Here is a 124,629-nt window from a genome sequence, read left to right as displayed (position 1 = left end):
TAAAACAAGAATGGAACATGAATAACAGTAACAGAAAGAGAATACAAAACAAATGCGGAAAAAAAATCTGAATCCTGAAAAATGATTAAGCTTTTAGATAAAATAAAGTAAGGAGAAAGAAGTAGGAAAAATTTCCAAAAACAGAAGGTGGCAACAATTGCTGCATTATGCTAGCATTTTCTTCAGTGCTAATTGGTAGCTGCTGGAGTGCAATGAAAATACTCATGAAAAATGTATGCTGTTTGTACACCTCTCAGTTTGTTTCCTTTTGAACTTTCTCTTAGAACAATCACAGGGCCCAAGAGCAAGTATGTTGAAGGCACAGACCATGCATCTACAAAATTCAGCTCCATTCGCCAGCCCAACAGTCACCGCAGCCTTCAATGAGTTACTCAATTCGTCTTTTTCTGCCAGCAAAAGGAAAATAACACTACTTGTCTACTTTATAAGAGCACTGTAATATTACAGTGATTATTGCAAAATAAGGTTTGTTAACAATTTTGAAATAGTAACACTCCACCTACCAAGTCCTATCAGGGGAATTTCAACTATTAAGTATCCTAAACAAATGAAGCAGAAGAATACAGAATATCTTACTATTAATTCTTACTATTGGTGCAGAATCTCCATAAGCACTATTAATTTAATGACAGACAATGAAGAGATTTAAATTAAGCAGTCAGCCGTGGTGAATGTTTGCTGATATCAATTTCAATTGGAATGAAATCCAGCATTTCATTGTTGCAGTTGTTGCCTGTACAGTCAATATATCCAATTTGTCTTAAACTGTAGATAGGGTAACTTTGCTCCTGTGACCATATTAGTACAGCAAATGAAGAAACTATTTGTTATAGCACAAATGATATTTGGGTTTGAACATGTTGTCTGATAGCCTCACAAGACATTTTTCACAAGCATTTTGCTTTTGCTCTACCATTATTTCTTACTTGGCTCACCTGGCAATATTCTTTTACTATAAAGCTTTGCAACTCAGGTACTGCCAGGCACTGGCAATAATAGATTATTATCTCTTCTTGTTTAGCAACATTGCTTAGCATCAGAAATGAAGAGTAATCAAAAACCAAAGTGGAAAAATAGCATTAGAATTACTGCGAATTGCTCAGGATCCAAACCATACTAAGGAGGATTTGTGAAATTGAATGTACATCATGTTAATTCTATCAGTCTGAGAGCTGTACTGTTACCTTTTTTTTTTGGAGAGTAGAGTGTTGTCTGAACTGCTTGACTGATCAATGGGTTTTGAATGAAGCTGTGCTTCTTGGGACCAAACAACAGGACGAAGAGTTGATAAAGACCTTTTGGAGATCATTTAGTTCACCACCTGGTTGATGAAGGTTTATTCTCCAAGATCTTTATTTAGTTTAGTTCTAAAATTCCCAACGAACAAACTTCCTACAACAACTGTACTTTACTCTCAAAATTATCAATATGTGATAATATATTAATATATATAATATTAACATATTTAGAATAAAACGAACTGGTTTGATGACCTATTTTGCATTTGTTTTAAGTATATAAACATCTAAGTAGTGATACAAGAAAGAGGACTATTAATGCTTTTGTATGCCAGAGACAAGATGGAAACCTGAGGCAGTTATTCAGAGCACAGGCAAAAGAAGGAAGAGAAAGGAGAGAAACCCCCATGTTGGGACTTCTTGTCAAGTAATTTTAGAACTACAGCAAATGCATTTCCCTTGATAACGAGGCACTCACTGCAACTTACTGAAATGCCCTGGCAGCAATACTGGAGATGACCAAGCTGATATCAGATGCTGTAAGAACATACCACGAATCTGATCTGCTCTGCAGATTGACAAAAAGGGAAACAGACATAGAAAACTGCAACTATTAGCCCAAATTTGTCAAAACAAGAGCCAGGATTACACCTCTTGTAGGCACAGTATCTTGTCTACATAGAAATATATAGTATTTCTGTTAGCTACAATGTATGGATACTAACAGTTTTTCAAAGTTAAGCATTTTAGACCATGAAGAGTTATTTCTGCTTGTCATGAGAAAGCCAGCAAGTCCTGAAAGGGGATATTCAGGCCAACTGTTTATTATTTTTAACCATACATAATTACTTAACGTTGTATATGTTAAGTCTAAGGTCCATAGATAATTCTGCCTGTTTGCGACAGTCCAACAGTACGGCTAAAGTCTATACTCTTTAAAAAAGACCACTTGTGTTATGATCCTAGTTACTGGATGTCCTTGATTTTTACAGGGTCTGTGTACTCACAGTTTTAAATAAAGTAAATGGATCTGAATATATGCAAACTACGGCTTAGTTTTCTGGAAACTGCCAGTCATGGCAACTCCTTTGCTAACTTCAATGCAAAATCAGGGCCCTATCAGCCACTTTTTAAATGAGCTATGTCTTAAACCTGATGAATCTTCCCTAAGAAAATCCAGAGAGACGGTAACAAAGCTAAAATTAGAAATCAGGAGCTGTAGCTTCCAAGGCAATGCACATTACGTGACATTTTTTCAATACCACAGGCATTTTCTGTTAGCAAAAATGGCTTACAGAATATATTCCACAATGTAAAAATCTTCCTTCAAAACTCAGGGTTGGATGACAACACGGTGTTTACTTACTAAATTTCAAAACCCCAACATTTAGAAGAAACAGTGAAGAACAATATAAATAATTAATTCTGATGATTAAATAATGACTATAGCATCATAACTTGTAGTTATAATGGCATCAGCCAAGCTATGCAACTGCTTTCAAAAATAATATATGCAGTCAAAATAGTAATCTATGAAGGTACTGTAATCTGTTCAAAGCACATCGCACAATTAATCATTATCCAAAATACCTTCATTAAACAAAACTTTGCTCATATGTACATCTAATGCTGAAAACTACAGACTTAGATGGAACATTTAATTGTTCACAAAGAATAGTGAAAATTTTCTTTAAATATGAATCATGGTACATATTTTAAGAACTAGGCTGCTAACAGCCAAGATCTAGAAAACAGAATTTTAAGAACAAAGAGAAATGGTTAACCTCAGGAATACACCTAGCAAAATGCTTCGGCCCTTGTGAGCTCTCCACACCCAGCAAATTACAAGCAAATTAGGAAATTCACAGTCGGAGAACACCCCATCACAACCAGCTGGAGCAAAGCACCATTTGCATATGGAGGCTCTGCACCAAGCAGCATGGTCTCCAAAGCTGATGGGACGGCTCTTATTTATTCTTCATGCAACAGTCATAAAACTCTTTAAAATGGCAGTTTGCTGCAAAATAAGTAAAGCCAACGTTTCACGTGCCACTTGTCTATCCAAATATAATGCATTCTGCACAAACTACAGTGTGGATAGCTTAGTCACACCAGACAAGACCTTACCACTGAAAAATGTACGGTTTAACAGACTTGTAAATTTAAAAATAAGTCTTCTAACATTTGTGTAGCGAAAGCGCTTGTGTGCACCTACCAAATTCTCAGATCTAAAAGCAATTATAAAGACTGGGTAACAAAATGAACACTGAAATCCACATTGGGCGTCTCCTGGAAATGGCTCAGGCTGTTTGCAAGGGCATGTAGCGACAAGACAAGGGGAATGATTTTAAACCAGAGCAGGGTAGGTTTAGATTAGACATTAGGCAGAAGTTCTTTACAATGAGGGTGGTGAGACACTGGCACAGGTTGCCCAGAGAGGTGGTGGAGGCCCCATCCCTGGAGACATTCAAGGCCAGGCTTGATAAGGCTCTGAGCAACCTGATCTAGTTGAAGATGTCCATGCTCACTGCAGGGGGGTTGGACTAGATGGCCTTTAAAGGTCCCTTCCAACCCCACACATTCTATGATTATGGTTTTGGTGAGACCCTGCATTTCTTCATGCTTTCGTCCAGACAACTGCATCACCATTTTGGATTACTCTTCTACTTACCCTGCATGTCACAAGACACTGCTTGGGTGACCTGGACACTTTAATTTCACCTTCCCTGCCCCTCATCTGCGCTAGGGAAAAGTAATAACAGCATTTACTTATATTGTAGAGAAAGAAGGGTGATTAAGCCTGCGAAAACAATTAGAAACATTCAGAAAGAACTGGCGCGGTCAAGCTTCTGGAAGAAGGCCAGCCTGACCTAAATTTATTGGAGGGCCGACACTTTTTTGGGGTGGCAGGAGGCCTTTTCCCAGAGCGCTGCTGCCTCGCACCCCGCCTCACACAGCGCATACGGCAGGCCCGGGATGGGATGGGATGGGATGGGATGGGATGGGATGGGATGGCCGGCGTCGGGCGCTCCACACACGACCCTGTCAGCCCGGTCTGCCCCGGTTTCCCGCCATTGGCCGCAGCCCTGCCCCCGCTCCAGCCGGCAGCGAGAGCCTCCCGCCGCGCACGCGCACCCGCCCCCCGGCCCAGCTGCGCGCGCGCATGCGCGGAGCCGACGAGAGGAGGTGGAGGAGGAGGGTGACGGTATGTGGAGGGCGGTGCGTCGGGGCTGCCCCCCCCCCCCCCGCCTCCTCTGGGGCCCCGCTCGGGGTGTGCGACCCCCACCCTTTCTTCCCTGCGCCGGGCCTCGCCTCACCTCACCTCGCCTCGCCTCGTCTCAGGCGGGACGGGCCGACCGCGCCTCACGCCGGGCCCCGCCGCTGCCATTCCCCCGGCACACACGGCCGTCCCGGCCGCCAGCCCTCCCCTGGCGGCGGGGGGATGTGAAGGGGCGAGGGCCGAGCCGGGGGAGCCGTCTCGGCGTGGGGAGTGAGGAGAAGGAGGAGGAGAAGGAGCGGGCCTGGCCGGGGGCTTGCCCGGGGCCCGTGGGCGAGTGGGAGGGATTAGTTCGGATCTGCTCGCCGCTCTTTCCGAAAGGTTGTATTTTATGAAAGTTTATGAAAGGAAGGGAGGTGTGCTGCGCAGGTGCCGGTAGCCTAGTATCTCTTCACAGCCGCTAATTCTGTAAAGTGCAAAGTTCTGCTTAAAACATATGTGAGGCCGATGCTTTCATTAATGTGCTTGGGGCAGTTCTGCAGTCCATCATCTGGGGTGGGAAATTTAGGAATTGCAGAAACGTTTGCGGTGTCCGTTTTCCACATTTCCTCTTTCTTGACATTCAGGTAGCACAAACAATAATAGGGGCTTGGGTTAACTGCCGTTGAAAATGATGTATTTTCAAGTGCTAGGTAAATAATTGATGTCATGGGCGGACAGGATGATGTTGCAATTTAGGGCCAGATCTTGAAAAATAATGAACATGCAGGAGGTGCTGTGTCCTTTGTATTTCTTGTTAAGAAAAGTTGCGGTCTAGTTGTAATGGTTACTGAGTACGTGGTGCCGCAGTGATGCCTGATGTCTATAAACACATTGAAACAGCTGTATTTATGGTACATCCCCCTTGAAAGGGGGAGTAAAACTGGACAGATTCTTTGAGAGTTTTTCTGTTAAGACCCTGGGAGGGAAGCATTTGAGGGGTGGGGAAGGTGCTCATTTGAAGCACCCCCTGAAGCCACGTTGCTGGGCTATTGAGAGCTGTACTGAGCAGGAGCATTTGCTTCAGCTGGGCTCTGATTGCCATCCTGTAGGGTCTGAGTCACCAAACACTAGAGATGTTAAGCTTTTGTGGAACTGCTCATTTCCCCAAGGAAAAGATGCGATGCCTGTCGAAGTAGCCCACAAGTGGATTCAGGTAGCTGGTTGCCAGTTGGCCCGTACTAACTGCCTAAGGAAACATACGTCAAAGCTGCAGTACTGTGTCCAGCTCTGGGCTCCCCGGTACAAGAAAGACAACACCATACTGGAGCAAGTCCAGTGAAGGGCCACAAAGATGATTAAGGGTGTCTGACATATGAGGCAAGGCTGAGAGCTATGTCTCTCCAGTCTGGAGAAGAGAAATGTCAGTGGCATCTTATGAATATTATACATATTATTATATTATACCTGGTGGGAGGGAATAAAGAAGGTGGACCCAGACTTCAGTACTATGCAGTGAAAGCACAAGAGGCAGTGGGCACCAAGTGGTACCTAAATATTTTTCATTTGAACAGAAGAAAAATTATTTACTGCTGTGGTAGTTGAACGCTGGAACAGGTACCCTAGAGAGGTTGTGGCATCTCTGTCCTTGGAGATAATCAAAATGCAACTGGAAATGATCCTGAGCAACCTGCTCTAGTTGATCCTGCTGTGAGTAGTGGGATTGGACTAGCCAATCTTCAGATGTCCCTTCCAGCCGCATCCATTCTGTGTATCTTATTATGTATTTAAAGAAATGACTCTTTGTTTTACTTAAACAATTTTTTCCCCCAGAGCTTTGTTATTTTAGTATTCAATTGCTGTAAATCAGTGAAAGTTTTTATTGTTCATTTTATCTGTCAGACTAACGTTTAGTTTGCTCTGCAGATATCCTGTAGCATGGCAGGTGAAGAGGACTTCTTTTTGGAAGAAAAAAGGTTCAATCAGTACTGTGAAGAATTTATTAAACATTCACAGCAAATAGGAGATGGCTGGGAGTGGAGAACTAGCAAGGTAAAATAATCACAGTATTAATTTTTAGGCCTCACTGGCCTTTTTGAGCTGTTGACACACCACAAGCTGGAACATCCTTTAAGGAGGGTTTAAAACATGTGAAATAAATGGCATTTTACACAGCTGGTCCAAGAACAAAATAGTGCATAGATGGTTTACATGAGGTTTTAAGCCAGTACATGTACTGAATAGAGATCATGAATCCAGAAGCAACTTGTGGGATCGCCCAATGCAACCTGTATAACAGAGGGGTAGGATTACATGAGATTATTTCAGTTTTGATCGGAAATTGTCTTTTAAGGCATTATGGAGCCTTAATTTTCAGAATCCCTAATGATGGGGAAACAGTTACAGCTTTCAACAAGCCTTTGGAATGGTTGGCTATGCTAAATGAATTTAAAATAAAAAAAAAAAGCTGTTACTTTTAATCCTAACTGCCTAGCTTCATGTTCCAGCTGTTGGTAGCTGTACCTTGTCTGCTAAGTTGAGAACGCTTCTTTTATCAGAACTCTCCCTGTTTTGGTACTTTAGATTCAGATCAATTCATCCCTTAACCTTGTCAGTCTAAAAGCAAAACACGTTGAGCTCCCTGACTATTTGACGTGTTTTCCGATATTTTAATCATTCTTGTGGATCTCCTCTGAATCCTTTCCAGTATATAAAATCCCTTTTTCAACTGTGGGCAGAACTAGACAATGAATGTTGTATCACTGTGAAATTCAAACCTTCCTGCTCTGGGCAAGTGCTTGTGGTTATATATCCAAGGATAACTTGAACTGTTTAAGCTGAAATAGTAATAATAAGCTGAAATAGTCTTTGTTCTAGATGTGTGACTTAATATTTTGTGTTAAAATACATGTTAGTTGCATACAGCAGCCAGAAGAATCTGTATGTATTAGTGATCAATCCTCATTATTTGTTGCTTTCCCGTAACTTTCAAACATCACCAATAATAATTAAATGTTGTTTCTAGCTCATTAATGAAAATTTTAAATAGTGCAGGGGCAAGACTAGTCCCACAGGACCCCATTAGAATCAATTCTTTTATGATGATTCCCCATTTTTTAAGTCCAAAGGAATGATTTTTTTATCCTTTACTGTGTGTCAGATGGTTTTGTGTGTGGGATTATTTTAATTTTTTTTATTTCTGCTTGTGGAATCAGCAGTTATCTTATGGAAGTCTGAGCTTAGTTAAGACTTTTATGTTTATCAACATATCTTTTTAAGTTACCCCGACAAAATCTATTTTTCTTAAAAAATAAGTACATTTAGTGTATATATTTCTTTATTTACTGAATTCTTTTTAACAGAATGTCTTCTGTTATTTTGCTTGGGATGATGTTGAGGTAAAATGTGTACAGTTACACAAATTAGCCAGTATATAAAGATATATTAATACATGCTGGCTTTCTCCAAAGTTCTCTGAAACTTACGCAGTGCTCAAAGACTTGAAGAAAATCTGTGGTTCTTAAGTACTGATTTAAAAATACCTAGTGATAGCCAATTAATGCCAATGTCCTGCTTAACCACTGCTTCGTAATAGTTATGGCTACATAATTTGTATTTGTTCTATAATACCAATAGAAATCTTTTGAATACTTGCTTTTTCTACTTTGAATGCTTCTGTTATTCTCCATCTAATAATAAATCCACTATGTTCTAGGCTTTCTCTTTGATGTGCTTTTTTTGATGGGTGGGCAATGTAGGTTTTCATGTGTTCTCCTGCTTCTCTGACTGGTTTTCAATAATGGATGGTTTAGGATACTCATTATTGTCTGTGTATTTCTTCTTTCTGCTGTAGAAAACTTACTGCTTTAATTATTTTTTTTTTAATTTAATGGCTTTAATGGTTTCCCATGCTTTCATGAATTTTGGGGAAAACAATCATAGTTGTACCAGTTTGAAACATAAGGAGTTCCAAAGTAAATGTATGCCATGATTTGTACATAAGCAATTGTACATTAGCATTTGTGACACTTCATCACAGATGAAACAGAATTTCAGTAAGAAGCAGGATCTTGGCTTTAGATGCATTCTGTTTAGAACTTTTTAAAAGACTGCAAATATTAGCCAAGCGTGACAATGCACCCTTTCTTACAGGGAACCATTTGAAACTTTAGATTTTAGTCCAAGGCTATGTTTGTGAGGATTTATTCAACAAAGAAAGATGCTCTGAGCCTCTATTGGGAATTTAATACATGAGTCAAAGTTTGAACTTTCTGTGAAATAAGAAGCTTTGCTGGAAATAGCAGAATGAGATAGATTTTTGTTCTCACATAAAAAAAAAATTGTAAGAATTTTTTTTTTTTTTAATGGGCCAAATTGGCGACTCTGTGATTTCAGTGTGTGATAAAAACCTGGCCATTGAGACAATCCATTTATAGTATGTAGTCTTGGAAGGAAGCTTTTCATTAACAAGATGTCGTATTGTCTTTTTGCCTTTTTAACCAATGTATGTTTTGTGGGTAGTTTAGGGCACTCGTAATTTTGCTGATGTAGTGCACTTGGATCCCATTCCTCATTCCATACTCACGTGAATAGACCCATTGATAGCAATAAGACCACACAAGTAAACCAGGCTTGTAGAACTCTGTTCTTGTGTCCTATGTTTTCTGTAGAGATTAAATTTAGATGATGAAATGCTCATTGTTTTTGTGAAGCTGGCTCTTGTGGCCTAAGCTCACGTGGCCCAAGCATGTATTTATGTAAGTGAAATGTTCTAGACTATGTTATTTTTATAATCTGGTTTGGTTTTGTTGTTTTTATTCTGCCCAGAAGAAAGCTGTAAAAAAGCAAAGAGCGCCTCTACTGTAGGACCTGATGGAGCTAAACTTAGGTGCTGTTATTAGGGATGCATAGTTAAATCTTGGCCGTGAAGGCTATCCCCCATTTGCTTTATGATTGTTTAATATTTAGTTACGTTAATCTAGGTAACCATATCAACGGCTATATCAGGTCACTTTTGCTTATGATACTGACAAGATAGCTGGAGTAGAAATGGACTTTCCACATTAATGGGACCAAAGTCCTTGCTTAAGTATTAATTTATTTATGGGGCAGAAGTGTACAAAATACATAACACTTGAGAGAGTACCACAGGAGGGATGCCTCTCTTTCGTGGCACGTCTCCTCTAGCCTCTGACATACAGCTGTCAAATGCAGAGACTGCTAACTCCACGCTTACAGCTATCCATAGGTATTTTTTGTGGCACTCAAATACTACAGAATGAAAAGGCAATGCTGTGATCTTGGCTCCTTTCTGCTGACAGGAAGAACTGGTTCAGGGAGGTGAATGCTACATCTAACCCTTCTCTGGCAAAGCTCCTTGTGCCTTGGGGCGTTTTACCTCTGTGGGTGGCTGTAGTACTTTCTTTACTACTCTTAGGGGAATAAATACCCATGTAGGGAGCTTTACTCCCTGCTGACACTCACAAGAAGCTTCACAAGGAGAGACTTGACAGAGGGTGTCGAGAATGAGTGAAGTGGCTTTTGTATCACCAAGACAGGCTTAATTTTTCTGTCACTGTTGTCCTCTGCATGCTTGATTCTTCATTGCACAGGATGCAGTTGGTTCTGCGGCCAGGGCATCCAGCAAAGTTTGGTGGATTTGTGGTCTTGATGAGATTTAGTAAGAAAATAAGGCATGCAGTAGAAGTTATGAGCAAGGTAATTGCTGATAGGATGATTCATGCTTAAAAATTCATGGACAAAAATATATGTAGGGAGTATTATAATTTTTTATGTGTGAAACTTGGTAAGAAAACAAATAGCAGATTTTGGAGGTGCATATATTCTACAGTGTCCTTGAAAAGAGAGAACTAGTGTGTCAGAATAAAACGCGTATTGATTTAAAGGTCAGAATACATGAAGTAAACTGTGTCAGCAATGACAGATTAACCAAAGAGTTAAACTATGGTTAAATTTGCAGCCTTGTCAAGCAATTTAATGCTACGTTAATGAATTTTTGAATAGAATCCTTTTTCATCAGATGTTGCACATATGCTTTCTGTGTTTGTCTAAAATAAAACATAATGAAACAGCTAATAAACCCCCAATTTATTTGTTTCCTTTGAGAAATAAGTTCTTGACATGCAACTACTGTTCCTTGTGTTCTGTATACTCTCTCTCCCTTTCAGATTGTATGTTTTTCCAGTGATCTGTTATGAAACTTTTTCTCTCCTCTTACTTCTCATTAAAAAAAAAAAAATGTTTGTATATGTGTGCAGATAGTCAGGTCAGCAAGGGGGGGAAAGCTCCTAAAACCTTCTGCCACTCTGAAATTGCACCAAGGGCCTTTTACAACAGTAGACTGTGTGGCCTGGGACGCAGAATGATAAAAAGGGAACTGGGGTAAGGTATAGCTTTATCTGTTATCTCTTACGTTTGACCCTCAGAGGTGATCAAGAGAAGGGAACAAATTGTGACTCTTCACACATGAGTTCTGAACTGTCTCCCAGTTCTCTGGCACTCATCCTGATCCCAGGTAGCAGTTGCCTTATTCAATTAGTAGCTATATTAAATTTTATTTTTATTGTTTAGGTCTTTAACACCAAAAACTAGTGTAAACTACCTGTGAGAAGATGCTGAAAAACAATGCAGTCATTGGTGCCTATAAAAAGACTTGGACCTTATGCCTAAATACCATGCTCTGTTTATTTTCTAGAACAGTGATGGCATTTAGCTTTTTAGTTACAGAAATTTTCTTTCTTTCTTGTTTTCTGAACACAGGACCTTGGTGATGGTTATCTTAGTAAAACACACTTTCAAGTAAGAAATAGAAACATCCCATCAGACCTCAAGGAGAAAAACAATGATAACATTGAACAAATGTTATTTACACGTGTTGAAGTAAGTACAGCTTTTAGACTTCTGTATATATAAAATAAATCACGAACAGGATTTTTTAAAAGACTATGCCATTAAATTAAGTCCCTCCAGAAAGACTTCAGATCTTACGTTACCAGTGGCTTTTAATTATTCTTCTTACAGTTGTTCTCATTCAGGTGTACAGCTATATTGGTGATGAAAATTGGGGGAAATGGAGAGTTGAAACTCCAGCATCTTTTACCATGGAAGAATAATATTTCTTTGCACATTGATTCACTAACATTAAGGAAACATTTTTTTTTTTTGGTGGAAAATGATTGAGCATCAAGATTAAGTTATCTTAGAGGTAAATAGTAATTAAAAAAAAAAGAAACTGAGGTTAATATTAATTTGAAGTGTTATTTACCAAATAAATAAGCTGTGTATGAGAATTTTATACTCAGTGTATACTTTTCTACTGTGGAACTAACTTAAAATACTGAGCAATATTTTGGAACTGGTGGTGGGAAATCAAATATATTTGGTGTTCTTGAAGGAGAATAGACTTATTTCTTCAAGAAAACTAAAACCATTCGTTAAACTCAGGGTGAACTGATCAGAATAATTATTTTCTTGTTTTATTCTACATTAGACCTCCAGATTATTGACTAATCGATTTATAAAGAGTAGAAATTCACTCCCTTGTTATGTTACCATAAATGTGAAAGGAAATCTTTGATTATAATTGACTGAGAACAATGTACTTTATATATTATAAGCTGTTGGATAGATGGATGTGGTGTATTTTCCAGATACCTTTTTCTGCAACAATTCCTTTTCTTTTTTTGTCAGCATGCTGATTTTTATTTTTTTTTCCCACAGAGACTCTGATACAGGGTCTGAAATGAGTATTCTTTGGCCTGGTTTCTGAAGGAAACAGCACTTAAAACAATCATCCTGTCTGTTAGTCTGTGATGTAGTCATTTCTACTGATTTTTGGGTTCACTCACAGGTTTCAGCTGTGTGTTGAGGAGGGGTAGATATCGAAAAGCATTTGATTCTTAAAAAATTTGTGAAAGCAGATGGCTGGCTAGATGAAGATGACTTTTACCAGCAGGTAAAAGTCTGATCTTTATGTTCTGTTTGGCTGGTCAGTGCAAGTGCAGGACTGCACTAAAGCAGCACATTGGTCCCTCAGCATTCCATGAGGAACAGCTAGGGTTCACATGACAGAAGTAAGCTGGAAGCCAGGCGTGGTTCTGTTAGCAATAAGGCAACTTGTTCAATTCACTAAAAAACAAAAAAAAGAGACAATTTTACAAGTCTATTGCCGATACACTAGCTTTGATATGAATTGGAATCCATATAATCTTCAGAATCATTACCTTGCATTTGTTTGATAAGTACCAATTATAAGCATAGTATGTAAGTCATCTGAAGGGTATCTGAAGCGTTTTCAGTTTTTCTTTAAATTCTAGTGTTTCTTAAAATGAAAGCTAGTATCAGTGCTTCAGAGGTTGTTACTTAATTGTCACTACAGCAGTGTTTATAATTCAATCCTGATTTGTAAGAACAGATTACTGTTTACATTCAAAGTTGCTTTTAACGATGGTGACTTTTTTTTAAATAACAAATTGAGTCTTCATTACAGAGTATATTTTAAAAGAACATCTTGTAAAAAGCTATTGAGTCCTTCTTCTGAAAAGAAGTATCAGCTATAGAAAAGTGTCACAACACGGAAAAGGCTTCAGAGCCTGTAACATACTAAAGAGTATCTTATATACTGAAAATAATTATAAACAATCTTTAATATACTGAAATATGATTCCAGGCCAAACTCTATGGTTTATCAAGATACTAATATTAATAATTACCTCTTGAAATATTGTGCAAGATTCCTATGTTTTGAATCACAGAAACGTCTAGGTTGAAAGAGACCTTGAACATTAGCTGGTCCTCTCTGAAAAAGAGCCTTTGTTCATGTTGCGTAATAGCAGTAAAGACAAAGAGTGAAGCAAGAGAAAGGTCTTAGAAAATTATGTAGATTATAAGACATGAGGTTATGCATAAGGAAAAAATTGAATTTCCTCTCCAAAATGTTCACTGCCTAATAGAGATTATGACAAATTTATATTCTTCATTAAACTGAAGGGTAACTGGGCTGTTAAAGTTATTTAATCTAGAAAATGGGAGAAGTACACCAATAAGTTGGGAAATGGAATTTGCTATGGATACGTAAAATAAAACCGTATATTTAACACTAAGGGAAAGATGGAAATGGTGACTGCAGAGGGGATAAATTTGCTCAAGCACAGCAGTGCATGTATAGGATGCATGTTCTTTTCCACAGATGTTGAATGTGAGAGTCCTGATGCACTGTTCTAACAGTCTGCTATTTGAATAGGTTTTGTTTTTGTAAAAATACACGTTGGACCCATAAATCACATGGTGTTACAGAGTTCCTACAACCTCTTTCAATAAGTTATTAAAATACATTCTGATGAATAGAGTTCAGCAAAAATCGCGGTCTTGATAGAGCTTGGAAAGCTTTCCACTAGTTATATGCCTTCAATATTTAGCATTTTTTTCCTTATAAAAATAAAATTTATACATTTTCTATATTTGAAATCTAAAGGAGCTCTAGATAAGAATTTAAATTTATTTTGGAAAAACTGTGGCCACTGTCTGATAGTTGCATATTTCACAAATTTCGGTTTCAGAATTGTGGTTGTGATCTAGATTTTTCTATATTGTGTCTCTACTATTTGTGTCTTATTGAGTTATTTCTGACTGTCAGTAGTCTGATCTTCTCCTTCGAGGCATGGTAGAAGATACAATGCATACTTTTATGTAAGATAATTAACTAGGAATGGTAAAAAAGGAAAAATTAGGAAACTAAGGTCTGAGTAATCAATGTCCAGTGTTAGGAACAACCAGTATTAACAAAAAGACAACGAAAAAAATGTGCTGTGGTTTATGACAGGACATAAGAGGCCACAAGGTTTTCCTCTCCAGTTCCTGGGAATCCAGTTCAGAGATTAGAAATGGAACATTAGTTTTGGCAGGCAATGTGAAAATTACGAGGAAAATTAGAAGACAGATTTTTGAAGCTGGCGGGAAATATGGGGAAGTTATCCATGTAACTCCTATTTAAGTAATTGAACTGAAGATATGTCCAGGAAGCGGTGATGAATACATCAGTAAGTATATCCTGTTGTAGCAAAGAGTACAATTAGGGTGTTGAACTGTAAAGAAACAAAATTGTTACTCTGCTGTTCAGTTTTAGTCTGTGAAGAGATACTGAAGTATAATGATACAGTGCAGAAAATACACAGAATAGCCAAAATAACTTTATTCAAATAGAAAATCGATTATCAGTTATCACAGTATAAAAAATGTGCTGATCTTATGGACTCTCCAGGGAACCTGATCAAATGATTTGAAACATTTATTTCAGCTTGTTGGTCACACGGAGAGTTAATGTTTCCAACTTTCCATCTTTTTGTCTGATATCCAAATATTTGCAGCCTTCCTGGTGAAGGAGTGATGAATAACTATGTGTTCTGGTCTTTTCTACAGAGCAGTCTGAATTATGTGGTATGCTTGATTCCATTTTCACAAGTTGTGTTTTCATCTGAAAACCAAGAATAAAATTCTGTGTGGGTTTCTTTCTGCTTATTTTAGATATCTGCAATATAGATCTTGTCATTTAAATCTTTGTTTCAGCCTAGGGACGTAAAAAAGCATTTTTGTTTATAAATCAGTCAACCTATTTTAGGTGTCTTCTGTAGGAGAAGATGAGTATAAAAGTGTTTTTCTTCACTGGTGATCAAGGAAAGCTAGTTGGTTAACCTCGGTGTAGATGTCTGCATTTTGTCATGTCAATTTCATACAACCAAATATGGATCTGAGCTCATTAAAAGTAGTAGTAATTTGTGCTGGTGACTTCACTGAGGCTGAGATTTCACTTTGGTGGTAAAGCTTTTATTTGGTTGAAGACTGTATTTTGTAATGTAATTATTAAAAAAACCCCAACAAACAGGATTTAATGATAAACCATTGGAGCAACTGACGTTGGGTTAAGCATTGATTGAAATCTTTACAGTGAGACTGTGGCATGCTTGTGCAGTGGAATGCTGTGGCCTTTGTGATACTGTGGGTCAGAACTGGCAGTCACAGCCAGTGCATGTAGTGGATCTGCACATGATAGTATGCCAAAGTACCACCCTTTTTGGGAGGTGGTGGTGGTATGGATTGCTGTATTCCAGCTTCTTTTGGAACTTCTTACTTGCGCAGAGGTTCCCATACTGCAGGTATTGTGAGATACTAAGGATCACCTGGTTGTCAGTAATTTGCTGTCATGGGTGGCAGCCAGCTCTGTAGGACCAACAGGGATACAGCAGAAGTGAAGAAGTAGTGGTTTGGGAACCACTGTGCTGTACTGCAGCAAGTTGGCGTGTTACCTAGTATGAGGCAGATTTTCCGTTTTCCAGAACATGAAGGCTTCTGCCTTGCACATAATAGTTAATTGATAGTTTCTTCAGCTCATTGACAAGCCTACAGAATTCAGACTGTCTCCTTCTTATCCTTTTGCCTGTCAGTGAACCTTTGATATCTCCTGGTTTCCAGACACAGTCTTGCTAATTCCTGAGATGTCTTAGGCAGTAGAGAAGGCTCACAGCTCTAAGTGAGTGCAGTATAAGCATCATGAGTTGGATTTTGTTCTTTATATTGAAATGACCCTTAATGCAAGCTTAGATGAAAGTAAATGTAAAAAAGGGTTTATGGCCACATAGATGCACAGACACTATGAAGGCCAAGGTATCTGGAGACAAGTATGCTTAAATGCTAGTATCTACTGAGAGCAGTTTAAGAAAGCTTCTCTCTTTGTACCTGGCAGTAAATGAGTTGTCAAGACATTTCTCTAACCAGGTGTCTGTCGATCCTGTTTTATGCTGACCCTATCTTCCCATTTGTCATCTTACTGGAAAAGGATTGAGAATGTTTCTCTGGAATGCCATTCTCTGAGCTCTGTGGATTTAGTTTAATCGAGATGTTTGTTTTAACGTCCAGATTGGTAAACAGAAACTACTAATGACATTGTGACTAACCGTAAACAAACTTTTGACCGAGTTTGTGAAGAACCTTCTAACCAGTGAGATTGGATTCAGTCCCTGGGATATGAACTGAAGAGATCATAAATCTTTTAGAGTATTTTCCAATATAATAAAAGTAGCATGAGATGCAGAGCAAGGAACTGATACAAACACAGTGTGCCATTTGAAAATTCTAAAGTTGCAATTTTGTTCTGGTTAAATTTTTATTGAATCAGTTGTTGTCTTTCTGTGCTGTCCTGACTTTATGCCAGATGAGTGTCATCTATACTTTTCTGCAGACAGCATAAATCTTACGTAACCACCATACTGTGTTCTGGCTAACTCAACAACAATGTTCAGTGTATATTCTTTCTTGTTCCAAATCAAGTCTATTCTGCCAAGAGATCTGTCAGGGTCTGTATCAATGAACACGGAATTGCGTCCTCTTTTATATGACTTATTTTATATATGGAAAGATATATTTACAACCTTATATTACCTGAATTTATAAATGAGATGCATGTAAGTTGGATCACAAGCCCTTCACTGAGAGTAGGTGCAATGACAACCAGCTGTGGGAGGTGATAAGTTTGAACTTAACCTGGGCTTGGCTTTGAGGGATACTGCGGCACGGGTATCTTGACTGTGTGAGGCAGTACCTTCTACTTCCACTGAAACTGGAGTCTTATCCTCCTGTATTTCTGTTTGGTTTTTTTTTTCCTTTTCAATTATGTTTCTCTTTTCCAGTCTAAGTATATCACAGTGAACAGGATGGTTTTTTTCTTCCTATGATTTAACTATTCAAATTCTACAAAGTCGTATTTCACTTACCTTGTTATGAGCCCAGGTAGCCAACTGCACTGAAACAGTGCCTTTATTCTGGACTTTAGTATTTACTATCAGCTGTGTCCAGCTCCAGCTTTTGTTAAGTGCAATGTAGACACATTTTAAGCAATGACAGAACAGTTACATACATTATGTGAATTGTTGATAAGGTGAAAAATACCATACAAAATTCAAAATGAAGATAGTCCTCCTGCTTCGAAGAGCTTATATTCTAAAAGAGTAAAGTAGGAAAATCTGGATTCACTTTATGCATTCCTTTTGTTTGGTACTCAAATAGCTCAAGGGAAGCAATAAATTGGAGTAATAATTCTCTGTGTGTGGTTTGTCTCAGCTCTTCTGGGTATTGCAGAAGAAGTGAGTCAGTGTGGAACCATTTCTGAAGCTACAGCCATTGCTACTTTATGAAGGAGTGGGCAGGTTGGGAGTGTTGAAGGTCTGTTAATACCTGATGTTGCCTGTGGAAAATGAGCACTGAGCTTCACAAACATGTTAAGTTATGTATTTACTTTTACGTGTACTTTGCTGGCAGATGTTCATTAGTGTTAGTGAAGATCTTCCCGATGGAGGATGTGAGAATGAGTCTGACATCTTTCTTAAACTTCATAGTACTGTGTGATTTGCTGTTCAGCTGTGCATTTCAGTTTATAACAACTAGAAAATTACAATTCTTAGTAATTATTAATCATTTTTTCTCTAAACAAATCCAGTATTTTTAGAATTAAGAACAACTCCTTTTTTTGTGCAAAAGTAAATAAGATGAACTCAGTGTAAACATTTTTGTAACCACAGTATTTGTTGGATGGTTAAAAAATCTCAATTGAAAACCCAGCAAACAGTGCTTAAGGAGAAAAATGTAAATACATTTAATGGAATCCAGCACTCGCTGCAGAAAATAATGAAAGGACCTTAGCAAAGAAGGAGAAAATCAAGTATTACATACTAGCATAAAACATCAGTTTGTAGTGAATGATCCAAGCTTAAGAGCAGTACAGTTGCTCAGAAACAGGTGAGTTTACCCTTATTCTTTTCCATAGTTACCCTGCTGCTCTGAGAAGGGAAGTAGATCATGCTGCATCTGTATTCAACCCAAAATATGTTCCCTTGGAAAAACTGATGTGGGAAGCTTTGGTAGCTTTGATAGGAAGGCAGTATTCTAATTTCAGTTTGTCTCAGATCTACTCGGACCCTTTTCATAATGCTTGGCTTCCTATTCCAATTCCACTAGGTCTCCCAGGAGTGAGCTCTTCCTTTGGTGCTAACCAAAATGTTGCTAGTCAGCCTTAATTGGGCCACAGTACATGTTTGTGGCCCATAATTCTGTGCTAGCCAGATCAGTGTTTGGCCCCATCTTCCAAATTCCTTAATGCTTCATTGTCTCCATATTTACCAGCAACCTTTTCAAATGCCATGTCACAGAAAGGAAACCCAAATTGTTGATGGAAACCGGTGAAAAATAAATCAAGAAACCACTTATTCTAGGGAGATCTAAAGTGTGTTGCAAAATGCAGTGAAGATGCTTGTGATTTTGCTTAAAAATATATTAATCTGAAAATGGAATTAGCCTTTATTAAACCACAAGAAAATATTCTGGTGTGGATTTTATTAACTGTGTTATACATGAAAAGGGTTGGCAAAAGAATGACATTGTTTAGAAATATCAAGGCTGGAAGAAACTTTGGTGTAGACATTACTCCGCTTCCTTGAGCTGGAGAAACCTCAATAGAGGAAGAATGCTGTGGTGACAGAAGTCACTTGAATCCCAGATATGTCCTGCTTCTGGCCTCCTTTGTCGATGGGATGTCTCAGTCTTCATGGGAGAGGCTAAATGCTTCTGCTCCTGTAAGGTTCTGGAGACATGGGAGGTGTTTGTCTCTCATGCACAGACCTCTGTATATCTTTTTTAGTGTGTCATTTTGGTATCCTTGCAAATCTTGTTAACAGTAGTTACATTTAGTTTTCAACGTTTTCGATGACATGCTGTTGGCTTGACTGTCATTGTGGATGGTGGGACTCTGATCTTAATTCTCTGTCTTATACATTCTTTGATTGCTGTTCTGTTTTACCCAGTAGGATATGCTTTAATAAGCATCCACAAACCTTAGAAATTTTATCAAAGCAAATATATAAACTAATTATAAAGCTTTTGGGAGAACTGAAGAAGCGTATTGTATGACCTCCAAAAGTGATTTCTTTCTAGTTTACATGTTAGCATAGAGTCATTTCAACTTTTCATCTGCTATCTTAGCATTCAGAGTTGTCGCTTAATGTTAGCAAATAAATGCTACATCAAACACAGAAAAAGATGCTCTAATTCAGGTTTGGTAACTGAATGTGACAGTTCCATTAGAGGCTGAAGGCCTGGTGTAATCCCAGCGGAATGTCTTCCCTTCTGCAATAAATAAACCTCCATTTCCTATGGAGCACGCATTGAGACTCTGGTAAGTGAGGGTGGTTTTCCTAGAATTTGAACTTTGAGTGACTAGTAATACCACTGACAAAATTATTTATAAGCTCCCTCATTTGGCCTGGTGATCCAGTATTATAGATATTAAAAAGAAGTATTGTTACTTTGTTTCCATTTAGTGCATTTTTTCATGACATCTAGAAAGTCGTTTTGAAGAATTTATATGGGTGGTTTTGGCTCATCTAGACAAAAAATATCCAGACTGAAGTCTTTAAACTTTTTTAATTCTTCAAGTTAAAATTTAATTAAATCATTTTAAAGTGTGATTTAATTTTGTAAGTGTATAGTCTGTCTTTTTTTATGTGTGCCTTTTTAATAAAGTCATTTATTATGAAATTGTAAACAATAATTTTTAAAAATTGTGCCAGAGTGGACTTCAACAGCAATTGTTTTTGCCCAGTAGATTATGCTGACTAATTTACCTTAAAACTGTGTGTAATTACGTGTACATCAGAAGTATCAGCAATATGTAGGCCTGAAACTGAGATAGTTACCTACAAGGGCTGTGTGTTTCCACTCTCAATTTGCTAGGTTAATGTCTTTTTTCACAAGGCTTGGTGACTTTTGCATCAAATGTTCTGATGGCTTCATACTTGACATGCCTTGATGCCGAGGTAAAACATCTAGAGATGCCAACTTCCACAGTTTTACCAGTGGAAGGGCTTGTGAGAAATTAAAATCTGTTTTTCTGTTTTCAGTTTAAAAATACTACTGTAGTAGTCTTAATAAGAAAAACTGTTATAAAAACAGACATTTTGTGTTTGTTGTGTTATTATTTAAAAAAAAATGTTCACAATATGGTGTTTTGTTGTTATAATGTATTGATCTGCCCCCCACCCCCCCGCCTTTTTTTTCCCCTCCAAAAAAAGTTCAAATTGAGCTACCGTGAGTGGAAGAGATACTGAAGTGATGGGCGTATTAACAGTGCTTATGGTGGCACATAGGGCTACACTGTGGCATCCTGTTACATATTTTAGTATATGTTATATTATTATTAATGTATAAAACAGATATATATGTTATATTATTATGATATATAACATATATAAAAAGATATGTACTATAACATATATATTATATGTTATATATGTACTATGTGTTATAGTACATATATGTTATATATGTACTATGTGTTATAGTACATATATGTTATATATGTACTATGTGTTATAGTACATATATGTTATATATGTACTATGTGTTATAGTACATATATGTTATATATGTACTATGTGTTATAGTACATATATGTTATATATGTACTATGTGTTATAGTACATATATGTTATATATGTACTATGTGTTATAGTACATATATGTTATATATGTACTATGTGTTATAGTACATATATGTTATATATGTACTATGTGTTATAGTACATATATGTTATATATGTACTATGTGTTATAGTACATATATGTTATATATGTACTATAACACACACAACACACACACACCCCACAACACATACAAGATATATATGTACTATAACATATATATAACTATAACATCGCATAGGAAATGCCACAATGGTACTATAACATATATATTTTATATATATATAAAATATGTACTATATGTTATAGTATATGTTAACTATATGTTATAGTACATATTATATATATATATGTTATAGTACCATTGTGGCGTTTCCTAAGCGATGCTGTACATGGGGATAATGGAAATTAAGAATTTGGGGGGAGCGTATCAGTAGGATACAATGATTCCTCATCACGTATGAGCAAGCAGATACCAAACACTTCCCCAGTTAAACCTCCCAAACTAGATTGTTCAGGAGTTGAAAGAGGCTGTGCACTACAGTCTTTTTACTCAGTACAACTCATAAATGGGGACAAGCCTGTGGTTAAAAGCTCACTAGAATGTATGAAAGACCCACATGTGTTACGCTGAATTTTACCCTCATAGGTTGCTTTATCTCTAAATTATGTGCATTTTTATATTTAGACTATACACTTTAGGACTTGAGGACACGTGATACTTATTTGTGGTAGTTGTTCAGAATTGATTAATCATGGAGATATGCAAAAGGATTATGCTCCAAGTATGTACATTGAAACTAACAGTGATGTTAAATATAACAGAAAGAAGATTAATGGTAAAATTCTTGCATTCCTAAAAATTCTTCATGCATGTTTGTAATAATCTGGCTTTAAGAAGGTAAAGGGAAGGGATTTTTGAGCAATAGAAATTATTTTGAAATTGCTTGCTACAGAATTATATTTGGGTTTGGGCAGCGTAGGATATGGAGATGTAAGAGAGCTGCCCGAACCATGAGTAGCTTTTTGGAAGCCTGGGTTTTAAAGCGTGCTTCTGTTTTATGCCCATACATATGTCATAAGTTAGTGATGGTGGCAAGTAGGGATGGACGGAGTGAGGAAGAATGGTCCTTGCTCCCAGCGCTCTGGGTGGCATTGCTGCACCAGCACATTGGGCGGTATATGCTGTGCCAGGTGTAGATTAGTTTGCTCCCTCCCGAGGGAGATTGCAACACCCTAATCATAATTTCAGCATTTGGCTGCTCCGGGGGCAGTCTGATGATGTGCTGCCTTAACTCCAGGCAGAACATTGTCTTTTTGTCCAGACTGTATTTTTCAAATGTTTATGACATTAGCTCACAAACAAGAAACATGACACTATAGTATTTGTCAATACTTTTTTACCACAAAGGAAACAAAATCACAATCTAGTCAATTGTTAGCATTTTACTTTTTATGGTGAGCCTCAAAATACTTCATATTGACAGTCTTGTGTATATGCTTTCCTTTGTTTCTTTTAAATTAAGTTGTACTGGTACAGTATTATGCTCTAATTTTCTAGGGACAATGCTCATGTGTATTGGAGCAATACTCTTATTTTGGCCAAGTGCCTGTATTTTGTAGCAGCATTATATGATTCATCTTTTCAGTGTGTTTGGATTATTTGCATGCATCATACAGGTCATGGTGGCTTGCGGTGAGTACTGCAGATTTAGGGCATTAGCCTGAGCAGTGGTTTCCTGAGAACCAGGCAAAAGGGCCAGACTTCCACATGTTGCTGCTTTGTAGACAATTCCAGTGTTAAAAAGCTTATAGATTGATTGTTCTATTTGTTTCTGAAAATTATTTTACTTCTCTTAGAAAGATTATTAAGTAATTTCTCCTTTTCCTGTGTTAAATTGTATAGCATGGACTGCAGTTGAGCAGGCAATCGAGAGGACTGTGCTTTCTTCTTGAGGTCAGAATGCGGTGTTACTCAAGGATGCTGCAGTTGTACTGTGTAATTAGTGTATGAATTTGACGTTTAGTCCTTCCTAGATATAACTAAATAGCATTGAAGTTGATTGAGATTTAGGAACTTCTGCTCCCAGAAAATATGTTCTAGAGTTATGAAACGTTTTGTTGTCAATAATGACTATAACTTATCTTTCCTTGTATAGACATAGATACAATGAGGAAACACTGCTTTCTTACCTTTTAGGAGTCAAGTTCTTAGCATATGTCCTTTAAAAACGTAGCTATGAAAATAAGACTTTTTTTTTCATACTGGGCTGGTACTTAATACAATACTGCCAAAGCAGTGTGTTAAAATTTGGTAGTAATGTGATTGTGAATGCCCTAATTTCAAAATTATTATTCTAGTTTACAGCAGAAATGAATTTGGTTCTGTGAATTTGTATGAGATACATGTGTTTTCCTGAATGAGCAAGACAATATATCTTTAACAAGTAACAGGTATTTCTTACTTGAACTCAAATTGTTGAAGTTGTGTAATCTTTCTGCCCTGGTTTGCCAGGGACTGGTTCAGACAGTGGTGAGATATGCTTATTGACAATTTAAATGAGACACTCTCACTTCTGCTGTATGCAAGATACTGAAAGCACATTCTAAGCAAAGGGAACATTGTTTAAATCTTCATATGTGTTTGGGGACAGGAAAATACACCGCTTAGCATAAATGGATGTTCATAACCAGGAGTGTTTTGCTCGATGGGTAGCTTTCTTATGATTATCTATGGTGGTAGCAGTGCAAATAAGTAATTTGAATTAACGCAAACATCTTTTACCATTTTCCTCTGAATTCTGGAGGAAGACCTAGTGTCGTATGGTAAATAAGATTTAAATTTGCTTTCTGAAAAAGAAGACAATAAAGTGTAAGAACTCCTTGGAATCATGAGAGAGACATTTCTGTCGGGTAAGTGGTAAACTAAGACGCAGAAAGACAGACAGCTTTAGGGTAGGAAGGTTGTGGCTTGTAAGAGGCAAAAGACTTGTGCTTTAGGTAATAGGTCATATTTTATAATGTAAGCTTTGTGTCCATTTAGTGATTTTTCTAATAGGATTATTTCCATCTATATTTTTTATTTTTCCTTATTTGAAAGCTTGCCAGTAAATGTTTTTCCAAGACATCTGAACCTAGCTTGCAGACTGACAGGGAACAAAAAAACACCTTCAAAGGAAAGCACATTAAAAAGCTTAGAAATCACCAGAAAGCGTTAACGGCTCTGTTGGCTGTTACACAATGGGATGCAGGAATTGCAATAATGTTCTTCTTCCATCTGGTGCCTGCAAACTTGCTGTTTTCAGAGGCATTCATTGCTGTAGCAAACTGTTCACTTATTCATTCATGTGTAGCTGCCCGTTATTCTTTGGAAAAGACTTGGGTTGAAATCGGTTCAGTTCTTTGTTACAGAAGTGCTCAGTGTCAAACATACTACAAGAAGATGTCAGTCCAAATGCAAATAACATCAAATTTCAAAGCGTCTCTGCATGTTGTGTATATTTGGAATGTACTGTGAAGGTGTAGTCCCAGGAGTGAGGATCTTGACTGACAATACTCAAAGGAAAATCATGCAATATCTGTGCCAAAATGCCTGTCTTAGACTGAAATTTCAATTTCTGTTTTAAATTTTCTGGCTTACGTTAGCTATCATCCCAGCCTTAAATTTCCTTCTTTTCTTAGAATCTCTGTATTTATTTTCTTTGTTACATCTGGAGCGGTTAATTTTCAGGACTGTGAGATAGCTACTGATTGGAAGCTACTCTGAAAGGGAAGAATGGATTCATGAACTAAAAGATGTGGAATTGTTGGAGCCAGCACTTTTCATTCCCAGTAGCAAAAGGAGACAGCTTTGTTTTGGAACGTGCCTCCTCATTTCCTTATAATTGGTTGCCAGTTGGGGCAATATCGGAGTTGCCAGTTTTGTCACTTTACTGCAGAACAAGGACCATCTTAGGTCCTCATGAGGAAACAAGGGCCCCAGCCTGCTGACAGGGTTAGTACTTACAGCTTTCATAGGAAAAGAAAGGTTCAGAGTTCTGCTAGGAGGATAGTGAGGGGTGACAGAGACAGGACACTTACTTTATATTGCCAAACCAGGAGATAGAGGAGTTGATAAGTAATTTCTGAGCACAAACCTGTTAAAAATGTCCAACTTTTGATCCTCCCTGGACATCTGAAGTAACCATCTTCATATTGCAAGAGTCTTTGATGATGTGTTCATAGCAAGATGGGCTTGCCAGGTTAGCCGTCACCTATCTTACATTCTGTTCTCCCAGAATATGAATTAATCTCTTCAGTCCTACAGGAGGGAGCAGGTAAATGAACTTTATTAATAGTTTTCCTGAAAGTATTATATGAATTCCTAGCATTCTGCCCATTTTAGTTGTGTCATATAATAATATGCGTTTATGTAAATCTTGTCTTGCTTTCAGAAAGTATGAGCAACAAGGGAGTGAATTGAGGCTACATTGGAAATGTTCATTTTGACGTATGGAAACTTTTGGGATCTTTACTATGTAACTTGGTCTTTTTCACCTTTTTCTTGAAGTATTTGTTGTTCTCTGTATTAATGTAACTATGAGGGTTGTTTACGGAATTTGTCACTGTTGGTTGGATACATGTGCTACAGGTGCAATGACTGAAATACTAACTGCCAGTTACTAGACTGTAGAGCCCTTGTGAAGAAGAAGCAGTTCACAGTAGCTAGAACATCACCAGTGTTCATCTACTATTGATATGTTACTTGTGGTAGAAAAAAAATCAATATTTCACAAAAAAGAAAATGCTCAATTAAGCAAGACCTTTTTGGTCTTATAGCTAATAAGATAAGTTTGAAGAAATAAGCTGTGATTGGTAGTGCAGAAAAAAAATTGGGACGGTATATACGATATATATATAAAAGATATAGCATTGCAATCTGTGTAGTATATGTGCTTATAAACGTTTCTTTAAAATCGCACTCCCCACACAGTTTTAAAATGTTGACAACTGTCCGCTTTTTACAATTTGTTATTATAACAGGCTGATAACATATAGATTTCTGTTTCAAACAGTTGCGTACTGTGTTACAAGATTTAGAAACAAATAAATGTGAAACTTTGTATAAATCTGGTTTGTGATAAAGTTTCTGTTAAGGGTTTTAGTATCAAGGACCTTTAGAATGAAAGTGTAGCTCCTATGGGCAGTAATACGGGGAAAGCCAGTGGTTGTGAGTAACCATTTTTTGACTGATTTCCTTCGGAAATGATCTTTAGAGGTCATACTGTTGGTCTGTCACTCCACCACAATGTACTTTTGAAGTTGTTTGCCAAGATCAGTCACATCTGGCAGAGGTTATTCATATTCTGAAGATGCTAAGTTTCTAACAAGCTTTGCAATATCAGTCAGTGAGATGCAGAAGAAAGGCGCTAGCAGTAACTCAAATGACTGATTTCCACCCAGGTATGAAGAAGAGGGGAGGGAGGGGTGGAAACTATAGTGAGATCGTGAGATTTATTTAGTTGGTGTCTACATTAGTACTGTGGTTCAGAGCAATAGTGTAGTTTTGGAGCAAAGCCCCCAGCTGTCCCCACTTATCATGAGTTATTTGGTTTGGGTTTGGTGCATGTGAACTAGATTACTTTTGGAGGAAACTAAAGTAGGAGATTTGTTCCAGGTATGTACTGCGTGGGCATCAGCTTGTAATGGAGGTGTAAAGGTCCAAAGCAATGACTGAATTTTATGTACAGCTTTGAACCATGTGTAGTTGGTCTTTCAGTTCAGAGAATCAGACTAAGCCGTCTGCAGTAGAATCCTGGAGCTACGTACACTGTGGGTTTTGGGGTCTCTGCACTGACTATTGATGCCCTTGATCTGTTCCTGTAGTGCGGCGTTACTTGCTGATGCAGGCATAGCCCTACGTACCTTAGTATCAGTTGTGCCTCATACAGTAGTCCTCCTAAAATAAGGACCTGAGTTCCTGTGTGGTTAGTGCTGAGTGGTCAGTCAGCAGTATGTGCTTTTGAGTATCTCTAAGTAAAGATCTTGTCTGCTTGAGTTTAGGCAGCAGTTAGGCAGACATGGTCTATTTTTGGAGACCTTCAAAGCCAGTTATTTCTTCACTAACTGAGTTTAAACTTAAGCCCTGAATCTGAATTCATGAATCTGAATTAAGTTTCTAGGTTGAACAAACTAAATCCCATTTTCCAGCTTTGTTAGTTAATTACACCCTCCCCCCGTGCCCCCCCACCCCCCTTTATGCCCTGCCCAGTCAAATCCACACTTTTGGGATATTAGCAGATAATACTGATCATGTTAGAAGTGAGGTGTGTCAGAAACATTAGTTAAACATGACTAAAGATCATTCTGGTTTTGTCATTTGGGTGATAAATGTCTAGAAGCTAAGTGTAGGTTTATGAACAGACATTATACCTAGCAGTGGTGAGTCCTTTGGCTATCTTTACTAGAGGCTTCTGAGTACATGGTGCTTTGGAAAATCAGGCCACGTAGGTACTTACATGGAAACCTGGTAATCTAAATGGAAGTTTCTGATTTTGAGGGTTTTGTCCAAGATTTAGAAGCTAAGGCAAGGTTAGTTGTCTTGAGTAGTTACGTGGGTTTGCAAGAATGAACACAAGAGCAAGAAAAAGCTACCTACATAAAATCCTAAGCCCCAGGTGGGATGCATGGTATATATTTAAATATCTCCTTTGTAGGTTCCTTGGGCTTCAGCAGTATCACAACATGTGTTTTAATGTATGTTTAATATATGTTTAAGTAGTCCAGTGATTTAGATGTAGAAATGCAGTTAAAGAACAATTGAAGAGACTATGCAATCCAAATTTTGATCCCATGGTCTGGTATTAGCTGGAATTACTTAGCTTTCAAAAATAAATATTACTACTGCAGCAATTTAAAAACAAAAGTAAATGCTAGAAACTCTTACAAGTTTCTAATTTTAAAAATATTTTTATTTGCTGTCTGTTGTTAGATGCTTCTTTTCACATTTCCCAGGTTTTTTCCCACTTTTTGTGAAAGGGTAGAAACATACTTGCCATTTAACATCAAAGACATAGTTTTGTGCAAAGCATAACTGCACAGATTTGCCTTCTAAGAAAAATGTTAAACATTGGAAAGATGAGAATGCAAAAAGTCAGCTATATGAAGAGTAAGCAAGGTATAATACTCTCCTTTGGATTGTACTAGAAAAACTGTTTTAATCTGATTTTCTGTGGTGTGTGTTTCTGTCTCTGCCCTTGTGTCTACTCAGAAATTCTTCTGTCAGTGGAATGATGTTAACCACATTTGAGCAAGGTAGAGATTTTTAAAGACAATTAAGCTCCTGTAAGTTTCGTGGAATTAAATGGCTGAGTAGTGGACAGAGCCCATAAAAGTGATCTGCCTGAGGGAAAACTTGCAGCACGTGCTGATAACTTACTATGTGGCAGAGAATCCACATGAGAAAGACCTTATAAGTGTCCCAGATGAAGGAAAAGCCCCGTCCTTCCTTGGACCTAAAACTCAGTTGACCAGAAGGTGCAAATCTGAAGGAAAGAAAAATCAATGAGACAAAACGTTTCAAGGTAATTCTGGGTATACAGTATTTAAGAAGCAACTTGATAAGCAATTTAAAAATATTTTGTCATGTGGATTTGATGCAGTCTGAAAAACAAACATGAGTTGATTGAAAAACTATGCTTACATAAATGAAAGACTGTTTTTTTGCTATTGATTTTTTTTTTTCCCCCCTCTTTCCTCAAGTACCTGTGCTTTGGGAAGACACTGAGTGCATTTGACTGAGTAAAGTCTCCCGATGGGCAGCCTTGTAGCCCTGTCAGAATACGCTGGGTGTATGGATAGTACGACATGGCATTCTTTGGTGAAGCCCAGCATAACTTTAGTTGCTACATCTGTCCCTGTCAATGGAAGATTTGACTCTCCGTGAATAGTTAAATTGTGCTGAACCTTTCTGGTAGCATTTTGTATACTACGTTGTTATAGGTATTCTGGACTTGTGAAGTCTGTGCTAAATTTATGGACCTGTTCGATCCTATCCGAAGGTGCTGTGTGTCTGTGTGGTATTAAAGTAAATCCATAATCTATAGAGCAAGCACAATGATTCCACCAAGCTTTATACCCAGTTCTTCTTACAGGAAAAATTCGTAACACTTCCAGGGAAAACATTGGACTTACTCTGCAGGCACTGTAGGGTGCTAGGCATCTCTCATACTTGGGGTTAGATGGCTATCTTTGAAAGCAACATCTAATGGAAATGCTCTTTTTTTAATACGGTATGAGGAATACTTACTTTCCCTATCTTTTTGCGTATTTGAAGATTATTTTTTTCTGGTTGATTTCATACTTGTATAACTACAGTATTGCATTGGTTACTGTAGCAGTTTTCAGAGCAAGGATTTATTCAAATTCTGTCCAGCTTTCACAGAAGTTAATGTAAGTACTCACTGTGCTGTGAACTGCATCTGATTCTGCTTTACAGGTAGCAGTCTTAATAGCTAGACATGCAAAACTCTTTAATATCCAAGTTTTTGAATGAAAGTGAATCATACCTTACTGATGAAGTAGAGGTATTTCTAAACCATGTTTTCAAACACAAGAGCTAGTCTAAACTTCTTGTATATAGAGCTTCTGGGGCGCCCGGAGTAATCTGGCCATCAGTAATCTAGGCAAGGTATTTTTTTGCCACTGCTAATCAGATTTCTTGTATTAGACTTTATTTACTGCTCCATGTTTTTCACCTCTTCTACTAGCATTACTTATTTTCTTTGTCTCTGCACAAAAAGAGCATTCTGCTGCCACACTAGAGTCTCATTACAAAATTTTATTTTAAACCCATCTCTAGAAATGCCTCTAAAAATAGCTAGACTTTAACGTCGTTTTTTTTAAGTCTTCTTTCTGAAAATTGCCTGGATACTACTGTGACGGAGATATTGGTAAAAAGGAAGAAATTGAAAAATAACATGAGTGGGGTTGTTATTGATGTTTTTCAGTTAATGAACTTCATTATCTTGAATTGAAATCCCTTTTGTAATCTGATACACTTACTGTTCTGGGAGGTGTCCTCACAGTATTTCAGATTTTGTCCGTTGGTGTTGTTTTAAACCCTATCTGAGAATTAACTTCTACCTGTTGTTTTTCAAAGGCAGCCCTTTATCATAGATCTCCTAACTATGTGTAAACATCAATTTTATAAGAGTCTACTGTACTGACAGCTGGTTATGTTGTAGGTGTTCCAGTGAATGGTATCTCTTTTCAGTCAGGTGTAGAAACCTTGCTGTGATGAGTTGTTCCCTTATACATGTGAAGTCCTTCATAAAGGACAGCACTCTTCAAAGATGTAAATAATATGTAATTGAAAAGGATAATCAGTTTTCTTTAGTGATTGAAGAACATTTAATAACCATTCATGAGTAATACAACAAAGTGCTTAAGCAAATCAAATCAAAATCAAGTACCTCGAAAATTTTTAAATAATAATAATTAAGAACTGAACACTTAACACTTTGAACTGAACTGACTAAAAATATGTAGACATACAAGGAGTGAATGGATGGATAGAAACAAGTGTTAAGAGTAGGAGGGAAGTGAGCTGATGCAGTACTTTGGTAAGGAAGGGGATAAGCCCATTCTAGTTGGTTAGAGACTACTTTTAGAGCAGTTTCAGACTGCCGGAAGTTAGATTACAAATAGTTTCATTTTTAGGATCAGGAGAGCAGAATGGTGTGTTTTCCGTCCCTTCTTTTTTCTTTCCATCTTTTGATCTGTCTCTGAAATTTTCCTCCACCAGCATCAAAGAACAAGTATTTAAAAATATATGATTTCTGACTGCAAATACAATTATATTCAGCTGGTTCTGAAGTAAAATGTTTGTCCTTAAATAATAATTTAGTAATGTGCTGGAAATTCAAAGCATTGGTTAAATTTTATGGAATGTATTGAAAGCCAATAGCAGATGCCACTTAGAGTGGGGAGAACCCTTGCAAATGGATTCTCCTCCTGCACTCACACAATTTGCAGTTACATGTTGTATGTTGCAAATAACAGAGAAGAGATAAAATAAGAATACATTTTTCAGGTGTTTCAAACATGACTATAACAAGGAAAAACTTAGGTTGTAAGCTATTTTTCAAGGACCTTCTATTTATTCTCCTTTTGAAGGAGTTATAAGAGCTTACTTCTGGAGGCAGAGTGGCTGTTATTCATGCATTGCTTTGTTAGACATAATTAACCTCATAGAGGAGTAGGTTATGATGTTAACCCAAGCAGAGTATCATACTAATATGGCTACATTCTTTCTGGTACCTGAGACTTCTCTCTAGAAGTTGTGAACGTGCTTTGCTGAAACGTATGATTCATTCTGATATCGTCAGCAACCAAACAATAGAATAAAATGACTGCATACACTGAATAGTTTCCGTCTGTCCATACCTTCCGTGTTTGTGTTCCATAGTGTGTTATTCCCTGAATCTTACTGTAAAATAAGCAGGAACACATGTAATCCTTTCTCTCTCCTTTTTTTCCATCTTTCCTTTTTCTGCACTTTATAATGTTTTTCTTGACTATTTTTAGTAATGGTAAACGAATAACAATCGTATACGTAGAATTTGGAAGAATACAGAAAGCTTCCTTAACGCATCTTGCCAAAAATAGATTAGGAAAAATGTTTTTTATGGAACTAGAAATCAGTTCTGGAGGATTTACAACTTTTTTGTTTAAAAGAGCAGTTGAAACAAGAAGTTTTTAGCATGTCAATAATAGCATTGGAAGGCAAACTTGTAGAATTACTTTTTTCCACTAGTCTATTGAAAATGGTTTGTTGATAACTATGGCATTATTAAATTGAATTATTATTCTGGTATTATTTCTAAAAATGGTAAGAATCTTCTGTGTGTAACAGCTGGTGGATTTTTTTCAGCAGCTGGGTTTCTTAATGAGCAAAACCCTGAAACTCTTTCAGATTTGGTTTTAGCGTGTAGTAAGAATTATAGAATAGCTGGCCTTAGAAAACAAGCTTGAATAGATGTATCATGAATTGATTCTGTTTAAAATAAATAGACGGACAATTTAAATACTTAAGTTTTTTAATTTCAAAAGGACAGATTGTAATTTCTTAAACATATTTAATGATTTTGACTGAAGCATGCTTTGGCTTCCTTTTAGTTGAAAGTGTGGAATAGTCTGAAGCCTAACCATTGTAGCAAGATCATCAGGAAAATAAAGCAACCTTAAGGAATGGAGTAAAGGTATAGCTTAGGTGTTTTAGATACAAAATAAGAATTCCCAGAAAGAGAACCTACTTTATATCTTGAAAATAGGTCTGAAAAGATGCTAAGACAAATGTCAAAAGGTCCTTTAAGCCTGCATACAGAAAGATTAAAGGAAGAGAGGCAAGCCCAGGGAAAAGATGGCAGACAAAATTATATTTTACTGTCTCCACCAGGTAAATGGAAATGAATTCCCATTTTCAGTAAAAGCAATTTCAGAGAAGGCAGGATGGCTAATGAGAATGGGGGTGTATGTAGACAGAAATTTCTTCAATCAAGGGAGAAGCAAAATTTGAGAGGAGATTGTGAAGTAGAAGGCAAGAGATAACTTCTACCCTAGAATTCCTGTCAGGTGTCTGTCTTGGTGGGTGATAGTGCTGAAATGCAAAAAAAAAAAAGAATTTTTTTTTTTCTATCTAAAAAGGCAAGAAGCTATAGGTTTATTAGCCTAACATCAGTGGTATTCAAGGTTTTTGAATAAATTCTTAATGAATAAATAAGTGAAGGTTGAAAATGGAAGTAAGGTGGAATGCAAGATGGGTTTACAGAAGATAGTCAATATAATGAACATCACCTATTATTTGGCAAAATAGCTGATTTGTTGGAGAAAGAAAATTCAGTGCTTCTAATCCATTTAGAGTTCAGTAAAACTTTTTATATTAATAGCACACAGGAAAACAAAGCTGAGTAATAATACCATAAAAATTCATCCTTGGACAAATTTTTTAACTAGTAATTGTAGTACAGGAAGTGGGAGAGGGTTAATTAAATTTGCTGGTAATAAAATATCCGGAGGCATTGGCAATATAGGAGAAGATAAGAAATTCCTACAGACAGAACCAGAGGATCTTGAGGACTGGCATAACAGAAACAGGATGAAATTTAGTGGTGCAAAATATAAGGTCGTGTACTTGGGGAGTAAGGATAAGATAATTCTGTTTCAGAAGCCCTTGGCTCATTAAATGGAAATGACTGAGAAGGAGAAAGAAATGGGTGTTTTAGTTGATCATAGGGTTACTGTGAGCTGCTAATGGCCATGAATGAAATAAAGACAGTTTTAGGTTCTGTCTGGGTGTTGCTCTCAGCTGAAATTGGTATTATACAACAAGGATATTGGGGACTCATCTGTTGTGCTATATGTGTAATTTCAGTTACTTCACTCAAAAAAAAAAAAGGAATTTTTTTTTAAAAAAAAGTAGAATTGTTATGGTGATTGGGAAAATCAGATTGGGAAAAGCCTCTCTTATGAGAAGAGATCAGAAGAATTCATCTTGTTTAGCCTAGAAAAAAAACCAAGGCCTGAAAGAAAATATAATTTATCTCTGTTAATACATTGGGGAAAAAAAGTTGGAAATGCCAGCGAATGAAAGAGCTATTTAAACTAAACTGAAGTGTTGGCACCGGAATTAAAAGTTATAAACTGAACTTGGATAAACTTACACTAGAACCGAAGCAGCAGTGAGATGCTGAAATAGCTTTCCAAAATAAACAGTAGTATCCTGAAGCCAGTTAGTTTTCAGGTAAAACTGTATAAATTTAGTAAAAAATTGTATGATGTTTGATACGTATGATAATGAGTTACTGAACTTAATAACCCAGAAGGCCTCTTGCCTTCCTATTTCATACACCATGCTTATTCATTTTGTTATCCATGACTGTGATGAAGGATGGGTATTTAGAGTTAATGCCTTTGTTGATAAATATATATATGCATATGTGTATATATATCTCAGATTTTGCAAGGCTTCTTGGAGCGTCAGGGAATTAGAGCAGAGATTTCACAAGAATGCACGATTTCCCTTGTAAAACAGGACTCTCATCTTCACATTATGTGTGAGAGGGATTTTCACTTTTGCCCTCGACAAAGAGTCCTCAAAGCGTGGAATATAATTTTGAGAAAACGTGATCCTCAAAATCCCTCAGATTTCATTCTTTCAAAATCTGGGTCCGTAGTTTTGTTTTCGTGTGAAGTTCAGCTTGGAATTTCTCCTTCTTCTCAAAAGAAATCAGAGAGATGCTTTACCTTCACAGTAGAGGAAACAGAGGGAAGAAAATACAGGAAGTTTATCAAGAATTAGGTGAAAATTCACAGCGCTAGCTAGCATGTACCCCTTATTGTTTGGAATCCTGAGAGTCCAGCGTACCCTGGGGAATGCCTGTCTTAGGGCAAGCTTTCAAAAGAGAATGAGGAAATAATTTGGTTTATTTAGTGGAAGTGGGATGAGAATTTGCTGGTGAGATTGCATGTTGATCACCCTTCATGTGTGTGAGGGCAGGAGTGTTCGCTACGGTTGGACTGTGAAGACAAATGGGTAGAGAAAGTCTGGGATAAGCAGACAGTCATTGGTATGGACTAAGGTTGTTCCCTGCTAAAACTTGCTTAATGATGGTATGCATTGCATTTTTTTTTTCCTCCATCGGCTGAACATGGAACTCTTCTGCTTCCATGGTTCAAACCTGATACCACTGCTCAGAAAAATTATTGTTAGTAACACTAAGCAGTGCCCATGGACTTCAGGTAGCTTGTGTCTACTTTGTAATTGGTGCTAGACGTTTGGGAATTGTAATGGGATGAGACCAATAAATGATGAAATCCCCTTGGTTGCTTTTTGGTTTATTTTCCCCTGACATTGGAAATGTGAGTTGTTGTAGCCATTTGTACTATTAACAGTCTAAAAGCTATATTCTTATCTGATAAAAAGAACCAGGAAGTGATTATTAAGCTGGGGAACAGAGGGGATGAGGAGTCCTATCCTGAACACAAATCAGAGAAAGCGAGTGGAGAGGGCATTGCTCTGAGCAGACTCGGAGGGTGAAAATTTGGTCCCTGCCCTTGCAACTTATCTCTAGAGCTGAGCTCTGATGGATTAAAGAGGGAGGATGCTGCAAGGTTAGTCATTTATTTCACCTTTTTAGCCAAGCTTTGCCTTGAAGCAGAGAAACACTCTGGTGGTTAAAAACGCTATTTTTAGTGAAACACAATTTTAGATTATCTGTAGCTTTAGATTTTTGCCTGTTTCTTGGTAATCTTTTTTCCAAATCTATTACCAAGAACAGAATCTTTGCTTTCCTAGGTGAAATTTGTTTTCATTTGGAAGTCATCTAGTGTTAAAAATGAACAGAACTGACAGACAGGTTTCTCCAGAGAAGATATATCCTAGGAAAGCAGCATGTAAAGCTGCCAAGAAGCAGGGATCTACAACCTGAGAGAAGGGTGGGATTTTCTGGAGCTGTGCGTGAGTCCTGCCAACTGAAAGGGTGCATGTGCCCCTGGTATCAGCTGCTGACTGGTAGGAAAACGTCCTGGCAGGCAACGTACAGGTGGAGTAAAGCAGAGCCCTGGGCAATCTCCCGGATCGATATATGCTTCTGCACACTCCAGCTTCAGAAAAGCACTTTTTACCCAGTCTTTATAAATGCCTGGTATTCGGGAACCATGCTACAAGTTGAAGCATATGTGCTATTAAATGGTCCATATTACTTACCTTCCAGTGGCTGAAAGTGCAGTTACGTGCAAAAAGCAGAAACGTTTTTAAAAGTGTGATTTTTACATATCTGTGCTGAAAGCTTGCCCTAGTGAAATAGATGAGTTTTGAATATTAACATTGTTCTTAACTTCCCGTGCCCTTGTTCTGAACCCCACGCATCTTCACAAACTTGGTTCAAGTTTATTATTTTACTGTCGTGTTAGAAAAATGAGCCAATACATAGTAAAGAGTTTGAGGTGAACGCTTTTTTTGATGATGATAAAGTGAAGACTCTGCAGAATTCATCTACAAATGTGTTGAATTTTCATTTCCTTTTTCCTAAACCAGAAGACCATTCTGCTTTTTTTTCGGAAATATTATCTTCACTTCTGTTTCATTTTTTTATACCCAGCTGCTCAGCAGCCTTTTTCTCCATATTAGGACTAAGGCTAGAAGTTCTGGGTTTGTGTAGGTACTGGTCTCTTGGCCCGTATTACTGTTCTCCCCATAATGTGCCTCGATGCCTTAGGAGGCTTCTCAGGAGACAAAGCAGTAGGACATCTAAGGTTTGTGTAAGTTCCATACAGGCTTGTGGAAGCCTATCCTTTGGTCAGGTGTGCCTGTTAAAGCACGTCCACGCAGCCACAAGTGGGGAAGAGGACAGACCATCTGTATAGTCAGTGTCTTAGTGGAGGTTTGTACTGCAGAAAAAAAAATAAAAATATTGCTAACCTTGGTTATAGAATTATAGTTTTATATGAGGAAATCTAATATTAATGTGCTCTTTTTAGGTTAATTTTGTCTGAGTGACTCAGTTCCCAATTGTGATTGGCAATCAATAGCAATAATACGAGCACTAAGTCATGTTTCTTCATCAAAATGACAAGCCTCAGAGCAGACAGTATAATTGTTTGCTTTTCTGCACAGATAGAGACATGATTTCTCTGCTGTCTTCTAAAGAATGAGTTCATGGGGGCTGAAGAAGTTAATGTGTAAAAGTACCAGAGACAAAGTCTTATGTAAGAATAGGGAAGTGTAAATATAAAACAGAATGGACATTTAAAAAGTCACACTAAACGTTGCAGCAGTAGCTAATGACAGGTATTTTATAAGTACCCTTTAGAAATTTGAAACAGAGTGGAGCTTCTTCTGGCATCTCAGAGAGGCTTGTTAAAGTAGAACAGTATTAGGTACATGGTCTTTTAGGAAGTGAAACAAGGATTTTAGAGTTTATGTGAGTGATATAACTTATGTAGCTGCTATTTCTCAACAGTGTCTAACCTTAAACCTTGAAACTGAAATAAAGTCTCTAATAATTTTTTTTAACTTCCCAACATGGCCTGTGATTTTTCCTGTTTTCTTGAGTCTTATATCCATAAGAAAGAATTAAATATCATTATTTTCTATCTATTTTAAGTTAGAAAAGGTATCTATTTCTCTTTAGCATCTGATTTTTTTTCTCTGTATTCCAAATGGTATGTATCTTTTGGCTGTTTTATGTGTGTTACTTAATATCTGCAATATCAACAGTTCCTTCAATAGTGGTGTGATTAAGAGATAAGCCAGAAAAAGTTATTTTGAGAGCACCTGATACCAAAGGGATGAAAGCTAGAGAAATCCTGTTGAAAGTTACATTGTTTCTCACTGTGAAATGTCAAGACTGTCAGGAGGAGGAGTGAGGCAAGGAGACTTAATGGTTTTGAGATGGAGCCAGCATCTCTAAGAGAATACCTGGTGTATGATTGCTGTGCAAGGCCGGTACCAGGCTTGATGCTGCGTCCCCTTCTTTGTTCATCATCATCCAACTCACACTTCAAGTGTATCAGTTAATGTGTGGGCAGAAGTTTTATCTAACATTTATGAATTTTGGAAAATCTGGACCTCGGTAAAGCCCAACAGGCGATCTGTCAGGCTAACACAATTCAGGTATTCTGCATTTATTTGTACATTTTTTTTTTTTCCTTTTTGTTGCAAATCAAATGGAATCGTGTAAAACTGTGTCATGGATCAGGAAGGCTGCTCGTGTACAACCACCATGAACCATTGCAAAATGAAACAAAGCAAATACTGTAGCTGGTCAGTCTTTTTTGGAAAGCTGATACCGGCCCTATTTTACACACACATCATCCTTCATATTTTTAAGGAAATATGTGTATGTTTAGTTGTTGTTATAAAATTCATGTTTCTTTTTTCTTTCCCACTTCCATCTTTTTTCCAAATATTATGTTAAGAATTCAGGTTTTCTATTACTGTTACATGTAAAAAAATTAAGATTCTTTACTGTGCGGAAAAACTATGATTGAGCTAACAGGAATGCTAACAGAGGAAAACGTGGAAAGAGAATTTTTAATCAGAATATGTTGAACTATGCTTTAAGTATGCTTTCAGCACCTACTTCTGTGATTAATCCTTATTTGAATAGAAGACAAATTTGTGAAAGAGTTAACTGTCTCACTGTTTAAATTGCGCTTCTAAGTTAAAGATGCAAACACATTTTGCATCTACTCTCTCGCTTCTCTGGCATCAAGTTCTGTGCCTGGGTTTACACTGGAAGGTACTTGCTACCATGATAATATTAGTTTTACAGGCCCAGTCGTATGGTTTTCCTTGGTTATATCTAGTAATAGTCCTCCACCAGCTGAAGAAATTCACAAATCTTGTTACCAGATTCAAGTATTATTGCGTTTTGTTCTTCAAGGTTGCTGAAAACTAAATTTTATTTTTGCTGATGTAGGGCCATCCAGCTTTCGAAAGCACATTGTGTAATAGTTCACAGAACAATTTGGCAGTTACTCTTAAACTTAGGTATTTAGTACAGAGAGTTATTACTCTTCTGTAAGTTATTTGTTAGATTGTTTCAAAGCACAATTTTGACAGTGGCTAAAGCTGTGAAGGTCACAGGATGTATTATAAGGTCATCTGAGGCATGGTTATGTTAATATTGTCCAGTGGTTAAAGATGGTGCCAGCCTTTGATAAACTGTTAAGCGTGGTTTGTACTGATTTCAATTTTAAAATTAAACAATTATGAAAAGGGCTTTCTAAACATGTTGATATTTTACCACTGGATGATTACACCTTGATAATATTTGATCTTCATTTTGGAATGTTTGGTTTTGAAAACGAAAACATCTTTTTAATATGTCTTGTGTATATTACTGACATCCCATGTTTTAAAGATTGCTAATGTTCATAAGTGGTTTACGTACTGAAGCTTCAGAACTGGTTTTGAAGTTATTTTGCTAAAATAGTGAGTTGTAAAGTAGGTAATTATTGTTTTGAGTGTTTGGAAATATGCAGCATTTTGGCAGTAGGAATCAGAATAATTAAATTATACTCTCAGTTCTGTCGTGAATTTACCATGTACGCTCGATCAAAGCACTTCACCTTTCTGTTTCAGTTTTCACAGAGTAGCTTGTGTTTGTAGGGGGCAGAAGTTAACAAAACAAAATAAGTTTTCTTATCAGTAATCTTGATGCAGAATATGCAGTGAACTCTGTAATAGCCACTTTGTATTGAAAAACCTCAATAAAACTACTAAGGCAAGAACTTCATTGCGTTGTAGTTTTTACTTTCCTCTCAACTATCCCCATCATTAAAAAGGAATAGGAATATTTATGACCTTGTGTTTTCCTGATATATCTTGGTCCACACCTGGGCTTATTATTACCAAAATGTTGCCTGATTTTTTTTAAAGGTGGAACTATAGAATAAGCAAACATTGTGCAACTTAAAATTCGCATGAGTGAAGACAGTTTGTGAGGATAAAAATCTCAGAACTGAGCTGTTCAGTATTTATGTTACAGATGATCAGCCTGTACTTCAAAGTTAGAACAAACTGTATTTCATGATAGAACTGTATGTAACCGGTGTTAGTGCAATGGTCTACATTCTTCTTCTGTGTGACACATTAAACCATGTAGAATTAAGCAAGGGATACATTTGACCCCGTTTTTCTTGTTTTTATTGTCATGTAATTTTAATTTTACAGTTTTCCCTGAGCAGAGGAGAGGGGGAAACATTATGTTGCCCAAATGAAACGAGTGTATGATGTGAGGAATTCCTACTGCATGTTCTGTAGTAATGAGAGCATGTTTATCATTATGGAGTCCCCTGCTGCAAGTTGTTTATTCGGCTTGAGTAGCAACCATGTTTTCTATTTGAGTAGTAACATACTGTATTGTAAGTAGTTAGTGCATTTCTCTGGTGACCCATATCTCTGAGCAATTGGAGGGCAATTCAAAATTAAGAAAAAGAAACAGCATTAAAGGAGGACTAGAGGGCTAGCTTAACCCCCTCTACCCTCAAATTTAATTTGAAATACAACTTCCTGTTGGTGGTCTTCATCTCTAGTGCAAGTGGGAGGAAAATACGATTTTTTTTTTTATTTTTTTTTTCTTACTGGATGTGTTCTAAGTGTTGGGAAAGGTGGAATGGTGAGCGTTTATACTCAAGGGAAAAACAGGAACATTGTTTCTAATTCCACTGAAATACAGACATTTTAAAAAGCTCTTTTAGAAAAATGTAAGAGACTACTTGGAAGTGTCTCAGTAATATGGCAAGTCTGCACTGAGCAAGCGTGCTCTGCCAGGAGGCTGTACCAGCGAAGTCCTGCTGGTCTGGGTGTAGCTCAAGAGCCACCGTTAGCCATTGCTACTGCGGTAGCAGGTAGGACCAGCCCCGTCCCCATATGAGACAAAATTGGCTGTTAAACCCACAGATTTGTCTGCTGCATGACTGCACCTCCTGCACCGTATTTGGGGCTGCTGCTATCTTACTTCGTGTTATTGAGCAGCTTAAATGTTTTAGATGATATATGAGGCAGATCTGTAGAGGTGGTAGATGCTTTAATTCTAGACCTTGGGGACTGGGCTGTTTTGGAGTTAGACCTTTGATTTTATTTTAATTCAGATTTATGTATTGTCAGTTATTTTCAGAGGCAAAGAACAAAACTGATGTACCCGTAGCCTTCTACATGGTGAGCTGCAATAAATTCCTTTTGGTTTCACATTGTGTCATGTAAATGCATGCTTTGGCTCTTGAAGTACTTTTTCAGTATGCTTGGTATGTTCACGTAGTAAAAGCCTTGTAAAAGGATTTGAAATGTCCCTGGCATCAATGTGCATTAGGTTATGCACACTACTGGGATTATCAAGCTGAAGGTCCAGCTGATTCTAAGCGAACTGGTTCAGCAGATTTATGTGGTACACTTTAATTTGGAAATACTGACACTTTCTTTTTTAATATTTCACCATCTCTAAGTGGAGTTTTTTTTTTATTGTGTGAAAAATGTTCATATTTAAGTTTTCTGTTGATTAAAGAAATAGGCAAATGTTAAAATCCTGGAATTTCTGGTGGAATGGAAATTGCAGCGTTTGGTCAGATCTCAGCCTTTCGAGTTCTCTTTTCTTTGTGTAAAACATGGTTGGGCAAATGGGATCTGTGAAGTGTGGGGAGAATCCCTAGTTGCAATAGGAGAATGAGGAACAGTTGTCTTTTGATAGTTGGTACTCTCAATGCTTTCGTGACAAATGGGAGAGCAGAGCTGAGATCAGCTTGTGGGTAATCTTGTGTTATAAACTCTATTTCCTGTAACAGTTTCTATCTCCTGCTCTATTGACTGTACTTCCCAGCTTTGTATCATCAGCAAAATTTGTAAAAAATCTCTTGCTTTTGTGCTCTGGTTATTAAGGAATATTTTAACTAAGGTTACTTTACAGACCAGTTTTAGAAGTGCTTAGTTGTTCAACTGTTTCCTTGTCAATAATTCTCCTTTTACCATATCCCATTATTATCTCCCCTTTTGCCAGTTTCTTATGTATTACGTTTTTAACATAATCCGCATCTTCTCCAGTTTAAATAATAATTTCCCATTTGGCGCAGTATCAAATGTTATACTGAATCCAGACAGATTGAATCTCCTCTGTTTCCTTGTCCACTAATTTAGTTATCTTATCAGAGGAAGATATCAGGTAAGTTTGGCATGCTCTTTCTTTGGTAATGTTATAGTTTATCTCAGTTTCTGTGTAGCTCTGTATGTTTAATTATTCTTTCCTTCAAAAATGGTTCTAGCCCCGGTATACACTGAGGTCAGATGATGGTTACCCAGTTAGCATTCCCGCCCCCCCTTCTTAAATGCAGATACTTTGTTATTTTTCATTCTTCAGTCATAAAACAACTCTGCTGCTGGATCTGTACCTTCATGTGTCCATTCTTTTAGACTTTTAGACTGGAGTTTTTTCCGGTTTTCCCTCCTTGGATCTCTTACCAGTGACCATCTTGGTCATCTCTTGTGGGAAAAATGTTCCGTCATCCTTGTTAACTATTATATTGTGCTCCCATCTCCTACTTTAGTGGTCTGAATGTGCATACTGGGCACAGAGACAAAACCTGTACACTTGAGGCTGTTCCTTTGTTATTTTTAATTAGAACCTGAGTCTTAACTCCATTTTTGCACCACTTTTTTCCTTGTTTTTCTTCTACTCATGTCTGGTGAGCCTTTTGCCATTTTTAAGTCTAAATCCAGCTTGAACTTTGGCAGTACTCACTTTCTCCTTCTAACTTAGGCTTCAAGGTATAGCGTTTTTGCTTGCTGTTCCTCTTTTCTGTTTTCTGTAGGTTTTTTTGCATACTCTTGGTATCCTTTCTGAGGTGATTATTCACTCCATTAAGTCTGCAGCTTTATCCTACAGTGTGTTTTTTTTCAGTCGTTTAAGGTATAAATTCTGGGCAGTTTTTGTATCTCTGATTTAAATAAATTTAAGCCTTTTCCAAATTCCAGTCCTTCACCTCTCTGGCTGTTCTAACACATTATCTCTCTTAAATATCTTAAAAAATCTTAACATAGATTTAGAAAGGCTTATCATGGACAGTATCTCTCAACAGATAGTACCGGAGGATCCATAAAATACCTGTTCTGTGAACATCTGCATATTGCAGGCCAAAACACATTTCTCAGTTCGTGAAGATCTGTTGTAAAATACCAACGGCCACTTCTATAATTTGTAAAATTCCTAGCTGATCCTAGAAAGCAGAGCACAGTCTGATCTTCTGTCCAAGGCATTAAAATTTCAGTGATCTCTGCCAGTCTGGCGGTGGATAGATTCCCACCTGACTTGCAGTCTTGCAATTGGTTGTTTTTTAGAGCTTTAGCAAGACACAACGGTCAAATAAGCTTAATACCATGTATGCACCTATCTTCTGTATTTGCTTCCACTTATATGTGATTGACGTCTTAGAGTCACATTTATTTTACATAAGCAGCTATCCCATAATCATCTTGAAACTTTGTTAATCCACATAAAAATACTTCGTGACTTTTTGGTGAAGAAATAATTCAAGTATTTCATCTGAGAAAAAGTGAGTCTTGCCAATATTAGAAACATCATCTCTTGCAGTTCCTGGCACTACTAATCTCTCTAGCAGTATTTGAGAGATTGTTATCCAAATAAAATCCTGTCGGTCCTCTTTGTACTCTTATAGACCCTATTTTTGTAATTCTTCCCCCAGGTGATTTTTGACCCAAGTTGAGGCATCTTCATCTGCATTAACTTGTGTTTCTGTGCAGCATTCACAACTGGAATATAGGCACCAAAAGCATTTTCTCTCAAAGTGTGGTATTTTTCCTTCCAATCTTGCACCAGCCATCCACCAGAAGTCTCTGGTTCTTCCCTTGTTGCCAGAGTTCTTGTATCAGTGTACTGAGACCGTGAATGCTTCCCTTTGACCTCTCCCCATCTCCTGTGTAACTCAAATAAAGCCCTTTCACTAACTGTGAACACTATAATTTCAAGGATCATAATTCCTCTCCGATAGTGATGTTTCCAGCACTTTTCCTTTTTTTCCCTTTTTTTTTTAAAAAAAAATATTTATATTTTACTATTTCTCTACTTACAGTTTTATTCTCTGTTTGGATAACAGAAAAATCTTTCACAACACTTTTGTCCCAATTTTCAGTTTTAAAACACTTACTAACTATACTGGACGTGACTGTAAACCTGAGTGACCCATACTCAAATGATGTCCTTTTGTTGAGAGAAGTCGGTTTTGTGTGAGTGCCTGCCAACAATGAAACATCTTTCAGCCTTCCAAAGTTAATTGGAAAGTCGTCTGCCAGTCAAAGCTATGATATTATGCCTCCACCTTTCTTCCCTTGAAAAGCCAAATCCCAGAGTCACAAAATTTCCACGAAACCTTTGTTTATTCGAGCATGTTCCTCTGCCTGGTGCAGTTGTCTGTGAGTCATTTCTGTAGAAATGCAGATTTATGGTTTGTCTCAGTATGAAGGACACTCAGTGGAGTTTCCCACACTTTGTCTTCATCCAGGGCTTGGCGTCGCTTATGGAGTGACAATAAAAAGTATGGTTCTGTTGCTGACTGTCTGTCCTGTCTGCTGAGCGAGGTGGAGAGTCCTTTGGGAAAAAATTACTCTCTGCTATAAAAAAAAAAAATACATATATTACACTCGTGCTATGTAAAAGTGTGCAAATGTTTGTGGAAACATACACACTGATATAAAAAGCCAACATTTGCCTTTCTTCTACAAACTGCATACAATCCTGTAGAATTCAACATATGAAAGATCCTGGTACTTGGGAACTGATTCCTACGACCATAAATTCTTGATCTGCTCACATATGACTTCCAGACTCAGCAAAGTCAAAAATGCAGAGGTCCTCCTTTACCTGAAACATAACAGAATAGGGACCTCAGCAGTACTATTTGAAATATCATATGGACACCAGGCCTTTATTCTAAAATTATTCCTTCAGGTATTGCAGTTGAGTTGCAGAAACCTATAAACCAAAGTTAAGAAAAAATCAATTAAATTCTGTCTTTGATTCTGATGCAGCACTGCCATTCATAGCCTCTGCCTTATGAATAAAGTTATCATATAGGTTGTTAAAAATATATATTTAATGTATTTTTAGTTGCTTTTTCTTCCCCTACATCCCTTCTTTTGCACATGACCGAAGTTTATTATTTAGGAAAGCATGCTTTTAGTTGATCCTAGATTGATTCCTTTACATAACCAGAAATAATTTAAGTAGTAAATATCTTGCTGTTTCTGTGGGACCTTATTTGGGGTACATGCAGCAGCATGCAGTACAATAAAAGGTTCTTTCAGCAAATGTTTAGGAAAATACTTTCCAAGAGATCTGCACACGATTAGAATTACTGAGTGCTCTCCTCTTTGGCTTCCTGTTTTGGAATTAAATGCCTTCGGGACACTTGGAATATCTCCGTTTTGAAAAGGAAGAACAATTTAACCAATTAAATACTTCATTGTCTTAGCTATGATTTCAGCTAGTTGTAAATAGGGACGCATATATGAAATAGTTCCTGAGATACCTTAATCGAATTGAAGGAATAAATTAACTCCAGTAGCTGTAGAGTAGCTTTTGAGGGAAATTAGAGCAGACAAAATGCCGCAGCAGTCAAAGCGATGTTCTGGCTCTTTCTCTGCACATGTACACAATTACTAGCTCTTTCCTTACATCTTGTATCCTGTGTTTCCAGTCCTATGGGAAATTGAGTTCCGGTCCTATGGATATTGAGCGAACCACTTTCTGATATGGTTAAGGAAGTTGGGACTGCGGAGCCTCTTACGCTTTGTGCCTTCCAAACACACACATCACCTATGGAGGCCAGGAGGGCATGGTGTCCACCAGCGGGGCCTGGGAGCACCTGGGCTCCATTCCCTGCTTCAGCGAGCGTTTGGTGGAATGGGAGAGATGTCACCTCAAGTGCGTTGTGGCTTGGTGTCTGAAGCGGTGTCTGGGTGAGGGGAGGAGAAACGCGCCTTCCAGTTTCTCCAGACGGAAGGAGGAACTGTGCAAAATGGGTGAATGCAGCATTGAGGGCAAGGAGGCAAAAGATGCCAGCTCTCCATTTCCTTCTCAAGTTTTGTGCTGCTCCCAAAAAAGAAAAATATGAACTTTTTTTTTGGAACAATTTGCTAATTTCTTGAAGTATTTTACATAGCTTATTTGTCAAGTTTGAAGGAAAATTTAGATCTGCTTGTTGAGCAGTTGTATACACAACAATCTCTTCAGGTCCCTCCACCTAGAACTGTGCAGTTCAACTATAAGAATTATTCCCTGAAATGCGATAAATTAATGTATTTAATAGCTCACCTACTATGTCGATTTTGTATCTGTGTAAAGTTTCTACAGTAACACTGTACACAAGCTTGGCCAATGTAGCTATGTACAGTGTGTACCATTTCTTGATACCACCTTCTGCTACAGTGGTGTTTTTTGTCATTGTGTTTAGGCAGTACAGTTGACCATTACAGGTGTTTTCCACCACATACTGCAATGGAAATGTTTGGGTATTCCTAATTCTTTTGGGCTTTCTTGTCAAATCAAACAGAGTTTGCATGAAGACAGAGACTATTAGAAGATTAATTCCAGACAGAAACATTCATACAAATTTTCTACTTGTCTTTAAAAAATTGTAAAGCAAATTCCAAATTCTGAGTTTTTTTGTATAACTGGCTTCAAGCTGCAGTTGTGTTGAGTTGTACAAAACTCTTGGTGGTGGATTACTGTAGCTGAGATCCTTTTCTACTTCAGTATTTTCTTTGTTTTTCCACGGAAGTCTCCTGACCATATTATTCATCCGTAGGAGTATAGTATAGCTATATTTATTGACAGATAAAGCCTTAACAGGCATTTTTTAATTGCAAGAATATATTGTATTGTGTCATCTTATTTGAATTTTGTGAATTTTAGCTGCATTTTGCCAAACTACAATTACTTCTTTGTAAAGCTTGCTAGCAGTTAAATTTGCATTGACATCTATTATGGACCGCATTCCTGGAAATTAATAGTATCATATAATACAGCTCGGCAGTTTTCATTTGAGATCACATTAATAAAAGAAGTCATTCAGTACTCTCTTTCCAGCCACTATGAGTGTCTCCAATATACATTTGGGCTGGTTGTGGTCAATGACATTTGATAACATTATATTTATTAATACTTAGCATATTCTTACAGAGTATTTTGTTTGAAAATGAACTGAAGGGCTTTTGACCTGCCCAAATCTGAATTCAGAGCTTTGCATTTCCTGTGTAACAGTGATTAGAGAGTAGAAAATAAGTACATCTGTATTACATCATCGATTAATAAAATAAGCAGTTTCTCAGAGCAAGCAAAAGCTGAACTTACTTGACTTGGTAGGGTCTGGCCCTGTTCCATTATAAAATATTTTTTATGATATTTAAGCATTTCTGAAAAGCAAAAATCAGTGGATCCTAATATACTACCATTTTTATTTAAATGTAGGAACAAATTAAGATTTTTTGGGAGAATTTACAAGTAAATTCCTAATTATTTTGAGTGAGAGTTAAAATTTTTGAATTAGGATTATTTTGAATTTGAAATAGATCATTATATTTTAATTTCATCTTCCTGTTATCTTAATAAGAGAATAATATATATGCTTTTAGCCTTAATGTATAGTTAATATAATTGGACCTCTCATATCCAAATAAACTAGTTGTAGTTAAGCTACATTGTTTATGATTATTGTTTCTAATTGTGGTGCTTAAAGGTTATGGCCAAGCTTAGATTAGCATTTCAGGTAACTTTTAAGTTGCATCATTTTGACAGATATTAACTTAATTGGATACTATTTCCTTTCCCATGTGGGTAGCACGCAACTATTACACATCTTGTGGTAAGTCACTGTCCCAGTGACACTGCCTGTCTCTACAGGATCCTGGGTGGGCACCAGTGCAGACAAGACCCCCTGAAGACCTTCCCGGCCCGACCGGGGCTTCCAAGCCAGGAGCACAGCAAACAACCCCAGAGCTTTTAATTTTAACCTTTAAATTCAGATTTCTTGTTTTTGTAATGCCAGATTTTGTGACAATTTGAGCATTTCTGTCTGCAACTTTTTCACTTGAATTACTGCTAAACACTGTCTGTCAGTCTTGGCACCATTTACATACAGTTTCCCATCTGAGAAATTAATGAGGATTTGAGTTTGTCTTCTATAACGTAAAGGTTTGTAGGCATTTGCTGTCAGTCTCCCCATTGAATTAAGCATGGCCAAAACTGGGTTGCTGCTGAGATTCTCGAAGAGGAAATAATAATCCTTCTTCTAAAAAAATAAAACTGCCCTAAAATACAGCTGAACTGCTACTGTTGTCTTCTAGCGTAGCAATTTTTTTTCTTTTTGCCGATTATAAAGCATAGAACCCAATCCTGGAAGCACTTCAGTTCAAAAAAACAATAATCTTGTGAAATAGTGCTTAACCTCAAAGTAGTAACTTATTCCAATTTGTAGAAATGCATGATAATGACAAAAATAATGGGAAAATCCTGTTTGGATGAAATTCCATGATATAAAACTTTGCTTGTGCCTGAATGTCAATTTTTTTACTTTAATAGTTGTTGCAAACTAACTGCAACAATGTGTAGTTATACCTACTTGATCTGTATTTCAGGAGATTTTAAAACTGTGCACCCCTGTGTATATGCGTAGCTTGTTCTCATATGGTAGCAGGATTGAGGACTGGTGTATTTTGCGAGTATCTTTTATGAAGGTTTGTAGATGATATTCCATTGCTAAACCCTATCTCTAAGCACGGTGTCTACCCGTCTTTTAAATACCTCCAGGAATGGTGCCTCAACCACTTCCCTGGGCAGCCTGTTCCAATGCTTAATAACCCTTTCAGTGGAAAAATTTTTCCTAATATCCAGTCTAAACCTCCCCTGGTGCGACTTGAAGCCATTTCCTCTTCTCCTATGACTTGTTACTTGGGAGAAGAGACCGACCCCCACCTCTCTACCCCCTCCTTTCAGGCAGCTGTAGAGAGCGAGAAGGTCTCCCCTCAGTCTCCTTTTCTCCAGGCTGAACAACCCCAGCTCCCTCAGGTGCTTCTCCTGGACTTGTGCTCCAGACTCCTCACCAGCTCCATTGCCCTTCTCTGGACCCGCTCCAGCACCTCAATGTCTTTTTTTGTGGTGAGGGACCCAAAACTGGACACAGTACTCGAGGTGGGGCCTCACCAGTGCTGAGTACAGGGGGAATCCACTTATCTGAATCCCTAGAGTTCATATCCACCAAAGGACGTGTATGCACTTGCCAGCTCTGGCCAAAATTTGGTCTGACAGAATCACTTTCTCACCTGCAACTTAACCTGGGGACCCTGGTGGGAGTCCAGTCCCAGGTTGGTCATGCTGTGAAGTTCCTTGGCCCGTCTCACCCTCAGGACTGGATCTAGCAAGGCTTCTGAGAACCTCAGTGCCAAAATGTGCCCTGCAAAAGATGGCCAGAGGAGATGCTGGTTGTCCTGTATTGCCCTGTAGTATGAGGAAAGTTGCAGGTGATCCTGATTTCAGTTCTTCCCTTTGGCAGAGGGGCTGGAAGCTGCTTTGAAAGTGCCTGACGCCTTGGGTGTTAAGGTATTGTGGAAGCTCTTCTGCTTCTTATGGAATAATGAAGTATACACTGGATGAGACAGAGGAAAGGACTTTGGGCTGATGTTTATAGTACTCAGAGGAAGAGGCTGGAGTCTCCCTGCAGAGGGACATATGCCGAGTGGTCTCTAGACCTTATCTCTCCTGCATGACTTTTCTTACAGAAAGTCTAGTGTGAAAGAAGAGGAGGTACGGGTACCATCATCTCGAATTGGTTCTTATCTCACCATACTTCCTTAGAAAGAAGGACTGCTGTTAAGTGCCTGATTCTGAGGAATAATATTCACAAAGCATACTGATTGGAGGTAGTGGAAGTAAATGCATCCATACAGTTTACAGATGAGGTTCTTCTGCAAGGTGTGTGTCCATAGCTTTGTGTGCACTCTTCTTTTAAGAATTTCAAATAATCTTGGTTAGTCCATGCTCCCTTAGCAGGTGGGCCACGTCCCTCCTGCTCCTTTGATTACTTTGCCTCATTTCCGGGCTTTGCTGGGTGTTAGCTGTAGTTTCCACCAGAAGAGGTTTCCTAACGTGCTGTGTCTTAGCACTTCAGCCCTGTTCAGAATAGAGTCTTGTACTTCCAATATATAAAAGGAGAAAACGTTTCTTCTGGGGGAGGAGAGAAGCTACCAAACTCTGCATTTTATATGTGACAAACTGGGAAGAATGAAGAGTGATTTTGAAAGAATTCCCCACCTTTATGTGGAGAAAAAATTCACAACTGTTCTGTTTTCATGGTCCATTGCTTCTTTTGCTTGAATAGATTTTGCTTTCACTTTGATAGCAGTTTTAAAGCAATCAAAAGACAAATCTAATTTCCAACCATTAGAAGCAATTGTTAATGCATGAGGGACTACTGCAGTTTTATGTGCTGTGTCTTTTTGGGGTGGAAGTCTTGGTTTTGGTTTTTTAGTACACCTTGAATGACAAAAGGCTGTGTGTTTTTTTTTTTTGTTAGTACCCTGTATTTTTTTGTGGAAAACAGTCATTCTGATAATGACTGGATGCTTTAACAGTGTCACGGTCAGGGTGCTGACTTGCAGTCAGATTTTCCTTTAGGAAATTAAGTATTTCAGGGATCTGTGTACCCGTAGGAATCTATTGCCTGTTTACATTAACTCACTTCTGAGCTTTTCCAGTATTGGCTTAGTGGCTTTTCAAGGTAGCTGTGTCTTCTAAAAGGAGGCTCTTTGGACGTGGCATTTAGTAACATCATCGTCTAATTTAAGGGCCACTTTCTTTCTCTGTTATTGAGGGGGCAGTACTTAACTGGGTTCTTCACTTGGCTAACTGAATTTGAAAAAATCCAAGATAGTGGTGAGGATTTTGTTGCTGCGTACAGAAAATAAATCCATAAGGTAAGTTTGTTATTCTTCAGAGCTCTTTTGGTATCCTCATATAGCCTCATCTGTCACTAGTGATGGTGGCACCGGAAAACGCATGGACATTTTTGTTTCCCCATATATACTTCACATAAAAGAGCAATATATTAATGTATATAAAAATGCTGCAACTGTTGGCAAAGGCATTTGTATACCATTCGTCTTACACTTAAATTATTCAGGAAGATATCCACATTTTTATGCATTTTTACAGGCCATGATACGGTGGGGTAAGGTTGATTAGAGCCAATAAATTTTAGCATAGTATGAATTTTTAATAGTGAACGGAAAATACTGACAATGACTTAATGCAAACCGACATTTTCTTACTATATTAAAATTTAAAAAAACAAATACTAGGATGGTTTTGAGGTTCTCGCAAGTTTTGGTTTGTTGGGTTTTTTCCCTTGGCGTGTTTAGTTTTGCAGGGAGATTTTTTCAATTTTCTAGGCCTCTTTGCAATTTTCAAGTAATACTTCATTTTGAGATGAATCCAGGCACCAGGCATACTGGCAGTTCAGCCTTTACACAGTCAGCCAAGCTCCCATCTGCTGCCATCCTCCAGGTTACGGGTTTGATCTCAGCTGATCGTGAGGGTGTGAGGTGGGTTGCTGCCCAGAGGTCCAACCCTTCTCCTCTTGACTGGGGTTACTTACTGAGCACTGCCCCTCCACGCTGCGTTTTCAGCGTGGAGGAGAAAGGGAGGATCATCTCCGGAGAGTCGAGGTCCCTGTAAGGGTGGGGGGTGACTTGAGACTCTGCACGGGAGGGACAAAAACCGGCAGCAAAATTGACCTGCAGAGACTAGACCCGTGGGGGCTGCAGGCAAAAAAGTGAGACATGGTCCAAATAAATGTGGAGAACACCCAGGAGGAAGAATAAAGAGCACAGATACAATCTCACCACGCTGCCGCACCCTCCACATTAAGCTCTGTTTTAATTCTATCTGATGAACACTGTACTACCATTCAGTTTTCAGGTTCACATCTCCCTGTTTGCCAAAGGGAAAGTGTTGAATGGGGAGGGGAGCTGCTCCTTGAAAGCTCTTGTGTTTCACACGGGAGCTCACAATCCTCTTTGAAGAAAGAGGAGCACTGCACTGGAGAGCACAGTGATACGTTTGTTTTCAACTTTAGAGGCTGAAATGAAATTAAGTGTTAATGTATTCCAGGCAATGAAATCAGATTTGCTTACTAATCTGGATTGCATCTCCTTTTTTCCCCCCTTCACAATGAAACCAGCAGTACCAGTAACTGTGCCTGCGTCACCTCTTCCTCCCTTCCTTTCCTGCTTGCAGCCCAATCCTGCCGTGCTCCTGCAGGAGAATTTCCCAAGAGGCTGGCCTGCAGCAGGAGGAAACAGAGGTCAGGACAGCAAGAAAAGAAATGAGGAACATGGGAATTGGGAGAAAGGCAGCAGTGGCTTGTGATCCAGGAGAAATGTGCCTGCTGTTCTTTAAACCACTTCTCTCAGCTTTTCCCCCAAAAAAGGCATTAGGGCCTGCTTCTGCATTTCAAAGGGAATTTGGGCTGAGCAAGGAAGGCTTGCTCAGCCATCCTCTGTGGGTGAGGTGGAGAGGGGGAAATGTTTGGTGTCAGCAGAGAAAAATACCTTTTTTGTCAGGTAGTTCTGTCGCCTTCCCAGTTTACCCTGTCCATCACTTCCCTGGCCCTTCCCTTTCCTTTGGAGCCCTCCCTCCAAAGGTGACCTGCTTTAACCCATACCTTGCTGCTGCTCTTCAGCCTGCCGAGCACAGTTACTACTGAAGAGCATCAAAACACACCATTAACTCTCTCCTGCTGTCAAATTAACTTGTTAACAGGGGTTTTTAACTTGCCTTCTTCATCAGGAGGAATAAAAATAGTACAAATATGTTATTTCACCTTCAGAATGACATTTCCTATCTTCTTATTCTAAATTTAAATCAATTCTTATTGATTTAAAGAATTTAGCATTTAAAAAGGAACAAGTCAACTTAATTTCTTTAGGGGATACTTGAAGGTTGAGAATAACTTCATATCAATTAAATTTTTTGATAATTCATTTCTGATGGAACTAATATAAATAATTAGGTAGTTGCTGCTTATCCTTTTTCTAATATATATATTGCTTTTAAACATCTGCTCAATAGTCCATTATGACAGCACAAGAATGATTTTACATGAGAGCAATAGAGGAGCAGAATCTTCCTGATGACAACTTCCCAATTTGTTTAGGGAACAGTGAGTGAGTCCTTGATTCACAGTTTTAACTTGAAGCATGGCAAGCATGCAAGCAAATTTGCAAAGCAGAAACAAAAAATTGAGAAATCAGATTACTTCATAACATTTTTAATGATTGCAATTTGGTCAAACCTCCTTTTTTTTAATGTTTTAACTTTTTTTTTTTTAACACAAGTATCTTTGTTTTGTCTTTACAAGATCTAAGCAAAATTATGAACTTGTTTTGTCATGTCTGTGCATGTATGAGTGTTTTGCAGCAGTTATGAAATCTTCTGAAGTTAAAATTGATTTCAATATTGTCTATTAGAGTAACTAAAATGAAGCATTAGCTCAAAAAGAGACAGAACAACAGTACACATAAAGAAGGGAAGTAGAACAGTTACTTGAAGAAAAAAAATTTAAATAGCCTGTCATATGACATAAATAGAAATTTAGGAATAATAGAAATAAAATTCTGTGTTTTTTTTTTTAATACGTTATACCTGTGTGTTATATTTATGGCTTTATCAGTAGTTGGTGAAAGAGTGAAAAATAAATCTCTTCTTTTGGGCTGATATAGAACTCTCTGAGGCTCCATGGCTTTATTCAGCCATGCATAGATTTTTAGATGTTCCAAAGATCACCTAAAATGACTGTACTCATTTTATTCATCTCATCAGCAAAGTTCATCTCATCAGCTAGAGAGATACCATCAAAACTTTTAGGCTCCAAAATGTACTCCTCTGTATAAATACCGTGCATCGTACTTACAGAGACTGTAAAGTACAGGATTACACATCAATGCTGTATCTTTTTCTGTAAAAAGTCTTGAAACTGCTGTTTACTGAAAGGGGAAAGGGGATTAGAGGTAACCCTAAGGATTCAGCTGTCTGCCTTTGTATGCAGATCACAAATACAAAGCACCCACTTGTTACTAGAAATAGCGGAAAAAGAGATCTGAGTATCAGAAACTTATGAATAAGTGTAGAAACTTCGTAGTAGACCAAAGTCTGTCTTGATACAGAGCAGAAGAATGTCGGTTTCAAAGCTTCTTTGAACTTGGTATTCAGCTGAATGCTTGGTTTTGGAAACTGCCTAAACTATCAGTCAAAAAAATCCAGGATAATGCAAAATAAATGTGTCCAAAGATATTCTGCTCCCCGAAAGAGTAAAGCAGTAAAGCTGCCTTCTTCCCTTCTCTGCTGCCTCTCCTGCCATCAAACTATGCACATCTTCTGGAAGGCCACTGGATAAAACCACCTTTCTCTGGAAGTTATAGTATATTTTGGGAAGTACCTCACCATCTAATGTCTGTCTGGCAATGGCAGCAATTCTCAAGGTTTCTCAGTGGCTGTCTCAAGGAACGATGAAATTAGAAACTCTCTTCTTTGCTTTCCTTTTCCTCATCCAGAAAATGAAGATAGAAGTTGCTTACCAGCTGAAATCAGTGCTAACCCAGTAAGTTGAATCCTAATGATGAAGTTGTTCCTAGCTTAATTTATGACTTTCTGCAATGTATAAAGCGTGTTTTCCCTAAGGGTATATGAGTTTGAGTATTGCATTTTTGAGTATTAACATACTTCTCTCCTAAGTATTTGGACTATTTGGAGCCATTTGCATATGGCTTCTTTATCATTCAGTCTGAAATAGTCATAAATTAGATACCAATATTTATGTGAGGGTATACAGTCATTTTACCTTATATAAAGAAAGCAGGAGAGAGAAGTATGTGTATAATACAGATTTTTTCTAGAACAATAGTATTTAATACATGAACAGGTAGTCTTGCCATTTCCAGGAGAATTATTTTTTAAGGCCAAGGTAAGCTAGTGACTAAGCAATAGGCAAGGTCATAGTATCTGATGAAACATTAATGTCTGTAAAGCAGTATGGTTTTGATTCCAGGAGGTTGTTCTGAAAGGGTTTTGTAAATTTTAATGTAGGTTCAGCGGTGATTGTGGACTCTCTCGTTCCCACCCCTAGTTGTGTTTTGTTTTCTGTTACCACAGGCTGCTGCTATTCTTTCTTTTACTATTCTCATTAAAGCATTGAATATGGATCCCTCTTAAAGTAAGTTCAGCTTACTGTAGAGAAGAAATTTCTATTTTCCTCGACAGATTTTTTTAGTCTGTATTTCACATCTGATCGGAGGGTATGATGTGTGTGAGGAGGAAAAGAACTTGCCTTCTTAGTCTGCTACACCTTTACATGGGAACTGGGCATAGCGTACCTAACTTTACCTGTCCCATGAAGTCAGTTAGGGTAACCATCATTGTCCCTTCTGGCAAGTTGTCTTTCGTATCCCTTCACATACAGTCTTTAAAACTAGGTTAATGAAGAGAGCACTTTCTTTAGCGTTCCCTTTCAGTGCTTTAGATATCTGTTTCCTGATGAGCTAAAATCAACCATTCCTGCAGCTGTCCGGAATTTCCTGGAAACCGTCTGCTCTATGAGCATCTACGATTTTCTCATGTAATGTCCAAAAATGTATTTACAGTACCTTTGTCTGTAGCTTCCCGAGGTGTGGGCTTTCCATTTGTGATCTTCTGTCCATGTGCCTTAGCAGCATCTGGTTGTCTAGCACACTAAATTTGGGGGAAGTCACTTTTATGTGGGCTATCAAAAAAAAATTGAAAATACTTTGTGTCATTATTGTTGTAGTTTGTCAGTTCTTACATCTCTTCATAGATTGATTCATTGGTATTAATTCATGAGCTGAATTAAGGATGTGAGATAAAAATGCAAAATAGCTTTAAATTTCTTGTGTGTTAAACCAGTATAGTGTTCAAAGGATGCTGGTTCTTCTTTCCTGTTCAGTCTTTTTTATTTTGCTTGGACAGAGACAGTCAGCCAGTATTCACAGTTGCTTGGCAATAGTCAAGTTCTGAAATGCACACCCAACCTGTGGGGCATTATGATTGCTTAGTTCATGCATGTAAATTTGGGTGTTTGAAAACCGAACAAGTCCACACCTATAGTGTCTTCTTGGAAAGTTTGTTCTAACACTTAATTTTAATGGCATTATTAATTTAATGGTTCCATTTTCAGAGGTGTTGAGTATCTACGAATTTTAGAAAAGTCAAAACAACTGGGTGCTTAGCACTGTTCGAACATAAATTTGAAATGTTAGGAAAGTTATGCTGCGGCTGGGGTATATCTCAACACAGTAAGTTCCATCTCTTCTGATTTCTTTCAAACCTACAATAAACTTTACTTAAATTTACACCTGAAATATGCATTAACAGGAAAAAATTGTCTCAGTTTCAGAAGTATTATTAGCAAAAACAACGTCTGGCAAAAAGCCTTTAAAGAAAGTAGAACAGAGAATTTTTGATAGATACATTTGATTTGGTTTTGGCCAGCAAAACCAGATTATTTAAGGATACACTTCTAAAATGGTCTACACTAAAGGTAATGAGGAGATATGCAGCTGTAGTCACCTTATTGTACTAGTCATCATGCCGTAAAGATTTTAGAGAGCTTTTGTCTTTTGCTTACAAAAGCAGCCTGCACTTAAAAAGACCTCAGTTCTGTAAATGCTTACACATAGTTCACTGTTTATGGAAGTAAGTCTGTAAGATGCTCTGTAGGTTTTGGACTTTTGTGATTTTCTTGCTGGTATTGAAAAATTCCTTTGGGAATTTAAATGAGTAGTGCTGTGAAAGGGGTGATTGCCATTATTTCTGTTCTGTATATTTATTGAATTTATTACAATAGTGGTAATTACTTTTCCCTTGATACAAATAAAAAAGTTGATGTATTACTGTGTTCGTGTTTGTTGTTTTAGGAGTCTTTGGATGATTCTCAAGTAGCTGGAGTTTGTGCAACAGAAGAAGTGATTCGCTATGAATATCACATCTTGTACTCCAGCAGCTACCAAGTCCCTGTGCTTTATTTTAGGGCATGCTTTTTAGGTAAGACCAATCTTCTATTAGACAAAGGGAAGAATAAAAATAAATTGGATGCAATAGCTGTTAAAACCACAGATTTTGTATTAAATTGAGGAACAGAGTAATGATCATAGGTAATAAGAAAGTAAGAGATGAGGCTGTTCACCAGTAAATTTTGTAATACTTCAGACACAGAGCTTCAGGACTTTGGAGTAGATGATATCATCTCAGCCTGAAGGAGGCTGATCTTTGGCTCCTGGCACCTTGCCTGTGGTTGACTAAAACTGCTGGTCATTTTTCTTGTTCTTTCCGTTAAATGAATACAAAAACTTAAAGCTGCAGGTTCGAATTTGGCTACAAAATAAGTGGACATAATTACAGTGCTTCAGCAGAACTGTGTCTGTTTCTTTGGAGCCTGAATTTGAGCCACAAGGGTGGGGTCTGAATGTACCTTTAAAAGCATATGCTGTTTTCTATTTAAATATGCTCCTTAAAAAAATATAAAATAATGCCAATAAGGTATTGCCTTTTTCTATCTATTAAAACTGGCTCTTGAAACACTAACTGATCTTCTTTCCTGCCTGATACGTACATCTTGTCACCCATTACTCAATTGCTATAGCCACTGTGATTTCACTCACCATCCTGTCAGGAAGGAAGGAGGAACACACAGCCTCCCTCCAAGGCCGCTGTTAGTGTCACTTATTTAATCAGAAAACATAGAGTGATCATGCTGCAGCACTGCCTGTGCTCTGTTCCTCTCTGCCTGAGGACTGTGTACCTAGGGCGGAGGGATTGAAATCTTCAAGTCATTTCATTCAGTCTCCTGCATGGTAGCATCAGCATCTTTTGTGTTTTGAATAACCTCCTAACTTTATCTAGATAAAGATGTCTGAATGTTGCCAGTGATATCTTTTCCTTTTTAATTAAAAAGTAGCTTAAGCTGCTTTGAATGTGTTTGGTAGATTTAATCACTCTCTGCCTTATATTGTTTAATGGTTTCTAATTTTGCAGTGTTAGCGTTTTAAAAGGCACTTCAGATTTAAAATTGAAGAACAAATTCTCATAGACTCCCTGGTGGAAAGATTTTAGTCTGAGGTGCAGTTTCAGGAATGGATAATTTGGGGTAAATTTTCAAACTGGGACGTGGGGAATTGGGGACATTGCTCTGCCTTTACCACCAACAGAACTCATTTGCACACATCCTGCTGCAAATTTATTTCTGGAATTATTATAGGCATTTACAAATATGCAGTGTTTTGCCTTTAAACTTATTGTGCAGACAGGAAGATAAAGAAAGTTTTGCTGTAAGAGACAGATTAACGTATTTGTGGTCCTGAAAAATGACATCTTCTTAGTTTTAGCTGAATTAATAGTGCACTGTCTGTACAGAAGAGGATGGAGACGCTGCAGGTAGAGGAAATAGGACACTATTTCTACTGTACTGTACTTTCATATAATTAGTATTCACCATAAGCAGTTAATCACCAGAGAAGAGCTCCCAGAGACAAAACAAGTTGTTTAGCTTGTCAGCATCAGGGAATCGGAGGTGTTGAAACATGACTCCTTATAGCTGGAAGTGGATATTACAGAAGCTAGTGGATGATCTAATGCACAATCGTAGTATTATGTGCCAACAGCTCCCCTTGCAGTACAAAACTGTAATTGTTCCTACAAGTACAATTATGTTTTGAAACACTTCTTGGGAATTTTCCACAATGGAAAAACAAGGACTTTTTTTAGATAATTCCTGAAGTCACCTGGGTTCTCGTCAGCATTTAACATTCTCTTTTAACATTTAACATTCTCTGACTCTTGAAGAGAGAAGGATACAAAATGCTGGCAATAAGTATTTTTCCTATAGTGTTTTCAGCTAGTATTCTCTGATTTTAATTATGGATATCTTACTTTTGAAAATGAAAAATTCTGTTGTTTGCCCACTTATGCTGCACTGTGTCTGTATCTGAGGGTCCCAGCATGGGGTTTTCAGGAATGTGCAGATGACAGTCACTCACAATCACTTGAGATATCTGAGCAAAGCTTCTTTTGTCTTGTCTTGAACCTGGCATGAGGAAAACTCTTGGTAATGCCCTGATTTTTTTCCTTTCAGGTAATAGTCTTCATGTGATAAGCTCCTCACCTTGTTTCTCAGACAACTAGTAATATTCACCGCATTCCTCATCTGAAATAATCAGGGAAGAATCTTCTGAGACCCACATCAATTTCCCAGTCTAAATTCCTACCATTATTTGTAGATTAAGTAACAGAATTGGTTCCTCACAAGTCTCTTGTGAGCTGTTCATGGTTTCCCTTGAATCCTGTCCATACTGATCCTCATGTTAATTAGAGCTTGTTGCAGGAGGCGAAGGTGAGCTATAATCCTTCCAGTGTTTCCACCGCCCTGCCCCATCTTGTCTTCCCCAGCAGCAGGGCACAGACTTTGAATTCAAAACTCTGCTTCCTCTCTGGCAGTATGTTAAGTGGCCATTACACCTCGAGGCCTGCCTAGGAAATAATAATTCTTCTGTTCGACCTACCTAAGTAGTTCTGCTTGTTTTGCAATATTCACTTCCTCACTTTCTGTGTTATAATAGCAACTGGTGCCAGCCTGTCCAAATCTCTGCTCTTTAAATCTAGAACAGTTAAATCCTGCCTTTCTTCCATCGTATGTGAGTCCAGTTTTCATTCATTGGATCTCTCATAGTCCCTCCTAGGAAAAGGAGGTTCCAGGAGAGTTGCTGGGGAGATTTTGCTGTCATCTTGAGTGTGGTTGGCATCTTCAGGAGCTTGTGTCAGTGAAGACACCCAGTTTTCATTCCTCTGTGCTAGCAATTTTGCTCAAACAGTACAGATCAGTTATTCCTGCAGAAGGACAAAAGTTGCATTGTATCCCTATCCTTGCTGCTGTCTAATTTGTATGAAATAACTTATTTTATGGAAGTCATCTTCAGACCTCTTTTTTTCGTGAGATGAAGTTTGATACGTAAGGTAGTACAAGGTAAGGTTTTGAAATCTTAATTGCAACAGGCCTAAAACATTTTGAGAGACATCAAAGGTTTTTGGTAGTCTCTGGGGATAGATGTACAGGGAAGATCTTGTTCTGTGAAAGGACAAATACTTCATTGTATTTATAATGATTAAGTGTGATGACTATGTCTGGAAAGATGTTTGGGAACATTATAGGGTACAAGAAGATATTTTTAGGCTATATTTATACACGTAAGAAACATTTTTCACTACCTCATGATACTCCCCATGTGGCATATATTCCTAAATTCAGACCTACTGAAGTCTTAGTCTGTGTCAGGAGCTTGAGGCAGTGGTCCTCCATACCTCAGAGTCTCAGAGAACTAGATGTCCTTTCCCCAAAATCAGTCTTACGCATGCCATACCTTTCAGAAATGGGAGCCCTTCTTCCTTTCTCTGGCTTTTGCAATTACCAAATAGGTAGCTGAAGAAATGCATGAAGCCCTGCTGGTATCTGATGTCAGCAATTAGCCCTCTTAGAGACAGATGGTATAGGCAATTAGCCTTCCCCTTCAATGCTGGCATCAGCCAGATGGGCTGGGCTAGGTCCAGTAAGCTTTCTTTAATCAGCAGAGTGTTTTCCCCTTTTCTTAGTCTTTAAGATGTCAAGGAACTTTTGGTCTTTTCCTGAACTGTAGTCATCTAAATCCATACATTCAAAAACCTCTTGCACCGACGGTGAGGTAGCAGCAACATAGTCACAGGTGGACAAGGGCATCTTTCAGGAATCACTCTGTATGTTAAGAAAATGATGGCTTACTGCACACTTTGCTTCTTATTTTTCCTACAAAGGTAGAGGAGGAATCATGAATGCTGGCTAAGCACTGAAAAGAAAGAGCAGAACTAATGGGAGTCAATAAGGACTGCAGCCTAACTCTTCTAGAAAAGAGAGAAGGAATGGGATTTTCAAGTTGACCTGCTCAAAATATGTCTAGCTCTCTGACATGCAGATAGATCCCTGCCAATAAAAACCATGCTAATCAGTGGTTAGAGAGAGGGAGCTTATAAGATAATGTAACTTCCTCCAACCCTGAAGGCATGAATTTCTGTATTCATAACCGTACTGGGCCTGACTGATGTGCTTTCCGGAATATAGACTTACTCCCTGAACTCAAAAGCATGTAACCACTATGTCCTTTCTCAGAAAAATACCTCCTCTTAAGACCATGTCCTGTCGGAACTGGTTTTATCATGGCTTTGGACATAAATAAAATTGAATAGTTTGTATAATCAAATATTCTCCTAAGCTGTAAGGGTGTTTTTTCTTTTGTAGCAGTGGTTTCTTAAGAGTACAAAAACCTAATATTTCTTTGGAAAGTATGCCAGAATGAAGCCTCAAAACAATTTGTGCACCATTTCACCAGAAGTGTTAAATAACCTTTAATTAGAAATCAAAGAAATTATTAAAAGCTCTCAGTCCGTATCAAGAAAACAAAATACAACAAGATGGGAAGCCTGAAATTTTTCTTTGAAAATGTACATAAAATGTGTATGCCTAAAGAATTTCTGCTCTTTGCAGAAGTTAAGGTGCCAAGTCGGCTGGGAGCTGCAACTCATATGTCATCTTAATGACACACCTTGCTGCTATGAGAGGGCACTCAGCCATGTGCTTTTTAACTGTTTCTTATTTGTGGTGACATAAAGGAGTTAACCCCAAATGGACCATCAAGAAGCTTTTCTCAGAAATGTTTCTTATAGTCTACACAGTTTAAATAATAAAAGTTTGGGTTTGTGATAGAAAGGCTGTAGTTGTTCTTGCCTGATTGTTAAGGCAGATGAACTAGTTGACTCAAGCCCATAGTTAATGGGAGGGACAGAACCCATACTTACGAGTTCTTGACTCCCATCCCTTATCTCCTTTCTCTCAACAAAAATCTTAGTTGGTCACTTCCCAGGCTCTTTTGGCCTTTCTTGGCTGGGTAGATGTCAAGTTTATTGTTTCAGAGTCTGCATTTCCAAGAGCCTGGGTTAGTACTGATGAGCTGATGCTGTGTCGTGTGCCAGACTGGTGGCATTACACACATGGAGCTTCAGAGAGATGTACAGTAAACCTGACATGACCCACAAGCAGCTGTTTCCTTTTGCTCTCTGTGATTGTTTAAATCAGGTGAATGATACAAAATGTACATATAACCCAAACTTCCACTTCTGTCTGCACACCCGCTCCCAGCTAGACTTGGGGTAAGACTTGGGACAAGCTTGCAAGCACCTCAGCAGCCATGTCCTCCTGGGTGGATGGTGAGTAAACGCACTGCTGGGTGCATCTGAAACCTCTGCGTTCCTCTCCTGCCAGTTCTCTCGGCTTGGTGCTGCTGTTGCCTTCTTTTTCTGTCTGAACTTTTTGAGTTCGGCTCCATCACAGGAAAGAGTGAGGCAAGAAGCGGAGAGGCTTCCTGGCTCAGCAGGTGCCACAGTGGCCCCTTGTTGCTAGCAGCAACAATTATGGACTGCTCTGTCAGCCCAGCTGGTTGTTGGAGGTCTCAGTGGGTTGCAGGAATGTGTAACAGGGCTGCTAAACATGCGTGTGGTGGCAGCCCCAGAAAAAGGGGGTCTAAAAGTGCCCGAGGAATACAGATGTGTTTTGTGCAAATATGAGAGCTCATGAATAAAATGGATTCTGTTATATCATCCTAAGCAGATGACCACACAAACGGAGGAGTTTTAAAGTACAAAACACACCTCCAGCCAGATTACCTAAAGTGGGTCCTTCTGTCAGTCATTTTAAGTATAGTTGTTTTGTTTTATTTTATTTTAATTTTGTTTTGTTGAGAGAGGAGACTCTTTCAATAGACTTTCAGGTCTTCGCCCCACAGAAGACGATGGGGAAACTGCCCATCTGCCCTCCTCTCCTTTTGCAAGGGTCTTGCAGTTCCCAGCTAACCTGGCTAGCTGAACCTCACATCCATTTTAAGTATTGATAACTTATTCTTTCCTGCTGCATATGGCTTCCTGTCTTCTGAGCTAGTCACTTAAATAAGAGTTTACAGGAACACAATATTTGGGAGCAGGTATAAAAGCTTACTTGGTTTAAAAAACACTCTTAATTCAAACTCATTTAAAGCTTAGTGAAATATATTAAAATAGAGCAGAAAATTCAAAATCTAGGGAAATTTAAATCCAAGCATATTTCAATATATAAGTTAATAAGTATATATAATCAATATATAATCAGAATGCCCAGATCATTTTTTTGTTCCTATATGAAATATTGCAATTACTCTATATTAACTATTTAAGTATTTTACTGTCTGTGATCTCACTCTAATGTGAAGTGAAACTTTCAGTTTGGATGTTTTTGTATTTTTCCATGAAATGAAAATAAATCTATACTGATATATGATGGAACATATACTGCTTCTCATACATGAAGTAATAAAATCCATGAGGTAAAGGCAAAACTCAATTTTAACTATAATATGATTAATGCTTCAATAATATTTGATCGTTTCTGTAAATGAGATTAATGGTTAGAGTCAGAGTAATCCATTCCATGTCTACAGTCTGAATTTGCTCAAGTGTTGCTACAAAAATTCACAGATACAAAGAAAGGTGTACAGAACAAAATCTAGAGTGGCAAATCGAATTTTGCATTAGAACATGTGTTCTAGATTTTACATTTGGACATTCTCTGGATTGTCTTTGCAGGTTGAATAGAAAACAGAAAATTGCAAGTAAGCATGGCATCTTGTACTACCTGCACACAGATGATCTGAGCATAAATACATCCTTCTAAAGTTAACCTAGGCTCTTGTAACAAATTTCTTAGCAAATGTTAGACCGTCTCCAGCACAGGTCTTGTATCTGCCATCATAAGACAGAGAGCAGGACGGTCTAACAAGTCTCACATTCATGAGGATGGCATGGTATAGCTAGTTAATATGCTGTTACCCTCTCAGACGCTATATTTGCCACATGCTTCTTCTATATGGTGCTTATATAAACTCAGTGCTTTTTTTATAAATATGTGCAGAAAATAAGATAAAACAGAGGCTGTAGGCAGCTGGTTTTAACTTATATCTAAACATGGCATTCAAATGTTAATTGGGTGAATAAATCTTGTTCATTTTACAGACATGAAACTGTCAGTAGAATAAAGCTATTTATTACAGGATAATGGTTTCTGACACCTAATAAATGCCAAGATGAAGCTACTTATTGAAAGTATATCAAAATATTCTGTTGCTGTTTGCCAAAATCAAATATTCAGGAAAAACTGACATGCTTATTTTCTAAGTGGTAGACACTAATATCTTGGCATAATTCTAACATCACAACTAAAAACCTGATGCAACAATGGTATATAAATGCAGCTCAAGAACAAATTATCGGCATGCAGGTTAACAAAATCCAGTAAAATTTTGTGTGCAGAATTCCTTAGATTTTTTTCTGCCCTTTCACTATGAATTGCGTGTATTTACTTGAGATAACTGTTCATTATATTATTTTGTGGTTTTAAATTTATTTTATCCAAGCATTGTTTTACAAAATCAGTTTAACTTCACACCTTACAACCAGAAACTCAGGTGACAGAATACAGGTGAACAGGGAATTTAGGATAGTTTTATATGCACCTTCAGTCAGGATTTGAGCAATGCTCCTTTGGAGTTATGGGGCCAGAAGGGGCTCAGTCACGTTTTGCTATTATTTTTTCCATCTGCTTCCAAATAATCAGTATTTTCAGATTTACTTTTGCTATTCAGTATTAAAGATACAGCATGTTTAAGAGCTTTGACTGTGGGTGGTTGTTTCCCCCCCTCACAGATGGAAGACCTTTAACTCTGGATGAAATATGGAAAAGTGTTCATGCATGCTACCAGGCTCGTCTGCTGGAGGGGCCGTGGGACACTATTACACAGCAGGTGAGAAACCACTGGTCCTTTACAAAATTAATGAATGCAATATATGCCTGAATCCTCCATGGCCTTATTCCCCTCCTGGATACAAGTAAAATAGACAAAAGTCTAACTGAGGTTGTGCTGAGCCAGTTACCAACAATAGTTTTAGTCCTGGATTTTGAGGAATATATGGCTGTTCACAATGTAAGATTTAACGTGACAGTATCTTTCTTTTAAAATACTTTTTCAAGCCAATCCTGAAAACTTCAAGCAAATTCTGAGTAATCGTGGGTTTGGGTAAATACAAAAGTAGACTTATTTATGTAAGTAAAATATATGAGGGTAACATTTCACAGATTGTCTATTAATCAAATTACTGAAAAAGACTGTGTAATTTTCAATTTTAAATAGACTTGCAATCCTTAGGATTGAAGGAGAGAATATTGGTCTCTCAATCAAATAATGTTATTGCTGACTAATGTCCTTAAGAATCAGTAGTTAATGAATGCCACGTTTTAGAAGAGGAAGCAGATTAGTAAACTGTGATATCACCGCCTTTTTTTAGAGCTATTCAAGCCACTTTTATTTAAGTGGTTTTAAAGTCACCAGATCATTTCAGCAACCATTCCCAGACTTGTGATGATGGCTCTCTTGAAAACGGTCACACTTGTTCATGGAAGAGCGAGGTACAGTTCAGAGCAGAGTTGGTGGCTCTGGTTTATTCCCTCAGCTCCAGGGCTCCACTGCAAGTTTGGACAAAGAATGGAAACTCTCCAGGTGTGAATTTTTTATCATCAGACAAAGACATTAATGTGTCCTTTCTTCCTCCCCTTTCCTTCCTTGACTTTTTGATTTTAGCTGTTTCCAGGTACATAGGTCTCTTACCACAGCAGCTGGCACAACAGGGATGTAACCTCAATTGAGTTCTACAGGTGTTTCCTTAATTCAACTAATACAATTTAATTACAGCATGCCTATTTGTAGATGGTACTCAATCATGGGAACACAAGCAGCATTCATGTTTTTGCAGCCACGGACTGTTATTTATATTATAATAGCTCCCTGAGAACTTAACAAGCATTGGTTTTCTGATGTTTGCTCTGTATGTCTGAATTCTGGTTGTGAGTTTGCAGATTCTTGTAATACACGCTTTTACATAAAGTATTACCTGACTTGTTTACTGCAGAATGAAGATGAAAAAAGGTTTTAATAAAATAATGTAATATGGTAGCAGATAAGTGATTTTCTGCACAAGAAAGTATTGCAGTTCAGATTTCTCAGTAAAGTTTTATAATTTAAAGCTGAAGTTTCAGATTTGTAGCTAAATCATAACTGTTTCTGCATAGAGAGGCAGAGGATGCGATTAACTTTGCCTTCACTCCATCCACCTTCTTCCGTTCCCAGTAGACGTTGACCAGTAACCCCGTGGTCAGATGCTAGGTATCCTTTAGGGCTGACATCTCTGGTATTTCCCAGCTGAGCTGTTCTGGCTTGTGGATAGTTTATATTCCCACCTGCAAAAATGTCCAGGACCATCTGCTACGTGTGCTCCAGAGGTGGTGGCCTTCTCTATGCTCAGACTATGCTGTGGCCTCATGCCGTGTTCAAGCTCCTCTGTAGAAAGCAGTCTCTTTCTATTCATCTGCAAAGCACTGCAAGAACCTACAGCTCTCTATAGGTAATAAATCGTAATGCAATACTACTGAGAATAAAGCGTAAACAGTATGTTTGGAACGTGTAAAATCAGAGTGGTGCAGGCCAAAAGGAAAACCTGGTCACTCCCACACAGACATTATTTTTGCCTCTAAAGGAGCAGTAAAGTAAAACTGTCCTGCATCTAATAACTAGAGATGTGCGTAAGGTACATGCACACAAAGGCTTGCAGAAACAGGTTTTATATGTGGTAAAACGTGTGGAATGATGAACCCGTTGTCTCTGTGACACCTCTCCAAAGGCGGTTCAGCCAATGTGGGTCCAGTGACGAGCACAAACTAAGATGTAAGGAAAAACATTTTGGAGAAATTGGCAATGTTATAGCAGCAGAATACTATTGAACAGAACATCAAGGTGACTTTCCATTAAGTAAGGAGATTACAAACTAAGTCAAGCTGCTTATCCTAGAGTAATATATGCTGTACCTCAGGCTGATAGCACAGAACTGGAACTGCTGGCAGGTAGCAGAAGCCAGAGAAGTTAAGATTTTCCAGCAATCCCACTACGTAATTTGGGATTACTTTACCTTTTTTTTCTACACCATTTGTATGTACGCCTTCTCCCAGAACACTGTGTACTTGTGTCTCAATGCCGTTGAATTCCACTGGCTTCAGGGAGGTTAGCCTGCTTTACCTCGGTATTGAACTTGGTCCAAAGGCCCCAGCTGCATTCCTGGGTTGGAAATGCACTTTCCCACATGGCTGTGAGAGAGAGCCTCTGGGAACGCAGCTTTAAGAGGTCTACAGTTTTAATTTTAGATGAAAGCAGAAAGGCACCAGGCAGTGAGGGTGCATTTGCTTATGGTCATTCAGTCAAACGATGAGAAGACAAAGGAATGCATGGCTTGTGGACACGTACATCTCTGGAGCAGAATCAGGGCAGAGGAAAGCACCAGTACAATTAGCAGCATCAACACTATCGTATTTTCAGTGCCAGCAACCAATGATGCAACAAACACTTCCCCTTGTAAACTGAGAGAGGCATATGCCAGTCCAACTATAAAACAGCAGTAAAAATCAGAGTATTCTCAAAGGAATTATGAAAGATAATAAAAACATCCTGTAAGCACTAGCCTGTAAGCCTCAGATCAAAGCAAGAGTTAGGTCTATAAGAAGAAGAGTATTTTTCCACCTCAAATGAATCAGGGTTCTGAATTGAAATACAGAGTTTTCTCTTTTTCTGCTTTTCTGCTGACCCATTTTGTTATGTGGGTTAGGCTTTGCCTGCAGGGACACAGATCGTATAATGCAAGTCACTGGGCAAACTCACCAAATCAGGCTTGAACTCTCAGTACACGTGAACGACAGAGACAAAAGCTTTAGGATTTTGCTCCAAAACAGATACAAATTTTAAATTCTACAAGCAATCCACCACTGGGAAGAAAAATTGAGTTTACCGCTCTCCACACATAATGCTACAGAATTTTTAACTAGGGCTGATTTTGCACTTTCATTCAATAGTTGGCAGATTAGAAAAAGAAAATCATACTGTCTTTTTTTCTCCCAACGCCACGATCTTACAATAATCGTTTGGGACTTATAGTCCATGTATTTTATGAAATATGGGTTCCATGCCTGTGCACATTTTTGATACAACTGTATTTTGACTAATACTCTATATGGTAAAATATATCTGAGATCAGGAACTGAGACACTGCCTAAGCTCCAAGGAATTTAGCTTTTTGGCAAAATGTAATTTTATGTAACATTTGAACTTTTTTAGTTAGTTCTGAGTATTGTGGAAAGTCACACTCATTTTCAGAGAAAGCATCTTCAAATATTTTTACTGACTATATTATTTTTGTTGCAAAAAGCAGAAGTCAACTAGTTACCTTCTCATAAATAAATTAACATGATAAGGTTGCACAGTATTTTATAATGATAATTGATAAATGGTGATGATTTAATTGCACTTCCTCTAGTAATAATCTTAAAATGCTCAAATGAAGTTCCTATGATTGGCTTTCTTCTGAGTTAAATCTCCCTGGAGTCTTCAGTCATCCCTTTCTACATCCGTCGGTAACTTGCTTTAGCTGTTTTAAATAATACAAATCAATTATAACACACAGCTGTTTAACAAAACTTCTAAATGTTGCTACAGGTCTCTGTGGGTATTTCCTGATGGCTTATAATGACATCAATTTAGCACACCTGGTAAGATCTGTGTGAGCTGGAAGTAGCTTAATTCTGCAACGACAGGAAAATTAAGGAGTATTTATGGATTACTGTTGCATTTCAGAACTGTTGCCAACTGTGATTTTAGCTTCTTTTTACAAAGAGTCAGTAATGGAATTGCAGAAATCGCATGCCTGTGTCCTGAATAGTTTGCTTGTAACTTGGTGGGTGCTTTTGAAGATAGTTATTTCTCTCTACACATTCTACACAAAAGAATGCCTCTTCACCTTTTTGAATTAATGGATGCTGGAAATGTACTCTTTACAAGAAGCTCCCTTCCAAGTCTTTGTAGCCTTTCCTGAACTGCAGACAAACAGAGCTTTCCTCTGTTGGTTCTCAGTTAGATTTTCCCGTTCAGCTTGACTTAGGGTGGAATCCCGGCCCTGCATCCCCCGTACCACCATGCTGGGTAACCTTCCGGGCTCCTCAGGCTGCCAGCCCTGGTGTTTTTCCTGATTGCATTGCTTTTTAGAAGTATTTGTTAAGCCACTTATATAGCAGCCATAAAAGCAAATAAGAGATCTAGGTGTTTGGAAGATGGGGGGAGAAAAAGACAGATATGTTAGACTGCGGGAAGCGGCAAGTAGGATGAATGTAAAAATAACGCTAAGGTTCTGGAGAGGTTTCAAGTAATAGTGGAAAACAAAAACAAGACACATTATCCAAAAAATCAGGCAAATATATCCTCCTAAAAGAAAGTTAAGTTACAGTAAATGGGAAGAAAAGTCTAGACAAAAGAATGATGAAGTAAGGCATTGTGGTAATGGATGGCAGCAGGAGAGACATGTCTTTTTCTCTCATGTACTTTGATACTGAGCAGAGAACTCCAGCACAGTTTTAGGTAAATACATAGTGGCATTGTGTAAAACAGCTTAAACATAACTGTCCTTCTTTGTGTAATTGAACAGCAGATCCACCACATTAATATCCAGGTGTAATATACCAGAGGCATAGTTAAGTTGGCAGCAGTCCAAAGTGCCATAGTTGAATGCTAAATGATGAGACAATCCTAAAGGAAAAAAACACAAGAACAGGAAAAACGTTCCACAACAGAGAATAGAGAATAGAAATGAAACAAAGGGGAAGAAATCTTTCTGATTATAAAAGTGAACATATTTTACCACATAGTAGTGCATGATTTAACGACCAGGAATTTAAAAGACAGGGATAACTAAAGTTCAGTCTGTAAAGGCTACATTTTGCCTTTTATCATTTTGGAAATTTCCACCAAGATGAATGGGAGATGTGAAGCAGCAGGAGGTGACTGTATGGTTATAGTCAGAACTTCTGTCTTCAGACTATGTGGTATTAGATCCTGCTGTAAAAGTTGGAAATACAGAGGTCATAAGTACCTGAGAATATTAGATTTTGTCCTCTTAAGTTTTAGAAACCTGCTTTTCAAAATTATGGCCTGATAATCATGAAGATTTAAGAGCATAATAACTTCCCCAGATACTATATACACACTTCGTATAAGCTATACGCATTATTGCATATAGCAGTAAAGCTGCTTTGAAAGTTTTACTGTATGTCTAATGGCCAAACTTTCAAATAATAATTGAACTATTTAAAAATATAAATTAAAAAACAATGAACAGAGTTGCTCAGCTGTCCTAGTCATCCATGTTTACATTTTTCCAGCGATAAGATAACTGATTTTCTATGGAAAGTTGCTGAGGTGACAGTCTTGACTGAAGCCCTTTTTTGTTAGAATGGGTATGGGATAGGCAGTGGCAGTGCCTGAGTTTTCATCCTGGTGTGGCTGGGTGCTCAGAAACTATTTCAAAGTACCTGCAGCAAGGACCAAGACAGTAGTGTAGTCTCCGCATCCACATGAGTCATTGTTTTTTGCGGAGAGTGTGAAACGGTACTGGATTGTTGATGTACACACGCACTTATTGGAAGGTAAACTGAGACCCATTTATTTCCCAGGCACCTTCTGAAACTTGTTTAAGAATAGTAGATTATTTATCAGATTGAAAAAAGTGGGTAAAGACACTAGTAAATTTTCATCCTGTCTTTGCCCTGATTTGTATTTATAAAAGTGTATAAAAAGTAGAACAACAAGGGGAAGTGAAGCATTCCCACCTCAGAATACCATGTAGGTCAACGGTGAACTGCTCTCCGAGGAGGTCAAGAGATAAAATCTAGCAGAAAAGAAATGTGAATCTGGGTCTCTTGTGTCTCAGGTGAGTTCTCTACTTGCTTGTAGAGTAAAGGGGAGGTATAACTGCCTACTCGTCTTCCTTTTTGGTGTGTTTGTGCAAGACCTGCTTTGGTAGGCATGTGGCGTGAACACCTACGGGCTACCTGCATTGCTGTCACACACATACTCTGGGAGTCATATCAGGGCATCGGCCATAAACTGATCACTTTTTCAAGATGTAGTTTATGCACATGCCCAGTAACAGAAATGGTGTGGGTTTTTTTTTCCTGTGGGGAGAGGCAACACTCTGAAAAACATGAATTTCTAAGCCTACAATGAAGCTAAGTAATAACTTTATGAATTTTAGATAAAAGCCCTTGAACGTATGTACTCAAGTGCATTTTTTATTCTTATCGCTTATGCAAGTCCATGTCTTAGTTATATTTTCCTGCATAGAAGCAAACTAGCAAGAGAATATTAAAAGCTGATGAGTGAACCCAATCACAGTCAGTACCAAGTATCACCAAAAATTTTCTTTTTAACAGTGTGATGTTGTCATAAAGCCTGACCTTCCCCTGAGAAAACATAGTCATAAACACAATCAAATATATGTGCTAAGGCTTAATCAATGCTTAGTGATGATGGAATGTAAAATCAAACATCCAAGGATAGAAATCGAATTGCATTATTACAGGAGGCTCAACAGTTGAAAAACTGCCCAATAAAAGAAGAATGAAAGCTTGGTGACTCGAAGGTCCTGCAGAAGTAGTCTAAAAAACTAATCTGTGAGTCAGGACACTGAAGGATTATGGAAGTCACAGAGCACATGTGTCCGTACATCCCTCCCCCTCCCACCATTTTTAACCAAAACTGTTCAGACACAGTTACTTCTGTTACCAAAATGTGACTTAGGGGTGTGTGTGCAGGGCGCTTTCTGCAGACACAGGAGTGGACACATTTCATGTGTGATACCTTGGTTCTGGATTTGCCAACAATAAATCATCATTTTGCTCGTTTAACACTTTGCTGTCTCTCCAGAAAAAGTCATTCAGAGCATTCTGGTACTGACTGTAAATGCAGCAGTTTCTGAGGATAATGCAAATCTAAGCTTTAGGATGATATCAGCTCAGATCTTCTGCCAGTCTGAAATTCTGCTTCCAGAAGGATGCAAAAACCTTCAGGATTCTTAGGAATGAGAAGTCTCCTGTGGCAGCATTGATTGTGTTATTCTGTCACTCCATCTTCTCATAAAACTTCTTTTTCATGAGCCTCTCCTTCATGGCATGCAGAAAAGATAAACCTAATGGTCTAACTTATGAATAACGATCTCTGCAAATACACTTTCTTTCAAAGTTTATTTCTCCTCTGGTGTGTTTCTGCTGTTCTAGAACCTTGAATAAATTCTTAAATATGGGAGATCATTGTTGTCCATGTGATAGTCTATTAAAAGATCCTCTGCAGTGCTTCAAGTCGTAGCTTAAAGGCTCACTTTAGAATAAAAAGATGTGGACTGTTGAAAACAATGCTAGCCAAGTGAAGACTGAAGGGGATTCTGCTGGTTCCCTTCGGCGCTGTTCATGCACCTTCAGGGTCACACTGTTCAGACTGGTCAGACTTTTTGGAGTCCTCACCTGCAATGAATAAAGCTGCTTCCATTTACTAATAGTAGTTCTACTACAAAGAGGGATGAGTTTGCAACTCTGTCTTAAGTTTCAAAATAGTAAGTGATAAAGAATTCTCCTGCGTCTGTTTTTTTTGCAACACTTATTTCTCAATTTCATCTGAATGAGGTGTTTTTCTTCTGTCGTTTGATACTTAGCAGGTGGTTGTAATACCATCTCTGTTGTATGTCCATTCTGTCATATCAAAAGTAGTCAAGCAAACCTAAACTACCCAAATAACAGCATAGAACTGCACTATTTCTGTATTAATCTAGAGTCTGCTCTTTTTCAATATGTAGTTAAGAATCTGGAAGATGTATTCTTTATAGTACTTCAATAATCCTGTCCATTACATCACTTAATTTATAGCAGTGTTAACAGGAAAATCAATAAACATTATTTCTAAAATGTCAGGGATGTTAATGGTTTGATTTAAAAAAGGAGAAAGATTCAAAACTCTGAACAGAACACATTGATGTAGTGTTGTAGAGGCACATCTTGCTGAAACTGTGGTAGGGAAGATTTAAATCATTATGGTTCAGTCATCTTGAAAAATGTGTGTAGGTAGCTATTCTTAGACATACAAATCTTTCTTGCCATATTGTGGGATTTTGCTAAGTGGGGGAGGCTGTATACAGTATATCTTAACAGAAGGTTGCTAAGATCGCTCTTAAATCATTTTGAGTCATATCAACAGTTGCTATGGATCCCCTGATAATATTTTTGGAAAATTATTAGTACAACTTCCTGAGGAAAGGGAGTTTTACCAGTATGGATTGGAAAGCTGTTTCACAGGGAAAAATCTAAGAATGGGAAAGCTGTGTGGATATTTATTTCCGATTAAAATTTTCCGTGATGTATTGAACTTCTGTGATTTAAACCAAGTGGTAGCATTGCACAAGCTAGCAAGTAGGTTTTATTTTAAAGCTAAACATTAATTAATAATCTGTAGCTGCCCTACAGTTTAATCATTCTTTTCCCATTAAGACTTTATGGACATAAACCTAGTCCGACTAATTTCATAGGAGGAAAAGACCAAATAGTGGACTAATACTAAATGATGTAGAACAAATACAGAGGCTTAATGGATAATTTACATGTAGAGATAAAAAGCTCTAGGAGGATCCTTGCCAATTTCTGGGGCACAATTCAGGGTAGACTTTCAAGTCCTGGTACTGTTGTTACTTGAGTTGATCAGTTATTCTGAAACAAAGATTTGATGAGATTTTCCACAAGATATGTAATTAATTGAATGAATTATGATGTAATAGTATTGACTCTCTTTATTCTTTTCATCTTCTGTAGAAAAACTGTTTCAGTGCTACACATTGCATTTACAGATAATTTTTCTGGCAGTGGCTTTGCTTCCACAGAACTTCCCAAGTAGAGGTGTTGTGGAAGAAGTTGTAATAGCGGGTTCCCTCCCTGGTCTGGCATTTCTCCTTCTAGGCAGAGGTTGGTTGCTCTTCTGCTCTTGCCATGACCTCTAACAATTCAGTACTGGAATGGAGCTGCCTAGTGAACATTCCCCCTTATTGAATGTTCTTGTGAAAAATTGTAAAATAGACAACAACATTGGTTGCACAATATGGAAGAAGTGGATACCATTATGACACATTCAGCTCCATTTCAGAGGCAACTGGAATGGTCACAAGGTGTTGAAAACTTCATAACAATTTCCCTTTTTATTTTCTGCAGCAAGGGCTTTTGGCCAAGCCCTTTTTTTTTTTTAATAAAAAAACATTATAACTGCCATTTAAATGGAAGTTAGGTATCCGTGTTAACAGAAAGCAATTTATGCCTAAGCACCTGTGCTCTCAAGTTGTGGAAGCAGATGGTATCAGCAGTTCAAAAGCATTTAGACAAATTCATGAGACCACTTGTCCATAAATGGATGCAAAATTACCAGGCAGGAATGTGTCCTCCATCACCCTTAATACAGCAGAAATGCTGGAGCAGTACAAGGTGAGTGAACCACAGAAAAAGTCCAGGCTCATGTTCTCCCAAAATAGCTGTTCCAACTGCCGCTGTTGGAGACAGGATCCATTGCTAGATGGGCCATTGGTCCAGTCCAGTCAGGCATTTCCTAGGTTTTCATGGCAGTCATGAGGTTCAAAAAAGAAAGTGAATTCATCCAAGGACATGAATTTACTCCATCTTGTCAGACTTGTCTATGATGCTGCGTAAAATCTCCAATGCTCAGAAGACCACCTGAGAGCCCTCAAAGTTGAAAGTCAACTGGAGTCCCTTTTTGGCTCCTCTTTTTATATATTGTATTTCTGACTGCATAGCAGCCTGTTTCAAGAATAAGGAGAGAGACCACCCAAAACCCACCCACAGGGTGGGAGCTATGGCTCCTATAGAAATGGTGGGTTCAAACTTCCATAAGCTGTAGCTCTTCCATGCTCTCAGAAGAGCTTGGCGTTTCAGGCCTGTGTTGACCAGGACACTGATGTGATCAAAGTCTTTTCTAAACTCCAAATACCTGTTTCATCAAAACATTTAGCTACAGTCCTGAGACGGGCACTTTAGCCTTGCAGGAGACAGTTTCAGTGTCCTTTTGTTGTTTTCTGTTGCCCACCTTTGTCATGCCAGCCTTTGCTGTTGTGGTGGTTGCTAATTCCTGTTCAGCCTCTGACTCCACCATGCTGCATGTAGGCATCCATAAGTACCTTGGGCAAACTTGTGACAGAACTGACTTTCAGGCAGTAGCAAGTTTGTAGCCTTACGTTGAGTCTGTCACTAAGAGAATCACCAAGAATATTGACAGTCCTACAGTGTCCACGTAAGAACATTGGGTATACAGGTGCAATAGTGATTCAGAGTACTTGGTCCAACAAAAGTTATTTCAAATGATAGGTAGTATCATAATAAGATGCTTTGACTGGAGGAGGGGAGCACAGACATCTGCCACTATATGGAGAGACGAGGAACAAAGAAAGTCTTCCTTTGGCCTGAACTCAAAATGAGGGTTGAGTCACAGTTCCATGGGCACGTCATTGCCTCCTTATATTTGATATAGTTAAATTAGTGTTCTGCTGCTCTGCTGCAGCAGAAATTTGCTTTCCATTCATTACTTTGTGGTAATTGTCTGTCTTGTGACTGTTATAGCTATCAGTCATACCAGCTTCTTGATAAACAGTAAAGAGGAGGTAGGAATATATGCCATCCATTTGCTGGTTACAATATTTCAAACTCAAAAGTCTTATGAAATCTGTCTTCCCAGTATCTTTTTGTCCAGGAGTCCCTGGGATTATAAAATGAACCCTTTTGGGGCACATTTGTCAAATGCCAGTGTGGTTTTTTTTCTTAACTTACCATTTTTTAATCAGGGTAGGAAATCTGTCTCCAGTATCTTTTCCGTACTTCCACAGCTTGTTGTATATTGCAGTTTTGCACCTTAGATGAATCTCTTAAGAACAGATTTTAAATAGTAATTAATTAAGACTATATGCTACATAACTGAAATGGTGACAACTGAATTAATCTTATTTTGGCAAGCATGGAAGAAGAATCATCTGTTTATTTTCTTAGGAAAATGGTTGAGATGCCATTTCTTGACAATATAACTATGGTCCTGCCAATTTTAACTATAAAGTTTTCTTAAAGAATCCTAAACGCAAGTTACATGCCTGTGAAAAGTTTAAGCTTTAAAGACATAGTTTTGTCTGGGCGTCACCTAGTGCTTTGATTCCTCTTTTTCTTAAAACCAGTAATTCAAACCTTATTCTATATATAAAATATGAAAATATATAAATATACAGATATATAAATATCAGCAGTATTGGCTCTAACGTTGTGCTTGTCCTCCATTACCTCTTAGGTATGTCTTTCAAGGATTTTGTGTTATTCAATATTCAAAAGTTATTTAATAACTTTTCAAAAAATAATAAAATTATAAATTGTAAAACAGGATCACCACCCCCTCAAAACTGTTAATATTCTAGAATCAGGCAGATGAACTGACCTGGGGGATGAAATATGAAATAGGTCTTGGTCATCTAGTTATTATGTTTTTTATTCTGTAGTATCAAGTATTACAATAACAGGTTAGCTAACAGGTTAGCTCTGCACAAAAAGCGCATATGCACACCAGATCTTGTGTCAGTCTTCTCTGTTTTTATCATTGTCCTAGTTATAGAAATCGCTATATGGAGAATATATTTATGTTTTGAATACACCTAAAATAGGAAGATGTAAAGTAAACTGAAGTACAACTTCTGATTTAAAACAATTTCTATGTGCCACTCTTGAAAGCACTTCTGGCAAATTTGCTTTTTCTGTGACTTTCTGACTTGCACTGCACATTGTACAGGAGAAGTAAAGCTGTCTTCAAAGATTGTGGATAGAGGTATTGTTCCTGTTTTGGATGCACCCTGATAGTTCTGATAGCTTTAAAAATGGCAGAGCAAGATTGATGTTTTTGTGGCATCGAACTGTAGACATATTCAGCTGTCACAGTCAGCAGAAGCCGCAGCTGTCAACATACACAGCAATAAGTTAGCAGTGTAGAAGTGGTGTGTGCGTGGAGCGTGGGGGCCAGAGCTCTGTCCGAAAGAAAACACGGTTTTACTGCAATCTGTAGTCAAGAGGCGGCATTCAGGCTGTGATCTGCCAGGCTTAATGACATTAGCAGGACTTTAAGACGTCCTTTACGAAAAGAGCAGTTTGTGCCGTGAAGTGTTTGTTCCTTCAGAACCTGCATTTCCACTTTTGTGGCTGTGATGGATTTGAAACCATAAGTACAAAGTGGTAGGTGTGGTTCATCTTACAGAAATTCTGGCTGCGTTAAGGGTCCTCATATGTGTTCTAGGATCTGCCAAAGCAACTCTGTTTTCCTCAGAAAAAAAAACCTTAGTCGTTTGTTTTTAGCTTGGGCCTCATATTTGATGAAAGAAGGATAGGATCCAGCTTAGTTGGCTGTGTGGGGTTAGTAGCAGTAAAAGTATTAATAAAAACTTGTCACTAAAGTTAGTTGGTGTGTCTTTTGAAATACACAGGGAGCACATACGTTAAATCATCAGGGCAATTGCAACTGCTCATCTGCAAAGAGGAGCTTGAGCATAAACCAAAATCCCTCTGCAGCCTTCTCCTCCAAAAAGAAGTTCAGTAATGACAGAAATGTGCTTTTTTGGTCTAGTTTGCACTTCTTTGTTTCAGCAGGGTCCCTTCAAGTTTTCCCTTGCTCAGTACTGTTGGAGCTTTATTTTGATTGTCGAAGAAAATGCAGGAGAAGAGCAGTAGTTGCACTTTGATAGTCATTCTTCAGCACGCGTTACAGGCAGAAGAACGTTGTTTCATCTTCAGCGGGCTTAGCAGTGGGAGCGCTTCTCTGGGTTTTACAGCAAAGTTGTAGAAACTTTCCTCAGTTATATCGGTAGGATGGCTTGGCTTCTGCTTGTAAATTGAAATCAAGGCGACTATAAATACGTCACCTGTCCCAGGTAATAAACTGTATCCCATGTCCACTAGGATAAATGGCTTTTTGGAGCTGATGACTTTTTTTTTTAGGCTTTTTTGGAGTTGATGGCTATTACAGCAAGCAGATTTATTTCAACAGCCATTTTGCCCTCTCTGATTTTTTTTTTTTAATTTTAATTTCTCTGTAACCAATGCCAATCCTATTACTAAAACATTATTTTTATGAAATGGCCATAGTGATAGAAATGTTGCGACCTGTGTCAGTAGGGTGGAGAAGCCCTGTACAATTAGCATCCTAACAACTGCTTTATTACTATGATCTACACCTTCTATCAGGATGATAAAAGTTCCCTGTGTAATTATAGTTCCTTAGCGTTGTGTCTGCAACATAGTGATTCCATAGGGTTTCTGTTGTAGTAATTCCATTATTAGAGGAAAATCTTCTGCGAGGAGAAGGGGAGAGAGAGGAGTTTGGAACATTTTTATTGTGACAACTGTTGCTGTCCTGTTGCCTTTGCAAGCACTGTTACTGGTCCCTGTAAACACAACACTCATGTACTCATCTGGCTTCAGTGTCCAGGCTTCGAGTCTCCCTAGCCCTCATTCATAAAAATGTTACTCACTTTCTACGCGTGAACCTGAGCACATGTGTAATTTAAGCATAAAGTAATCCCTTTAACTGCAAGTTCAACACAGTTTAAGTTCCACAGCTGCCCAGTTCCTGTTCTGGTTGTGGGACATGCAGTCCATGTGAAGAGCAAAATTTTATTACTTTCTTTCTGAATGAGGAAAGTTGGATTTTATTAACAAGCAAGTTATTATTGATGTATGTAAAAATAAGGAACGAAAAAGAGGATACACTGAATTCAAGAACATAAAATACAGTATCATAATGTGTGAAGGATTTTTACTTAAAAACAGGCATTTGTTTCAGTAAGTGTGGTCAAAAATTGGCAAAAAGGGAAGGGCATGCAACTTCTTTATTCATTGCATCAGTATTTTCCATTTCCCTAAATGGAAGAGATTGTGGGGGATGTATTCTATTAATCCTGCCTTCTTTTTCTGACCTGATGACTGGGATTGTGAACACTGCTGGGAAAATGTCTGAAAAGAATTGGTCCTGTCTGTGGTGTTTGGTGGTCGTATCCTGCATGAAAGTTTTGACACCCCTGCATGAATTCATTTTTGCAAAGCAACATCATGCAAACTGGATTGGGGAAGAGGCAGTTTCAGGCACAAATCCCTTGCACTATCATAAATGGAGAGACCATAAATGTTATGATGGATGCTTGAAGGCAGTTTAATGTAGCACTGGAGAAAATAGAAGTCATTACTACTGGAAGAGCTCCAGTTATGACAGAGAAAATAAATCGTGCTGTTACAAGAGATGTACTGACAACAAAATACCTGCTGGCTGGGGAAGTGAAGAGCAGAGCACAGTACAGATACCTACAGGCAATTACCCGTTACCTGAAGTAATGTTTATTTTTAATTTAAATCTGACATGGATAGTATTTCCTATATGCACTGCTTGATAAAATGACATAATCCAATCTGACAGAAGTTTTAGACTTAACTGTACTTAGGAACTACTCAGTCTTTGCCACTGTTCAGATTCGTGTATTAGAGTTTCACTGTGCTGTAGGCAGTGCACAGGAGTGGGGATGAAGTTGCCTCTTAACTCTTGGTGACCCTGTGATGGGTCCAGTTTCATTAGTAAATGATGACAGGAGAGGTGAAGGACAGTTGATCAACCCTTCACGTCCCTGATGGACTTTATGGGAAGAGGCCTTCTTACACCACATAGAGAAAGCTGATGCTCAACCGAAATGTTTTTCACTCCTCTGGGAGCCTGTGGTGTTCCTTTTTTGTTGTTGTTGCCGAGGGCTCAGGCATACTTTCTAAGATAAACCTCAATGAAAGAGGTTTAAGCTCACCAGTTTAACCTCCCAACCAAGGCAGCTCATCCTGTGCACCAATGTTTATAGCTGTGCAGCTAACGAATAGTAAACAGCTGAGTTGCCCGCGCTCAGTCAGATTCAATCTTGTGTACCATTCCTAAACAAAACCACATTCATTTGCAGCCTACCCAATGCAGCATTTCACATCTTCCACCCATCCATCTCTTGCATGGTTTTGTATGGGAGGAGCTGAGGTAACGGCTACAGAAATGGGTGCAGAACATCCTTACAAACCTTTCTTGAAGTCACCTAGCAAAGAGGTCCTTCTACAGAAAATAAATGAAGCAACATTTTGAGCTTTTAAATTCAATGGAGCTAGTTGTGACCTGTAAAAATTTTATTTCCCATGAAAGCTGGGTCAGACTCGGAGGGACATGCAGAGGCATGATGCACTCCAGTGAGCGGTCTTATGAAGCAGCCTCATAGATAGATAGATACAAGATCATAGATAGATACAAGAAAATAATGCTGTTGATTTCAAATAAACTGTATGTCAGTGCATTACTGTCCAGAAGAGTTGTGGGCAACCCGCAAATGGGTTCTTGCTGTACAATGCCAGCGAGTAATTGTGAGAATTGACTTGAAGCTCTTACGCATTACTCTCTAAAATGCATTGATACATGACCAATTGGAAAAAGATTAATTGTAAACTGAAAGTGGGAAGACTCTTTTATACTATTTAAAGTGTTTTTTGGGTTTTTTTTTTGCATGAAATCCCAGTAGGACTTTATATTTTTCATGTAACTGGCTTGTGGATCAGGCTAGCTGAAGGCTAGTATTGCTGCAGTAATATTTTGCTCAGGGTACATTTCACTGCACATGGAATATCATCATTCCACCAGATGACTGCGGCAGGTAGTAAATATGCTCATGAAGCTGATGCAGCACAAACTTTCATTCATTCTCTCACTTTTGATGGTGTTTAAGAAGTATGTGGGATTCGTTGTGCTGCAGACACAAAGCCCCTCTCTCTCAGGGCATGCCGTGAGCAGCAGAGGTGCGTTTTTCCTGCCTTTCCTGACTTCAGAGCTGACCTACAGGGACAGGCCCCTGCAATGAGAGGTAAACCACCATCTTCAGTTCTGGACTCGTCTGCAGTGACTACCAGCAAGGGCACTAATTAATGGCACTTTGACTGTGCGAAACCTGACAAGTGCATATGCAGCTGCTGTACAGTAATGATTTCTAGCTACTGCCAGCCCGGGCCAAATCTGAACTGGTGACCTGGCAATGAAAACGCTCTGTAGCCTGTTACCAATTCTGAAATCATTCAGGGCTTTGATAACTCTTGCATTTTTATTGGCAGCTGTCCGGTACTTCCTCCTCAGAGCTGCTGTGTCAGTGGTTTAACCTGGAGTATACATTAAAGCCTCATGGGGATGCCATTATGTACAGGATTTGGAATTTAGGATTTGACTAAATCAGATCCGATGCTCTCAGAGTTTTCCCTGATGCTCAAGAGCTCTTCTTCCCTGCCTCAGCCTTTTTCCCTTTTAGAGGCTCCTACTTAATGGGTCTTGGCTCAGGATTTCCTTTAACCTCTTCTGCTTTTGTGTTTTTCCTATCAGTGTGTGACATATTCCTGTCTTTCAGGTTTTGAATAAACAGCGTGGCATTCTTACAGTTTCATGCCTTTTATTTAGGGTAAGAAAGATACACGCAGCAAGCTTATTGAAAAATTCCAAGACACATCTGTTTTGCATGACATCATGCCTGTGGACTTTCAGCGCTGTGTAATAATGAACTTCAGTTTCCTGGATTAGAGGTGAACAAATAAGGGACAGTGCTCAGTTTTCAAAAATACCACGCTAAATGGAAGCTAAAGCAACTCTTCCTCAATATGCAGACATACAGCTTTTCTGAACTCTTCCTGAGTGTGCAGACAATGCATGCCATTCCAAGAGTCTGGCCAAGGAGCAGCATGGGTTTAACTAAACCTCTGGGTCATTTCATTGTTGCCATTCAAAATTCTGTGGATTATAGTGAGATTTGCATCATCCTGGCACAGCTGTTACTTCAGGAGGTGTATGAAGCAACCCTTGAAAATTCAAAGAATAAGCCAGGAAGGAGGATTGACTAATGAAGACCAAGTGTCCTCAGAGCCTTCATATCAACACAGAAGCTGATGGCTCTGTCCTGTAGCAAAACCTCTCCCTTTACATCTGCTGGATTCTGAGGGGGAGAAAGAGCCTTTCCACCCATGGAGGAGAGATAGCAGGGAGTTCAAAGTTTGAACAGATTTCACCTCTGTAAGGTGCTCGTAACTCATAGATTGATGCCAAAGATGGTGGGACCAAGGATGTTACCCTTTTGAAAAATTGAGTAGCAATGCACTCAGTACTTTTCCATATGGACGTCTAATTTTTGGAGTTTGGGATTTTTTTCCATGTCACTCTGTCATGTTGTAAGAAGAGGAAGGACTAAAAGAAGAAAGATGTAGAATATAAAGTTAATAAGCTATTTTAAAAAATCAAGCCTGGCTTCCATTTATCGCTCATTGGTGGTTTGCCGAAGCAAGAAGTGCAGGATAGAATCAGATTCCAGGTGACAGGATGGTTGGGAGTGACTTCAAGCTGAATATTCAGCTTTTGGAATTATGTTTATGCCATGTTCAGAGTGCTAAGTCACTTAAAGCCTGTATCTCCTCTGTTCTTTTCAGGAGTGTGTGCTCATTCTTTACGCTCTTTCTTGTGTAAGGGAGTTTGCTGAAATTGCTGCTTAATTTACTTTTTTTTTTCCTTTGCTTAATAATTTTGTAAATATTATTAATTGTCTTTTCTTGCCATCTTTGAGGAATACCATTGGCACAATCCATGTATTTTCCAGAATTACTTGGAGACCTAAACTGATGTAAGCCAGGAGATTAATTAGAAAGGATTTTCAAGTCAAACTACCACTTTTTCTCAATGGAAGAAAGCATCAATTCACTTTTACCAACAGCAGATGGTAGCATTCTTGTGCAAGGTACCTGTTTGCACTGCAGTGCGAAAGCAAAGCTTTCTGAACGGTATTTTTTGTAGTTCTAAAGCTTCTAGAAGTTTTTCAAAGTTGTCTTAGATACTGATCTTCATGCATACATTTCAATGTAAGAACCAAGTGTGCTTCAGCTGTAAGAGACCTTGTTTAATATTTAATAGTATAGAACATATTTGCTGAACATGACAGGCCAGGATTTGGTTTTTGTTTCTTGCAAGGGGTTGAAGAAGATGTTTTTACTGTGTAGCAGGAAGACTTACTCTGTGAGCATCTTGTCTTCAGTGCAGCAGTTTACTACCTGCTAAAGTAAAATGTCATCACAGAACTAGGGGAGTCTGGCTACAACTGTACCAGCTTGGACAACGGAAATCTGTGTTGGAGCATAAATTTAGTATTTCTTCTTCTTTGCTATTGAGAAACAGAGCCACCACAAGAAGCACATCTAAGGACAAGGGTCTTTACCCAGGATAAAACACCCGTCACGTTAATCCTCATAGTCAGTTCTCTGCCACGGCTCTGGTGAGTAGCATAGCACAGTGGACCAGGCTCACATGGCTGAACGAGGAACACCATGCAGAAGTGGTGATCCTGCTGTTTTCTCCATTGCGGTCGATGCCTGCTTCTCCCTACCTCACTACCTAGCGTTGTGTGCTTCTCGGCTCCGGCAGAGTCCTGGGCTTAGCGACATCTAAGCGCTTGACTGCAAACAGGCTATTGTGGCATTTCATATTTGACATCTTATCTGGAATCCTTTTCTAGCCATTCCCTCCTTTGCAGTTGTGCCCCTTACTGTGTGTGTGGATGAGGTAGGATTTGTTTATTTTGGTGCAGGAGTAGTAGCAGTGACCTCAGCAGCGTTAAAGGAAAATCACTTCCCTGGGGCATGGTGCGCCAGACAGTCAGATCTGCTGATCTCCTGGTATCACTCATGTAAGAGCTGATGAGATCACTGTTATGGCTCTGCATTGAGTGCAAGCTTGATTAAGTCAGAACATGTATTCGTATTTTGTTCGAGTGTCGGCTGGAGATGAAAGTGAAAGCTTTATGGAGCGTCGCATTGTGTTTTCAGCAGCACCATGTGCAGTGTGATGCTGTAGAGGAACAGACTCTTACCACGCTCTAGGGAGTGTATCTGACTGCAAACTTAACTGTCACTAAATGATTTTCTTTTTTTCCTCAGGGCAGTTTTGACGGGGCTTCTTGAAGATCAACCCATTTAGGACATTTTTCAGTACAATAGCCTAAAATGAGGATATGCCACCTAGTGGAAGTTAAAGCCACCTTGAGGGCTCTTCATTCTTCCTTCTTGCTCCTCCTTACAGGCTCCAAATTAAACTGTGTTTACTTCCCAGCACCAGTTTGAGAAGACACAAGGATAGGGAGTCAAGGTTCTTAAAGAGCTTTTCCATGGAGAGAATTTGTTTTATGTATTACATTTGATCAGTTACTTGTTTACACAGTAACTTTGCCTACTTGCATTCAGGTAATGCTGATACAGTAAATTGAATTAATTTCGAAAACCATTACATTTTAACTAAAACGGTAGCATAGCCTGGTTGGTGAGCTTATTTCCCTTTGAAGATTAGAAAATATGGTCTCAGATATTATTTTGTCAGTGACTATCAGTAGAAGAGCAACGTGGGTTAGATTCTGAAATGAGAAAAGTTGCATCAAAGATTAATTTGCCCCTCTTTGTCTTTTCCAAATGCAAATGGTGTCTTTTCTGTTTTCTTCTTGCATAATAAAACAACTGATATTCCCTCTTAGGAGCACCCCTTACTTGGGCAGCCATTTTTTGTTCTGCACCCCTGCCGGACTAATGAATTCATGTCTTCTATACTGACTGGTTCACGGAAACAGAACAGGTGAGAAACAGAACTGTGCCTTGCAACACTTTATGCAATGCAGATAAAGTAAATCACCCAGGAAATGGAAATGGTTAAAACAACTTCCTTGGTCCAAATAGAATAAGGTTCTGGATTGTCACCTAAGGCCTGAAAGGTAAAATATGTTTGATAAAGTGAAAGAATAGCCCCATCTGAAGTTATTTTATGACTGCCAAGTCTGTCTGCAATTCAGAAAAGGTTGGGATAAGTTGTTTATGGTGGTTTTGTGTTGTTTTTTTTTTTTTCTAGACACACAAACTACATTATATTGTGGCTCAGTATCGTAGGCCCAGTTGTGGGTCTAAATCTGCCCCTGAGTTATGCAAAACTAGGACCTGAGCAGAATACAAACACTGATTCAGTTGAAAGGTAAGAGGAAATGAAAGGACCTTTTTTTCTCGCCCATGCTCCTATGAAATTTAAAAGATCAGATGGATAACTGGCAAAAACATTGTCTTATCCCTTGGAGCTCTTCATTCAGTCTGTTTAGGACTCACCTTTCGATATTTAGCTTACATGGCTGCCTTGTTGCCTTACTTACTTTGCAATGAAAATTTGCACTGAGAGAGGTGTGCTTGGCACATTGCTGACACCCTTCATGACTGTCAGAAGGGTGTCCCTTCTGGTGACCCCTGATGTCCTGGGGTCTTTCTCGGGTGTGTGAAAGCATTTTTTGGTGGTCCCTCCGGCACGTGGTTGGTGGTATGATCTAGCATACCTCTGCTACAATGATTTGAATTTAATCTTTTCTCTTTTTTTCTGTTTTATGTCTCCACTTCAGACCTCTGAGCTGAAGGACAGATGATGGTTAGCTGTAGTAAAGCTATTGCAGACTTTCCTATGGATGAAATCAGACAAGGGAGTCCTTCCTGACTGGTGAGCAATGCAATGTGGAAAGAGGACTGTTCATGGCTCTTTCTCTGGCAAGAACTTGCCTGGTTACAGTCGAAGACCTAAGAGTTGGCTGCAGTTGTGACAACAACTCTCAAGCATCACCAAGACCTGAACTCCCTTGTGATTGCATTGACCCCTTGAAGTGACTCATTTCCTACCTCTGTCCTACTGTGGTTATGGCCTTAGTAACACTGCACACAAGTGCACAAGCCTATGGTTCCTTGATACAGAATTGAGATGATGGGTTTGGATCTACTAAACTTATCTACTAAAAACCATGTCCCTAGAAAATCTGCACCATCTGTGAGGATATGTACAGAAAAATACTCACAGGATGTGGTTTAAGCTTGTGGCAATCAGTGTATGGGCTGAGACTACTTTGCCTAGGGACCACCTTCTCCACCACAGCCTGATGCACGGACCATCCTTGTCTTCCGCACCACACACAGAATAGCCTGATCCAAGCACTGAATAATACTTTGCTGAGAATATTTTGTGTACGTCATGCTTCAGGGAACAGACAGGATCAGAATTGTAGACAGAGTACTTAACGGTCTGCATCTGTAGTTCTAGAGTTCAAGGTGCCTCGTGCTATCGAGTGGGAACATCTGGCTTTTCTGTGCTTCACTGCCTCCAAAGGAAGCTTCACCGTACCCTGTGGGAGTTACTGTTGTAGTCGATTAGTATTTCTCATTGTACTAGTAGTTGTTCACAGGTTTGGTCCCTGTCCTGCAGTCTTTGTGCAAGCCTCCCCTGACAGCTGGTGAATTTTGGGCAAGTAGGAATTGCATAGTAGTGCAATCAGTGAAAAACAGATTAGAAGTAACTTCCATACAAGTCATCTTGGATTCTTTCCCAATCACATTTTATTTGCAGTATAAACCAGACCACAAGTCCTGAGCAGTTGAGACGGAATTACAGATTTTACTTTCTATGTTCAGCAATATGTTACTTGCATCCAGAGTCCAATGTATGCCACATCAGAGCTGGAAATGTGAAATGTATTGGGTTTCAGATTCTGGGTTTTCGGATATTTTGATTGGTTGCATATTTTTAACTTACATCATATGTTATTGGTGGATTGAAATACAGTGGAGTCTTTAAAATTCCATTGGTGCAGAATTCTTTTGCCAGCCATTTGGAATTAATAATGAAAGCACATAACTTATTCTGGTCGGGATCATAACAACCTGAAAAGCCATTTTTCCATGTAAGACTTATAAAATACAGCTTTCCACTCATGTACTGTGACAGTAGCTACATTGTCTTTTTTAACACTTTTGCTAACATATGCTTGATAATTGCATCCATAGCCCATTTTCAAATTTAAGGGAGACTTACACAGGAGGAAAAACAAAAAAGTCCACCAGACGACAGCAGTTTTAAGAGCTGTTAAATGTTCATCTTCATTTGTGATACCCAGGAACAGTGGAGAAAAAGCAATCAGCCCTCCTCAGCTGCCCTGCATTGGTAAGCAGCCCTCTCTCAGCTTCTCCTGCCTCTATCCAACACATTGGCACGCTCACACTGTGCTGGCTAGCCCTTGGGACCTTTATTCTCAGTATAACTTAGAACTGGCCTCAGGTAGCTTTATTTAAATCAAGGTCTGAATGAGCTCCTGCTGTCCTTAGAATCAGGGAAGTGGAAAGGATTGAGGGAGTTGTTCCCTGTGAACCACCAGCACTGAAAGCTGCATCAGCATGTCTGAGCATCAGTTATGCTCATTTTCCCAAAGCATCACAGGTGTTACCTGGTATTGCACTGAGGGCTGACTATACAGAAGAAATTCCACTTTTAAACAATAGAAATAATAAAATGCAATCCTGAATACAGAGTGGCTTTGGAATAACTTGTAGCTGAAATGCTGGTTTTGGTGTTCTCATATACTGGGCAAGAGCTGTTCCTTGATAAAGGAGAAGAAAAGAGCCCAAACAACTCTGAGTATTATTTTCAGTACTAGTTGTTCGACTTTGAGAAGATTCAACTGCTAAAATGCTGCTGTGCAAAATTTATAAGCGTAGTTTCATAAGCATTTCTTGGAGACCAGCTCTTCCTGTTTCTGTCTTGGAAGCAGAAACTGCGGTACAACAGCATTATTCATAATAGGATTTAGCCAGTTGGGTTTCTTCACTGTGGGCAAGGCTGCTTATGGCGGGTCTGTGAAGTGTCACTGCTCTACTCCGAATGTCAGCATCTCATCCATGTGACACTGTGCATGGGGTACTGTAACTTACAGGTTGTAATTACGGACAAAAGAAAGCAAGTGTGAAATAGGACTGTGAGAATATACCCCAGTCACTTTTCTCCACTCCATCGGCCTTCCGTTGCACCTTAATATTCTCTTCTTTTTTTTTCAGGAATTACAAGAAAAGCGGAATTTGTATGTAAATTAAGAAATAAATAGTTTTCTTTTACATGGAGGAATTCTCAACGCCCATTACTTTGATTTATCATTTGTAGACAAAATAGAATATTATTTGGACAGGGCATTGCACATTGTACTAGACTGAAGATTTCCGCTGTCAGAGACAACCCTAGGCACTTGTCTAATGGATGGCTGCACACAGCGGGATACTGCTTTGCCAATGTCCTGACAGCCACACTCTTAACTCTTAGACGTCCTCTCCCAGCAATCACTCTACCTCCTAGATATAACCGTACATTCGCTGGGCTGGACACTCAAGCTGTTCGCAGTTTCTGAAGCTGTCTCTGTCTCGCTTCCTTCCTGCTGATAACGCCCCTCCAAATTCCTCTTCAGGGCCTCGACCCTGTTCCCACAGTTACTGAGACACGATGGTGGTCATGGGGAGCATGGAATGGATAAGCAAACTGGCAGTTCCCTGCCCTGATACAATTCTTAACTGTTTAACACCATAAACAGTGAAGTAACAGAGCAGTGTCATCATCAGTACCAACGTTTCCCTAAAATTTGTCTAGAATACCACTAGACAAAAACTCAGCTTAGTTAGTACAAACACCCTAAGCTTAGATTGAGAAACAAATACAGGATAACATAATTGTTTGGGATCAAGGAGAGATACAATCTTGTTTAGATACCTGCTTTCTAATGGCTTAAGTGGGAAATAGGCATCTAATTTCCGATTTACATTTGTGCCTTAATGACTCATAGGGTATTTTATACAGAATGTTTATGTACAAAAATCCTATTTTATTTCAAAATCGAGTTAATTGCAGCACTATTTTGTAATTTTATTTAGCAAATCTATTGAAATTCTTAGATCTGAACTTGGGTTTCGGCCACATACATTATCTGAAATCTTGCAGCTTACGAAAAAAGAAAATTTCCAGTTCCAAACAGTTTTGTAGATTTGCTCAGTCGTTCATCCTTGCTAATCTGGGAAGACATATTGAGGACCATTGCTTCTGGGGACTTCTTTTTAAGAGAACTGACTCATACCTGCCCTTGGTTACAAGAATCAGCAAGAAGAATGAATTTTATGTGTTCAAATAAGCCAAAAATATGCTTTTCTTTGGAATGCAATTGCTACCTACATAAGCCCTCATTTATGTCAGCATGATCAGGTTAGAATTTAACCCCCATCTGGTCTGCCAGAAGGTTTGTAGTTGGTTGGCTTTGGTTATTAAAAGAAACGTTCCATCGGTCAAATTGCATGCTTATTTTCACAACAGTAAATGCTGAGCTAGTTAATTAGACCTGAATTTAGTGAAGCAATCAATATCAATTCTTGTTGCAACTTCATGAATGACAGCAAAACTTTCTCAATAACTTTTTTTTTTTTTTTGGCCATTTGCTATGACTATGGTTTAATGAGTTTGTTTGGACATCTATATTTATATTGCATAGCATTTCAGTTCCAGCACAAAGGAAAAACAATTGCTCTTTCCTCTGAACTGTGAAGTTACAACTGTTCCCTCCAAAATACTGTCTTCTAGAGAACAGTGTATGTATGAATATCTGTGCATATTTTTAGTACCATGTAGGCTTTTAAAAGCGTTTCAGAAAGTTTGGAGCATTTCTTAGCAATGAGTTCGTATTGTCTAGAATGAAAAAAATACATAGCTGAAGTTCATAGCTGTAAAGCTGCCATGTCAAGTAGCTGCAGCTTTATTTCCTAAATTTAAAAACCCAGGGTGATACAGAGTCATGCTAAGAGAGTAGCCCCAAAGAGAGTAGCCATGTATTGAGGGCTCAGGAAGAATTAGGAAGGTGTCACACCTGTTATCTTTATGCCCTACATTTCATTAGAGTCTTAAAAACCGCTGCGCCACAAGGAAGCTTTCACTGCACCACTTAAGAGCTTGTTGTAACTGTCACCTACTGAAGATGAATTCCAACTTCAGGTGAGAGAGGAGTTCACTGCTGTGTTTGGAAAGAGGATGGCTTTACAGAGCCTTGCCTCGAACACCTTCTTCCTCAAGCCTGTTAGAAAACAACATGTTTTCCTGTAGTGTTATTTTTCAGTGATGTTGTTCGTCCAGCACACTGGAGGAGGTGGCCCTGTCTGAAGAGATTAGGCTGCGTGCTTTGTTCTCTGCTGGGTTCAGCGGCCGGGCACTGTTGGCCTCAGCAGCAGAGGCCAGATGGAGCGAGGTACTGTTCAGGTGCTTCCTTTCCCCACCTGTGTTGCTGCCCGGGATTAGGCTATACGTAGAGAAGAATCCCAGTAAGGAGATTTTCACCAGCAGTCATCTGCATCACCAGGAACAATCCCCGATGTCTCTTTTGGAATACCACACCTTAAAACGCAGAAGCTGGTCTTAATGATGTTTGTTTCTGCTGAGCAAGTTGATGCCACTCCACTTCCAGGTGCAGGTAGAGCAGGGGAGAATACAGGCTGAGCACACGTGGAAAAAGATTTGGCAAACTGTCAAAATGGACTAATCATTCTTTCCTTTGCACGTGATCCAAATCAAAGTCCTGAACCGAATTTTGGTGGATTCCGGGCAGGCCTCACTCCACCAAGCAGCGATTGCTTCTCCAGGGTTTGTGAAGTTCGTTCTCCTGCATCCAGCAGTCAGGTATTGTTGGCTTCATACAGTTGTCTGAGTCTTTTAATATTTACACATGCTTTTCTAATGAACTAGAAACACGGACTGCTGCATCCATTGTGTGAGTTCTCTGCTGATCTCTGTGGATTCTCTTCCGTTATGGAGGATTTGGGTTGTATAACACGTAGTTTCAATGCTTCTTTATTAGGCTTAAAACCCCTCTAATAGTGACTTGGTGATGAGGTTTGGCTTGGCTCTTCTTCCTTTGACTTCTTTCTACGATGTACAGAACACAGAAGTTATTCCTGGGGGCCGATGGAATCCACAGACATATTTGCTAGAAGAGTCATGGTGCCCAAGTGTTGACTAGATGTCATGTGCTAAACATGCTTGTAAAACAACTAATAAAATGCAACTCAAAATCTGAAATTAGCTTTAATAACTTTGTGTTTTACTTGTCCTGCACCCAGTTTTGTGTGTTCTCCTGCCCCTGGTAACTATTATCCCTTCACCTTAATAGCAGTCTCACATCTACTACATTGCAAGGAGTTTTAAAAAAACTCACAAATCAAGCTGATAATTGAGCAAAATGTAAAATGTACACATGCCTGATGGAGTAATAAGTACCTGTGTTCTTCTCTTCTGTGTTTTTTGATCTAACAAGATTTTGGGTGAATCCACTCCATAAGCTCTTGTGCTTCTATGTAGCATCTAGCCACCATTTAGGTACGCAAAGGCAAAAAGGCAATAACTGTCCCATTTTCATAACGGGAACTCACTGAATCAGTTAAAAGCTAAATTCCCCATTTTGAAGATTTCCTTTGTTAAAGTCCACATAAACAACTTTTTGGCTTACACGTCTCATGTTCCAGCTTTTCCCCTCGTTGTACTCATAGCAACATCTAGTGGCAAGATTACCTCATGACAATGCCCTACTTTCGGGAGCTGCTCTAGCTCCATTTACCTCCGGGTAAATCTTCATCTCCTCTACTGACAGACCGACTTTAGAATTTGAAAAGAATTTGAACCGCGAGGACTTCAACAGTCGTCTTCGCTGGCTGCAGTAAAATCCTTTTTTTTTTTTTTCCCCCAAAGAAGCATTACTGGCAGCCCTACTATTAATTTTTGCTACGCAAGAAAGGGAAATAAGAAAACCAAACAGACTGAGTTTGCTGGAATAACAAAACAAAACCTGCTGATTCTTGCAGTTGAAGTCTTGTCTCTCTTGTAGAAATTGAGATGGAATTCTAATAGTAGAAGTTGCGTAGGATAACATTTGCATACGTAAGACCGTGATTTCTAGATTAAAGGAGCTGACTGGGATCTGTCTCTTGCACCAGCAGCTGCTGTCAGATCTCCACGCTGCGAGTCGTAGGTCTGTGCTCAGGTTTGCTCGTCCAGTAGCTGCCAGTCTTACTGTAATCAGGGATCACCTGAAAAGAAACGGAGTACCTGATTTCTCACGTGGGTACCTGCAGTTGGCTTCATGCACGTTATTATTACGTATAGCTGTACTGATGGCAGACAATGCTTTCAAACCTGGTTGTCTGCTCACATTGTTCGGCTCCTGGATGAAGGTGAATTTCAAAGACTATGTGGTAGAACATGCGTCTCTGCTCTGTGCTACCTCCGATGGCTGCGTACGTATTCCAAGTTTCACAGCAGCGTTAGACAAGAGCCACAGCAGACGGGGTAAGGACGTATCTGGGATTTCTGAGCACAAAATAGCTCGGTTGAAATTACTGTGCATAAACGGTAGCTTTGATTCGGTGAAGCTGTAAGAAAAACTGGGCAGATGTAGAAGATCCTCAAACTCCATCCGTGTAACATTTTGGGTGAAAGGAGAACAACACATTCAGAACACACGTATGGTTGCATGAAAGAAAAAAAATGCAGGCAGTTAACCCTCCACTATCCAAGAAACCAGAAAGCACAGTAAAAAAAATGGTGATATTGGTTACCCCGGGTAGCCGTGGGGATAGCTGATGGCATGATCCACCCAACCTCTTCCCCACACTCCGACGCACTCATTGACTGAAATACACTGCATGTACTGTGCAGTACTGCATGTACACTGCATTTACACTGTGTCCAAGATCCGCCAAGGAGTAAAGGCCTCACTCTGGAAATCTGAAAGGGTATTTCAGTCAGGTTCCAACAGAGGGGCTCTTAATTCTGGAATCGAGTTCCCCCAGAGTTCCCCGTTCTCGTTATTGCTGGGGCAACTGCACTTACACAGGAAAATGAACCCAAGTTCAACATCACCTCTGCACTGAACAAGAATTTGAGTCCAAATCTCACAAATTCGCAGATGACTAAACTACAAAATACCCAGTAATAGAGATTCTCAATCTCTTCTTCAATTTTACTCCATTTTCTTATAAGTTAATGAATACTAATTGAAGCATAATCTTATGGAAGAACACATAAATGAATTGTGACTATAATGAGGGAATTGTTTACCTTCAGCCAAATAAATATTTTGAGGTTTTATTGCATAAAATACATGAAAAAAAGAACCCAGCACTGCACTATAAGCTTTGTGCAAAATGTACTTTCAAGGAGCCAAATTCAAGATAAAATATATGAGTGCAAGTATCAACAGGACAGAAGATCTGGCAATAATTTAAAGGCTGATACAGAGGACACCTTGGCCTCTTGGTTGATGTTCTGTTCTGTAATTCTGTATTAGTTCTGGCATCCGCATTTTAAAGTGATGTTGAAAAACTGGACAATACAGAGAGCAAAATGATTGAAGACATGAACTGACAACATACTTCGGTCTTTCAAATAGCCAGATTATAGTGCAGACATCTTTGAAAAGTAAAAAAAATCCAACTATTTAGAAGTTTCTTTAATCTAGCAAAAAGAGAGCCAAAAAGACACTCAAAGACACGTTCAGGTCAGTAACACAGCAGTTAAATGAGAATAGCTCTAATGCTCGAAAAGAAGTAGGTGTCTCCAAACCAGGCAGGTTTGTCCAAGTCCAACTACTTCGACATAATTTGCACTTGACATGAAAGCAGCTGGGTGAAGTTATATGGGCGGAGCAGGACAGAGATGAGATTAGGTAAAATAAATGGTTTAGTAATCCCTTCAGACCTAAACCTGGTAAATTGTGCGTCAGGTGTCATTGCCTGTCTTCACACTAGAAACTAGAGCTGCTGTCATCATTTGAAGTCCATGAATAAATACCATTTTCAACATTTACAGTGACCATTTTCAATTTGAAGAAGGCTGTTTTCCAAAATACGCATTAAAATTCATGCAATTTCTCCGCCCAGCTTGCTTGAGGGGATGTTTTGATTCCTGATGAATTTAATAGTCCCAGAGAAAAATTAGGTTGTTTTTGGCCAGACCTAGCAGTAAGGAATTTTGTTTCAGTTCCCATGGGAAGAATTTTATGACTGACATGATGACTTGAAGATAAAATTCCAGCGACACTAGACATCAGTCTTTCTTCTAAAAAAGACTGAGTCTGATAATTAAGCTCTGGATTGTGTAGTATTTATTACCGTTAATACAAATGTTTCTCAAACAGTACCTACACTTAGCCACTGAACAGATAGGTAAAAACAACGGGGTAATATATATTACTCCAGGCTTTGAAAAAGCCTATCTATACAAGGGAGTATATATACTATCCTACCAACCAACCACCTTTACATAATTGTGCAGTAATTGAAAGAAAAAGTACTTATCCTGTGCTCCTGAAAAGCAATTGATCATTCTTTGTAGAGTACAGTGGTAGTCCACAAAACTTGATTTACCTCTCCTCAAAAAAAATAATACTGAATGCCTAGCAAAAGGTCACAGTAGATCTAAGAGATGCAAGATCCAACCTTGCTGCCTGGCAGATCTTTTAATGCTGAGTTTTATTCCTTCTCTAAGTGCTGCACTAACATCCAGAAAGAAACACCCACTCCAGACCTTTACTAACATAGGAAACCAAGGAAACATAACTTTACTGTGAGGTGCATCAGCAAATTTGTTACTCCCGCAATCCCTTCCACTGCAGAAGCCACCCCTAACGATGCACTGATTTGTGATGATGCAGGCCCCTTAGGATCATTAAGGCTGTGACACCAAATAGTTAGTCCGCTTTCACTTTTGGTGCACATGGCAGCTGTACAGGACCACGTGTGACACAGTGCGCTCCTTCTCCCTGCTCTATGTAGGCAAATGCTGGAGACCTTCCCCTTCCCCTACAACGCAGCCTCCTTCCTGAATTAGCCCAGTGTTGGTGTCACACTAGACCCCAACCTTCAAAATCTTTACGGTTCTGCACGACTGGCAGCATAACAATGCAGGAATTGTTTCACAGGGCCCTCTTTGGGGAAGAAGGGTTTATGATGGAAGAAAGGCCTCGAGGGATCTATCAGTCCATCCTGACTGCAAGACACTCGCTACTCTTATCAAGCTGAGGAAGCCTTCATGAAAGTGCTGGCAATCAGGGACAGTCCACAAAGCACTGAAACACCCTTTAATTGTACAAAGTAAACTTCTGAACCTCCCAGCACAGCTGTGCTGCTCCACACATTACAAAGGTAAATTTGGAAGTGCAGTGCTTTTCAAGCTCATCTGCTGGTCATAAAGATGTTCCGCCCTTCAATGGCAAAGCATTTCTTACAGAAGGAAAAGCCAAAAACAACAAAGAGAGCACACCCCAGCTTCTCTGAGGTACATCACTTGCAGATAGACATTGAAAAACGTTAAGCCTTAAATAACAAGCTTACAAGTTTTTCCAATCAAAAGTTTTATTGACATTCTTGGCAAATTAATCTAAATTTATGATCTTGGTCTCTCCTTCTTGCCCTTGTACAAGGCCAACAGAGAAACGTTGGCTACTTTGACAACCTTGAAGCGAACTCCAGGAATGTCACCAACAGCATGACCCTTGCGACCGAAACCAGCAACCAGAACTTCATCGTTTTCCTGCAAGGAAAGACCACAGAGTTACAAAGGTATAAACAGGGTTTACAAAAGTATAAACATTAAACCTTCTGAAACGAGTAACATTAGAAAGTCTAGGGTGTGGTTCAAATTTAAAGAAAGGGTAGAAATACTGAAGGCTATATATATGTTTATATTAATAACGGACTGTTATCCCCTTCAGTGTTTTGGGGAAAGGAAACATAAGCCCAGGTAACATTTAGCTTGCAGGAGCACAGCTGAGAACTGGCTTTGCTAAGGGAGGGGAAAGTACAAGAACATCTCTCACATTTCCCATCTGCCTCTGCCACTACAGCTTTAAGCTACACGTGGTGCAGAATGGCATGAACCCTTGACTAACCATCCCCTACATCCATCAATTATGCATTTCTTTACTGTAACATACAACTTTTTATAGATCACTTCTTGATAATTACCTCAATGAAGTTCAGGCAACCATCGTTGGGAACAAAAGCTGTTATTTTTTTGCCGTTTTTAATCAGCTGGACTCTGACACATTTCCTTATGGCAGAGTTGGGCTGTTTAGCTTCTACTCCACTAAAACGGAAGCACATGGAAATAAATTAGCAAACATCAGTGTGATAAACCAGCAGATATTCATTACACCACCAAAAATTATTGTATTGCTTCGTATTAATTGCAACTTGTATTTGCTTGTCAAAACCAAAAACTATTAGTTACCTATTTAGAGCTACTGAATACATAAAAGCCCAGTTCCTAAACTGAGTAAAAATTTAAAATTAATCACCTACAGACACATACTAATTCAGTAAATAAAAATCATGGGGGCAGGGGAGGGAAGAAGAGCAATCCCTTGGAGCCCTGGCAGTGTCCCAATGAAGCTTATAAATTACAAAAGAAAAAAAAAAGGCCAGAATACAAGTAGATGGGCTCTTTGATGCAAGACACACACTGAAAATCCACCACCCTAAATCCTAAACTGAGTTAAGTGGCGTTTTTATTCTTTTGCTTCTAAATAACCAGAATTTTTTCAAGTGACACGTGTATGAGAAAAAATACCATTCAGTATTACCACTTAGAAAAATAAACCACGTTTTCAGTCTAGCACGTAGAAGCTCATACAGATGTGGCATGTTACAGGCAGCAAAACGTCTCACATATTTAGAAAATGTAACAGCTTCGCAGTGGTTCTTCCTCGAGGTCTCTCCCGAAGGCCTCGTTCTCCGGGAGGTCTCTGCGGGACACCCAGAGCCCCCCGCCGCGCCCGGCACACGGGGTGTGCTCTCCTCATGGTCCCCCCCCCCCCCCCACGAGCTCTACCCACACTTTCTCCAGGACGATCCCCTTGGCGTGGGAGGCGCCGCCGAAGGGGTTGGCCTTCAGCGCCGTGCCCAGGTGGGCCTTCTTGTACTGCTTGTCGTGCCACTTCTGGTCACGGCGGTGGCTGCGGAGCTTGCGGGCGGTGCGGAGCCCTCGGCACTTCCCTGCGGAACAAAGGCGGTGAGGGATGAGGGGGCGGAGAGAGATGTGGGGGCCGCTCACCCCCACTCCGGGCCCGTGAGGCCCGGCCGCTCCCGAGGCCCGGCGGCCGTGTGGAGGGTAATGGCGGCGGCCGCGCTACCGCCCAACCCAGCGGCGAGGCCGCGAGGCTTCAGAGCCGGCGGCAAGCTGGCGGGGCAGCGAGAGGAGAGCGCTATGGACCCTCCCGCGGTATCCCCACCGCCTCAGCCCCTGCCCGTCCCGGCCCGCCCGTCCCCCGCCCGGCGCTCACCCATCCTTCCCCGCCGGCTGCCGAGCGCGAAAGAAGGAGGCCCACCCCCGCCGCGCCGCCTAGGTGCGCCCGCGAGGACCCCGCCGCGGGCTGCCCGCGCCGCGCCTGACTGAAAATACCGTCCGGCAGCGGGTGGGGCAACCCGACCCGGCCCGGCCCCCCCGGGAGGGAGGGCGGTACAGCGGTTCCCTCAGCGGGTGGAGGCACCTCAGTGCTGTGTGCAGCTCGTTTTTAACTTTTTTAATTCGTTTTTTTCTGGGAGTTGCCGACCTCGTAGGGAGGGGGGAGGGCAGGGGGTGCGGTGCGGCGGCTGGCCGCCCGCCCGCCCGCCCGAGGTGAGGCAGCAGAAGGGCGGTGTAGCTTCTCTGAGGAAAGTCGGGCTGAAGGGCGCTGAGGGCCAGGTTGTTTTCGCCAAATGGTGCCTGTGCGGCCCTCCCCCGTAGCATCACGGAGGCTTGGCAGTACTTCCCACGTGGAATGGGCTACGGAGATGATCAGAGGGCTGGAGCACCTCTCCTATGAAAAGAGAGCGAGGGTTGTTCAGCCTGGAGAAGAGAAGGCTCCAGGGAGACCTTACAGTAGCCTTCCAGTACCTAAAGGGGGCTACAGGAAAGCTGGGGAGGGTCTCTTGATCAGGGAGTGTAGCAATAGGAAAAGGGTTTTAAACTGAAAGAGGGGAAATGAGATACTAGGAAGAAATTCTCCACGGTGAGGGTGGTGAGACTCTGGCCCAGGTTGCCCAGAGAAGCTGTGGATGCCCCATCCCTGGAGGTGTTCAAGGCCAGGCTGGATGGGGCTTTGAGCAGCCTGGTCTAGTGGGAGGTGTCCCTGCCTGTGGCAGGGGGGTTGGAACTAGGTGGTCTTTAAGAACCCTTCCAGCCCACACCATCCCCCGGTTCTATGATTTCCCATGGTTAGGAGGAATGGAGGAGGACTCCAGTGCTTGGAAAGGGTGTGGAGCAGCCTTAAAAGCAAGGAGGGCATGGTGGCATTGTCCCTGTTGTGCATGGAGTGGCCTTGGCTGCAGGTCACGAGGCCCCTTCCTTCAACAGTGTTCTTGGAGCTCACCAAGCCCCTTGGTTCTTCTTCATACTCATCAGACTCCTGCCAGGCTGCTCACAACGAGAGCAAAAGCAGAAATCTCACGTATGGTGTATTTACGGTGAGCGAGGGAGATACCAAGGAGCTCTGATGGTAGCTGAGCCAGGGTTTCTTATTTCCAACTTGTGCTTAAGTAACTAGTGGATCTATACCAGAGTAAAATCCTGTAAAAGAAACAAGCTGAAATTCTGAAAGCTACTGTTAGTCCATACTGCCGAACTCTAGCAATCTGCAGATGCCGACTGAACAGGCACTGCAAACTCATTCAAGCAGTTAGCCCACTCCCTGAAAGAAAAAGTCGTGAACGTTCTCTTGCCTTTTTGGGATTGCTGTGAAGGAGCAATAATTAGATATAAATGTATCTTTATTAAAACAAGCTGTGTTTACAGGTTAAACAGAAAATACATACTTTGTTCGTGCAGGGGTGTTTTTACGCTCAATCTGGATAGAATAATTAATCAAAGCCCATTAAATAAATAATAAAATACCCATCAAAAATAACAAACATAACCCAGAAAACCCAGCAATATTTTCAGCAGCAAACATTATTATGAAAAGCAACTCTTTAGAAGATGCAAATCCAATGTGGAGAATGCAATTGCTATTTGGTAATTTTAAGAATCGGGAAGTTAACCTTGTAAAAATGCTACAGCTTCGCTTTACAATCTTAATACTAGGAATACTAAAAGCTGACTAGGAAGGAAATTGATCAATAAATAAAATGAATATAATGAAACAAACTATGGCATTTGGTTCATAAATATTCACTAACATGTTAAGATCTAGGAAAGATGATTGAGATGATGCTACTCTAGGGTTTGCTATTTCTTTTTAAACTTTAGCAGGACTTTGGGACACTTCTGTTAGGACAGATTTGCTTCATTTCACCATGTTCTTCAAAATTAGTATTGTTTGTTTGATCCAAAAGCGAAGAGAAGTGCTCAGGTTTAGGTCGTGTCATCTGTTGCAAAAATGTTCACTCAGATATGTCACCCAGTGTTTATAACACACAGAGGATATATTTGTATATAGAAACCATTTATTAGGGCACAGAGAGGCATACAAAAATCATAAAATTAAAATGTTTATTAGTGCTTGTGGTGGTGCAGATCCCCTTGGGCCATGTTGTGATGTCAGGACCAGCCAACATTGTGTTCTTGTATCGATGCAGGTGCAGTGGGCTGGGACGATCTGGCACTTTCTTTTCTTGGTTGCAAGTGCAGTGAGTTGGGACAATCGGGTACTTTCTTGTCCTGGTTACAAGTACAGCGAGTTAGTATGATTAGGCACTCCCTAACCATACCTGAAACTCGTGCTGCCTGGATCATAGCCTGCTCTGGAAGATACTGGAATTACTTGACAAGAACTGTGGCCAAAATGGAAAAATACTGACCAAAGTCAATCATCTTGTGATCCTATAAATAGTGATCCTACAAATAGTGCGGGATCGCAGCAGGCTGTGACCCAGTATCTCCCCCTGAGTTGGGACACCACTCAGGGTAGATTTCACAAGGATTTCAAAGATTAGATTTTGCAGGGATTTTGAAGAGTAAATTTCATAAGGATTTCAGAGCTCGCCTGCTGACAAGTGCCAACACAGGAAAGGAGTGAGTAATTCACTACTATTGTATTTCTCAAGGTTCTGAAGATTGTTTGGAACCAATAATTTACTACTTTTTGGAGAAAGAGAAACAATTATATAGGTTAATCTCTGTATCTGTTTGTATGTATGTGAGTCTGCGATTTGATTTAGGAAACACTGTTGTAAGTCTTGCATTTGTATGTGTGTTATTTGATTTAGGAAATTATTGGAAGTCTCATGTGAACCTTGCCATTTTTGAATCTTTAACTAAGTTGCCGTGTTGGTTATAGCAAATTTTTTTAAATCACTCTGATAATTGGCTGATGATTAAGATTGTTAAAAATGATACAGCCCGTGTTAATAAATCTTAAATTGTTGCTACCTCAGAGTTGTGAAGGATCCTAAAACTGGCATTCATGACAGTACTCTGGCTTGCACGAACAGAACTTACGATCTTGGTCTTCTCTTCTTGTCCTTGTACAAGCCCAACAGAGAAACACTGGCTACTTTGACAACCTTGAAGTCCATGAATGTCACCAACAGGGTGACCCTTCCAACCAAAACCAGCAACCAGAACTTTTATCGTTTTCCCAGAATTTAACAGTAACCAGATTGTTAAAAACAACTGTATGATTTGATTGAAATAACCAATAAGAATAAAGTCAAGACTTGCTTTGGTAAATTTACATGCGTATGTACAGTGGAATAGCTGTACCCTGAGTCTGTTGAAATAGCCTCAACTTGGAAAATTAGAGCTTGACGATTTCATAGTCCGTGTTTACTAACCATCAGAACACAGTAGTTCTACACTCCCCAGAGCATCTGGTGAGGAACATTACTGTTTCTGAGCTGTTACACTGGGACAGTTAACTCTATTGGCTTTGTATGCAGGCTGTTTACCTGTATGAAGTTCAAGCAACCACTGATGGGAACGAGGGCCATTATTTTCCTGCTGTTGTGGATCAGCTGGACATTAACACCTTGCAGGATGGCAGAGTTGGGCTGCTTCACTTCTGCAGGTCCATTTGACAGAGGAGCAAACTGGACACTAAGCAGCAGTTTCTTCGCATGGGGCAGACCCACGGTCAGTCCCTGCCAGCACCCCAGTACTCAATGTGCCAGTCACGGATGGTCCTGTCCCCAACGCTCCTGGCTGCAGGTGCTCTCCTGGTTTGAGGTAAAACAGAACCAATTTTCTTTTCTGTAATTTTACTTTTCAGCTAAGCCTCTTCTAACTAACTGAACTCTCTGAAATTAACAGCATATTTTTAGGACACTGTCGGCTTCTAGCAGAGATAAGGCCTGATGTTTGTAATTAATACCAAGGAATAGTATGCAGAAAGGCTCCTGCTTATACTTATTGCCCTGACCAACAAGGTCAGCTACTTTCATTATATGCCCTGTTGGAGGGTTGGAAGCAGAAAAGTGTAGAGGGGTCGCATCTGTGGGGAGGAGCGGACAGGACATGGGACCCAAAACTGAGCAACAGGGTATTTCATCCCATCTGCCCCACGCTCCGTATAAAAGCTGATGGGTCAAAGGGTCAGGCCTCTTTCTTCAATGGTCGGCGTCCGGGGAGGAGTCTGTTTGTCTGCCTTTGATCCTGATCCATGCTTTCCTGAATCCAGATCCTCAATCCAGTTCCCATCTCTTGTAGAGTCCAGTCTGGGACTTCCCCAGTGTCTGATGGTGATGTGACTGTCATCCTGGGAGCTTGATGTGGTTTTGTATATATTGTATATATTTCATTATTTCCTTATTAATATTATTATATTTTCTTTTTACTATTTAATTAGTAATATTTCATTAAAGTAGTTTAGTTTCTTTTCAACTGCTAAGTCTCTTGTTCTCTCATTCTTCTCTCACTTGGGAGGGAAGTCAGAGAGCATCTGTCATTTCTTTTAGTGGCCAGCCCAGCCTAAACCATGACAGGTCCCCTGCCGGGCTCTGCAGACCCACGCTTGTAAAGGTAGCCACAAGGCCCTGCTCTCATGGGGTCTGTCTTCTCCCTGGCCAAGAATCAGAAGCTTCATTCTTGATCCAGTCTCCATCCCAACCAGCTGTAGTAGGGCCTGGAGTCTGTACGGAGATTTCTGGAGGCCTCCTTTGGGATTTATGGGAAGGGTGCAAGGAGTAGAAGGGAGGCAAAAGAGAGAGTTGTAACAGGATTTATTTTTGCATCATCCCAGCCTGTGTGGTGGAGATGAAGGCTGAAAGGCCTGCAGGCAAATTAGTTGCCCAGAGAGAGGATTTTGTTGGAACTGAGACAAGCTTTTTCTATATATAAGGCCAATTTTCTGTCCGTGCTTCTGTTGCATTGTCAGTGCATTGTGAATATATCTGAATCAGAGGAACAATGCATGTCACAAAGTAAAAAAATAGTGATGATATATTAAGTGCTGGTACCTTGTACAGTGGCTGATACTTCATACTTTGATTGAGTCATGTTATTTTAGAAAGCTGCTCCGTTCATAGTGACCTGATATTTCATCTGAAGGTAACTATAAACTGTGTTGAAAATGAAGTGTGCCATTGTCTGCCTGAGGAGATGCTAGCCAAATAGATAAATTATCCATGTTTAAAATTGTGTCTGCAGTCTCATTCGTTGCACGCAAACTCAGTGTGTGTATAATCATTGCAGCATCAGGCAGAACAGCTGTCATCTCGGGTTCTCCATCAACGTTTATGTGATCATTCTGTTTGACAGGGGGTTTGCTGGACTGTGGTGGCACATTCGGGGATGTGTGGGATGCCAGCAATACAGACTGGCTAACCTATCAGTCTCTGATGGTTTGCTTCACAAACGTCACAAAACTGTGAGCCCTTACGCTGAATATAGTTGTCATCTGCTTTCTTAACTACCTTTTCTGTGAGGGAGATACAAAAAAAGAGCAGTCTTTAAAGTACGGTTAGATCTGCTGTGCTGCCTCCCTGGCAGTGGAAGTGCCTGAACTGCCATGATGCCAAATGAGAAACAACTGATAGCTGCTTTATCATCAAAGGATGAGTTTTGTATGAACAGTAATAGCGAGTAAAACTTACTGCCAGAGTGGGAAAAGAAGTTGATAAACAGCAGTTTAATCCTGTTTTTTGGAATGTTGGCCTCTTTTAGTTCATTATGGCCCATCTTGTAGGATGTAAATAAAACTGTTGACTTCCCATTGACTTTGTCCTGCAGGAGGCTCATTGGATGAATTGTGGAGTTGAATGTGACCTTGTGTGTTCCGTAAAACAGTATGTGGGCTTGGCCATGATCCTCTGTTCACCCTTTGTCCAATGTGGTGAAGGCATGTGGCTTAGCAAGCTTTGGTTGGTTGGTTTCAGTGTAGAACAGGCAAATGTACGACAGCGATTTGTCCACTGAATCACAGTAGCTCATCAAATCATGCCCTTAGCAGGACTACTGCATGTAAGGCTCCATTGAAGTTTACTTTTTGAACTCAGTAATGCAGAGGTGATGGTTTTGTTGTCATTCTTCACCAGAATGAAGTAAATACTTAGGATGGCTTCTTTGCTTTCAGTGGATCTCATTTCTTTTTAGATACCACATGAGCCTGTTTATGGTTGAACCTTGTAAAAAAGCAACTTTTTAATGTTTAATACTGTTGTTATTATTACTATTATTAGCAAGTGTCAAGAGGTAAGGAAAGACTTTTCTTCATGCTCTTTGCTTCTGCCATTTCTTCAGATGATGACTGCTGATCAGTGAAATACTATCAGCACCCATAGTGGTAGTGTATAGTGAGGAAGTCAGTATATTTTCACTTACTTATACTGGTTTAACCTATGTTAGCAGTTCGGCATTACATCTTTTCTTGGTTGTTTGCAAAACCTCCTTTGTTTCTGAGCAAATTGATGTCTACTTTTCCCCTCTTTGATGTTGTGAAATGGTGGTCTAAGAAGGCAGGCTCCTTCTAGAAATTAATAGCAACACGGAAACGCACAGGCTGGAAGTACTATTAAAGATATATTGTGTTGTCATAGAATGGACTACAGAACATTTTCTTGGATTCAGCCTGTACTGACTTTATCTGTGGCCTGCCATGTGCTCCATGTGTTGTTTATACTACTTTCTCTAACTTTCTGTGCTTTCAGAGGACATGTTATTTGTTCATTTGTGCCATACTGGTTTCTATTTCAGCATTTTTGTTTCTTCGCTTTTGCTACCATGCTGATGAAGAATACTTAGAAAATAGCTGCGCATGAACGAAATCTCAAGGCACCATCCATCAGAAAGCCTCTCTATGCCTTTTCCCCCCACTTATTTCAGAGAGAGTATGGGTCATGAGTACTGAACCATTTAACAGGCCAGTGACATTAGTGGCCTCACAGTTTTTAAAGGAGCGTGTGATACTTCTGCCTCTTGCCAGGGCTGCTTAAAATTTTCAGCTGTGCCGTATCTCTCTGCTGGTGTAAATACTGAAGTTTAGCATCATATATTTCTGGTGCTTCACAGAACATTTAGAGGTTATTTTCAACTGGTACTTGTTTATCACTACGCTCCTTTATCTTATTTTTCAAGCTGGGATTCTCACATAAGTATCTGGATTCCTCCTTAAAGCGGATAGAAGCAGTACTATTGAGGAGAAGCTCTTCAGAGATTTTAAAGATTAGTGAATACTCTCTGTGTCACTGACAGAGAATGAATTAAGATTGTAAATCCTTTTTAATAGTTACAATGGTAAAGCCCCTATATTTATCTTATATCTGGAACGCAATAGGCAAGAGCTCTTAATCAGTGAAGCAGGGCTTACTGCGTGATCACATCAGTGCGTAGGTGACGTTAGCTGCCGAGGAAGAAAGCAGTGGGGGTGTATAGGGTATGTGTGTACATAGGTAGGTATACATGTACATTAATACACATAGGTGTTAGGAGGAGCGGGTTGTGACGATGTCCTGTCTGATATTTAAGTGGAGAAGGGTGTAGTGGGACTAAATGTCAGCCAAGCACTGGTCCGAGCTTTCTTTCGACAGTGAGCTGCCCGCACTGAAGGCAGGCACCAAAAACCCATTTCTGCTTGGGCCCCCGAGTTCCCTCCAGGCTGGTCACAGATCCATGGCTGTGTTCATGAAGGTGGCCAGACTGCACCTAAGTGTGCTGCAGAGCGCTGTCATTGTGCCCAGTCCACCAGTAAATATCCTGATTTCAGCTTTCCTGATCCTGTGTAGACACTTCGAATGCAAGCTGCAGTTAGTGAGTAATGTGTGGAGAACGCGTGTGGGTCGTAGAGTTTGAGGAGTCATCTCAAACTGCCCTCTTCTTTGCCATCATGTGCACGGCTGATGTATATTTTGAGAAGGCTGATGAGGACTGAAGGTCCGCAGAGGACGTACCGGTGCCTGAGACCCTCTTATCTTTTAAGAATCACCCATCCCAGAACCAACCTGCTGTATTCACAGTGATGTGAATGCACCTTGGTGTCTCTGTCTGACAGTCCAGAAACAGAGGCATTGTAATTATGTGGGCATTTAGCGACTGTGGTCTGGCTTAGAGTTATGTCTAAGTATAAAAACAATTGAGTGAGAAAGCTGGACATGCACAAACTGAATTAAAGCAGAAGATAGGAAACCAATTCCAAATACTTAACTTCTAAACTTGCTATGTCTGCTTTCACGTCTCTAAAATGGGGATAATATTATTACTCTGAAGGTATTACAAGACTTTAAAATACATGTAATTCTCTGGTTGTCATATGGAAGGAGAAATTTTGAAGCTGTTTGGAAATGGCACCTTCACCTTTCTTTAAGGTTAGGGTTGAATACAGATAAGAAGTGCTCTTCAATGTGATTTTAAAGCATGGAGACACTATCTGATTTTATTTATTTTTTTCTTAGCGAACAGCTCACATCCTGCTACAATTTTCCCCAGACTGTAATCTGTAATTCACAAGGAAGCAGGAGGGTGGCCGCAGTAGGTGTCTGCTGTCAGAATAAATCTGAGGACATGAGGAATTCCTCCCGTGGGTACCGGTGCAGTGATGGAGCGGTGAATCCTGGCCCCGATTGGCTGTATCTGCTGCTCGTCAGGCTGCCGGGCAGAGCGTGGGTGCCCAGCTGCCCGCTGGACCAGAGGAGCAGATGTGCTGTCTGTGGAGGGGCTGGCTCTCTTCTCAATGGAAAGAAACGCTGCTGTTTGGTTCCTGCTCCTCTTTCTGTATGTGGGATTCACAGTGTCTGTGGAGCAAATGATTGCGACGATGGACGGCAGGTCAGTAATGGAGTGTGTATCCACAAACTCCGTTGTTGGAGTTGAGTGCATGTTGTAAATGGTGTAATTTGGTCATTTGTGCTGTATAGAAGCAGATTCAATTGCAATTTAGAATGTCAGGACATGATTTTAATTTTCTTCTCAGTTTTGAAAACACCTGGGGATAATACAGAAATGAATTATTTTGAAGTCTACACTGCATTAAAAATGTAACTTTAAAACAATTTTATAGACAATACTAGAAATGGTGGTTTTAAAATGGGTGTTTTCTGGGCATCTGTCTTATATTTCATTACATTTTAATGACTCTTACCCTGACTTTCTCTGGGGTGTGTAAGAACAAAGTTATAAATAGTATAACAGCAAGGGTGTGAAAACTACTCCAAGAAGCATAGGTGCTAAAATATTCTACTTGTATGGAATGAATATTTGAAGCATGAATTCAATATTGCAAAGAAGTGTTAAACTTATGAAGTTAGTAGAGATTTGGATTTATCATTTTTTATAGTGCTGTTTCGTTCTCTAATGAAATATAAATAGGAAGCCCAAATCATAGCAGGGAAAAGAGAGGACTTTCTAGAGCCAAGCATTACAAAAGTGAAAACAGCCTAAACTGTATTAGTTGAATCATGCCCCAAAGTCACTAATAACACACAGATCAAATATGTTGATGAAGATCACAGCTGGCAGTAAAATCTGTGCATTTAAGGCAAGAAGGACATGTGGTGATTTGCTTAAGCTTGTATTAAGAGATCTGGTAGTCAGTTACCAATAAATACTGCAATATGTTTTCATTTAAACAGCTTACTTGCTGTTCTGCTCTGCCAGTTTTCAGATTTGTTAACGTCTTCTTAGCATAATTGCACTTTTCTGCAATCAGATAAAAATCTGAGAGAGAGCAAGCAGTGAAGCATTACATGAACTTTATTCTAATAAATATTAAGAAATGACTCTTGATGCCAATGAATCAAATGGGGATTTTGCCTTTGCATTCAGTGGAGGTGGGATTGTGCCTACACAGCGTTAATCTGCTGGAAGTTCTATGAGCTCAATTTCTTTTTTTTTATATTAAAAATGAAAGCTTGGGTATCTTGTTCTGATCCAGTTCTTATCGAACATCCAATAAAGTGCAAATCAAACCCCAGTACTCAGTACATTGTAAAATAATTATGTAAATCTGTCTCCACACAGGAGGCTACCAAAATATGACACAGAATACTTAAAATTTAAAAACTATAGGAATCATGGGCTTTGTAGATATTTCTTAATGCTAGAACTTAAATAAATACATTTAAAACTTAATAACATTTTGTGTTAGAATGTTTCTTAGAAGGAACTAGCGTTTGCCCTGAATCTGGGATCCCAGGTTTACACATTTATAATTTTAATAACTTGATTGAAATTACTTTTGACCAATGTCCCTAGGACTACAGCCAGTTCATTGCTACCAGGCGTTCAGCAAACATTCATCACCTTTCATCATAACTTTGTTTTTAGTGCCTTTGAAGGTTCACATGTTATTTTTCAATTAAAAGCTCTATAAATTACTTGAAACTAGTTCAGCAGCCAGTGAGGTAGTGTGCAGCTGGACAATATTAGTATTAGAGTGATAATTGTGTAGGAATTGAAATCCTGTGGTAGAGTACATTTTGCTGTCTGATGCAGTTTGTCAGAGCAGCGATATGAAGAGTAAAAGACACTGTGAATATGGCTTCCTTTAACGTAATGTTTTGAAAACTGTCCATGGCCTTCACACTCAATCACCGTTGAACGCCAGGCTTATTCACGTGGATCCTTTCAGTGGGTAAAAGACCGTGCACGTGAAGGTCTTCAAGGGCTGGAGTCTGCATGAACTTTTTCAGACGAACAAGCCAGACTTGGTCATCTTATGTAGATGGATAATGTCATCTGATAAGAGGGAATTTACACTTCTTTATACTTATAATCTTATTTAATTGGGTTTACATAGTGATTAGTCATTCCAGTGCTTTGTATTAGGGCTAATCCAATTTCATGTGGGTTCCTGACATACTTGGTATGGTAAATTCGACATAGGTGTCTGGGTGTATCTGGGCTAGTTATTTACGAATTGCTAAGGAAAAATATTAGTCATCACAACATATAGCATGTGTGCAACTGAATTTGAAGTTTTAGGGTAGAGTGGCTGAAAAAAATGATAAATTTAAAAGTCTAGTCTCTAATTCATTGTGCTAAAAATGATCTGCTGTCACTGATTTGTCGGTCTAGCCACTGTTTGCTGATGGTTTTGCAGGCAATGGAGAAGGCGGCTCTAGTGCTAGCTAGTTTCCTGTCTCTTGCATATGTAATTAACATCTTTATAGGCAAAAGGGAGGACATATTTTTAATGTGTTATTTTCCTGTTTTTTCTTCCAATGCTTTTATTCAGTGAAACATGCTCCAGCTGAGGGCAAAAGGGCTCTGCTGCCAGAGATCACCTGTGAATTCCCCAGCTTGCCTTTTGACTGGAGAGGCTGCTGATTTGACAGCAGGATGGCTATTGAAGGCCACTTATTCCCATCACAGACCGCACACTTCTGTGACACCTCAGGGTTATGAGTGTCAAAGGCAGCTGACAGACACGATAACATCAACATCAACTTGTGCTTGCTCAGAAATGGGGAGATGATCCTCCCCTTAAGCCACTGAATAGACTGTGCCATAACAATCTGGCTTTAGTAAGACAAAGCAAAGACTGCAGGCCTTGCCGCGATGGCTTTCCCTCTCCTTTCTCCAATGGGGCTGCATGCATTGTGCAGGAGGAAGGGAGGCAGCCAGTGTTGCTAATGAACAGAATAACAAACAGGAGTGCCTAGGTGGAGTTACTGCACTTGTGCGCCTCCGCCAGCCTCCCAAGTGCGCCTGCCATGTGGCTGATCGTATTTGTCATACTAAAGTACTTTGTTGTGGTTCCTGGGTCACTGTCTTTGCTGCATTCCTTATGAAAGCATGAATATTTCATTAGCTGTGCACATTCATCTATATTTGAGTATCTTCATGCTGAGAGCAGACACTTGACATTTCTTCTGGAGCAGCACAGCTGCACATTGCTGTGGTTTTACATGGGATGCAGGGGAGTCGAACTGCATTGTCACGAGCTCCCAACCTGCGCCCGCGGGCTGCGTGGGGGCCGGCTATAACTGTTCTGCTCAGGATGTAACCCCACAGGGGCATCTGCCTCATATATTCATTGTATGCTCTCCTCAAGGCGTGGTGTTGCCTATCAGTTAGCATTCCTCAAGGTGATTTAATGAGCATCACCGTGGTATTAGCCTTATCCCAGATAGGAAGCTAAGTAATGATTTTTTTTTTTTAATTGACAATTGTGAAAACAAAAATCATCCTTCCACTTCTCAGAACAACATAAAAAACTTTCAAGTCCAGTGAGAGAATTAAATGAATTACACAGCTTTACGCCAGTGTCCCCTCATCCTAATGTTTTACTCTGCTCACTACAGCATGGTGATTTCCAAACTGGAGTAATGGGCTATGAGCTTTTCATTATGTATATAGGGAGGAGCTAAAAGTATAACTAAATATAGATAGGTACAACTGAATACAACTGCAGTTAGTATAACTAAAAAATTTACATTTCCTTTTGGTGGGCCTCATTTTTGTAGCTATTACCATGAAAAAAATGCCCCAAAATTGCCTTTTCCAGCCTGAAGGCACAATCTGTCATGAAGGAAGACTAGAAAAGAAAAATAAGGCTGCATCAAATCACAAAACCCATGTTCCTGATTGTTAAACAACCTAAGAGAGAGTTTTACCTGAGGAAGAAAATTAGGTTTGGCCCATTTTAGCCATGTCTTTTGTTACCTGTCAAAACCAGGATTATTTCCACCCTTCTCTGAAGGCCGCTTGCTACTGGGACAAGGCCTTCGAGCGGCCTAGAGACCTCATCTTAGCGCTAACCCCGGCTCCGAAAGTGCGGTGAGGGAGAGTGGGACTCACGCTGAAAGCGCGCAGCCTCCTTGAGTCCCTGGGATTTACAGCTCTGACTGAGGAGAGAGGTGGTCTCAGTATATGTAATTAAAACTCCCATATTAATTTTGAAGTGTTACCTGCATTGAACTTTTTTTGAACTTAAGATCTTTTTAAGGTTCTTTCAGCTCAGATCACAGTCACTGCTGCGGTGCTGCAGAGCCTGGCTATCTTTTCGTGCTGTGGTACATTTTCTCTGGAGACTGTCTTCTGCTTTATTGCCCTGGCTGCTGAAGGGACCAAGCAGCCTTCCTGATGGTCTGGAGCAAAGCTGCTCATCATCCCTGGTGTTTGGCGGCAAAGTGACAAGCTGGAATACAGACTTTACTTCACTTTTGTCTGTTTTGCCTTCTGGGTTTGAAGAGTTTGCAAGGGGACACAAGAGATCTATTTGCGGCAGCAGAAAGAATGCCTGCAAAAGGACATTCTCACTGGAGAGACACTGATCGGAAGAAAGAGCCTGCCCTCCTGAACCTTGGGTGTTTCACATTGCATGTGAAACCTGGGCATTGCTGAAGTGGGTAATATTGCCTTGGGTTTCAGGCAAGCCAGGTTCAGTGCGGTCAAGCTCCCTGACTGGCAGAGCTGCAAGGGCATGTCTGCAAAGCAGGGTAGGCTGTAAGCCGTCCCATGTTTCTCCTTTCACGGTGTTACGTTGTTCGAACTCATATTTATCTGCCAGTAAGGATGCTGCGATGGAAATTAGGCTGGGATCACTCCTGCAGTACATGCTAGTGGGTAACACAGATTCCCCTACCCAGGGAATCCACTGGGGAGTGGGTTCACCCAGCTGTTTTGAGGTCAAGGCTTGACCCTGCAATTCAGATACCTTATAGTACAATTTACACATAAGTACTGAAAACTGCTTTTATCCCTAGTTCTTATGTGCTGGTGTTTCAAGTAGTTTGCTTTTGTAGTGGGTTGGAAAGCCGGTAAGAAACAAGGCAAGAAAAGAAGATGGAAGTGTATTTCCATGTGAAGTGGCAGCTCTGGTCCCACCATCACTTATGGCCTGGAAAGCGCTGTGCGGGCAAAGGTGGGGCAGGGTGTACAGGGTCTCTGTGGGACCATACTCAGCTGTGAGTGTGGGAGTGCTGGTGTGTTCACCTGCTAGGGAACGCTGATGGCAGGCTTGAGAAGCAGACACGTGTCATCAGATCAGTAGATCAATCCCCAGTAGGGGGCTGCATGTCCCAGGGAAGCTGCCGTGGTGTGGAGGGGGCAGGAAGGTGTTCCTGTGACTCAAGGAGTGAAGAGAGCCTGGTCCTAAGGGGGAGCCTGGTTTCTTGGACTTTGTCTGACCTTGGAGGTCTTTTGGTGATGTATATGAATCTACTGGGCCTGATTCTCTAGTTCAGGAAAGCAGTTCATACTTACACCAGCTGAAGACTTATCCCTAAATTATACCAAAGAAGATAATCAAAGGCTGAAAATTTCATGAGCCTGGTAGTTGTTACCTGAGATGTGCTTCACTTGCTCTCTACCTTGCAGCTGACTTCCATGGGATTTGGGATTGCCTGGAAACAATTCAGGAGCTGTCTTTAGAAGGCTGTACATCTGGGCTTAAAGCATACTAGCCCACTGCATTTGCTCTATTCTGGAGGAATTCCATGTGTTGCTTCTGATCCTCAGTGAGGGCTGAGGATGATGCAGTGCTGTCCGTATGTTCTCCTGCTTGTGGGCTGGAACTGGTTCAGTCTCTAACCCAGAACTGATGTCCCATGTAAAGGGAAAAGATGAGTAATGAAGCCTTCAATCAATATGGTAAGGACATGCGAATGCCTGGTGGGGCTGATTCACCTGGGGTGTCTCTGAAAAGGAGGCATTTTTAGCCTGGGTACAGTGGCCTTAGGATTAATTTGCCTTGTCCCTGTGGCATTAACCGACAAAGGATCTGAGTTACGTTTTGAATATTTTATTGAAAGAAGAAGAAACAGGAGGTCTCCCCAGCAAACTTGCTGCAGACTTTAAATCCAGATGCTGTACAGTAAATATTTTTCTCCTCTCTTCTAGTTCACGTGCGTTTTCAGATCAAGATTCTCTGCAAAGAAATGGTAAGGCCATTTTTCTTCAGTGGGCTGAATGGCTGGATACTGTTTCTGTTAGTGTGGATGTAAAAGATCTTAATTCCCAGATGTTTCTTCTGTTGACATTAGTGACTCTTCTGTCAAATGTATTGTTAAAGCATATTCTTCTTTAAAAGATACCCTTTAGAGGCTATTCCTGGTTAAAATAATAATTTACTGACCGACTCTGAGATGCAGTGAGAACGTAGAAGAAAGAAGTATTCACTCTTTTTTTTTTTTTTTTTTTGAACCAAATGAAAACAGAGTTAAATGTTTGAAGGATGAAGCTGTGAGAGTGTCCACGAAATGATCTGTCATCTGTGAAACTTCACTCTCCTGGCAAGCACTCAGGCCAGATTATTTGTCACAGCTTCCCAACTCTGGAGAGTGCCGGGGAAGAAATTCCCACCCATAGTTACATGCTTTTGCCATGCAATTCAACACACACCTCTTGACAACAGAGTTTTTGTTAAGTGTGTTTGGGATGAATAAATGCATGTGTAGGCTGAATCCTGTCATTTTGGGACACTGAAATTCTTCTCAGTAAGGGTGGCAAGATGTTCAATGAAAAGAAGAGGAACCTTGTTGTATGACTAAAGTGAAGTAAACTAGAAAATGCATGTATTTGAGGTCAATATTTGCACGTAGCCAAATATTTTCCAAAACAAAATCGGGTATTCTGAAATACACATTTTGTGCAGGGATAATTATTGTTTGCATAAGAACGTGCAAGATTATGCTTTTAGAAATGATTGAACGTTTTCTTCGTAGGCTAATAACATATTTTCTTCTGCAGGTCGACATTATGATGGTGGTGTGAAGCCAAAATTTAATGTAAATCAAGTAGCAATTACACAGGTAATGTTTGAAGGAACTGGATCTGTGAAGTTTTTTCACAGCACGTTGAGATCTTTTAATTTGCATTATTGAATTAAATAATGCATTGTTTACAAGCAATAGCCAACAAAACTGTCTAAATCATTGTGATGTGGTACTGATTCACCACCTGCTGTACAAGGTATCTTTTGCTTTTCTGAGAGGTGAGTGAGGTGAGACTTCAGTTGCAGTCACTGGCTCATGCTGGCTGGCAGTGAGTTTGGGCACAGGCTTTTACTGAAAGAACCAAATCCTGTCATCCGTATTCTGTACAGTGCCATTTGACTGCTGCAGTATTTTGCATACATCGCTTAGTACTGAAAGAATAGCTGAAGTAAAACTGCTGATTGTTTAAATTTAGTGGGCGTTTTTCCTGAGTTACAGCCTGTAGGTCTTGTCACAAACTGAGCATAAAAGGCTTCCGTATCAAAACCCCTGTAAGTGATGCAATCTAATGTAAATGATCTGTTCATTAAATCTCTGTCATCTTTAATTCTGAGAAGACAGCCTTATCATTTATACAAATGACAGTCATAGTCAACATTTTCCTGCTGGCTGTTGCATCATGTTTTCTGACCGTGATTTTACCTTGTTTTCAGCTTGTTGCTGTGAGTACTTAGTAATTTTAATCCTAAAGCAGCCTTGTGCCATATGTAAGGTCAAGTATCAAAAGGGGTCTTTCAGGGTCTGAGCTGGGAGATGTGATTCGCTAATCTGAACAGAAAAAAAAAAATCTCACTAAGCCAAGACAAAGCTTTGAGGCTTAACCGCGTCCCTTCTGGAGCCTGGTAAGATGCTGTTTATGACTGAGACTCAGAGTACCTCTCTTGTTTGTACATGATTTGAACTTGCTTAATCATATGACATGCAAAACAGACATGCAGAGATTGTATATGTTATATCGTATTCAAATTGCACATATGTGTAGATGGGAAAGAGCTGCTGTCTGGAAATCTCAGTCTGAAATATGGAAATGACAGTTAAATTTTTAAGTCCTTTCTGAGCTCTAACTCACTGTCTCAAATTATGTTGTCTGACAGCCAAATTGCCCTCCTTCTGCCATGAAATTTGTCTTAGAAATGATAGCATTTTTCTGATGTCTACAGATGACACGGAAGCTGCAGTCCTCAGGTTTTAATCTTGCAAATGACTGATTTTGTAAAGGCAGGGATCCATACTTGAGCCATCCTGTTCTGCAGCAGGCATTTTCCTGGTTTTAAAGCCATCAAGAGCCAAACTGCCTGCATGTAGAAGTAGACTTGGACATTTCTTTCACCTGGACAGCTGCCTAGTATGCTTTTGGCATGGTAGGCTGTGTCTTTGGCCCAAGCTGAGCCCTCTTTAGTGTGTTGAAGTAATTCTTACAGGTGTTCTAGAGAGTATTCTGCTGGGGTGAGCACCTTGTCTTCTCGTTTTGCTTCAATTTTTTATATTGTGCAGCTCTATGGTGAGATAGGAGCATGCTAAGAATGTGGTTTGCCCCAGTGATACTACCCTGGTAGAATAAATATAACTTATATTGGTTCTCTGGCCAGTTGTGCTGGAGCTGGAGGTCTGCGTGGTGCCATTCCCATGGTGGGAAGGGGTTAGCCAGAGGTTTCTCTGCTTCCTCAATTCAGTATTGTTGTGGCTGAGAGCTGGCTCCACAGATGCTCTCCAAGTGTTGTCCTTGTTTAATCTGGTAGGATGGAGAGTAACTCCTGGAATACACATCTTCTGATACTGATCTTTTATGTGGTCAATCAGGTTGTCAGCTACAACTTGAGCAGGAAAGGACAATGGGAAAGAGCATCCTGGAGGCCGTTCACACACAGCCACTACAGCCCTCTCAACGTCACGGTTAATGGCATCCCCTGCATTCTATTCTGGGCCAAGAGGATCATGATTAAGTTTGAAAACCACACGCAGCTGGATTTGACAGAGAAGACATTTGGTGTCCATGCAACAGTGGATGTTGGAGATTCAAACTGCAGTGAAGACAATGCAATGTAAGGTGGCATTCTACTCTGCCAATGGAACTAGTACAAGATAACAAGTCTAGTAAACACATGCTGAAGGAAATGGACCTTGTATTATGTGGTTCAGACCCCCAGGGGCAAGCTCTTTCCTATAATGTCCTGATGTTGCGGGCAGCAGGACAGCATGGGTAAGATCATACTTTCAGACCAGTCTTTCATGGGGCACACAGATGTACATAGCAGTCTTCGTCTCTTGCAGTGGTGTAGCCAATACTTGTGGCCAGCCAGTTTTGCTCTTAGTGCCTGTGAGGCTGAAGCTGTCGATCTCTTTAGTTTCCAGCTGGTTTACGTAGCCGCTTAGGAGATTGAATAGTGGATCCTTTGCTGAATATGGCGGCTTAGGGGCTGGCTCTGCATGACTAGTTATCCCTTCATAGGATGTGTGCCATCAATAATATAAACCACTGGTACAAGGTGCAAATGTGTAATTAGAAACATAGTTTGGCAGCCCCAAGTCCCAGGATGTGATCCATGAGTTGCTGAAGCCAAAGAGTGAATTCAGTGCAGGTTTGCATGAGACCTAAAGAGTCTCAGAAAACCTGAACTCTGCATCCCAGTCTGTCATTAATTTCTTCAGCATGAAGAGCACAATGCTTTGCTTCAGCTAAACCTGAGTGACAGCCATATATTAACCTAACTGGTTCCAAAATTCTCCAATCCCATGGCTATACTAGAAAGGCATGTAGGTTTTTTGATTTCCTTTGTCGTGTACCTGACCAGTTCTCTCCCACCGTGCTTGCTGGCTTCGTGTCTAATATCAGGTTGTGGATTCCACTCTGGTAGGCAACAGTCTAAAAATTAGGAGGTGAATACCTAGCTGGGTATGTGCTGAACATGAGCATTGAGTCTACCCCATAAATGGAGCTTAAATCTGTAATGACACACAAGAATAAAAATAACATGACCAAACCCAGCAGTTTCATTTAGCTCCTATACAACATTTCACCTGTACATCTAAACATGTTTCCACAGAAATTATACATCTGTAAAGGATAACCCAAGGTGCACAGAAATTTTAGTGAGATTACAAGAAAACTAAAAGTATAATTGAAAAAGAAGCCATGTTTTCTGCTTGTGGTATCATAGTATTTAACAAGGCAGTCTGAGTTTTACGTCATCAGCATGGGAACTAATCCAGCACTGTTTTGAAAGGCAGAGGTAGAGAATGGATTAATTTTTTTTTTTGAACGGTGCTTGCACAGCGTCCAGGCTTTCTCGTTTTGTGACTTTGCCCCCCCACAGTGAGTAGGTTGAGGTTGGCAAGGGGCTGGGAGTGGACAATGCCTGGACAGCTGACCTGAGTTGGCCAAAGTCATATTTATTCTCTGGCATATAATGTCATACTCAGCAATAAAAACTGGGGTAGAGGAAGAAGTAGGTAGTGGTTGTGTCTTCCAGGGTGGCCATTGCTGAGATTTGCTGGGCATTGGTCTGCTCATGGGAGATGGTCAGTGACTGCCCTTGCAAAACTTTGATCTTTTTTTTTTTTTTTCCTTTTCCCTTCACTTACTAAAATCTATCTTGACCCATGAGTGCTCTGTCTTTTGCTGTTCCTGTTCTTTCCCGTCTGCTGTGGGGTGGGCAGAGTGAGTGAGTGGTTGCGTGGGTCTTACCTGTTGGTTGGGGTCAGCCCACCACAGGGCTGTATATTCTGCTTGTTGTGTTATGTTGGAATATATTTGGGAATTTATAGAACACAATATTCATTAAAAAAGCTACAGGAAGAGTTGGGAAGCAGAACTACTCTGCAGCATACCCTTGACATGCCTTTTATGAGTGTTTCACCGTATCTGAAGTTTGATTTCAAAATCTGTGGGTCCAGAGCCATCTTATATGCCATGTCTTTTGATCTTTCTCTTTGTTTCCCCCATAGGTTTCTGAGTAGCCTCAAAATAGGGACACAGCTGCTAAAGGCACGCAGGACCTTGATGCTTATTTTGAAGCTGAGGCTGGCATGGTTTTGCTGGGGTCAAGAGACATATTGTGACTACTGAGCATTTTGTCCTCTTTTCTTTGCTTATTTGGGATACATTAAGAAATACTACTCCCACTAACTCCTGCCCTTTGAACGTGCTCCAGAATCCTAACAAAGAAGGGAGATCTTGCTAGGAGGGATTTTTCAGGACATTTGACAGATCCGTGGCATCTCTGCTAGATTCCACATACCAAGTCATTAGAAACTGTATGTTTCAAGTATCCATTCATTCATTGCCACTTGACAGCATCCAAGTAGCGATTGAGGTCCCTATATGTAGAAGTCATGCTCTATGGATAGGAAAATGCATAATCTTGGCTCATGAGCCAGTAGACTCAGCGTAATTGTCAAATATGAGCCTTGGGTAGACTTTCAGTCAGCCTGCATGTGACCGTAGCGGGGAAGAAAGGGAAAAACTGGCTTGAATGTTACTCTGTAATCTCAGGTTTAAGAACTGACCTAAATTATGACAGTGGATGGCTGAGTGCTCACACGATGCATTGCCCAGTTTTTCTCACCCCAGAAAAGCCCCTTAAACTTCTCCCTTCTCCAGCCTTCTTTGTTAAGACAATACTCTGTTCTGGCTTTAGGCCAGCTTCCAAACTGGCTTGTACTGTCTAATCAATGCAAAGTAGCTGGAGCCAGTCAAACAAAATGTTTGACATCAAACACATAAGCATTTGCCATATGAATATAATAATCCAGCCGATGGGGTTTTTTTATGCACTAACTTCTGGATTGAGCCAGTGAGTTAAATGCCATATTTGCCTGTCTCTAATCTTCAACTATCTATGATTTCCCTTTGCAATAAAGCAAGTGATAGTCTAGCTCCAGTGTCCTGGCTTATTGGACCAGTGTTAGTCAAGGTACAAGAAGAAATGTAGATCTATGAAATCATAGGGCTAGTTTTTTTTTTTTTTAAATATTCTTCATGTTTAAGTTTGTAAGTCTTTCAGATGCTTCACGTTTTCACTATATTTTGTCTCTAACTTGGTCTGAAAAGTTTATGTCAACAATGAGAATCTATTATGCAGGTTTTAAGAGGCAAAATATTATTGTTAAACAACAAAAAATAATGTATGCCACTTAATCATGCAGTGCTACAGTGCATTAATTCCAGAGATGGTGGAAGGATAGTAGATCATACGTTAGTTTACAATTAACCTGCTGGGGCCTTTCAATTTAGTGAATTTCAGGTGCCCATGCTTACCACAGATGAGCATCTACCTCACAGTCAGTGTATTTATATTGCTCTAATAATGAACACGTGTGAAATTTTAACTGAAATGGCATCTGCATTTTTTATGCTCTAGTATTTAAAAAGATGAGAATAGTGTGGTTGTTTATGCTTTCTAATGGCACACAGACATGATACACGACTAAGATATCAGGGCTAGAGAAGGAGAACACAGATCAAATGAACCTAGTTGTCAACTGATTTTGGAAGCAGTGGGATTGAATTGTGTTGAAAGTTAAGCATGCAGTTCTGTTCTTTCTGGATAGTCTAGGCCTTGTTCAGATCAACAGGTGGACTTCTGAATTTCACTGGAGGAAGATTTAATCCTTTCAGGTTTTTTTTCCAACTGATTTCAAAGGTATACTGAGCAAAAGGCTTCATTTATAACTATGCTTAATCTTCTGTGCTGCTTTTTCTCTTGAGATTTCTGGAGTTTTCAGCTAGCCTGATGTTACTTGCTTTTTGACCTAGGCTTTCTCTGAAGTTTGGTGACGTTGGCAATCTAAAGGGACTTGTTATTAGGTAAGTTTATTTGATAAAAAAAATATTAGATAATCATGTGTTAATACCCATTGTTTTGCCGTTGTTTATGCCATTTGTTTTAGGAGAATTTGTGTAAGCAAAAATGACGTGATAGAACTGTTGATTATATAATCAAGCCACCTGCATTTAATAGGTCTGTCGTTTGCCTTCCTTGTTTTATTGAGGCATTTCTTCTTCTGTGTTGACTTTTCTATTCATGAGAAAAGTTCAGGTCATCTCTTTTGCATAGAGTCTTCCCATGTCTGAGATTTTGGCTAAACCTTGCTAATTAGCTACATTTTTGTCTGGGAATTTTGCCACAAGAACTGATAGTGTGGGCTGCTCAGGCATCAGACTGTGACTGACTTTATGTTTGCTTCTTGGTGATCAAAGAAAACAGCATTTCTTGATAAATAGTTTTCTGTATCTTGGATGGAAGCACAATATCAATGTTGTACCATTTTTTCTCAGTCATTTAGGGAAAATCCCCCATCTTTCCTCTCAGTGTGTGGGAGAGCAGCAAACTCCTTCAGCCGCAACAATGAAGAAACTCAAATCATTTTCGAGAGTAAATAGAAGGAGCTAGAGCTCACACTGATGTAAATGGGTGAAACACTGGTAATACCAGTGTGCCTTCTAAGATTGTTCAACATGTGAATTTAATAGTTGCAGCCCTTATTAGACTTGCTTTCTTATCAATCTTTTTTCCCCATACAATAATTTCAGGTTCTTGTTAACAACCAGCTATTACGAGCTGTCTGTTCAGAACTGGTTCAGTTTACACAGACTGCAGCTTCTTTACAACCACTCCATACAAGCAACGTTTAATGCAACCAGAATATATGCACCGGCAAGTTACTCCTACCACTGTGAGCATGTGAGCAGCTTGCAGAGATATGATGCACTTCTCATACCCAGCTCTGCAAATGACCTGTCTAAGCTTTGGGAAGTCACTTTTATTGATTTCCAGGTAATGTCATGGAATTATGCCAAATGGGTCCCATAGGTAGACTGATGGAGAATTTTGCACTTCACTGCCAAGAAAATATAATTACCTTCCATGTACAGTTTATAGGATCTCCACAGAACCTGAAACAGAAATGAAGACTTAAATTATTATACTTATCTTTCTGTCAAAGGAAATGAAGAACTATATAGATTTTCTGTAGTCTCTTGCTTGGGTTTCCCTTTAGTGTGAGGAGTGAATTTAACTTTCAGTGTTAGATCTGTCTGAGCTGGGCTCTTAAACCTGGCATTAATGAGGGCATCAGTCACCACGTATGAGATTCATCTCATTTAACTTTTGATGCCTAGTAATTTTAACCTTGTGCCCTGATCATAGTCACCCCAGCCTGCCTCTAAAGCCAGTGGATAATTCCTCTGACTCATCTTAGGTCCTTATTTTAGGATGAGATTAATGATCTTCTGGAAGTGCCTGTTTCTCTGCATTTGACAATAAGGGAGCCTAAGATAACTGGACTAGGATGTCTTGCTTTTAGATACCCAAGTCATAGGGCACGAATAGCTGAAAAAGGGGATTGAGGGGGAAAGCTGATGCCCTTTTCTCCCCATGTGATAAATGCCCCTGGACTGATTTAGTGGAGCAGACAGTCAATTCCCTGAATGCCAGTGTGGTAAACTTCATATTAGAACTGAAGCCACAAGTGAAACTTACTGGTATTGGCCATAGTTGTATGCAACTTCAGGTAGTTTAGATGATTTACACACTTTTATCAGGTGAGAAAAATCTAATATTAGGGTAGGCAATTATTTCCTTGTTTGTCATGTTGAAGTTTATGCAGTTTGAAACAAAGACTCTGGAGATTCTCAACAAGTGATGCTGAAAATGCACCATTAACTTGAAAGGTACTACGCTTACAATTAAATATTACTGGGCTATCAAGGGTGATCATAGAAGATTTTGTTTAAAACACAACTGCAAATCCTTTGGGCCGCAGAGTGAAGGGGATTAGAATAGCTGGCAGGTTCTAGAAGACTGACCTGGATGAACTCTGAGCATTAACTCCATCTAGCACTGATAGATACAGTTTTGCAATATGCAGGTATTAAATTAAAAATTCTTACTGCCATCAGGAGCAAATTCATGAAGCGGTTTGTAACCGAGACACAAGTACCTTATTTAATATGAGCCCTTTTGTTCTCTTTGTAGATTCAAGGTTTTAACGTTCAAGAAGGACATTTTGCCTATGCAAAAGACTGTGCATCCTTTTTCTCCCCAGCAATACTTATGGGATTGGTTATGTCGCTGATTCTGCTGCTGGTTCTTGCCTATGCTCTTCATATGTTGATCCACCTGAAATCTCTTGACAGGCACTATGAATGCAAAGCTTCTCCTGCCTATTTTGCACAGATGAAAGACAATGACATGGGAGATGAGAAAGAGCCCCTGAGAAGCAGTGGAAATGAATCCTATGAACTTAGAAACCAAGAGTTCTGTAAAATCTATATTTAGCAGTATGTGTCTGTCTGAGTGAAACAAGTGGTATTTTCTTCTGCTGGCACTGTCGTATGTAGTTTGTGCAGATTTTTCACCAACTGATGAAAGGAAAAGTAGATAACAGACTGTTTATCCAGTTACTGTCATTTATTGATAACCATCTCAAAGATGCCTTGGGTAACAAAATGAGAGAAAAAAAATTCCATTGTGAGAAAGAGATTTCATGTCGTGGGAGTTTATTCCTGTAGTACAAAACCAAAATGCATATCTTTTCATCCAGTTTACCAAGTCTTGAAGAGAGAATCAGTAACGGAAACTTCGAAATTAAATAAAGATGCAAAAAATTGTACAATAATAAAAAAAATCTCTTTGCTTATTCTCTCAGAAGGCAATGTTTTTCCTGGTTTTCTGTTTGCTTCATCCACCCTGCTCTGTACCGTGACAAAATAGCATCCTTTCCTTTCTCAGTGTATGTTTTCCGACTTACATCCCCTCCTCTTTGTCCTCATAAACTCCTTTTCCTCCTTTGGAGTCTTCAGAGCCATATAAGCTGTGTATTATCCACAACAGTGACGAAATAGCGATGGCTCCAGTACAGCAGCATCTTGCTACTTTTCTCTGTCTAAGCTGGAGGCTTACTGTAAGGATCTAGGGGGAGAACTGTAGACAGCTGGTCAAAGGCTTACCCTTAACTTCCCGGCTCAACTCCACGCCAAAAGACAGATTATAAGCATTATACCATGTAATTCTAGGTTAATTTCTTTTCTCTACAAATCCCATCAGTCTCCCTTGGGAATTTTACCTGAATAGAGATAGCCAGTGCTGTAATTGAAAATATGTATAAACAAAGCAGTGGAAGCTTCCTACCAGTCAAAAAGATACTGTGAGCATCCATCCACTCCCCCTTCTGAGCACTTAAGAGACTGTCTTCCCACTCAGCCTTTCTTCTGTTAGAGTCAAAGTTTGGACAGTCCAGATTAGCCTGTAATTTGGCCCTGACTTCTAGCAAGGAAGAACGCAGTAACATGCTAACTGTAGTGCTTTTAGGTCACGAGTAATAAAAAACACCAGCATATTAGAAAGTCTGCAAAACCTGATTTAATAAACAAATGCCTTTTTTATTTTAGGTAATAGATCTAGTTAGTTGTTTGTGGTCTTTGTAAACTATACTGCGGTGGTCTTAAAACACCTTGAGAGATGTCCAGACATCTCCTGTTCATTAGCCCAGATGACACACAGACTAGATGTGGAGTCCAAAGCAGTCAGTTGATTTAGGAGTGCACTTCAAAGGCAAAAAACCCCACCGTCTTTGAAGTGTAACCAGACGTAAGAGACAAGCTTCTGGGGACTTGGCAAGGCTGCCTGCGACCAGTTACTGCCAAACTTTATCTGTTTCATGAAGGAAGCAAGTGAAAACATGAATGTCTGGGAACCTGAATGAGGTTGAAATGAGAAGGTGCAAATAAAAAACACAGTGGTCTATGTGGAGTGGCAAAACACTTGCCGGCTTGGTCCCCTCTGCTTGCAGACGGCGATGACAGATGTAGGCTGATGACAACGTTAGAAGGAGTTCAGGATGCAAATGATGAATAGGTGATGTTCCTCAGAGTGTGGAGAGCAGTGCTGTTGCGCTTGCCTGTCAGGCAATAAAAACCTGACGCAGATCAGTGGTAGCCTGACTGTCAAAATTACCGTCATTGGCTGATGTGAAGTACCCACCTGCGGAGCCGTGTGTGGTGGCTTTGGGCACGGCGGGGCTCTCAAAACCTCGTGTTCTCTGAGGCACAAGTGCACTAGTTCCTCCCGCAGAGCTCATTTAACCTTCTGGTTAGCATCTGATGATGCCGTCAGTATAATTCTCATCTGTCATTTCCTTGCACGTTTTCAATGTGCAATGTTAGCACTGTTGCTGTAAGAGGTTCTTAGGGGAATGATAAATCGGGAATAAGGGAACTTCCCTCTCATTGTGTCCCTCGCTCCGCCTGTCCTTCTAAACCTCCTTCCCTGGCTATTTTCCAACCCACCTATGTTCCCATCACCTTATCTTTGTTTTGAGGGTGAGGTGATACCTGCTGTCTTTGTGCTCGAGAGACTCAGCACTGCAAATCTCCAGTGCGTGTCAATTTTTTGGGGCAGAATTAAAAGATGGGCAGGGCCCTTTCAGCAGGAATGCACTTGGAAAAGAGAGATTAATTTATACCCACTATTTACAAGGCAAACTTCCCAACAAAAAGAGAATGCAGATAAAAAAAAAAATATTGTAAAGAAAAAGAAAATGCCTTTCCTTTTCTCATCTTTTTCTAAGCCATGACACAACTGGTGTTACGCCCATGGTCTCCTGGGTGGAGGAGTACATTTAGTAGTTATCTTCTCTCTGCTGGGACTTTTCATGTTGCAGTCCTGCCTGGCAGTGGCAGATGATTCTGCTCTGCTAGGTATGCTCAGTGTCCTCACATTTCTACTCAGGAGCCAGCAAGAGTTAGAAAGGATAAATACACTAATTGAGTTAGACAGGAAATACAACGTGCAGTCATAGGACTGGAATTACGAGCTGTATATTTGTAAAAAGTTAACGATGCTTCAGTAGAAAAAGCACCGGAAGAAAAACAATCATCATGGCCGTTTCCGTCTCCTTGTGCCACGTATAAAAGCAAGCACCCGTGGTTGAAAAAGGCAAAATGTGGATTTTTGCATTCCTGAAAGGCTGTGTTTTCTGTGAGCCAAACAGTCCTTATCAAATGCACATTTTGGAACAACAGAGGCATTCCACTGCTCTGGTCCTGAAACAAGAAAATTCAAGTTAAAATGATTTGCTTGCTACAAAATGAAGCTACATTGGCACTAACAGACTCATTAATAAAGCATAAGCTTTTTTACATGGTCCACGTTCTGCATAATTTCATTGCCCTGTGAGAACACAGCAGCCTTTTCATCATATATATATATATATATATATGTATATGTTCATTCAAACAAACGCTGTATAGCATCTTTCCAAAACTGATTTGCTGTTTCAAATTCAGGGCCCCATCCACTCCCACTCAAAGGGAAGAGTCTCATTTCCTTTAACTGAAACAGGATAAATTTCACAGACTATGCAGCTCTCACTGTGCAACAATAACATTGAATTGGACAAATAAATACATTTGTTTCTCATGCATTTCAGCTGCTGTTGTTAAAATTTTATGTAATTGCCCCTTGTCCCAATATTAGGCAACTTCCCATCTGCAGAAAACTAGGATTTCAGCAGTACATAAAGTACTGTTGTTCGAACTAAAGTGGTGGACTGTTGGCATAGTATTAGTTGTGAATGCACAAGGAATAATCAAAGCCAAGGTCACTGTGAGGACAGGGAGAAAAATCATGAGTCCAGTAGTTGGTAAGTAACACTGAATTCCAGCAAGCCAGAAGAAAAAGATTTATTTCTTTCCTTCAGTTTTTTGAACGGTGGCATTCCCCTCCCCTCCTTTAAAAATTTATTCTTGCTGTAGGAGCACTGGTATTTCTGGCAGATTTTTTTTTTTTTTTAATTGAGGACTTTCAAAAAGTTGGATGGTTCCACCAAAAGAAGGCCTTTTTAGGGAAGATGGTAGCCTAGTACAAA

General features: G+C 39.5%; 3 protein-coding genes across 4 annotated transcripts; 2 read left to right on the top strand and 1 right to left on the bottom strand.

Moving 5' to 3' along the window:
* Positions 1-4,411: 4,411 nt before the first annotated feature.
* On the top strand, positions 4,412-87,714 carry ATG10 (autophagy related 10). 2 transcript variants are annotated; one of them, XM_054185559.1, is made up of 8 exons: positions 4,412-4,464; positions 6,382-6,507; positions 11,236-11,355; positions 56,528-56,654; positions 64,419-64,516; positions 84,312-84,409; positions 84,680-84,799; positions 85,212-87,714. In XM_054185559.1, exons 1-8 carry the CDS (start codon positions 4,423-4,425, stop codon positions 85,222-85,224), a joined length of 744 nt encoding a protein of 247 aa, XP_054041534.1. In that variant the 5' UTR covers positions 4,412-4,422; the 3' UTR covers positions 85,225-87,714. The 2 variants fall into 2 exon arrangements, with proteins under 2 accessions (XP_054041534.1, XP_054041535.1); XM_054185560.1 differs by lacking the exon at positions 4,412-4,464 and adding an exon at positions 4,521-4,857.
* Positions 87,715-95,034: 7,320 nt separating this feature from the next.
* RPS23 (ribosomal protein S23) lies at positions 95,035-97,121 on the bottom strand. Its single transcript, XM_054186742.1, has 4 exons — positions 96,981-97,121; positions 96,534-96,693; positions 95,665-95,785; positions 95,035-95,230 (listed from the first exon to the last, which is right to left on the bottom strand). Exons 1-4 carry the CDS (start codon positions 96,982-96,984, stop codon positions 95,084-95,086), a joined length of 432 nt encoding a protein of 143 aa, XP_054042717.1. The 5' UTR covers positions 96,985-97,121; the 3' UTR covers positions 95,035-95,083.
* Positions 97,122-105,616: 8,495 nt separating this feature from the next.
* On the top strand, positions 105,617-121,385 carry LOC128903065 (V-type proton ATPase subunit S1-like protein). The gene is made up of 7 exons (XM_054186950.1): positions 105,617-105,871; positions 111,887-111,927; positions 112,736-112,797; positions 114,562-114,803; positions 118,517-118,567; positions 119,294-119,537; positions 120,738-121,385. The coding sequence occupies exons 1-7, from the start codon at positions 105,777-105,779 to the stop codon at positions 121,038-121,040; spliced, it is 1,038 nt and encodes a 345-aa protein (XP_054042925.1). The 5' UTR covers positions 105,617-105,776; the 3' UTR covers positions 121,041-121,385.
* Positions 121,386-124,629: the final 3,244 nt, after the last annotated feature.

Source organism: Rissa tridactyla, chromosome Z, assembly GCF_028500815.1.
Source record: "Rissa tridactyla isolate bRisTri1 chromosome Z, bRisTri1.patW.cur.20221130, whole genome shotgun sequence".
NCBI classification, from domain to species: domain Eukaryota; kingdom Metazoa; phylum Chordata; class Aves; order Charadriiformes; family Laridae; genus Rissa; species Rissa tridactyla.
Note: the sequence above shows the minus strand (reverse complement) of the source record. Positions and strands in the feature narration are given on the sequence as shown.

Coding starts and splice junctions, on each gene's coding strand:
- ATG10 (XM_054185559.1), top strand. CDS start 4,423: ATGCGCGGAGCCGACGAGAGGAGGTGGAGGAGGAGGGTGACG. Junction 4,465..6,381: donor GGTGGAGGAGGAGGGTGACG/GTATGTGGAGGG, acceptor TTTGCTCTGCAG/ATATCCTGTAGCATGGCAGG. Junction 6,508..11,235: donor GGGAGTGGAGAACTAGCAAG/GTAAAATAATCA, acceptor TTCTGAACACAG/GACCTTGGTGATGGTTATCT.
- LOC128903065 (XM_054186950.1), top strand. CDS start 105,777: ATGGAAAGAAACGCTGCTGTTTGGTTCCTGCTCCTCTTTCTGTATGTG. Junction 105,872..111,886: donor ATTGCGACGATGGACGGCAG/GTCAGTAATGGA, acceptor CCTCTCTTCTAG/TTCACGTGCGTTTTCAGATC. Junction 112,798..114,561: donor ATCAAGTAGCAATTACACAG/GTAATGTTTGAA, acceptor GTGGTCAATCAG/GTTGTCAGCTACAACTTGAG.
- RPS23 (XM_054186742.1), bottom strand. Junction 95,786..96,533: donor GGGATCGTCCTGGAGAAAGT/GTGGGTAGAGCT, acceptor CTTCCGTTTTAG/TGGAGTAGAAGCTAAACAGC. Junction 95,231..95,664: donor GTTGCCTGAACTTCATTGAG/GTAATTATCAAG, acceptor CTTTCCTTGCAG/GAAAACGATGAAGTTCTGGT.